General features: G+C 39.5%; 4 protein-coding genes across 8 annotated transcripts; 1 reads left to right on the top strand and 3 right to left on the bottom strand.

The window, feature by feature from the left end:
* Window positions 1–1729: 1729 nt before the first annotated feature.
* On the bottom strand, window positions 1730–33805 carry LOC124262695 (cullin-1-like). The gene is made up of 20 exons (XM_046697219.1): window positions 33675–33805; window positions 29289–29571; window positions 24413–24590; window positions 22466–22633; window positions 21856–21997; window positions 20207–20370; window positions 18227–18389; window positions 17688–17818; window positions 11209–11316; window positions 10821–10927; window positions 9415–9463; window positions 8572–8703; window positions 7749–7866; window positions 6955–7031; window positions 6522–6653; window positions 5853–5945; window positions 4941–5056; window positions 3545–3650; window positions 2837–2950; window positions 1730–2358 (listed from the first exon to the last, which is right to left on the bottom strand). The coding sequence occupies exons 2-20, from the start codon at window positions 29423–29425 to the stop codon at window positions 2278–2280; spliced, it is 2316 nt and encodes a 771-aa protein (XP_046553175.1). The 5' UTR covers window positions 29426–29571; window positions 33675–33805; the 3' UTR covers window positions 1730–2277.
* A 1164-nt stretch (window positions 33806–34969) lies between these two features.
* LOC124262676 (DAZ-associated protein 2-like) lies at window positions 34970–62951 on the top strand. The gene is made up of 5 exons (XM_046697183.1): window positions 34970–35101; window positions 38719–38976; window positions 41283–41380; window positions 58529–58630; window positions 61506–62951. The coding sequence occupies exons 1-5, from the start codon at window positions 35005–35007 to the stop codon at window positions 61632–61634; spliced, it is 684 nt and encodes a 227-aa protein (XP_046553139.1). The 5' UTR covers window positions 34970–35004; the 3' UTR covers window positions 61635–62951.
* A 2154-nt stretch (window positions 62952–65105) lies between these two features.
* On the bottom strand, window positions 65106–86380 carry LOC124262660 (solute carrier family 49 member 4 homolog). 2 transcript variants are annotated; one of them, XM_046697162.1, is made up of 13 exons: window positions 86339–86380; window positions 80982–81061; window positions 76629–77165; window positions 75213–75303; window positions 71843–72006; window positions 70550–70610; window positions 70070–70137; window positions 69073–69123; window positions 68654–68783; window positions 66898–67074; window positions 66598–66716; window positions 65800–65982; window positions 65106–65421 (listed from the first exon to the last, which is right to left on the bottom strand). In XM_046697162.1, the coding sequence occupies exons 3-13, from the start codon at window positions 77089–77091 to the stop codon at window positions 65279–65281; spliced, it is 1650 nt and encodes a 549-aa protein (XP_046553118.1). In that variant the 5' UTR covers window positions 77092–77165; window positions 80982–81061; window positions 86339–86380; the 3' UTR covers window positions 65106–65278. The 2 variants fall into 2 exon arrangements, with proteins under 2 accessions (XP_046553118.1, XP_046553119.1); XM_046697163.1 differs by lacking the exon at window positions 86339–86380 and having other exon boundaries at window positions 80931–80982.
* Window positions 86381–91469: 5089 nt separating this feature from the next.
* On the bottom strand, window positions 91470–113303 carry LOC124262661 (solute carrier family 49 member 4 homolog). Of its 4 annotated transcripts, none has more exons than XM_046697165.1 (12): window positions 113172–113303; window positions 111511–111983; window positions 110325–110415; window positions 108235–108398; window positions 101990–102056; window positions 101063–101136; window positions 100333–100383; window positions 99923–100052; window positions 99442–99618; window positions 98073–98191; window positions 97040–97222; window positions 91470–93756 (listed from the first exon to the last, which is right to left on the bottom strand). In XM_046697165.1, the coding sequence occupies exons 2-12, from the start codon at window positions 111917–111919 to the stop codon at window positions 93656–93658; spliced, it is 1566 nt and encodes a 521-aa protein (XP_046553121.1). In that variant the 5' UTR covers window positions 111920–111983; window positions 113172–113303; the 3' UTR covers window positions 91470–93655. The 4 variants fall into 4 exon arrangements, with proteins under 4 accessions (XP_046553121.1, XP_046553122.1, XP_046553120.1 ...); XM_046697166.1 differs by lacking the exon at window positions 108235–108398 and adding an exon at window positions 106007–106170; XM_046697164.1 differs by lacking the exon at window positions 108235–108398 and adding an exon at window positions 103453–103616.
* Window positions 113304–117071: the final 3768 nt, after the last annotated feature.

Raw genomic sequence — 117071 nt, 5'->3', positions numbered from 1 at the left:
GTATGTAACAGTTTCTAGTTGTAAAACAGACATTCTACTTCTGGGTCACTTCAACTCCCAGCTGTGTGCAATCATGAGACTTGCATATACAGCTTGCTATATATGGAGGAGAGTCTGACAGCAGCTTGAGTCATCGTTAATTGTCAGTGCCATGCATACCAGTACTTCAACATTACTGGTATCATATTTCACCCAGAATCAAATATCCATGAAAAGGAAGACAAGAACACAGTTGATAAAAGTTGACATTTTTATAGCCATATTGCATTATTAGATACACAAGCATTTACAGAAATCTGTGCATTCAATTTGTGAAAAATTATACTACACTTGTACCAATTTTACAATTATGATGGAAAACGTAGTATCACACACTTAAATCCCCATCAATACCCCTGTAACAATACATACAAATGACACTGAACAAAAACAATGTGGGGATAAGTGGATGATGTAATGACCATGGCAGCAAGTATAGTCACTCGACCATACATACTTGTTTTAAAATGAAATAAGAACCAACTAGAATCTTACAACCCTCCTTCCCTCATTCCTAAATCTGAATCCTAACAGAACGTGCGCATGTTCACTGGATTCTATTTGGATTCAGGGAAGGAGGTAAATATCAATATTTTACAATTATATATTTACACACTGAACAAACCTTGTGTGGCCGTTCAAAAGTTAACAATTCTCTTCTTTGTTTGGTGGGATGTGATATGAGGTTGAGCCTATTATCTACACTGTACAAGAGAATAATAAAATCTAGCTTCTTTTTTCTTTCTTATTATCACATTTGAGAAAAAGCACCTCAATAGAAAAATCTGGTTTGCAACAACTGCAAATGTGTCAATTTGTTTAAAATTTTAGAGAAAACACCTTGCAATCTGTACAGCAATAATGAATTCTTGAATTGGTTGAGGACAGATGATTGGCCAAAGTCCTGATTCACTACTAAGTAAAATCAACGACATTAAAAAGTTTCTTCATGTATTGCTATTTTTGCTACATTTTCCTCTCCATTCCTTGCTTATATTAGTAATCCAACCCTGAATAGAAGGCATGCTGCATAACTCCATTTCTTGGAAGTTATTACTGGTAACAATTCTATCTTTGTTCCAACATTACCAGGGTTACCATGGTTACAGTACACAGTCACTAACGACAGAATTCAATAAATAAATATATTTACAAAATAGGCACATGCATTACATATGCTGCAAGTGGAAAAGTTATCAAAAGAAATTCTTATTTGAACACTATTTACAGTGATAACGCCTGCCTTATTATCCAACAAGTGACTTCTTTCAAGAATCTACAAACAATAGCATAACACAATGTATGTTAAATAGCAATACAGGAATTTTCTCCTTAATGTTAGAAACAACATCTCATTAACATCTTGTTCAGATAAAGAAAAGATTTATTGCCCCTCACATCTAGTCAAGCACTTTCCTAAAAGTAACATATCAATTATGGAATTACAGGGATGGAAATAACCCATTGCCCGACGCCCTAGTCCAGTGTTTTATTCTGTCGGGCAAGCAAATTTGTATATCACACTGTACCGGTGTCCAGTTGACTTTCCAATGTTAATTATGTTCTTTATGTAAAAAGTCAACAAGAAAACAGCTGGTATAGTGGAAAAATTATCAGGGCAAGTGATTTTACATGTGCCACTGTACCGGAGTACACTAGCAATTTAAAAGTTATTTCCACCCCTGAATTATATCATCTACCAACCTAACTGGCATATTCAGTTGTGATGATGCCAGAAAGGGTTTGCCCCCAATTCAGCTTCATGGTTCAATCCACTGAACTCAGTTATATCCAACTGTGGAAATTAGTTGGAACTGAAGACCTAAACTCTTTAAAGATTCTGTACCATAGGCTTACCCACTGTCTGCATTAATAATCCAATGAGAACACGGTTGTATGTGGTTTTTAACTCAAAACCCTTGTGTCAAGAGTTTCATACAATATCCTTTAATAGTATCCTGTATAGGAACAGAGCAGTTGTTAAAGATGTAGGATGGCATATGTAGTTTCTTTCTAAGCAGAGTGCAAACTGGTCTGACTCCAAACCATGTCATTAAAATGCCAAGTCTAATAATCTGGGGTAAAAACAATGTTGAAGTGCCTGATGGAGCCAAACCATGGTGTCATCCAAGGCTCTAGGAGTGATGAAGTGATGCTACTGCAGCCTTAGATCCCTTCCCCGAACAGTTAGCAGGCTTGTACAGATATGGCTAGCAAGGCAAGGTGCACCCACAGGTTCTAAGCAAGGTAACTGTAAGTGTCCTTTTGTCCATCAACTCGTTCTAAGTACTCCTTCTCTATCAGAATGTCAATACATTTCTGAAACAAACAAAAAAGGATTGGATATAGGGTATGATACATTCATTCACTTTGTTTATTTAGTATTTGTTTACATATAAATACTAAAGTGTTAAAAGATAATGCTGGTACAGTTTATCTATTAGTCTAAAAAAAATCAAGTGCCTTTATGTGCATTATGTTTTTGATGACAGAGAATCAAAATGTAGACAGATTTTTAGCAAATTAATCAATTATTTTTTTGCCTTGATTCACACAAGAGAGTGAATAAGTATGAGTATATGCTGCTTCTAGCAATATTCCAGCATTTCCACAGCTGGGGACACCAGAAATGGGCTTCACACATAGTACCCATGTGTGGAATCAAACCTGGGTCTTCAGCATGACAAGCGGACACTTTAACCATGAGGCTACCCTACAGCCCCTGACACAAGAGATAATTTATCAGATAATGAAGTCCTTATAGAGACATTTAATATTGTCTGGTATTGCTGCTTACCTTAATAACAGGCACTCGGGGCTTGAAGCGAGAGGACAGTTGATTGAGGACCTCTGCTAGTAGGTGTTGGTGTTTTAGGACTTTCCTCATCTTCATGATTCTCACTATGGCAGCCTAGAGGAAGGAGGAATTTGTGAAAACGATTCACAAAGAAACAACAACACCTAAAACCTATCATACTATCTGATTTCAAACCCATTCCAAAACAAACTGACTTTCTCCCCTTTGTTTCTGCCAGAAATCACTTCAATATTAAATCTCAACAGGTACTATTTTAAAAGAGCTAACATTTTCACGTTTAAGTCTTTATAACACTACATGGCTGGAACAGTACCCAGAGAATACTGTATTCACTAGCAATATTTGAAACTTGTTTAACTCTTCCTGGCAAACTGTTTTTAAAAGACGACAAACCCAAATTGAGGCCATAAGGTACACTCAGGGTAACTAGCATTTAAAATCGCTGATATATACATACAGTAATCAATATCAGCATGACTACTGTGAGGTTTGTTTGAAAACAAATTTCAATTGTATCTTAAATTCCTCAAAATGTGCAAATCTTCCTATCACAAGTAAAACCAATTCATAAGTAATTAGTTGTATATGTGACAATGTCCATATGAAGGTCTATATGTCGAACTAGGTGGTGTATATGGATTGAACCTTGTAAAGTATCACTTAATTTCTGAAACTTCCAATAAGTACCTGTATGAGTAGTTTCCTATCCTCCTCTATATGTTTGTGTGTTGATTCTTGTTCTGCTTTCACTTCGGTCTTCATGGGAACATTGATGTTCACTCTTAGTTTCTTACTGTTAACAGAGTAGTGGAAATGTGCATCATAATACCAGCTACAAAGCATATAATACACAGACAGTTTGGAGGAACGCATCAGCAGGGAATGAAGTTGTTCATTATTCATTAAAACATTAACCAAATTCTGTAAACAGATTTGCTTTTTGTTGCTGTTTAATGAAACATTCATTGTTGTTTAATGAAACATTCAGTCATATTCTAGCTATCATGATGACAGAATGTAAATAATAACCAGGGCCCCGTTTCACAAAGCTCTCGTAAGCCTAAGATCTCGTAACTTTTCTCGTAGCAATCATACCTCCCATACTGTAACATTGACTTACGATAGTTGTAGCGCTACGAGAGCTTTGTGAAACGGGGCCCTGGATCAGACAAAACCAGTGATTGGTATGAAGAACATCGCGAATGATGGCCAAAAACAAACCAAGTCTCACAATATTTAGTTGCCTCTTACAACAAACATAGGTTGATGGAGTCCCTCCAACCCTAAATCCTTGCTGGTGACAAGGCAGATAATGTTCTGAACAGGCAAGATGGGGTTAATTCTTTGAGGTCAGGAGAAAACAATCTGCATGTACAGATATTAGCTGCCATCCTGTTCAGTATCTAACATACAAGTATCTACAAGCATCATAACATGACATGTTAATTTGATTTTGAATGTTATCCAACAAGAAGACAAAGTCATCAATATCCCCCGCAACAGTGCCAACTTTGACATGGCAATACAATATCTATAAGGAAATTACAACAGGCATGCATATCAAGGTTGGTAAAGCTAGCATGGAGAGTTTGGGAGATTTTCTCCGGACAAAATGACTTCTTCATAGAGTCACAGTTCGAGTCACGTTTCCATTGAAACCACAAAAAATAAAATTCACACACTGGTGTAACCCCCAAAGGGCACATCTATGGATCATGGTGAACATATGTAACAAGATTGATGAAGCTAGCATCTATAGTTTGGAAGATCTGCTCCGGACAAGATGACATCCTCATAGTCACAGCCTAAGTCATGTTTCCATGGAAACAGTAGAAAATAAAATTCATATCTGGGTCTAGCCCCCAAAGGGCACATCTAGGGATCATGGTTGACATGTGTACCAAGTTTAGTTAAGCTATCACGAGTAGTTTAGGAGATATACTTTGGACAAAGTGTGACAGACGCACGGACGGACAGAACTCGTTTCTATATCCCCTGCAACTTCGCGGTTGCGAGGGATTATTATTTTATTCACTGAAGTCAAAAATATCAATTAACCACTGAACTGGTGGGAGGAGCTCACTTTTTATATCCGAGGAAGAGTGCTAGCTGAGACGAGGGTTGGAGGTTGTTCTCGTCGTCATCAGCAACCAAGAGTTTGGATTTCAGGAGGATCTGCAACACCTGCACTAGGGTGTCCTGCAAGGAAGAAGGAAACTCAGCACATTGTCACAATGCTCTGCATGCTCAGGTAAAGTATTCCTACTTTTCACCATTACCTCGAGTTTGGTGAAAAGCAAGCTTTCTAAGCCTCATTCAAACTGCCTCTAGCTAATATACTGAGGAAGCAAAAGGCATACCCACAATAACGACGCTACTTCACTTCAAATGCTATCACTTTCAGGTTTGGGCAAACAAGATGCAAGACAATTTAATTAGTAACAGTAAGTCCCATGCCTGCAGTTATATTTGAGCAAGAGTCATCAAAAGATGACAAATCCCTGGACCCCACCAATTCAAAAGAACAAATCATCTGATCGTTACAGCAAGTGACCTGTCCAACTTTATGACAGTATTCCTATCTTCCTGTCTGTCCAGGAATAAGAGTAGTTTTGACTTCTTTTGTAGGTCATTCAAATCATTTTCTGATCTTTGGTCACCCTTAGGAATGCATCTTTTGATTACATTCACCTACAGTTTATCTTTCATTTTAAACTATGACCTTAAGGTTGACCTTGACATCAATGTGTCAAAGACATTTCTCAGCACTATTTACAAGACATGTATGATATGACAATCCTAACATGCCCAAACACCCTCAGTTAAATTCAGGCAAAAACCTAAAGGCCTCCCTGTTTACATGGGAATGTTACTAGCAATCATTTTGGGTAATATTTGTAAGACTTTATGGAAAATTGCATTGGCAGGTTCTGGTTAATTTCTCCAAAAGAATCTCCATATATCTAAGATGAGTGAATGTCTGATTCCGGCTCACCATCTTTATCTGTGTAATCTCCATCAGCTGCTGTACATTGAAGGATACTTCCGAGTTGTATTGTAACAGGACGGCCATTTGAAACGTAGATGCCTGAGAAAAATTAAAAGAAACTGTGTTCATGGCAATTTTACTTCCCTTTCATATGACATAGTGATCAGAAATGTACGGTCCTAGTGGAATCTTTATCAGAGTCTTGTTTTAATATATGCACTGTACCTGTCTCAGACTATGAATAAGTCAATTTTCTACATTTCCCAAGAAATGTTTCCACCACTTCAGTTAAGAACTTCAAGTTTACATGGTTGCCCTGTTCTCTAAGTGACTCCACGAAGGGTGGGGTTGTAACGCGGGGGGATAGAGAGTGAGTGGGAGTGTGTAAATCAGAAATGGGTACAACCTACTCTATCACATATTAGTTGGAAACAGAACATGAGTCTTTAGCATCAAGGGCCAACACTTCACCCACTGGGCTATCCTACTTCTCCTTTCAGCAAACTGTAATGGTCAACCAGCAGAGATCTGATTGAGGAAGCAGCACAAGTGCAAATAGCCACACCAATTCTTGGTCACAGCCGAGAAAGTGTGTCTCAAATGCATGGGTACTTGGGACCCCTAACCAGACATCAGATATAGAAACCTAGATGCAGCTATGTGAAATATACGTACCTGCAGTGTGTATCTGTTTTTAAAACAATTTGTGACTATTTCTCCCTTAGACATGTGGTATAACCAGTTTAGCTTTCTCCCACTGTGTTGACTGCTATAAAATGATGTGAATCTCTGGAAACTTCGCTCCAACTGAAAATTCAAAAGCATCACATTCAATACAAAAATACTAGGGAAAATGTAATACTTTATTCTTCTATCTTGAAATAATAACTTCATAAAAGTAAACGTGAATCTTGTATTATGCCTTGCAATCATTTTTCTAGCAACATGATACTGGCGAATATATATCTGTGTCAAGGACACACACCTGCCACTTGCCACCTGTATGACAGGCATGGGGAACTGGGGACATTATCTGTCCTGTTATCCCAATATAGCAGGATTTCTGTGCTGTATTTGTATACCTGTATCTCTATCTACTCAGTCATACCTCAACTGGAAGGTTGAAGCTACACGACTGCTGGAATGGCCACGACCCTGAACTCAACACCTGGATACTAAAGTCAACTGCAACACAAAATATACATGAACACATGGTAGTAAGGAGGAGAAAGGACTCGGTAACAGAGTGGCAACTTTGTTGGTCAGTAACATAGAAAAACCAGGGGACAAAAGAATACATAATGTTTCACTCTGCAATATCGCAGCTAAGTGAACACACAATCCACTGTATGACATAATGAGAATTGATCCCAATAACTGGTCCATGATTAAATCAACAGAATAAAAAAGCCTGGCTTACAAAACGTGACTTACAAAACTAGGGTGTGTGTGCGCACACGCACACACACACACACACACACACACACACACTAATTCTATTCTTGAACACATCACTGGACAATAGTCTTTAACTACTGACCTACCCCAACACTTTTATATATGCCATCTATCAGCACACAGTTATATGACAAATATACAAAACAATGTGAGGAAACAACATGACATAGTTTCAAGAAATGGTGCTGGTAAATATTTCTGATATCATACTTGATGCTAAATGTCACTCACTTCAATACACAAAGCAGCAAAACAAGCACAGCTCAATGATAGAGCATAGAACTGTCGGTTAAACATTATCAGAACCAGATTACTCTAAATGGTTATGACTCAAGACCCATATCCTCTCCACAATGTTTTCATTTATGTCTAAGAAACCTTGCAGAGAAGAGACATAAAGAGGGTCTGCATTGCAAGGATCAGCAACGGACAGCTTGGACTCACCATCCAGGGGATCCGATGACTGAATGGACCTCTTGAATGTTTCATTGAGATCTTTGCTGACACCAATATCTTGAAACATCCTTTGTAACTTTGAAGTGTATTCAAAACCACAGGCTTGCTGGAAACAAAAAAACAACAGCATAAAGCTAAGAGAATACCACATATAATCTCACAGCATAAATGTCATACCGGCCAACTGAAATTCATGCTGATAATGCAAGCTAAACTGCCACTGATACTCTATCAATGATAACACTGTTTAATGCATGTGACCCTTCAGTGACTCACATGTCTACGGTAACACTACAATGTGACAGAATCAAAAAGCTATGCGTGTTCTTTCTTCATCTTTCATATACACTTCTGTAAAAAGAAATGCTTGAGAAACATTTAGCGCTCTGTTCTCGCCACATATGTTTTACACATTAAGATCAATGAATGAAAGTTATAAACTAACACCTGTCTTAGAGGAAGCACACCATTGTCAATTGTTTAATGATGAAGGAATACTTTGAGTTTTCTGAGGTTTGACACAAACAGAAAAATGATGACTAAATAAGATAAGGACCAAACTTTTACTTCAGGCCAACCGTAAATTCAAGACATCATAGTTTGACAGAACATTGCTTGAAAGAATTTACTGAACAATTACTTTTACAGTGTTTCCATGGTCAAGCTTTACAAAATAAGTACACTACACTGAACAAAGCACTGCATTTCAAGGAATCTATTATTTGGAAATCTAGGATGACAATGTGGACATACCATTAATGTATTTTGCTCTGACATATACAAAGGTATCCCCATCATTAAACCAGCTAACCTTCAGCTTGGAGATCATGCTGGCTTCTGCATCATCGCTGGCTGACATGTGTTGCACCAATCTCTTAGCTAGCATCTTGCTGTAAAACTTCTGGAATACATCTTTGTCCTCAATGTATTTGAACACAACCATCTGAAAGCAAGTGCCAAATCCATTATTTTCATTCTTCAGATCAGTAGTTCTACAACATCCTCACTTTGACACATATAATAGAACATGTTGGCACATAACAAATCAATGGAGAATATATTCTGACACTGAAATGTTCTACATCATGTTTTCTCCACGAGTCATCCTCCAATCACCATAATTCCCAATAATTCAGCAAACAAGCCATCATATTTATCAACCTGTCAAAAGATGTTACAAGAGTACTGTGAGATTTTTTACATCATTCATCAGTTTCTTCCAGTGAATGTTGCTTTTATGTTCAGATCTACAACAAACTCACTATCACTACTGTTTTGATAGACAGACATTGTCTTCTGACTAACCATACAGCAAGAAGAGTGAGTGAGTTTAGTTTCACACTGCTTTTAGCAACATTCCAGCAATATCACGGTGGGGGACACCACATATTGTTCCCATGTGGGGAATCCTCTTCGGCGTGCAAGTGAACGCTTTCAACACTAGGCCCCACAGCAATATCACGGTGGGGACACCACATATTGTTCCCATGTGGGGAATCGTCTTCGGCGTGCGGCCTGACGAGTGAACGCTTTCACCACTAGGCTGCCCCACCACCCCTACAGCAAGAAGAAATGAAAATAATCTACATGGTGAGCAGATCTTACTGAGACTCAGTCTAGGTAGGGATAATGATGCAGAATGAAGATATCTCACCACTTGGTTCAGTGTATCTTCTAGTTCAGCTTCTTCAGGGTTCTTTGAGCTGTAAAATGAAAATTCATGAATATGCTGAATAGCATGCAATAATTTTTATTTCCTACTGAATTTACAAATAATTCACTACCAATGCACAAACACATGGACACACGCACACACACACGTCAACAAATAGACAGGATTTAGATCATCAGACTTTTTAATTAAATAAAAATAAAAATAAAAATAGTAGAAACTGAAGACTGAAATGTGACAGTGAAGTACACTACACTCCATTAGATGGAATGTGGCTGCCAAACGGCTGATCGCTTCGAATTTTTTAGAGTTGGCGTATACAATTATGAGTATAAACAGAGTAATAAAATCTCCCTCGTATGAAATAGCGAAAAGTGACAACAAAATAATGATCGTGTGTTAAACAACTTTTTCATTGGGGTGTCCAAAATTATGAGACAAATAATCAGAGTTGGTCTGTCGATTTCATGTGACTGTGACTTCTGGTTGATAAACAACTTTTTCATTTGGGTGTCCAAAATTATGAGACAAATCATCAGAGTTGGTCTGTCGATTTCATGTGACTGTGCAAAATTTGGTTTTGTTGCAATTATTAGATTTTGTGTTAGTGAGCAATTCACTGGTCCAAAATGAAGTCAAATGGACTATAAAAGTATTTCTTTCTACTGACAATGAATACTCCCTTACGAGTGACCAATAAGTAGAATGTACAAGCTCGACTTATGTGCTTTGTGTTACTACACATTGAAACACACTGACATAAGTGGAACACATAATAGTTCTATAGACTGACTACCTTAAAAGCATCAATCACAGGTCTGTGAATTATTCAAACAACCAAAAATGTGAAAAGAGAAAAAATATATATAAATCAAAGCATTAACATACTTTGTAACCATCCATTGAAAGGTCAAATGTAATCCAGGAGAACCAACACTATGTCTAATGACAAAGGCTAGCTTACAAACTGTGATAGCAGGACAAGTAAGGACTTGAGGGGAGATAACTCTTGTCAGTGATCTGGCCCCGATTTCTCGAAACAAACTTAAGTTTTTACTAAAATTTCAAACTGAGTTTAACAATTTGAAACAGCTAATTTTTAATTCGACTGCATTTATTAAATATTAAAGCCCAAACAACTAAAGTAATCTAGCCACCAAACTCAAATTGTCTACTAAGTTTGAGTTTAATATCGATTTCAGTTCATTCTGGGAAATGCATTTTCCTGCGTTATCCCAAATTTGAGTAAAAACTCTAACTTAAGTCGAAACAAAAACTTCTGTTTGTTTCAAGAAATCGAGGCCTGGTTGAGAGTGGCCTTTGGAGAGACACAGTTAGGTCCTGTGTTAATGGATTAAAGTTGGGACATTTCCACTGTTGTTTCATACCTTTTCTTTAATAGCAGATCACAGTATCGAGCCAGTAATTCAGGAGACTTGCTTGAGGAACTTGCCATTTTGGTCACAGAGTTGTTGTTGATAAACCGCCCACATGCCTATAGGGTAAAACAGGCACAATAATCCTCAACATCTACTTCAGATTTCTGCTTTACATACATATTCCCAAAGGAACACAGTTCATACATATACAGTCCTACCGAGATCAACACTAGCAGTGAAACAAATTTAATGATCTCAGTCTACATTAACATAATTGTCAATGCCCATTCATTTACCATCTTGAACAATACCAGAATCAGTAGAAATATCTATCTTATAATGCTTTCACTGACTACATATGGCATACTATTTCTCTAAGTATCTGGTCAACACCTACCTTATCTAATGCTGCCACAAAGCCTGCATCATTGTGGAAAGCTGTCATGACCAGAGCATGGTATTTCTTGTGGACATCAAGTATTGTCTGTACATATGTTTTGGGATCCTGCAAAATACATACATTTGATGGTTGTAAGGGTTGAAGGGTTGTTAGCTGCTTTATCAGCAGACCACGACAGGTCTTGAGAAATTGATTAACAAACATACATACATCTGATATGGAACAAGTTTTTATGGATAACAACTTCTTTATTTCGTGAGTGCGACGTTTCGATACAGATTCTTGTACCGTTGTCAAGCAAGAGTGACTCTTGCCACTTGACTCTTGCCACTCAAACAAGATACATACATCTGTTTAGCTTAACAATGAGACAAACGGCAACAACAGGAATGTGTGAAAGTACAGTCAGCTCTCGTTAATCCGCCACTCATTAATCCGACAATCACGTTAATCTGACCAAAAATTACAGAACCATTTAAAACAGTGATAATTACTCTCGTTAATCCGACATTCTCGCATTCAGACTCCGACACACCAATCTAGCAACTGATTATTGTAAATACATTCGTTAATCCGACAATCAACACAGCCGGTCGGATGATCCGACCGTATACAAACAATCACATGTGAGTGGTAATTAGCATGTGCCTTACTGGCTGCTTGACACCGACGTCGGTGAACATCACACTTGTTAATTAAGAACACAGGATAATTAATTGAGACGATTTAATCAAGAAATAACAGTAGTGCGAGCTGTATAAAATGTTTACAACCGACATTTCATCACAAGATGTCTGTCACGAGTACACCACCTGCTAAGCGACCCCTTGTAGAAGTTATGCCATTGATCAAGAAAGAAATCTCCTTTTGAAGAAAGACAAACCCCAGACAACACAACAAGTCATCACTTTTGCTGAGCAGAAGTTTGATGTGAAGATTGGATGATAAACTGTATCTGACATCCTGAAGCAGTCTGCTTAGTGGTTGAGCGTCTCTACGACTGATTCCAATGCTTCAAGCTATCTGAGGCCAAAACATCGTTGAACACTTAGACATTTCTGACACACCACTCAGACGTGTTTGATGTTAATGACCATCAAAGACTTTTTCAAGTTATAAATTATAAATGTTATGATAAATGCCTGATTGTTCACTAGACATCCACATGTTAGTTTGGAATATGTAATTTTCTGACTAAAATTAATATTTTATACTTATCCTGACTCATGCTAAATGCTTGTCTCCTTCTCTCTTGCGAATGATAGTGGAACACTATCATTCCCTTAAAGTTCCCTTCTAAAAAGCAGACGTAAATTCAACACTCACCCACGAGTTACCTCCCTTGCCTCCTTGGCACCCTTTTTGGTCACCTGACCGGGCCATGTTTTGTCACTCTCTCTGTATGTATGCCCGACACCTGGATTTACAGGGAAATCCAGAGTGCCATAAGAGGGGAGGTTGGGAGGGCTGACGTCATGAGTCAGGATAAGTATAAAATATCAATTTTAGTCAGAAAAATACATATTTTTCCTTATCCTGACTCATCCTAAATGCTTGCAGAATCCGTCGGAATCGGTGGTGGGTCAAGGCCACTTCTGGATTCTCTGGCTGTTGATGTACGTCCTGTATTACCCCCCATTTGTTCTCCAGAGCGTTGGTTTTCACAAGTCACGTGATTAAAGGGTGAGATTTTTCTCAGTGCCTTTGTGGAACCGTTAGTTGTTGTGCTACAACAAGTGGCCCAAACTGGTGAATGCCTGAGACGTCTTCGGCGGCAATGTCTCTGAGGTAGTGGTTGGCAAACACCGTGTCCGAGTTCCAAAAGCAGCCCTCGATTATTGTTGTAATCGAGCAGTTTCCATGCAGAGCAAGTGTTGACGCCAGGGCTCTGACTTCGTGGGGATTTGAGGCTCAAGTCTTGCTGCTTTGTAGGCCCTTAGTATAACGGCTCTCATCCATATCCATATTCGTTGTCCGTGACACTTCCTCGGGCATCTCAGTGGATAAGGGGATGAATAGGTGCTTGAATTTTCGTCTCCTTGTTTTTGTCCTTTGTAGGTAGACTTTTAGTGCTCTGACAGGGCATAAGGATAGATCCTGTGTATCCTGTGGCCCAAGGACTGTAGAGAGTGCTGGGATGTGGAACTGTCTGTCAGGCTGGCCGGGCAGTAGTTGGTTCTTGGCAATAAAATCCCATCTCAGTCCTAAATGTACGATGTCACGATGTCTTGATTCAAAGTCCGAGCATGTATTTCTGACATCCATGCTGCTGTTGCTAGGGCAATCAGAAACAGCGTTTTCTGAGTCAGTAGTTCAAAGGATGTCCATTCTAGAGGCTCGTAGGCATCACTGGTGAGATGTTGTAGAACTATGTTGAGATCCCAAGCAGGAGCCTTGAATTGTTTTTGTTGGTCTTCCAACTTGAACGAGCGTAGTAGTGCCAGTATCTCTGGTACTTTGGTCAGCTTGACACCCGTCTTCATGGTGATAACTGTGCTGAGAGCAGCCAGGTACGTTGAGAGCGTTGAACCTTTTAAGTGTCTCGTCTGTCGCAGATGACACAGGTATTCTGCCACTTGAGGATGGGTTGCTTTTACCGCTGTAAAGCCTTTCCTCGTTGCATACTGTTCAAATCTCTGCCACTAGCGTCGTACAAGTTGAGAGTTGATTTGCGTAGAGCTAGTGTTACTGCTTTCGCTGCTCTGGCGGAGTACCCTCTAGTCATCAGGCAAGCTTTGATATGCTCCACGCGTGTAGCTGGAACAATGCCGGATTCCCGTGAGCTTGCTTGGTGTGTGGATGGACGAGCAGGTTCGACCACTCTGGTAGTTGCAGGGTTGGACTTCCGAGTTCTTGTATGAGGACAGGAAACCATACCCTCGCTGGCCAATAGGGCGCGACCAAAATCAGTTGCAGCGTTGTCGTCTGCTTGATTTTCTGTATTACTTGTGGTAGTAGTGCTGGAGGTGGAAACGCATAAGCGTTTAGTCCTTCCCAAGAGATGCTTACTGAGGATCAGGAATCGGAGAGACGAATGTTGGTAGTTGCTTGTTGAACTTCGTTGCAGACAGGTCTATCAGTGGAGATCCTGTTGTCCATATGACGAACCGGAATGCTTCTGATTGTAACATCCACTCCGTCGGGGATGGTTGAAGTGGACGAGATAGGGCGTCTGCTATGACATTCTTTGCTCCTGGAATGTGGCATGCCTTCATGGAGATGTTCAGGTCGTCGACAATGCTGAACAGGAGAAAGCTGAGTTGTAGCAGACTTGTTGATCTTGTTGATCCTTGTTTGTCGATGTAGAACGCTACTGTGGAGTTGTCCGTGTGGACCATGAGCCTTGCGTTCTTTAGTACGCTGGACCAGTGTTGTAAAGTGTTGATCACTGCTTTCATCTCCAACAGGTTGATGTGCAGACTGATCCTGACTCGACCACTTCCCTGCTGCCACTTCGTTGTCGAGGTGGGCACCCCATCCTTGTAGCGATGCATCTACGTAGAGATGAGCATTGCAAACCGGCTCTGACAAAAAGGTTCCTCCACAAACATTCGACTTCGAGTCCACCATAAGAGGTATGGTTTCAGGCTGTCCGGTAGTATCAGCGGATCCAGACTGTCGAGATGGGCGTTCACAAATATTTGTAGTGGGCGCAGTTGTAATCTCCCTCTGCGAGTCATGTCTTGAGCTGAGGTGAGTAGACAGAGCATGCTTTGCCAAGCATGTAGTGTCAATGGAGAGAGCACTTCTTGAGATATCATATGTTGTATCTTGACCCAACGATCCTCGGGACGACTATGCAATTCACCGGTGTGATGAGTCGTATTCCTAGAAATTGAAGATCCTGTTTCGGCTCCAGTTACGACTTGAGGAGATTTACCAGCCATCCTAACTGAGTGAGAAGCCTGATGGTGAAGTCTAGTTGCAGTCTGAGTTGACTGGGATCTTGATGAACTTGAATTCCGTCGTCCAGGTAAAAAGCACTTCGTAGACCTCGACGATGTAGATATGTGACGATGGGTTTGGTAACTCGAATAAACAACCATGTGCGGCTGCTTGTACTAGCCCAGACTGAAGCTGGTTTTATAGTGCTAGCCCACTGAGATACCATGTCGCAGTGAAGCATGAATACCTCACTCAGACACATTATACTGACTCCGAGCCGACCAGTCCTTGTTGTACCCATTAATGCCGAGCGGGGCAGGGACCAACAAGTACCATATTTTAACGTCTTTTGGTATGATGCGGTCGGGGATCGAACCCGCGACCTTCCGCTCTCTGGGCGGACGCTCTAACCACTACACCACGGAGGCGGTCTAGTCGTCCTGTAGTATTCTCTAATTCTCCCAGTACCGTTGAAGCCGTCCACCCACTGCCAAAGGTTGTACAGGAACGGCTGGGGATGGAAGACTCCAGTCGTTCCAAACCTGTCCTTCAACTCTTGGTTCCCCTGGCACCCCTGGGTGCTCGGCCTTTTCCGGGGTTACTTCTGGGGGCTCCGGTTGGCGACGAAAAGAACCTTTCCCTCCTCTTGAGTTGGAATACTTCTTTTCTCTGGCTCTCTGGACTCCTGCAAACTTGGATTTGTTGGAGTAGCGCTGAGGCGTCTGGCGAATCACATTTGCCAAGGTATCTATGGACTTTATCATCATGACCTCCCTTGATTCGTGTGTAACCTCTTTGGCGACTTCAATCCCTCCTCCGAAGATGGATGATGCTGACCATGGGGCTCTGTATAAGGACTTGGTGTTCTGTCAATGTCTGCGCTGATAAAGTTGCCGATGTAGCTGTAGTAGCAGGCTTCGTCTTCTTGCTGACGTCTGTTACTTCAGGTATGAGGATGGGGGGGGGATCATCATACACGTCTGCTTCTTCCGGAGGTACAATCTCGGCAGAAAAGGATCTCGTCTTCTGCATAGAGCTGAGTAGAGACTTCGACGAAGTCTTGGGGGTAGTAGCCTTCTTCTTCTGCGTTGAAGATCTAGTCTTCTTAGTCTGCAAAGAGGTCAGCTCCGTTGACAATGATCTCTTATTAGCTCCAGGGTTCATCACTGGCACAGCGACCTGCCCCTGTAAAACGCTTGGCAATTCACTGGAATTATGAACATCGGCAGCAGTAGTTACGGTCATCAGCGCAATCACTTGATTTAGACATGACTTGTGAATACCTTCTTACCCAGTCCTTTGCACGTCTATGAATGGAAAAAAGGTAGTTATTAAATTCAAAAGTGGTTAAATCCAGACAATGTTTACACCGAGAGCTGAAAGACCATGAAGTAGTGCAATCAGGACATAATAAATGTGGGTCAGCCGCAGACAGTCGGTACCTACAACGAACACAAGTTTTCATCAAATGTAAACACGATGAAAAAACATGTCAAACAACGGTATAATTTAAATCAAATTTCAAACCATATAGTAGAATACAATCCTAAAGCCGTATACAGAAATAATTTTGATGTAAGGTCCAACGTAGAAAAAGGATATGTGCCGTATAGGGACCCAGGTGCTCTCACAACCGTCCTCAAGGGCGAAGAAGGAGAGAGTGACAAAACATGGCCAGTCAGGTGACCAAAAGGGCACCAAGGAGGCAAGGGAGGTAACTCATGAGTGAGTGGTGATTTTACGTCCGCTTTTTGGAAGGGAACTTCAAGGGATTTCAAGTGTTCCACTATCATTCGCAAGGAGAAGGAGACAAGCATTCAGCATGAGTCAGGATAAGGAAAAATTCGTTGTAGTGGGTCACAATTATTTGAGACCAGAGTGTGTGAGTGAGCGAGTTTAGTTTTATGCCTCCTTTAGCAATATTCCAGCAATGTCACGGCTGGGGACACCAGAAATTGGCTTCACACATTGTACCCATGTGGGGAATCGAACCTGAGCATTCAACATAACGGGTGAACACTATAACCACTAGGCTACCCCAATGCCTTTCAGAAAGTGAACGAACGTAACAAATCTTTTGTGCAACAACAACAGAAAACATGATACAAAGAATATTATGTAAATATATTCTGGGGGGCTGGCTTGGCTTTGAGAGGGAAGATAACCTGTTAATGTGTAGTGCAAATGTCCTTTGGTCGTGAAAGCTGGACATTATAATGGAAGCTGCCTTGGGGCATAGTGGTTAATACAAAAATAAGAAACAGGGTGAAAAGGACAAAATGTGAGCAATACAACCCGTTACTGCACAAACTAGAAAAAGAATTCTTGTAAGATTACACTTTCTCACTTAAGTACAAATTCTAGTACAGTTTGGGAGGGAGGGGGGAGAAAGAGTCCCATCAAGGATTCGAACCCACACCCTCAGAGTGAGGCAGTTAAAGCAAAAGAAGTCCACGATCTAACCCTATCAGCCACCACATATGGAAGTTTGAGGTTGTTCAGATCACATACTTTGTGTACTCGATCACTGAGGTATGAGCTGGCTGCACATGAATATCCTGCTCTTCACATCTGACCATATAAAGACTCACATTTAATGCCGACTCTCCACATCTCTCTATGGCAGCCTGTCCTTGGTTGTAGATATGTGTCTCAAGGAGGGACTTCAGCTCACCCAATCCATCTTGTATACGTGATACCAATGTGTACATTCGACCTAAATCTGAAAAAGTAACAGCACATCCACGTTAAGTTTACATTGATCAAACACTATCTATATTCAAACCAACACTCTAAAACTACCTGAAAGTAAAATGATTGAAGGGAAGTGACCTACATATATTCCTAAACAAACACAATTAGATCAATATACATATATATGAAAGACATCAGAACACCATGGCTAGGTTTTTGTTGCTTATGGATACAACAACATGTATTGATACCAACAGAATGGTTCCTGATGTGACCAAGCTAGTTCATCTATTGATAGAGCACTGCTCAGTTCTAGGATAAGACAGCATATAAGCTGCCTCCAACTTCATTCTACAGGTTCTTTAGGTTTGTCCAATCCCTCCAACCTGAAGTTAATGGCTGCATGGGTGCATAGAGTAAATCAGCCTACACTTACCATCATTCTTATCAGTATCCAACAGATTCTGGAACTCATAATGGAATATTTCCAGATGTTTCTCAATGAGGACCTTCTCACACACCCTTGCTAACACGTCCTGTGTACTCTCATGAAGATACAGCTGCACTCGCTTCTGTTCCTCCAACAACCGAGTCTCAGCCTGCCAACACAACAGAAACTTTCATAGCTGTCTCAAACATTTACACCATAATGGTCTACTTGGAACCTCACTTTTCATACTGTCTTTCCCCTCCAGAACATGATCTCTTGCAGGAACAACAAATAAAGAGAACTTAATAGGTCATGATAATCAGAGAAACAATGTTAATCCAAATCTCAAATCCTATTGGAATAGGGAGTTTAACTGCTGCTTTAAAGTTAGTTATATTGAGTCATGTCAACTTGATGGATGGGAAAAGAAGCAATGTAGGCCTTAGATGGTTACCACATCAGTCAAACCCTCCAGCATGGTATGGAGCTGACACACTTTGAAACATAACCCCTAATGCTAACCCTAGTGAATTGAGGTTCCTAAGATTGTGGGCTAAATTGAGCCTCGACTGTTGGGATAGACAACAGAGTTACTAGATTAAAACAAACAAGCATTGTCACTAAGGTGACATAATCCCCCGCCACAAATTACCAAATCAAACTTATAAAGTAATGAAAGTTTAAGATGAAGGTAAATGTCAACAAAAACATTATCTTGCTCTTTAGTTGTTCAAACACACACATATTTTCAAGACTGACTTTGACCTTGACATGAGTGTCATAGAGTATGATATATGCAAAACTAGTACTAAAGAAATTGCTTATTGAAAAACATTCAAGGGAGGTCTTGAAAGTCTATGACAGGGGTGGAAATAACCCATTGCCCGACGTCCGAGTCCAGTGTTTTTTTCTTGGGCAAGCAAATTCGTATATCACACTGTATCGGCGTCCAGTTGACTTTCCAATGTAAATTATGTTGTTTATTTAAAAACTTCAACAAGAAAACGGTATAGTGGAAACATTTTCAAGGCAAGTGATTTCACATGTGCCACTGTACCGAGTACACTAGCAATTTAAAAGTTATTTCCACCCCTGTATGAAGAAAATCCAGTGAACCGTTCTTAAAATATCTTGCTGACAATTCAGGTTAACATTCTGAAATCTTCATAGTGTCGTCATGACCCTAAAAATTATGTGAAGGTCACCAAAATTGACTGGGCCCTGGGCCTTCCCTAGATGAAGCTTGGTGTCAAATATGAAGAAAATCCACTGAATATTTTTTGACAAGCAATTTAACATGTTGAAATCTTCAAAGTATCTCTGTGACCTTGAAACTTAAGTGAAGGTCACCAAAATCAACTGGGCCCTGCGCCTTCCCTGGATGAAGCTTGGTGTCAAATATGAAGAAACTCCAGTGAATGGTACTTGAGGTATCTCGCTGACAAGCATAACATGTAGTTTAATATGCTGAAATCTTCAAAGTGTCTCTGTGACCTTGAAAATTAAGTGAAGGTCACCAAAATCGACTGGGCCCTGCCCCTTCCCGAGATCAAGCTTGGTATCGAGTATGAAGAAAATCCAGTCACCGGTTCTTGAGATAGCTTAACATGCAGGTAAAACATGAAAGTCCCCTTGCGACCTTGAGATGAAGGTCAAGGTCACCAAACCTGACTTCGACCTTTCTTATAGTGTGATGAACCCAGGTACCAAATATGAAAAGAATCTAGTGAACGGTTCTTAAGATATTCCAATTCGTACGGACAGACGGACGACGACGATGGACGGACGGAGCCTAATACTATATCCCCCGCTTCGCGCTAAACGCACGGCGGGGGATAAATAATTATTAGTCGTGATATTTGGTCATTCAGACATTTACTGGAAACAGTCGTGGTGATTAACCACAGTATAAACACAGCAACTTCGCAATGGACAACAACATGTACAGTTCTATCATTTCCTGTGGATTCCTAACGAATGTCATACCTTTTTCATGTATTCTGTGACTGGGTTTTGTCGAAGGAACTCCGTACTCTCCCTTGTGTAGAATCTCTCTGTATCTTCCAGGAATGGGTTCTCAAAGTTCTCTTTGTACACAGTTAATGTAGGTCCTTTAGCACTTGGTTCATCTTCATTGAGGCCAAGCTCAACTGAAAGTAAATTCAATACTCTCTTACAACGGTAACAGTACCTGATACCATTGCATCATGCAGGCGATATCACGTCACTAATGCAGGGAGTGGGTCCTGGGGTGCTCATGGCTGTCTTGAATAGTATTTTGAATCAAGGGATCTTACCATTAGGGATTTGACAATGATTACTTAAATTTCTACATTTCATGACTCTGCTTCCAACAATGTCACAGAAAAAATGAATCATGATTAGGGACTTCGATCAGCAATATTTTAAATTACATATTAGCAGCCTCAAATGGACCTAAGTTGGAGTGAGTGAGTTTAGTTTTACGCCTCACTCAGCAATATTCCAGGTATATGGCGGCAGTCTGTAAATAATCGAGTCTGGACCAGACATTCCAGTGATCAACAGCATGAGCATCGATCTGCGCAACTGGGAACTGATGATATGTGCAAACCAAGCCAGAAAGCCTGACCACCCGATCCCGTTAGTCGCCTCGTACGACAAGCATGGGTTACTGAAGATTCATTCTAACCCAGACCTTCACGAGTCACCTAAGTTGGAATTAAAGGAAACTGGAACAAGTGCAGCGACTAGTCTTATGCAGCAGTTAGCAATATTACAGGTATACGATGGCACCTTGCATTGTAACCAAGCTTAAATTTCAACATGAGGGTCTGGTATCATAAAGAAATGGCTTACAGCTTGTTCAGCTTGACCTGAGCTACTCTACATATGCATGACCCGGGAGGTCAAATAGCACAAACGGCAGATCAGGGTTATCTTCATTAAGTAGGGGTGCAGAGGATGTTATTAATGTTGCGTTCGTGCGAAGCATGCATACATAGATTTGTTACAGAATTTGTCCCGGAAAACAACACTTCTGAAAACCCCCAATCATGTCATGTTTTAATTGAATTGTTTATACAGTCATATGCTATCTAGTTTGGTTTGCTAACTTTACAACTTACAGACGTCAGTTACTTTCACAATCCGATTCACTCTCGCTGTCACTCTCTACACCCAGTTCAATTATCACTTTTTCTAATTCATGTTCAACTGCAATATTTCTGTCCCAGTAGTCGCTTTCCAAATTTTCCACATGGGCACAACAATCAGTCCATTCGTTTCACCAATCATCTGACAAAGGTGCACCCCCTTCACAATAACAGACTCAACCAGTTGTGACACGGTCACGCAATTCATTAGTATTCACTTGATCAGGTCAAGCTGAACATGCTGTAGTGTACTGTATAGTAAGATTCAAAAATTATTTCTTGTCAAGGCTTTGGTACAATGAATATTATCCTGAGTCTTTCTTGATGCAGTATTATTATTTCTTCAGTGTCTATTCTATACATATGTCTTGATATACATTTCTGTATCCATTACAACCACAATGTACAATGGCATATCATCACAGACAAGCATGACTTACTGGGGACATTTTGCATTCTGAAATGACCCCAAACCAAGAACTCTACAAGTGAATATCTCACCATAGCAGTTAATGACACCACTGACAAGTCTGGTATTGATTGTTTCTCCGTTCCTCTCTTTCTCAATCAGTTTAAGGACAGCATTGGTCACTTGTTTGTTCAGAGGCTTGAAGAGATTGTCTCTCCATGTGATCAAAGCAAGCTGAAACATATTGTTGTCTCCTTCAAAACCAAGTCGCCAATAATAGCTCACCCCATTGTCTCCAATGGGTTAATTCCCCTAGAGGTAAAATGTAGTGTCTTATGGACGGTCATACTTTTTCTACCAATTAGTATTACACTTCTCCATGATGTCTATTATTTTTAAAATCCAAAAGATCCTGATTCAAATTCAAAGTAATAAACTACAGAAAAAGATATACTTTATGATTCTGGAATTGGTAACTTTTCACAAGGACTAGTAAGATTATTAAGTAGCCAATCATGTAGGTTTGGGAGAAATAAATTTGCAGTCTTCAACCATGAAAACAAATGCTTCATCAGCTTTTAGGAATAATCCTGGCATATTACAATGGTGATAGCCAACACTGTCACTTAGTTTAGACTTTAGGCTGAATACAAAGATTGTAAAATTTTCAAAAGAAAATAGATAAATATAGTTCATACATACAGAATAAATGTAATAAATGCCCTTGGTTCCCTCATCACATTCTCGCCGGACCCAATGTCGGTTGAGGTAGGCACAGATGCCATCAAGCACTTTACTGGAGAACTGGTAATCTTCCCACTGTCGGGTATAAAACTGCAGAACCTGCTCATCTAGGAGGTCTTGACCATCCTGGAAGTGAAAGGCATCTCTTTATTTTCATCTGTTCTCATACAACCAACATACACATATATCAAAAGAATCTGTGAAAAATCCTTAGCAAACATATATGACTAAGATGCGAAGCGCAGGTTTCACTGACCGAAACTCAGCTTGCTTACAGTGATACATCAACTAGTAAACATTCATTATAATTCTCACTGCTAATTCCTCAAAGCTTATACCTAATTTGACCTTGTATATACAATCTGAAAACATTACTTTAAGATATAAAGTAGAACAGTAACTGTCAATATTTCATATGATCTGAGAATAATCGAGCCCAGTCAAGACATCCCAGTGATACCATGACTAAACAACTGGGAAACAATGACATGCAACAACCAAATTATAATTCATTATTAGGGCTGCAATGAATCAACTATGAGGCAAATATGTGATGGGGTGTCATCCATTTTTAAAAAATTATGCTTAAAAATTATGGGAGGAGGTCCATTGATACTGTACATGACATGCAGGGGGGTCACTTATTTTGTACATACATTTGAGTGAGTGAGTGTGTGTGTGTGTGTGTGTGTGTGTGTGTGTGTGTGTGTGTGTGTGTGTGTGTGTGTGTGTGACTCACATGGTACATGCTTCTCCATAAACATCATCATCACATACCTAACCATAAATTATGAACGGTCCCTAAATATATCACAGAAACTGAAAAGTTTGTAAATTATTGCAAACTTGAAGTGATAAAACGTGCAATTGAGCAGAGAAACTTCTGAAACATTGATAACAATGAATTATTTGCAACCTGTGTTAAACATTTTTAACTAGCCCGAATGTTTAGTTAAACCAAAAACTAAAATGACAAATATATTTTTATGAAAAACAATGGCAACAAGAAGACAAAGTTATCAATATCCCCCTCAATGGCAAAATACTCTTCATGATTATGTCTACGAGTTGTGACTATGCCAAATATTTAGGTGTGTATATAGAAAAGTGGAAGGAGAGCATTGAAAGGAGCACTATCACCAATTTCAGTCTCAGTCAAACTTGTTGCCATGGAAACGCCAAAAATATTTTATTCAGAATTCCAAAACTACCAAAAGGCAACAGTACACCACCAGACCAATCTATGTGCCAAGTTTGGTGAAGAAATAGTGAACAGTTTTAGAGTTCACCTCCGGAAAGAGCACAACCACCAATGTCAGTCTAAGTCAAACTTGTTGCCATGGAAATGCCAAAAATATTTTATTCAGAATTCCAAAACTACCAAAAGGCAACAGTACACCGCCATACCAATCTATGTGCCAAGTTTGGTGACGAAATAGAGAACGGTTTTAGAGTTCACCTCCGGAAAAGAGCACAACCACCAATTTCAATCGAAGTCGAACTTGTTGCCATAGAAACGCCAAAAATATTTTATTCAGAATTCCAAAACTACCAAAAGGCACCAATACACCACCAGATCTATGTATGTGCCAAGTTTGGTGAAGAAATATCGAATGGTTTTAGAGTTCTGCTCTGGAAAAGAGCACTACCACCAATGTCAGTCTAAGTCGAACTTGTTGCCATTGAAACGCCAAAAATATTTTATTCACAATTCCAAAACTGCCAAAAGGCACCAGTACACCACCAGATCAATGTATGTGCCAAGTTTGGTGAAGAAATATTGAATGCTTTTAGAGTTCTGCTCCGGAAAAGACAAATGTGCACGGACGGACGGAGTCCATTTTAATACCCCCCGCAAAACGCGTTGCGGGGGATAAAAAAAGCTTGAATCATTTAGTTAATTACCTTCAACAAGTTGACCAGATAGTTCTTGAGGAACTCCTTGATTCTCTTGTACAGTTCATGTCCCACAAACTGTGCCCCACTGGTGGGTTGTTTTATCTTGCGGCCCCCAGGTCCCCGTGACTGTGTCTGTGAACCTGACCCCTGGCCATGGACACTGGTGCAGTAGTTGTAAACATGTCTTCAAACAGCTAAGGAAATTCACAAAAAGTCCATGCTTCTAGCATCACTTTTCAAACTTAAGCTACTTGGTGATCTCACCAAAACTTATGATAATACTTCTACAAAAGTAGAATGCAGAACCAGATTGACAGATAGACAGACAGTGTTATTATTGAGTTATTGCTAATGTATTTAACAAAGAATGTTGTTTTCTGCTAAAAACTACAATTAAACTTATGATTTATAGCCACACAATGACTAAATCAGCTGTATGAAATCATGCAGTTTTGAGGATATTTACTTCCAAGAATTTTGGCAACTGGAACTGATACTCAAAAAAAATACAATGAAAAATCAAACCACATGGGAACCTGTATATTTACTACACTTCCACCCTGCAACAGCCACCATACATCAGATACACAATTGCCATGATCACATTAGCTATGATCACATTAGCTATGACTGACTGACTGAGTTTAGTTTTACGCCACTTTTAGCAATATTCCAGCAACATCACGGCGGGGGACACCAGAAATGGGCTTAACACATTGTGCCCATGTGGGGAATCGAACCCGGGCCTTCGGCGTGACGAGTCAACGCTTTAACCATTAGGCTTCCCCACTGCCCCAGATTGTTTAAGAAATTTACCTGATATCATATATGAAACTTACACTGTAACTTATATCAACTGACCAACATTCTACACAGAAAAAATGGCAGAAACATATAAGCAATTTTTCACTCATAGAGTTATCACCCCTGTATGCATGACAACAAAATGGTGCTGACTGACCTTGCTGACACATATTTACTTTTATTACTCGCCCGTGGAAGATACTGCAGTGTAATATTTTTACGGCAATATACACTTGTGTAATACCGCTAGACATATGACATCATAATGGTTACAGTTATGACGTTACAATGTCGCAATGGTATTAGACCTTGCTTGACTCGCGAAAATTGACATGAGAGTCATCACACTGTAGGCAGTTTCTATCAATTTATGTTGGAAAGTAATAAACAGAATACTAAACTCGCTTCCGTGAAATACCAGTTTTATTAAACTCGTGAAAGATTTAGCATCAAACTCGCTTTCGCTCATTTGATACCAAATCATTAACTCGTTACATGGAAGGTCGTTTAGATCCTCTATTAATATGTATAAAATAAGACCTGCATGATCAATCAGCATCAATCACGATCAAACACTTGCAATACATATCGCAATACAGATACCTGGATTGCTACATACTGCAATATGTATTATTCTTTATACTGCTACACCGAGTCTAACAAACTCTTGTAGAAGGTCGTGTCAACTAACCTTTTGAATTGACCAATCAGAACACAGCTTACCAAATCACGAAAGTTAACATTCCGTTTGAACTTGAAAGCGTTTGAACTCAAACCATTCCAAATGCTATTTTCCGTACGATCGCTTCCGAGTGATACACACGGAGGACGCCATTATTCACGACAGTCAGTAAACAGTCGCTGAAAATATTTTTGTCAATATCCCAGGATGTCATTATGCGGAAATATAAGCCAGTCATAACCATGCCATCAAAAACCCATAAACGTATATACTGCAGGTCAAGTATCTGTGTTTTATGAGGATTTTCGTTGTTGGGAAATCAGTGTCAGCGACCAGGGAAGATAAAATCCATTTTGTAAGTCCTCAAAATCTAGTGAAGTGGTAGGCAGTGAGGGTGTTACATGTTCAGCCAGACATGTAAAATGTTGATAGTATTAGTTTAAAGTTCAAAGTTTTGACTTGACAGTTGACTTGTGTTATCAATTAACACATTTAGTTAAGCATGTGAAAAATAAAGGTTTTTGATTTTGGAATTATTTTTATGCTTTTGCTTATCGAAATTTCATTTAGCTTGTAGCTTAAAAAGTCACTAGCAGTCTTTTGGCTTGTCTTTTAAAAAGTTCAGTTCTAAACCTGATAAGTATTTAACATAAACAAAATGATTCTTTCCATTTGCATTACTTGCCACCAACATTCAGGTACCCAGTGACCTCATCTTATCTCTGACCTCTACTATTACAAAAACCCAAAAGTAGCTGATCTACACAACCTGCACATGCAGGTAGGGTTTTGTAGATCGTAGTTCTAATCTTAAAACTGAAAGTGTGTCTACTCCAAATCCAAGTGTGAGACATTTCATTTCAGAGACATCTGTAAAGACAATACAAAAACAATTTAAGAAATGCTTTTGAAACATACAATTTCAAAGGTTTGGGGCAGTCGGTGAAATTGACTTCACTTCTTGATTTTATCAGTGGTTACTTGAAGAATTAATTTGTAAACACTAGGAAAAGGATGAGAATTTGAAATTTTGTAAGCAAAAACAGAATGCAAGGTCAAGGTGTTCCCTTAACCTACAGGGCCTATATTTTTGAAGCTCTCTTAGCGCTAAGATAGTCATGAGTGCCATACATTAGCATTAACTTATGACTATCTTAGCGCTAAGAGAGCTTCTAAACTCTAGGCCCAGAACCATACGTGTGGTGGACCCCTCTAATTTCCTTACTGGATATCTGAGGGTCCTATGTAGTATGCAATGCTGTGGAGTACTGTAAGATTATAGAATTACTTCCATTACAGGACCTTTTATTTGTCAAGAATTTCGTACTATGTATATTTTTGTCGGTTGCTCAGGATGCAATATAATTTCTTCTTGCTTCCATTTAATACACGTATACATACTGGATGCACATTTCTGCATAAAATCAATACAATAATCGTAAACAGAAATATAAATTCCAAAAATTCGAATTTTGCCAATGCAAGAAAAAAAAAAGAGAGGCATTATTCTGTCACTTGAAGGTTTAAGACACAGTATGAGCGAAGAACATAACCTGTCTCTGTGAATATGGGACTTCTTTTTTTTTTCCAAATAAATCTTAGTTTCCCAGAAGATACAGTACATGTCAAGAAATGACATGTGAATATTTTGGGGTGAAACAGTGCATAGCATTCAGTTTTATGATGTTTATTTCACATTGGGACCATAAACATTATAATTATATTCAAGTTGTCAAAAACAAATGTTCATGGAATCAGAACTATAACCGATAACAATTTTCTGTGTTTAAACTGAGGCTCACTGTAGAACAATAGTAGCATGTGTGATTCAGTGGACAGCAGTGGTATGCTTCAGAGTCAAGAATTACTTTGAAGTTTCTAGAGCATCCAGGCTATTCCAAATTGGTGAAGAAATGTCCGAGAGAAATTTATACTCATATTAGGGGCACACACTTGCCTCTGTCTGATCTCACATTATATCAAGACTAGCAGTTCCGTGAAGATCCTCACCACTGCTGCAGCTAGGAATATTATATCAAGACTAGCAGTTCCGTGAAGATCCTCACCACTGCTGCAGCTAGGAATATTATATCAAGACTAGCAGTTCCGTGAAGATCCTCACCACTGCTGCAGCTAGGAATATTATATCAAGACTAGCAGTTCCGTGAAGATCCTCACCACTGCTGCAGCTAGGAATATTATCATCACTTTTTCACATGTTAATTGCTAAACTTACTGCTTTTTACGTAATACTGGAACTGTAATACCCTTGCAGTAATTTGTATTGATTTTCAAAATTAGTTAATCTAACTGTTAATGATGTCACATCTTTTGGTTGTTGTTTGTTAGATTTACATCTCATTCTTTAGTACAGATTTCTGGTTAACTTATTGCTCCAACTGAGAAATCAACATGAAACAAAATACCATCAATTATATTTTTATGCAAACCTGTCGATATGGATGAGTGTATTACTGGTCTATATAGTATGGTGTTTATTTAACTTTTTAACAAAATACAAACTTACTCCCTTGTTTCTTCAAATCAAAATTTTAAAATTACCTATCTCACAAAAACGTTAATACCAGAGGTACAGATAAGCTGCGCAACTGCGTAAACTACGCAAAAAAATATGTGAAAACTCAATTTTAAGTCTATTGCGCACAAGTGCGCTTGAATTTTTGTAAATACTCAATATTTTAGATCTTACAAACATGCGTACACACAAAAATGTCAAATCTTTGCTTGCGTACCAGTGCATAGATAAAGTAACTGAGGTATACGGTATGTATTTCTATTTCAACACATCTACAAGGCAACTTGCTGTCTTATCGTTTCTGGAGGCGGTGTGGTAGCCTAGTGGTTAAAGCGTTCGCTCGTCACGCCAAAGGCCTAGGTTCGATTCCCCACATGGATACAATGTGTGAAGCCCATTTCTGGTGTCCCATCCCGTGATATTGCTGGAATATTGCTAAAAGCGGTGTAAAACCATACTCACTCACTCATTCACATATCGTTTTTCATATTACAGATCAAATATAAATAACATTTAAATTTTATATTTTTACAATTAATGGAAAATGACAAAATACCCAACTGAGTTTTCGAGTGAGGTGGGTACAATTTACTTGGTTACTCAAAGGAAAATTAGGATACCCAATTGAGATGAACACAAGTGAGTACACAACTCAATGACCCAAAAAGTTATCTGTAGCTCTGTAATACTCTCATATACACAGGCTGACATCCTTAAAGTACTGCAGCAAAGCACCAGAGGATAAGCTGACAGCTTAAAAAGGGCTTTGGCAAGAATCCCTTGAATTTCATTTCAATTTTGAAATAAAGCTGACAAAGGTTATTCATATGGTTACACATAATGAACATATAAAAGGATACGTATAAAGTTCCATGTATCTGTGCTTGGACATGCTCTGCCGTTTGTACACAGACTTGATCCCAGATTTGAGATCATCCCAGATTTGATCCAACTCAATCTGCTTGAGACCATGAGGATTCTGTCCCTTCCCCGCCATGGCACTGGCAAAATGTTTATGGTGTTAAGCTGAGGTTTTGCTATTTGTAGATATCACAATGATCTACAGCAGAGGGCTGTAGTTCTAGGTTGTAACTGAAGAAATTATCTTTCTGTCATCCTTTGTTTTCCATCCTCTTAGTGCATCTGAAAGTTGAAAAAATACAAAAACTTTAACAACATCAACAATTTATTCTGAATGACACATTTGAACTAATGAGGCTAATTGTAGTTAAACCATGGTTTCAGACTGGTTGGTTTTCTTAGATGCATAAAGCATGTTAGCCGTAACTTGCTATTCAACAATAAATATTCCAGCAGAATGATAGTGAACTGTGTATAATTGTGCCCAACAAAAACAATCCAGATCTTGTTTGAAGATGTTATATTCTTGAGGCTAGCTTTAAGGCCAATAAACCACAAGTCTGCAGCAAATGATAGCAAAAATGCTCAAACTGGAATCAAACGTTTCCCAATGCAGGCATCACCATCCACATAAACTCACATATTGCTATTTACTGAACACCACCAATCGATTAAATCACACATTCGGTGGGAACAAAAGCTAGTTATGCCATGACAAATGCTTATTGTGCATATCTTGTCAGAAATTCTAAGGAAGTGAGTAATGCTACCACTAATTACACCTCAGATAAGGGATTACCTGATTGCCAATTAAATGATGTCAAATACACAGGTGAAGGTTACTCCATGAATAAAATGACAATTAGGACAAAATGATTGTTGTGAAATATGATTTTTAGTTGCCTGAAAAATATTACTGTTTCCTCTACAATTAGTGAGTGAGTGAGTTTAGTTTTACGCTGCACTCAGCAATATTCCAGCTATATGGCGGTGGTCTGTAAATAATCGAGTCTGGACCAGACAATCCAGTGATCAACACCATGAGCATCGATCTGCGAAATTGGGAACTGATGACATGTGTCAACCAAGCCAGCAAGCCTGACCACCCAATCCCGTTAGTCGCCTCTTATCCTCTACAATTACATATAATTGCTGCATATGAAAGAGTAGACAAATGTACACACACATTAACCTTGAAATTGTTATTTATTCATTTTGAGTCAGAAGTTTAAAATAACAAACCTGTGGAAAAGTAGGCCATCATGTTGTGGCTCCCTACGTGTGTTACAGTGATCAAACAGCATATGTTATTTAATTGTCAGGGTTTTGCATGACGCGTGATTCCTGCGTAATTTGACGCAACAATTTTGTAAATGACTCTCAAAATATAATCATATGAGTCAAGCTTGACGCAAGTTTTATGGGTGGCCCTCACAATTTAGTTCAATAAAATCGATTTGATATGGAAAAAATGATATTGTTCGATGATAGTTTGACTTTTACAGAGCTGTCAGATTGTTCCAGAGAACTCAGAGGAGACAGTCATCTTGGCCGTTTGCATTGAACAATGCTGTAGTTTCATTTGGTGACTCCACCTGTGACATACACAGTTACATACTGAGAATGATTAACACAAAGAAATATAAAATTTTCATGACTCCCAAATATTGAAAATGAGTCCCAAAAATAACTATTGTGAGTCACCATGACTCAAATTTTAAAAGTCTGTGTAAAACCCTGATTGTTTGGGCCAAAGTCGAGCTAATCTTACTATCAAGCTATAAAATGGAATCTAAATCGATCTCAGTCCTTTTATCATCCACACAATCAGAAATCTGAAATGATCATTCAGTGGGATATTTGTTTATCAAACGATAACCTCCATTGATTTTTTTGTCATTTCTTCATGTTCAAGACAATGACTAACATACACCCAATTTAACATGAAAATATCATAAATTATTCAGAAACAAATCAGTGTTAAAAATTATGGATGAAAGCATGAATGCAATATATTGTAGTACCTATACCAAGAGTATAAATCAGTCAGGCAATATTCACCATGTCTAAATCCTCATAAGCCCTAAGAGGCAGTGGAATCATTCTAGTAGTGAGAGCCCAGTGCTCCGTTAACTGTAGCAAAAGTAGCCTTGTTGTACTGAGAATAAGGCGAAATATACAAGGCATTTTCACCAATGTTTCTGTGAACAGTTATCATGGTTATTATTGAATGAAAATAAGACTAAATTAAATCTAATCAAATGAAATACATAAGTCCAGTGTTCACGAATAGCGTCTGACCCTCTGACAAATCCGGCAGATTCACCAACGGTCTGATAGAAGTCTACAACCCACCGGCCCCAGTGTCTGGCTGTATGTTTCAGAATGACTTTGACTGAAGTTGTTATATGTGGCATGTAACTCTTGTTTCCTGTTTATAAATCTTATGTTTGTTAATAATTTCAATGCCAATTATAAGAAATGTTAAATCTGTAATGTGTGTTTAATTGTATTCTATGGGTCCTTTGAATTTTCAATGGGTCAGACAGACATCTGAACTTACAGGACCCAATGTCCTGTTACTTTGAAACACCATTAGTGAACACTGTAAGTCCCAAGTCTAGGAATATTGCTGGATTGTGTGTTTACAGATATCATAGGTTTTTGCATGGCGGCATTTACTTGCGCTGTAATGAGGCGTGTTTAATCTCATAAACATTGTAAATACATGGTTGGTAGCATGTCTTTATGATAAACTTGTCTTTTTAAAGATAGAGGGATATTCTGCTGTTCGTGTGATTAATCAAGAAAACACTGAATGTTTCTTATCCATCTGAAAACCCATAATACACGGATATGCAATGGACACTTTATACCATTAGCACAGAATTTTCCAAGTTAATCCTTTCAACAGGATTTGTTGATATGCTGTTTCAAATAAAATAAAGAATTCTATGGGAGCAATTAATTACCCCGCAGTTTAACTGAGACTGTGGCATCGCAAAGGGCGTTATTGTTAGGGATGACTGTACTTGACATATTTCCCAGTGATAACAATGAAACATTTAGATGAAAACAGGGAACACTGTGAAACTCAAGCATACACTCGCAAAAAATATAATATAGGCTTATTTTCTCTTAGTAAAGATTATGCTGCAAGTGAAGCATTAAAAAATATGACGTGTTCTCGGATCCTTGAGAATTTGTTCCTATAGCATTACAACCTACTGAACCTTATAAATTTGTAACCTTTAATATTAAGGCAAAGATTGATTATCAAACAATTAGATAAAATTAAAAACTATTCACTATTGCTCCCGCCTCCATATTCGATAAACGTTACTGCCAACTAAGGCTGTTACGATTCACTCACATATTCGGTGAATCGAACTGTAGCCCTTCATGAATTCAATTTGTTGTTCGTGGTCATCAGAACCGAATATTAACGATTGTTTTAAGGGAGCATGTTTTACTTGAACCCTAATGTAATATTTCAAAGTGAGATATGAAAGAATGGAATATGTACTAGCCTTGCAGTAGCACAAGTCATGTTAGTTTGTCAAGGCTGCTATTGGTACTGTCGACATACCTAATTAGACTGTCATGAGATCACTGGTTATTGCTGTGACAAATATAACACTGTCAACATGGGCGTTCCATATTGTGCATCAATGACTAAACTACAATATTGTATTCGTGAATAATTATTCGTTAACCAATATTTGTGATGCATATCATATTCGCCACATAGTGTATTCGTTGCAGCCCTACTGCCAACTAATCATTTATTTTAATTTGGTACACAATAAACTATAGATGAACTAAAATAGCATGACAGCCTATGTGTAATATCCATGTTCTTAGCCCTATGGCATTTGGTATGCAAGATTTTAGTAAATCTGCAAATAATATTTGATGTTCTACACTTAACATACGATATTATGAAGAGCAAGGTGTAAACACGAAAGTATTATCTGGTTATAAACATTAGTGCCTGGTGCTCAAACTTAAGGAATGTTTTTCTATTGCAAAATATTACACAACATGTTCGAATCGGCGAGTCTCACAAAAGCATATAAAGGAATGCACGGTTCTCTTATTTTGACAATTAATTTTCACCTCAAACACCGATGTTTGGAGTTTACCACACCATGCCAGAGACTAAAGGATCCTTTATAAAAGTAATTTCAACATGTAAAAACCAATCATAAAAGGAGCTTAATGAGTTCTTTGTGTTTGTTTTCTTATTTCTTGCTCACTCTGTTTACCAATATGGCGGTCATGCAAAGTCATGCGATTTTCTGGTACAGGAAAACGTGTCTGTAATCAGCAGAACTGCTATGTACGGAGAATATACTACAACACATACTTCCAATGATACTTACTAAATTATTCTGCCGAAACTAGACAGGATAGTTCGGCAAAGAACGACAAAATAAGTCCCAAATAATTTGGACACGCAATCCAGGGAAAAAATGATCACAAATCTGTTGATTATCTGCCCCTCGAACCTTCATTAGCCACGACTACCAGGGGGCGCAGCAGCATTGTAATACTAATCGATAAATATGTAATAGCACACTTGAAAATAATGTTGAGACTGCGTCTCGAATATCGGGTGTATAATGAGTTAAATTGAGATTTGGTAATTGTTTTAATGAAATTGTTGGGTATTTTCTAACCATGAAAATGCATTTGGGATTGTACCCTACCACCATAGAAATGAACTGACTTTTTAACTTCTTTGATAAAATATAGTGTACGCACATGCAGTTATACAAGTTATGATCAGTTAAAGTTGTTAATCAGTGTGAAATAAGTCAAACAAACTTTCCGATTTAAAATGAACTCCATTAGCACACGCCGTTCATTTGTTCTGTTAAATTGTTATTTCTCAATGTGGAATAGCTTCATAATACACCGAACAACTAAGTTTTAAATTGTTACATGAATTTTGTTTCTTTAGGCACTAGATCTATATATTTTACATAATTTCGGCTAGTTATTTCTACTGGAATCTTTCCAAGCTTGGAATAACCACCAACCAAATTGAGGGCGTTTAAAAGTAGACATAAAGAAAATTTTGTGTTCATGAACTGTGGTCATGAAGCGTAGTTGTTTAATTTCATACTGAATGTATTCCAAACTCACATGATACTAACAATAATAACGCATTCAAAATGTACCCCTAACCTCAATAGCAATACTCCATACTTGATTAACAGTTTTATAGGCTCCGTATGTTGGTGCATAAGGTACCAAGCAGCATTTGAAATTATGAACAGAAATATATCTCTTAAATATTATGCATGTTTACCAAAACATTGCTTGACTGTGCCGATACGAACATTTGGATTCGTCTGTTATCATGGATGGAAATATAATGTGAACTATCCATCAGTTTATCACCATGGCCTATATGACGCATTTTCACGCACACCCGTTAGAGTCTTTATGCCATATATGGCCATACATGGTACAAACCGTTAACTAGTTGTCAGCAAATAGTATACGTGCATCTGTTACTAAAAATAGGCGAGAAACTTCTTTACTTGCTAAAACAAAGATAAACTGTTGTGTATAAATAGGAGGGTGTCGTTTCAAGTGTCTAAATGGTTGATGCTTGCATGCAGAAACCAAGATGTTACACATATTACATTTCACAACAGAATAACATGGATAAAATTTTACCGACTAGTACAACCTTATGGTCACATGACCTGGTCTTCAGAAAACAGAAAGTATACAGCGATCGAACGTAAAATAGATTCACACTGCGAAATTGAAACAGCCATCGCTATGTCTAAACAAGGTAAATCAAAAGCACAGATATGCCCATAAATGTATCATATATTTCAACACTCTGTGACTGATCTCTCTAGGAACAAAAAGATAGTTCTTCAGAAGAATCGTTCATTCAAAGAATGCGAACAATTTTACAACAGTAAAACACCAACATGGAATTCCAGTGATTGGAAAAACAAGAACGAAGCAACCGCTTTATAAATGATAAATATAGGTTACGATACAGTAACGTTTGTTTTATATTGTACTGATCCGAGTACGTGTAGATTTATGTCTAATACTCATCTACCTTTGTGATGAAAAACATTAATTTCGATCTGAACATAGGTCTGATGCTCAACAAAGGAGATACATACATGTGTCTATCCACCATATTTTATTCTAATATTTGTCATTTTGGCAACTTCGTCACTTCAAATGGATGGGTATGGTGAAATGAACTCAAGTTTCCTTTCACTATCTTTTCCTGAATGTAAAATTCATGTCTTGAAGAGGGATTTTAAATATGCCTGTTTACATCAAAATTCATATTAGAAATTCACTCAAAGACTGCACATTACATACTATCTTCATACACCATGCAATGACTTGATTTATTAACTGGACTGCTTAGATAATGTAGGTCAGTCAGTTGTGACATTTTTATGATCTATTCCCCTAGTTTGAAAACAATTTCTATGTAGATATAACTGCATTTAATTTCATGCTCACTGTTACATGTGACAGTTTCCAAATCGCTCATGAAATTAAGCTGATCATCTGGTTTCAGACTGGACAGAGCTGAAAAAAACTCAATGTTAAAGGTCATATATATTTGGACGTAATGTGTTGCTTCACCAAGTTGACTTCATGATTTATCCAGATGCCACAACATTTGAATGAATGAATAATTTGTCTAAGAGAGAAATATGAAACTGAAACAATGAGTTTTCCAATATTTCTTGAGCTGACACATTGTACTTGGAGCACATACACTTGTTTTGTTCTCTTGAAGCTTTACAATTGTAATAGTCTCTTGTTTGGTCTATCCCAAGAACATATCCACAGAATACAAAATTCTTTGTGACCTTTCAACACCAGGCCCTATTCCACAAAGCGATCATAGTGCTAAGATGATCGTAACTCCCATACTTTAACATAGACTTACGACTGTCGTAGTGCTACCATCGCTTTGTGGAATCGGGCCCAGATAGCTCAGACTGCCTCGTGGAGTTCACTAACTATTACATTCCACCAGAAGCCTCAAGTCAGAGCATTAACGCCTGCTGATCAGTGTCTCCTTAACAAACATCACATAGTCACAGAATATTTGCCTATGCATCTGCATTTTAAAATTTTTCTGTCTGCCAATATCTTCATTCCAGGTCTCTTCTGACATAACTACTTATACTTCTTCTGCAGCTCTTTGAGCTTGCTCTCACAGTTGGATATGGCGCTGTAGAATTGTCGATTATTATTTACTCAAACTACTGAGGCGGTGTTTTTATAGTGAGGCAGGCAGGATGTGAATCTGATAATTAATATATTATGGCCTTAGTTTAGAATTTTAACCATGATGATTTAACGAACAGTGACAGACTTTTTAATTTACATCATTATTGTTATTTGTGATTAATGTGAATTTGTTAAGATGTATTTCCAGAAATAACTGGTCTGATTTGTATGATTGATATGTAAAATAGCATGACATATACTGGTGTATATACTGGCAACAGCATCAGTGCCATTTGTGGCATAATATTATCCCCATATCCAATATCTGGTGACCCAGACCACCGGGGTCATATATAGAGAATACTAAACGACCTTCTGTGTAATGCCATTTTTATTAAACCAGCAAAAGCATATGCTTACAAACAGTATAAGAATCTATACCGAAACGTCACCATTGTCAAAATAAAGAAGTTGATCATCCATAAAAGTTTGTCATCTCTGAGCGAAAGCAAGTTTGATACTAAATCTTTTGCAAGTTTAATAAAAATGGCATTTCACAGAAGCAAGTTTAGTATTCTGTGTATTACTCTCTAACGTAAATTGATAGAAACTGCCTACAGTGCGATGACTTTCAGCTTTCCATGAGTCATGCAAGGTCTAATACCATTGTGTCAGAGGTATAAGCATTGTGACGTCATAACTGTAAACCATTATGACGTCATACATCTTGCTGTATTACACTAGTGTATATTGCCGTAAAAATATGACACTTCAGTGCCTTCCACGGGCGAGTAATATATAGTTAGAATGTCAAATAATCATTATAGAACATTATCGGTCAGAAGTGTCACAGTTCATTGTATAACAGGGGCGGTGGGGTAGCCTTGTGGTTAAACTTGTTCACTCATCAAGCCGAAGGCCCAGGTTCGATTCCCAACATGGGTACAATGTGTGCAGCCCATTTCTGGTGTCTCCCACCATGATATTGCTGGAATATTGCTAAAATGGTACATATGACACATATCAATGACTTGTCATCATTAAGTATTGAAAGCGATGCCAAGAAGGAAAATGTCAACAGTCACAGACTAACATAATAATCAGATTTTGGAAGTTTATTCTGGATTTCAAGGAAGGTGAACATTTTGCTGCACTAAATTCTCACAATGTGGGCCATTCAGAACATCTGACGACCATTGCTAATAATATGACTGATATACAATTTTTCTCAATGTGTGGGTAAAGTTAAAGAGACAGTTCATTCTAAACATGAGTCATGCCTACTGACTTTTGAATTTTTGCAGTCCTCACTTGACAGGAAAGCTTGCAAAATATGATATGAAATAGTATTTCCTTAGAACTATCTGTTTCGTTATTACATCAGATGCCTCTATTTTCTTTGAAAAGAATGAAAAATACCTTGACCTCGTGTTTGGACAATGACATCTCAGACGTCATGGTCATGTTTTGACAAAGTCTTTGGTGCAGTTTTTAAGGCATCACATTGTGTATCACTATTGACAATATGTTGAGGATGCAAACAGTAATAACGATCCAAGAAAATCCACACAGGAAGTGCTCTTACCATATTAAAATTAATACTTTGATTTGTGAGTGCATTGATTTGAAAATTTGATGAAGTTACAATCAAAACAAACATTGTTTGGATGTCTGGATATTTCATTTGATTTTTCACATTGGAATTAATTCAAACACTGTACACCATCATGGCCACACAAAAATCAAATATATGCCATTTAAAAATTGAAAGTGCAATGGTTTGGCTTAGGATGAACTCTCCTTTGTGTCTACTGTCAGCACAATCAGTCACTCTACCTTTGCTGACATCATATTAATGATGTAGTATTACTGTATAAGATCGTAATACACCAAGTTACAGCTAATGAATAATATACATCAGGTTAGTGAATCTTATGCTCATATCATGAACACATTGATATCTTCTATAGCTGCAATTTACTGTGACCCTTTGGTTACTTCTTGATCAGTGGGGTGACCTTGTGTGAAAAAAGACTTTGCTTGATGCTATAGTATTTAAATCTCTGGATCCATCAAATTTTACTCTTTGACATGAGAGTTATCACACATTACCCTTAAATCTAAAGCTCAATTTTGAACATTGATAAAACATAGTAATATAATTGAACCCTAACTTTTGTTACATTCCAGATCCCAGCAAAGCCCAAGGCATGCCTCCCCCACAATATGCCTACGGTGCTCCCCTCCAGCAGCAGTATGGATCTCAGCCCCCACCGTACAGCGCCGCAGCCCAACAGAATGCCGCAAGCTACAGTGCATCCGCTTCTCCACATGATTCTGCCTACCTTGCCTCCATGCAGGCCCAGGCATACCAAGCCCAATCTCAATACGTCCAACAGCAGTACATGCACCCATACACTCAGATGCCACCCATGCAGCATGGATATGGTGAGTATAGATCATAGATGTTTAGTGACCTGGCAGTTAGGATAACAGATTGGCCTGTCACAATTGCTCAGATAACTGGCTGTTTCAAAACTTTCATGAAGGTCACTAACTAACCATTCTTACAGAGCGTTGTCAATGCCTGACCATGTTTTGCTGTCATGCCATGACTGTGTCAATTATTTGATCACAGTTGACCTGTGAAGATCCGGGTTAGAATTGATGTTCAGTAACCCATGCTTGTCGTAAGAACTGACTAATGGGATCGGGGGGTTAGGTTCACCGACTTACATGTCATCGTATCCCAGTTGTGTAGATTGATGCTCATGCTTTTGATCTCTTGATTGTCTGGTCTAGACTTGATTATTTACAGACCACCGCCATATATCTGGAATATTGCTGAGTGAGGCATAAAACTAAACTCAGTCACTGATCACAGTTGATAAAGATTTAGTTAAGAATAATGGTGTGGCTAGTGATCTGGGGCTCGTAACTCGAAGCAGTCTTTAAATCTGCTCCTAACGCATGGTTAACGAACGCTTTAGTAACATCGTTAAACAAATTAAGAAGTGTATCACAAAGTATTCGCTAAACAATCCTTCAGCATTCGTTAGGCGTTCCTTAAAAAAGCGTAACTCAACATATAGACAGCTTAAGGCAAGGTTAAAGACGATGGGATTCCCTGTGAGTCACATGGTTGCGTAGCACACATTGTGCAATGGCAGACAGCACGACAATTCAGCATACTGCAGGCAGTGCTAGACAGTTACATGTGACACCTTGTACTGTTCCATCTGTTTGGATAGTACTTTTAATGAAGTTGAGAAACTTTTTGAGTTCACTCAGAACACTACCGACAGTTTGTTCATTGACCGCAGCACATTATTGGTAATCTGCGTCATTTGCCGCTCTATTCAACATCTTCATTGCTATCTTGGTAGAACTAATTTAGATAAATCCGACATTGCTACAGTTCTTGAAATTTCCAATCTTAAGTGTAAAACGTGTTCTAATATTTAGTTGAAATGGAACAGGACAACATTTCACAAGAGCTGACAAAGGGAAAGAAAATTCGTAAAGCCCGGTTTAACGACGAAGAGAGATCAATTCGCGTACAAGAATTTTCTAAACATAAATACGTTTTAGTCAACAAATTTCAGACACTGTTACTCTTCAAAGAAAACAAAAGGCTTTGGAAAAAATCTGCAATGCCGTTAATAGCGTAAACCCGTCAGTTATGAACAATTTCGGAAATTAAAAAGGAATGGCAAGACATAAAATCATCCACTAAAACAAACGAAGCATTACGAAGTAAAGAAATGAAGAAAACTGGAGGCGGTAAAGTTTGTTGTGATACCCTGGACGAAACTATGCCTTGCATAAAATATATTAGTCAATATACTGGTAAAGTGATAAGCTTTGGCTGACTCCTATTATTTCTGGTTTTTTTCCATGTCCTGCCAACCCTGAATTTTCATTCTGACATAAAGTAATAAAAAGTCCTCTCATGTTAATTTTCCCCACCGTTGTGGAATTTGTGCCTTGATTTAAGAAAAAAAAAGTAGTCCTGCCATTGCATACTCATAAAATTCCAGGTCTTACTTCAGCTGTGTTTATTATAAATTCATTTCCTAGTCAAAGCAACTCAGTCACATCATAAATTACTTAAAAGTCTGGTGCAAGGTTGTTGAGTCAAGCATGTGTGGTGCATCTTCAAAATGTTACCAGTCTTCCTGAAAGCTCCATGCTTTGATCTAGGAATCATTGAACAACTCAATGGACAGTAGAATATGCATTTAGATTGCAAAGTACACTTGTCAGAAATAGCTATTCCTAGCAAATTTGTGGCATTAATGGCTGCAATTCATGAATGGTTGCACTTCGCAAAGGGGGTAATTAGACAGTGGGTGGTAGATTACCTTTGGCAAACTAACAAGGATTGTTGATATTAATAAAGGTATGCAGGGACTAGGAAATAGAAAGGTCATGAGTCAAAGTGACATCAAGGCAGTTTGGTAAGGTTCAGGTAAAAAGATGTTTAGTTTTCAGTAATGGTCAAACACCCAATGTCCTTCCTCTGGTATACACAGCTGAACTAAGAATAAAGGAAACCGATGAGATCGTTAAAATATCCTCATATCCTGAGGGCACATGATATTTCTGCTCTATAATTGATTATTTATAGGCCGCCATTCTATTGTGTGAATATGCTGATCTCAGCTGTTAGCAACAAACAGTAAAATGTTATGACATGTATAGTTGGTCTGTCACATATATATATGATCTGTCATACTGCCATTGTTTTTCAGTGTCTGCTTCCTCCTCTGCCTACCCACGCCAGCAGTACATGCCAGTCATCCAGGCCCAGGGTGTTTCTCCCCACGGACCCCCTCCTCCTTACTCACCAGTAAGAAGAACAATTACATGCTATACTACCTTCTCACCCCCAAACTCTAGCTTATATCCTCCAATTTTCAAATCGGATTGAGACTTGTGTAAATATAATTGAAAACTGTTCAGTACTTGCCACACATATTTCACAATTCAATCTTACAAATTGTGTTTATCTTTTCGTTTGTTTTATTTCTTTGTTTTTAGGTAGAAACCTAGACATGAAAAGCAAGTAATAATAAGGATGACAGATTTATTCAAAGCACTTGTCCTGAGCTGACATGTAGATTCCATGAATTTGTAAATATATCAGCTTTATGTTTAATGATTTGAAACAGTCAGTTATATAAATACATTTACTTGTGGATTGCCACTTGTGCCAGTTGGTACTGGACCCGTGAAGATCCGGGTTAGAATTGATCTTCAGCAACCCATGCTTGTCGTAAGAGGCGACTGATGGGATCGGGTGGTCAGACTCACTGACTTGGTTGGTACATGTCATTGTATCCCAATTGCGTAGATCGATGCTCATGCTGTTGATCACTGGATTGTCTGGTCCAGACTTGATTATTTACAAACCGCCATCATATAGCTGGAATATTGCGGAGTGCTGCGTTAAACTACAAACCAAACCAACCATTTGGGACTTGGCAGCTTTGTAGCAGACAGGTGGGCATGTGAATATGTCATTATCATAGTGTCCCTATGAGACACCTCAGGTACTCCTTTGGATTGTTGAGAAGCTCCAACTTCCCTTGAGTACTTCAGCAGACCTGGATCACTCTTATACTCTTAGGAACCTGGATTGGTCTACCATCACCCTACCACCTCGACCTTGTATTCTGAAATTATCCAGTACACTAAATGATTGTTTCAAGAGCCTGAAACGAATTAAGAACGGATTCTCTGCTCCCAGATACAAACTCCGGCTCATCTTCAGAAGGAAGTTATTCAATGCCCGATTCCTGCTTCCATGGCCTCACTTCAGGATGGTGCCGATCAACCTTTTACGCACCATCCTGAAGAAGGGAGACTTCCTCATCAGCCTAGATCTTCAGGATGCTTATCTTCACATTCTGATACATCCAGAACACCGGAAGTACCTTACTTTGTGTTCAACGGGAATCGCTAACAATAGAAAGTCCTACCATTTGGAATGTAAACGGCCCCGTGGCTTTTTACCCGAATTACCAAGCCCATAACGAGCTTCCTCCACTTTCAAGGGATCACCTTCGAAAGCTACATAGATGATTGCATCCAGGCTAAACAGGATCCGATCGTATTGCTTCGCCAGCTACAGTTCACCACCACGCTGCTCAGACAGTTAGGGTGGCTGTTGAACTTCGCGAAAGCGGAACTAATACTGACTCAGAAACTCACAATTCACCGGAGCACTGTTCAACACCGTCAGGGGATGATGTTCGTACCTCACGACAGGTGGATAAAGATTCAGCAATGCATTCCTCAAGGACTGTTTTAGGCAAGAACCTTATGACAGTGGCAGGAGCTACTGGGCCTTCTGACGTCAGCTCAAGCCTTAACGTACAGAGGCTAGCTCCAACTTCGGCCGATACAGCGATTTCTACGCCCGAACCTTCAGGCCGACAACCCCAAGGAAGTAATTTGCCTTCCAGACCTTCAATGGTGGCTCGACGAACGGAATGTTTGCGCCGGAGTCTCTATGATGCCCTTTGCACCGACTCATCACCTATTCGTCGATGCATCCCTCATGGGTAGGGGAGCTCACTTCCTCGACCACCAAGTGGCTGGGCTGTGGTCATCCGATGAACGGGTACTTCATATAAACGAGCTGGAATTCAAGGCGGTAATTCAAGCCATCTCACATTGGGCAACAGAGCTTCAATCAACCAGTCTGTTGATCCAATCAGACAATTCGACGGTGGTTTGGTATATCTAGGTCATCTAGGCTCGACAGGCTCGGCGAATCTGCTACAATGGGCGATCAGGTTCTTCCATCTCATCAACTCACTCAACATCGTAGCCAGAGCCAGACACATTCCCGGGTTAAAAAATGTGATCGCTGATGCCTTGTCCCGATCCAACCGACCGTCCCTGACAGAGTGGAAGTTACTGCCCCAGATCTTTCAGTCGATGATCTACCCGTTATCACGGCCTCAAATAGATCTGTTCACCACAAGGTTCAACAACCAACTTCCAAAGTTCGTATCACCAATCCCAGACTCCTTGGCGTGGGACCTCGACGCGTTGGCAATATCATGGGAGGGTCTCAATGCCTACGCTGCTCCCCAGCTCTGCTACCAAAAGTAATACAGAAACTATTGGCCACCAGCAACATACTACTTCTTTTGGTCGCACCCTTCTGGCCAGCAAGAAGTTGGTTTGTCAACCTAAGAAGCCTGGCAGAGCCAAACCCAGTACCGCTTCACAACTGGGACGACCTACTTCTTCCCCCTCACTCGGAACTGCGCCACGGGTCACCTCAGACCCTCAATCTACACATTTGGCGCATCTTCAGAGGTCTCTCATAGCTAAGGGCTACTCTCACCGAGTAGCCACAGCTATCACTTCAGCACATTGTACTTCGACCCGTTCCTTGTATGACAACAAGTGGAAGAAGTTTGAAGATTATTGCAAGCTTAGGGGAATTGCATCTCCCACTTCCACCTCGGCTCAGGTCGTTGCTGAGTTTCTCCAGCATCTCCGCTCTACTAAGATACTCAAGGGTACTACGTTAGCTACCTACTTAGCCGCCATCAACTCGGTTTTGGCTACCACCACGGGCACGAAGATTTCCACTGTTCCCGAGTTGCAGAGTCTACTACACTCCTATAGACTCTCTGACCAGTCCAGGAAGTTCAGACCTCCGGCCTGGGATCTGTCCGTCGTCCTTCGTCATATGATTTCTACAGATTATGAACCTTTAGAAGACAAGGACTTCGAACAAGTGACATTCAAGACATTCTTCCTGGTAGCTTTGGCTACCTCTGCTCGTATATCTGAACTGCATGCTCTTGATGTCAATCGGGTGCGGTTCGAGCGGAAGAAGCATGGCAAGGCTTTCCTGGGTCTCCGCTGGGACTTCATTGCGAAAAACCAACTGCCAGGGCAACCAGACCGGATGTTTACCATTCCCCCGTTGTCCACCATTCTTGGGCCTGATGATAATGAAGATTTGACACTCTGCCCTGTTAGGGCTCTACACGCTTACCTTGCTTTCTCCAAGGATTGTCGACGGCTACGGAAGCTCCTCTTCATACCCGTGTCGAACGCTTCAAGAGCTGAGGTTTCCCGGACCACATTGGCCTTCTGGATGCGTGTCATGATCTTGCGAGCCTACACCTTTGCAGGGTTGCCTCCTCCAGCCGTTTCCAAACCTCATGAGACTCGTGCACTAGCCTCGACGATGGCCCTCCATAGCAACTGCTCCTTGACCGCTATCACGGAAGGTTGCTTCTGGCGTTCTGATATGGTCTTCTCTTCACATTACCTGCGAGACCTGTCTGTCACGGATGTCCAGGGACTACACCAGTTCGGACCTCTTGTACTGGCTCAGCAGCTTACATCGGCCCAACAACGCAGATGAGGGACGGTTCCGCATTCGCGTTACTACTTCCTTGTATATACTTAATAAAAGTTGAACTGGATCTCAACCTTTTGTTCTCATTATATGGGTTTAAGAACTACTTCACTTGGCCTCCATACCAAGGCATCGGAATGCGGCCACTTAGTGTGGCCCTACGGACCTGAGGCACAATCAGTATGACGATGCAGAGGTGTTCGACATTCACGCTTACTGACCTCTACTCCACGGAGCAATTACGTCAGTGAAGTGCGACACTCCCAAATTCCAGTGGATTTCGTTGCGTTCTGCCTCCAAAGTTGCCGGGCACATCCTTTGACTAAGCTTAGTCAAAGGAGTGAGGGTCAATTTGATACTGAACGTTAAACCTTGGAGATGCCAAGTTGTGTTTCTCTTTCACCCGCCTTGGTCGGTGTCCGGGGGGGGCCTTCTTGAAGCAGGGGATGGCCCGATTCTAGTCGCAAGACTTTAATTACGGTGGAACCTTGTAAATCGTGGCGAGGCGAGGCTTACTTGCCGAGTTGCGTCCCTTGTCTTGTACAAGGTTGCGGCCGAACACCACATCGCCCGGGAGCACCCATCTCCCTGGGAGTCGTTGTGCTTAGTAAGCCAAGGGGTTCCGGAGAACCCACTACAAGCATAGGAGTTGCGTGCATGCATAACAGGCCTTGGTTGTACATCGCTATCTACGGTTGTCATCAGTCCACACAGCTCCAAGACCAGCTGTTCGCACTGTCCAGACAGAAAGGTAATCTGCGGCCCGCCGTCCAACTGTGAGATAAGTGCAAAATTTCCAAATTTTTTAAACTTATCCTATCTCACGCGATGGATGCCCGCCTGGCCTCCCCACTACTCAGATTACAACGTTGGCTCCAAGATGAGAATGATCATTCAAGGTAGTCACGTGGGCAATTAGTGGAGCATGCTGCAAGCTTTAATAGGAACTAGGCAGCTAATTAAGGAGAGCAGCATGGAGTGCACGGGCGAATGGACAAGGAGGCTTATGGAAAAAGGTTTACAGTCGTTCCACTAAAAGTCGAAGCAAGAGAGAGAGGTTCAAGTCGTGAGACAGGATAAATATATAAATATACAATTTATATTGAAATGTCCAATTTTGTAGTTTTTTATGTGATCATTTGTACACAATTATGTTTCTGCTTTTAGTTTGAAATCCAGTTAAATCATATTTAGTGTCCCTAGCAACATGAATCCCCCACATGGTTGTCAAATCCCTCAAACTGGCTTGTGGCAGGTCTATTGCTATTCGTTTCCTTTTTTTATTTTTGGCCATAGTTGGCACAGACATCCTTGACCTTCTATTATGAGATCTAAATTGAAGGAACTATCTGCTTCATGCCATGTAACAGCAGGGTATGAAACTCCCATAAATTTCAGCCAGACCACAGGGCTGGTTAGATGTAAAACTTGCCAGCCCTGACCAAAACTTACACGCCCACAAATATCATATCTTCATATACATGTTTAAATTGTAACCTGACCGACAGGCAGGTGAATTTGAGAATCTGGCAGTCCATGTTGAAAATAACCCGTCCTGGGCGGTCGGGCAGGCAAGTATTTCGAACGCTGGTAACAGTGGGTGGAAGTCTTGATCTGTCCTTGGTGAATCATCACAGTGTGTCTAAAACATGTCATAAACTTCATATGGTGTATTATAGTTTTCGAGGCAGAGAGTAAATTCAATAGATATATTGTAAGTAGTGTACATAGGCCTCTAAGATAGGGTAGTGATATAAACTTTGGATTTTCTGAATTTTGGCAAAAGTTAAGGAAATCACCTGTATATCAACTCTCTTATACTTATGTTATTGTCCCCCACTGCAACAAATCTTGTTTTGCATTCTTGTTAACGAGATATCTCATGAACTGTTGTACCCAAGGTCTTCAAATTTGGTGACAGCCTACATTGGGGGATTACACAGACACCAGTCAATTTGGGTGACCTTGACATTATTTTCAAGGTCACCAGGACACTTTGACCACTTTTCAAACTCTTGTTAACACGTCCAATGAAATGTTGTACCCAATGTCTTCAAATTTGGTGACAGTCTACGTTGGTCCTTATTTTCAAGGTCACATGACACTTTTCAAAATCTCAGCCGTCTCAATACCCGGACCCATTATGATCACGTTACTAAAATAGATTAGACGATGTAATTCTTTATTCAATGTTATTCTTTCATGATTAAAAGGTTGTATTGTCTTTGAAGATTTAGTCATAATTTACAGTCAGTTCTTTTGAATATTATTATTATACATGGTTAAGATATTGAAAAAATTGAAATTTTAGCCTCCGAGCTGAAGAATATATTGCCATTTCTTACAAATTTGATGTCAGGAATTAAAGTAATGGGTGTCAGGGTAGGGTAATAAGGGGTGGGGCACCCAGGTAGAAAATTTGGACTCGTCCCTGTCCTAGTACACAATGATACTGACAGTGGATATGTGCATCTGCATCTGTACATTCAAATCTACTACATGTATATTACTGAAATATCTTCATAGTTGACTGAAAACTATATCACACAAAAGATAATCTTCTATGTGACCAAAAGATAAAAACTAGTAAATGTTATATTTTTCCTTATCCTGACTCATGCTCTTTTGCTTGTCTTCTTCTTCTTGCGAACATAGTGGAACACTTGTATCTCCTTATTTGAAGCTCCCTTCAAAATAAAATCACTAATTGGTACTCACCACGAGTTGCTCCCCTTTGTCTCCCCTGGCGGGAAAGGTGTCGCCACCCTCTGGCCATGTGCTTCACTCTCTCCTTCTTCGCCCAGTGAGCAGGATGTGAGAGCGCCGTGTGTCTCCTTACACACCATATCCTTTGATAATCTCTTAGTTTTTACCTCTCATAGGTTACTATAGAGGTATAGCTAGTATCCTTTACTATTTGTATTGATTAATTATCGTGATTTCTACCGTTTATTCACGCAGTATTCGATTGTTCAGCTAGCTTTACGCTGATGAAAATCTGTACGATTTGTAGATTACGCTTTTCTGCCTCCGATCCACATGTAATATGCCCTAGTTGTTCTACTGCGGTAAGGCTTAATTCACGCTTGCAGTTACTGCATTAATTTATCTCATTCTGCATTTAATAAATATCATCTTTATGCCTTAAGACGCGCTGCAGATAGATCACGCAAACAAGGGCAAAACATGGCAGAGAGTCCAGATATTCCATCCAGTCAGCTGCTAGCGATCGACCCTCTCCCGCCTGGTGTTCTGCTAGAGACCCCTGCGGCAGAGGAACGGGGACGCAGTCCGTTACCTCAAGAAAATGACCGCCTCCCCAGACATCCCGGCCATTGCAGACCAAGTCTAAGAGGGCCTCATCGTCGCCTCAACGCAGATTGAGGACACTCCAGGGCAGCGCAGACTTCCAAAGGGAAATCCACGAAGACAGCAAGAACTTTCTAAGCCGAGATCGCTCCAGCAGCAGAATTGGGCCTCTACGATGATCAGCCGATAATCATCCCCGACTTACGGCAGAAGAAGCGACCGTGTCAGCGACTGTGACTTCTGCAGAGATCACCATGCAGCCTGATGCCTCTACACCGACGCCAGACGCCATTGATGTGAACCCCATCGCAGAAAAGATGCCGGCGACTTCGCCACAGATCATCCCAGAAGACATGATGCGCAGTTTATGAACATCATGGAGGACCACTACAAACTGCGCTAAGCAGGGTCCGAAGCCTTCGCCGGCTCCGGCGTGACAGCACCCCAGAGGCACCCCCGCCAACGTAGCAGCCAAGACGATGTCACCTTCAGCGAAGGAAGTCCCGCACCACCTTTGACGGCGGACCTAGATGTACAGCCTTTTCGCTAAGGCCTTCAGGGCGGAGAGATCATCACCATCTTCGATTTCATCTCTAGATATGGACTCAGACCATCAGACATCACGGAGGCCTTCGCAGAAGGTCATATCATCGATCCCCGGACCGGACGCAAATGAAGCTTCGCTAAGGCATTCGCGAAGGACATATGATTCCAGATCCTCATCATCTAGAAGAACATCGAGGACTGCCGGAAGAGCTTCGCACGGCTATCAACATTCACCTCACAAGTCTCCGAAAGATCATCCCATAGACGCATCTCCACTTCGCTCATCACCAGGCCGATCACCGTCAGATCTCCACATAGAGCGCGCACAAGTCAACTAGATCGCCACAAACCTCATCAGATATACAGACAGCTACACGCAGTCCCGGCGAGCATCTACAATTTGTTAATGATGATGGTTTTGAGGATGATGGAGGAATCATATTTTCTGATGCAGAGATACGGTATTGGATGGTCAATAACCTAGATCTCACATCACCATCTAAAAGTGGCAATACAGCCAGCAGGACGTATTTGATGAAGGAAGATGATCCAGATGCAATCACTCTACCCCTCGACGACCTTGAATTGCGGCAGTGCCACAGAATCTAGATGCAGCTTTCCAGAAAGCTACGAAAGTTCAGATACCACATCTGCCCAACTTTCAAGCCAAGAAGTTCTCCACGATAACATGGACTCCTTCTACAAGGCCCAGGACATCGATGAGAACTATAAGATCATCAGCGATGTAAAGAACAAGATTTACAAGATGGATGATCGCAAGTTGGCTCATATAGAAACCATGACGAGATGTTCTTTGGGTTAAATAGATCTAGGACGATCAATGAGACTCTTATTACTAGATTCCGGATTCCACGACGGAAGATGATAGAATGATTTATTCTGCCTTACTTATGCAAAAGAAAGATCAGCAGTTTTAACGGATCATCTTACATCTGTTTCAGCAGCACTGACCTTAGCTCGTCGTCAAGGCCTCCTCGCCTCTGTAATTGGGGAGAACTTTACAGCCCCACTTTATACAGCCCCGTGGTTAGACAACATCCATCTTTGACGGAGAAATCGACAAAGTCGCCAAGGAAGTCTCTAAGGATTCCAGGGAAGTCCTTATGATTAGATCGATGGACACACTAGCCAGCCGCCATTCGCCAGACTTCACAAAAATACTCAGGCAGATCTAAGTTCACGGGCCTACAAAGAGCAAGAGACAGGAAGATAGCCAGCTCTAGAGGTAAGATTCTTTTAAATTCGCCCATATGGCAACTATAGAGGAGGATCAGGAAGAGGCAGGACACCCAGAGGTTCCCGCAATTATAGACGCTGATACACAGGTTCGAACGACTGGAGTCTTCCACCCCCAGCCGCTCCAGTACAGCCAGCTCAAGTGGGTGGACGCCTCCAACTACACTGGGAAAACTGGGGAATATTGCAAGACCCTTACGCCTCCAACATTCTTCAACACGGATTTCAGATCCCTCTACAGGCCAAGCCTCCGCTGACAATCAAACCCCCAAGTTCGATTTCAAGCGCAACAACTACCAAAGATAAGAGAGGCTGTTTCATCACTCCTATCCAAACAGGCCATAGAAGTAATAGATCAAGCAAACGCCGAACCAGGTTTCTACTCCCCAGTTTTCCTAGTTCCCAAGAAAAACTCCACGGAGAAATACAGACTCATCTACAACATGAGCTTTTTTCAACAAGAACTATCTACGCAAAACCACGAGGTTTCGCGATGATACATTTACCTCAGTTACGCCAGATGATTCGGCCCTATGGACTACATGGGCAGCATAGATCTACAGGATGCCTACCTGCACATCCCCATTCATCCCATTCCAGGAAATACCTACGATTTACTCTAGAAGGGCTACATTACCAGTGGAAAGTACTCCCATTCGAATATCATCAGCCCCTGGCTATTCAATGGAGGATAACGAAACCGATTATCAAATTTCTACATCGCCAAGGGCTACGCAGTGCGCTTTACCTCGACGACGGGATACAAGTAGATCAAGATCCACTGCGTCTCAAACTACAGTTAAATTACATCATAAAGCTACTAACACAACTAGGGTTGGTTAGTAAACTTACGCAAGTCGGACCTAGTTCCATCGCAAGACCTGCAGTTCCTAGGTATTCGATTCATCACAAATCGCAACCGTGATATGGTACCAGAAGACCGTTGGCTCAAGATACAGCAGACCATTCCACCAGCTCTACTCTCTCGCTACCACTGCGACAATGGCAGAGCCTACTAGGTCTTCTCACATCAGCCCAAGACATGACTGTCACAGGCAGATTACAGTTACGCCCCCTACAGGTCTCATCAACGCACATCTCAACGATGTACAACCATTCAGTCTACCAAACATCTCAGACCGCATCTACTATGGTGGACCAAGAAATCGAATGTCTGCGAAGGGATTTGTTTAGCAGAGCAGGAATACAAAACCCATCTGTATGTAGACGCTACACTCCAAGGTTGGGGAGCTCATCTCACCAACCACACGATATCAGGGTTATGGAATCAGCAAGAATGCAAACTCCATATAAACAGTCTAGAAATGAAAGCTGTAATCAACGCCATTCTACATTGGAGACCATTTCTACAAAATGCGCGCCTAATGATCCATACAGACAATTCGACAGTGGCGCTTCTACATAAACAAGCAAGGCTCAACGAGATCGATGAACCTTTTGAACCTAAGTTTTCAACTGTTCGATTTAATACAAGATCTAAATCTACATGTCAGAGCAGTGCACATTCCCGAGCCAGAAATATACTAGCAGACGCTCTCTCGCCTCATCTACCATCACCGACAGAGTGGATGATCAACAGGGAAATTTTTGCACAGATAATCAAGCAATTAGGAGCCAAATAGACCTATTCGCCACGCCGATTCAACAATCAGCTACCGACATTCGTGTCACCAGTCCCAGACCCCCAAGCTTGGGCAACGGACGCTTTAAGTCTATCATGGAAGGCCTCACGCGCATCGCCAAGCTCACTACCAGCAATAATACCTCAAGTATTACAGAAAATCAGACAAACACAGAGCCTACAACTCACTTTGGTCGCGCTCTACTGGCCGGCCAGAACGTGGTTTCCCATACTAATTCAAGAAATCGGGTCAACCAACACTGGAGCTACCTGCCGCCAAAAACCTGTTAATTCATCCTCACACCAAACAAGTGCACGGAAACCCAGCAATGTTCCAACTACACGATGGACTGTATACAAATGTGTTTAAACAAGAGAGGATATTCAGCCAGGGCGGCAAAAGCAGTCACGCTTTTGCCTTTACGCTACTCAACTCGTAATCTTGTACGACGACAAGTGGCACAGTTTCAAAAATTATGCAACAAAGAAAGGGTTTACAGCAAGAGAGGCTTCACAACCTCAAGTGGCAGACTATTTGTGTTACCTACGCCAAAACAAACATTTAAAAGGTTCAACGATATCAACATATCTTGCCACGCTTTAGTTCTGTAATCACCATGAGAACGGGTGTCAAATTGACAAGATCTCCAGAGTTACTGGCCTTACTACGAGCTTCCGATTGGAGGACCAAAAGCGAAGTTCCACGCCTCCAGCTTGGGATCTGAATGTAGTGTTACAACACCTCACGAAAGAGGTCTATGAACCTTTGGAATCGACAAACTTTGAATTTCTCTCACAGAAAACACTGTTTCTGCTATCGCTAGCCACAGCAGCAAGAATGTCTGAAATTCACGCTCTGGATTACGAGAGGATACAGTTTGATGACAATCATAACACAGCGCACTCCTCGATTAAGATGGGATTTCATCGCGAAAAATCAACTGCCAGGTCAACCAGACAGATTATTCCACATCCCGGGCGCTTATCCTCTATTCTCGATCACAAGATACACAAGACCTATCACTGTGTCCGTAAGAGCCAAAGTTTATTTACGACGCATCCAAAACAAGGAGAAGATTTCTCAAACGCTTATTCATCCCCTTTATCGCCACTTAATCAAACAGAAGTGTCACGGACCACAATATCTATTTGGATAAGGACTGTCATTCTCCTCAGTGCCTACAAGGCAGCAGGCTTGGACCCACCAACAGCATCAAATCCACATGAGATCAGGGCACTGGCCTCTACCCCTTCTACACGTAACTGTTCCTTGAACACGATTATGGAAGGATGCTATTGGAAATCTAACATGGTATTTGCTAATCACTACCTAAGAGACATCACTACAGAAGATGTCTCTGGCATTCACCATTTCGACCACTGGTCCTCGCCAGCAACTGACAGTCCCTCAGAGGGCTTAAAATATTATCCTCACAAGATTAATATGTATTTTATACATACTCATCTAGCTTATAACTCTACGGAGTTTTAGGGCTATGTATATATGTTCAGCTTAAGTATTCAACCTTAAGCATATACTTTGGTATAGTCAATTTCAGTGCCTCTATCAGAGTCACCTATATATATATATATAATTTATATGTATTGTTCAATATATTCATAATGTAATTCCCTTTAATGGCTTTATATAACCTATGGTTTTCTTTTATACAGGAAACATCCTAAATCTAAGCCTTCATGAAGTTCCCCGTGAGGGGATATTACAGTATATCTATACAAAATCACTAATTATAAATCCAAAGTATTCTGTTACCCACCTCCGCTCCGTAGGATGCTACAAGTAAGAGCATGAGTCAGGATAAGGAAAAATATGTAATTTTAGAGTAAAATTGATATTTTATACTTATCCTGACTCATGAGGTTAGTTCCTCCCATCCTCCCCACATAACACTTTGGATTTCCTGTAAATTCAAGTGTTGGGCTCAAGCAAATCAGGAGAGAGTGGAGCACATGGCCAGAGGGTGGCGACACCTTTCCCGCCAGGGGAGACAAAGGGGAGCAACTCGTGGTGAGTACCAATTAGTGATTTTATTTTGAAGGGAGCTTCAAATAAGGAGATACAAGTGTTCCACTATGTTCGCAAGAAGAAGAAGACAAGCAAAAGAGCATGAGTCAGGATAAGTATAAAATATCAATTTTACTCTAAAAATTACATATTTCATTCTTTTGCTGGGGACATTGCCATGTTACACAAATTGACAATTCAGAAATTCATTCAATTCAGAATTGCTTTATTGTTACAAGAATAGTATTTTTGTACTCTTTTAACTATTACATATGAAAGATTTGTGGTTAGTCTTATGTGGAACACCAAATTCATTCATAAAAAACGTGTGGTTAATTAATACCGAGTGATTAAAAGTTGCCAAAAGATGCCTGCTTCACTCTCGCCCGCCAACGAAACCACAGACAGGTTATGTAACTCTGTCGCCAGAGGACTGCAGTGATGTCATATGAGGAAGGATTTTCTGTTTGTTGTATAGAAAGTGTGTTGCAAGCTCGTCATTTTGATGATTTCTCGACATCAACGAAGACATGCCGAATCGTTGCGTTGTCGTCAATTGTTCCTAGGGGTCGGGCGATGGTGTCACCATGCACAGATTTCCACAGGACCCCGCAGTTTGTGCTAAATGGGTTATGTTTGTCAGTGCGAAGAGAGCGTTGTGGAAGCCTGAAACGATATCTTACTTGTGTTAGATCGCTTCACGGAGGTTAAAGAATCAAAACTACTTACTAGTTGTAGTAAAATATGTATATGATTGATAACCATAAAGATTTTCCATGACACAACTTGTAACATACGATTTCTTCCTCGGTTGTGGTCGAAGTAACAATAATACTGTTAGTAGTATTATATTGACACCCATCTCGCTTCCATGAGAGAAATTGTTATGTTTTAAGCTATGTCATGCAAAATCCTATTGGCAATCAATGAAATACATTTACTACCTGTAGAAAGTAGTTTTGATTTTGTAACTCGGTGAAATCAAACCTAAATAGCATTTATCCTCAGACTGGCGGATGTTCGCGACAGGGCGCCGCCATTTTTGAAAAATGAGATTATGGTTTGTTTTCATCAACTTAGAAAATTAAAACTACTCTCTACTCGTAGTTTAATATGTATTTGCATCATGACCAAAAGGATTTTGCTTGTCACAACTTATAACATAACGATTTCTTCCACAGAAGTGAGGTGGGGGTTGAATTAACAATACTGCGTGATAAATGTCTTGCTACATTCACGTGGTTAACGTCCACTCACCAGTATGTAGATGCTAGTCAATGTACGTCTTTATATTTGGTCTTATAATCCTAATTAGTTTATTATCATAGTTGTATGCATTTTGAAACTAAATAAATAGCAGACGATCTGCTGATACTTATAGTGAATTTATAACAGGACTGTAATATCTAGACATTTTATAGTTTGCCAATGTGAATCATAATTCGCACACACGCTCTAGTGTATTTTGTCTGTCTCATTACACTTCACAGCGAATACAATGATCTGTTGAATGCTACGACAAATGAATAAAAACAAATTGCATATATTCAAATTAAAACAGATTAAAGTTATAGGAACAATGTCAGGCTATTACCTTGTTCGAGGAATGTATCCATCAATATCCACAAAAACGAGTGATATGCCATTCATCTGCAGCTGTTCCAAGTGATGTGTCTTTTTACAGTCTAATGTACGAGGGGCGGTGGGGTAGCCTAGTGGTTAAAGCATTGGCTCGTCACGCCGAAGACCCGGGTTCGATTCCCCACATGGGCACAATGTGTTAAGCCCATTTCTGGTGTCCCCCGCCGTGATATTGCTGGAATATTGCTAAAAGCGGCGTAAAACTAAACTCAGTCAGTCTAATGTACGAAAAAGTGACATATCGTTTCAGGTATTTCACATTGGTGCATAGTCTCATTTTTTACCCAAGATAGCACACCTGGCAACTAATTGCATAATGTCCGCCTTTCTTTAAAAAAAAGTAATTTAGTTATCCAATAATTAGCAATCAATCAATGTATTGGCGGTTAATCCTTTGAAAGAAAGATGTTGTTTTTTCCAGACACACACACGACAGAGTGTATTCAGTATAGATTAGTAAATCTACATACATAAACACTACCTTTTGACAAATCCACTGTGTAAAAAAAGTAATTAATCAATCAGCGGTTAATCAGTTAATCCTTTGATCGATGTTTATAATGTTGAGTATTTACTCCAGACACAAGAAATGCCAAATGGGAACCTTTGTCGGGTAATCCAAGTGGTGTTACCACAAATTATACCTGTTATAAATTCATTAACTGACCATCTAGTGAATGATGACAAATAACATGTGTAGGTTTATGCCACCTAACCCGGCTTAGAACAAGGGAGTATTAATTGCTGTATTGCATGCAATTTTAATTGCATGTGAAAACTTATGGGCCGACACTGTACTGAAAATACAAACAGAACTTCATTGTTGCATAAGAAATACATATAAGCATTTGCTGTGTGCTAAAAGTGTATGTACCTATTTACCTAAGTAAATTTTCAGATTCTTCTAGCAATGGCAAAGTAGGGTTGTTTACTTTACGGATTCAAATAAATCAAATGTCAATTTTTAATATCATACGTAAATAGACGTCATATTTTTACATGACATGATTAAATAATGAGGTAAAAATACACAGAAATGTGATCAATTTGGATCAGTCATTATACCATCCAGGCATTAGAAAACCTGAAAAAGCCCACACTGCTTTGATACTTTATTACAATCAGACAAGAACTACCAGGGATATTTTCAAATAACTGCATCTGATGGGCATCCACCCTTCTTAATGTCGCACTGTTTAGGTTGAAGAACTTAACCGTAACCGTGATGAGCGAGGCTGATCATCGTTTTCGCTATCACGAGCGTCTGGCTCGAACAAATAAGGCCTAGCGACACCAAGCGATTTTGACAGAATCGTCTATGAAAACAAGTTGTAACTCGGAAACTAGGCAAAGCAAGAGACAAAATTAAATGACAGTAGATTGTGAGAACATAAGCTTTCATTGTTCACAACAGTTGTCACGATTTCAGGTTTATACAAACCTGTAAACAAGATAATTTACCCCCTGAAATGTACATGAATTCTGCATCGGCCCTCATATCTATTCCTCATATGACGTCACAGAGATGCGTTGCTCTGATTGGGTTGAAATTTTGTTCGCAGTTGAGAATTGTGCACTGTTGTCGAAAAATTCGATTTAAGGTAATTAAAGATCGAAATGAGTAGTTTTAATGATGGGGTTTCATTTATAACGATGCCATTTAGTGATTTATGTATTTGTATCCCCCTAGAGTATATGGGATCTTTAATATAGCGTACAATTTTCTGCTGTATTATATTTTCTTCATGTTTAAAGTAACATTGTGGTGCATCAGTTTGAAAATGCAAATACTGAAATGGGGTGAACATTTTAGTAATAAGTTCCACAAGTTTACAGTGAAATATGAATAACAATAATTCCATTGGTGAATAATATATATCGCTGGTAATATGCTGTTGCTATTTTTTTGTTATGAGAGTCAATTTGACAGATCAGTTTACGGTTTGCTGAAATCTGTGATGTTGCCAACATTTTGTTGTTGGAACATATTTGGCTCTTTAGCCAATCCAGAAAAGTCTGTTATTTCCCAGAAATGTCAGTTTTCAAGGAGTAGATATATTCTTATCCTGAGCTTCCTCCTTGTATTACTTCCTGTTTCCCAGGAGCTGCACAACATTCAGATCATGATTTCCTATTTCTGTGAAAAGAATGGTCTATGTACCCAGGCATAGTGAATCATTTTCATTAGCAGTGGTTTAAGTGTATGCATATTGTTCAAAGGGGACAACTTATTTTGGGCATCGCTTGATGATGGACATTTGTTGGTAATCAATGGATGGTGTTTGGGCTGTTGACAGTTTTGTTGAAAGTTTGTCCAAGGCATTTCATTTGGGAAATCACCTTACAGATATGTAGATAGTTTTTGAGGTGTTTTTTTTGTCTCTGTAATTCTGTCAGGGTCACATTTTTGGCAAAGGTTCAGGAGTTGCTTCAATGTAGAGACGTATTATTTTCAAGGTTAAAATAAAAGGGACTGTTCATAATTTATGGCTGGGTGTGGCTGGGGTGATGATGATTCTGGGGAGGGGGTCATCAATTTTGTACACATGTACTAGGGGAGGTGAGTAATTTTGCACATGCGTGGGATGAGGGTGGGGGTGTCACTTTGTACATAGATTTTACCGGGTGTCATTCACATTGTACATTCTGTGCTATAAAAATAAATTCTTACCTTCATTTCCCTAACTTGTTTACCTTCGTTGAAGGGCACACTAATTTTTTTCCACAGAGGTTGCTTGTATCTTCCTACGAACCTCTGTTCTAATTCGGCCCTTTCATGGTGCGAGTGTTCAGGATTCGTGATTGGTTGCGATCAGATTTAGTTGTGCAATCACCGACGTTTCAAAAGTGATCATTCGCAAGGTCTCGGTAATTTCCGTATGCTGCCAGTAAACTAGAACCTCTTTCCCTGCGCGATGCACAAACATTTCCTCTCGACAACTCGGTCACAGATTGTAAATGACGTTATCTGGTTGATTGTCACTGCTCCAGGTTTGTAAGAATTTGCAGGGGCGGTGGTGTAGCCTAGTGGTTAAAGCGTTCGCTTGTCATGCCGAAGACCCGGGTTCGATTCCCCACTTGGGTACAATGTGTTAAGCCTATGATATTGCTGGAATATTGTTAAAAGCGGCGTAAAACCAAACTCACTCACTCACTCATTGTAAGAATTTGCCTTTTTCTGCAGGTGGCTCAACAAATGATGGTTCAGCAGCCAGGGACAGTTGTTGTTGGAGGAGCTTTCGATGCTGGAGCACGTTTTGATGGGATATCTCAGCCACGAATTCCAGTAAGTAGTCAGTCAGACTTGGGCTCATGTAGATTGCTGTGTACAGAGATCAATTTAGTCTATTATATCACTGTACAGACCAGCAAAATTATTCTTTTTACAAGAGATTATAAGCAAACCAATATAATTTGTCACACGCTTTCAGTTGTGTAGAGTATTAAGCTTCAGATAAATTGTGCTTTAAAGTAAGGCCAGAAATGCTTGGAAAATGCTTTTTGGCAACTATTTGACAATGGTTGATATTTCAGATTCAAAACTCATATATAATCATTCATACCACCTCGACCTAATATGGCATATGAGTTATCACAATGTACCATTCCCTAATCATAATGATTACTCGTAAAATATCGAAAAACTTGGCAGGCAGACAGGGTGACAGCATTATGTAACGCACGGGCAGTACATGTCAGGGACCGTCTCAAAATATCAAGTGTCAGTAGTGTCACTGCTGGTTGAGGACTCTAGCGGAATATCAACAGGACATGTATTGTATCTTTGATCTCATCTTGTATGTTAGCACACGTCTGTGGATTTTGCGTTAATACAGTATATAAACTGCACCCCATATGACACCCTTATCAAAGCTATCCAGTTTGTGTTTCCTACCTGGTTTTGATTTTGACATGACCCCTGAGGTAACTGATTTGTTTACAACTTTGTAAACCTGACTATATGTCAAATCAAGGGCTTTACATATTCTTTAGTAAACCCTGTCATAGCTGCCGAGAGGTTTACCCCTTTGTTTCTCCAGTATGAAATACTGGTATAAATTCGAAATTAATTGTTCTGCAGAGATATCAAGTCGCATGTTGCCAGTTCAGTGCTCATACACGAAGTGAAACGTCTATGGGTGAACAAGATTATCTATGCGATTTGAATTAAGGTGTTTTTACGTAATTATTTTGAATTGGAACTACTACAACAGTTCCATCGTTTTCACATATAGATGTTAAAAAACCCCAAACTTTTTACAATCATTTATGTAATTTAATTAGTTGAGGCTATATGAATAATTATAGTCTGTATTTCAAAACTACAGTTTGTACTTAGAATGTTTACGAATGTTGTTAAAACGTTAAAATGTCCTCCTGTGAAGTCACCCCTCAAGTGCATTTTTTCATCTGAGCTTTAATTTCCAACTAGGTAGAGTCGTACATGTATCATATGTGCTTTTATGTTGTGTCAATTTCATCATATTGATATTGAAGTCAAAAAGCATTTTCCAAGCATTTGTAGCCTTACTTTAGTGTATATATAAAACATGAAAAATCAAACACCTTCACCTAATTGCTTTTGAGTTGGTTTTGCACAAAATTAAAAAGAAAGCAAAATATACATTAGCATTACAGAGCTGAATATCATTACTTTATCTAGTGAGAAAGGCAACATGAAAGATTCAGTCTGGTAATGACTTTCTCATATATTTTTATCTGCACAGAGTGTTATTTCCAGGGGCATAACTGAGCCAATTATTATGTGTAGGCAAAAAGTTTAGAATGCACACAGACCCAAAACACACACACACACACACACACACACACACACACAGAGAGGATTCTTTTAAATATGCATGATAAAAAACGTGATTTAATGCACTGCTTTATTACTAGGACGTTTGTTTATGACTGATCCTAAAATTAAATTTTGTAGAATTTATGCTGAAGTTTTGAATTGTAATACCCCCATCACGCGTCAGAGAGAGAGAGAGATCAGCTACAGAAAATAACATGTTACTGTGCATTGTTAAAATTCTTTGGATTCGTATCAACAGTAAATTGATTTCCTAAACTATAGCAGGTGCATAATAAAAAGATGATAGGAAGAACGCAGACAAGCATGTTTAGCAATATCACACCCAGAGTTATACCCCTTTATATGTAAAGGGAGGCAACTGCAAGCTCAATAGGAGACGTCAGGAACCCAACATGTATTGCTTCAGGAACATGAGATCGATTCTCGTGATTTTTGAAACTAATTTTAAGAACCTTAAGTGGTTCCTTTTGCTATTTGCAGATTTTTGGCATTTTTTTCCCCCGGTTTCTATGGAAACGATTCGGACTTAGTCCCAAAAGGAAGGGGTGGGCTTCGTTTCTGGAGCACAACTTCGAAAACTTCTTAATATCTTTTAGCAAAACCTGGCAGATATGTGAGGCAGATCCCAAAGTGGTGCCTTTTGCTATTTGCAGATTTTTGTGATTTATTATTTTCTCGGTTTCCATGGAAACGATTCAGACTTAGTCTCTAAAGGGAGGGGTGGGTTTCGTTTCCGGAGCACAACTCGAAAACTTCTTAATATCTTTCAGCAAAACTTGGCAGATATGTGAGGCAGATGCCAAAGTGGTCCCCTTTGTTGTTTGGCAGATTTATCTTTCCCGGTTTCCATGGAAACAATTAGGACTTAGTCCCAAAAGGGAGGGGTGGGCTTCATTTCCGGTGCACAACTCGAAAAGCGTATGTGGGGGCCGGGGGGATATGTCATCTTCTGATGACTCTTGATTTAATATTTTTTGTGTGTGCAAACTTATGTGTAGGCAATTGCCTTTTTGCCTATATGGCAGCTACGCCCCTGATTTCAACAATACAGGACATATGAGGACTAGTATTCTCAGGTGCTGAAATTGAAAGTGCAAAATTGTGTCCCTTTAGCAGGCCACAAACCTATGAATTTCTGTATGATGGTTCAAATCCATTTCTTGATTTGTCAGCCCAGTACCCCAGGTAGTGTCAAGTATCTGAGACTGGCATCCGTCAGGCCTTTTTTCAAACATTAAGCTGACATGTAGTGATATGACTGAAATACTGTAGAAAAGGCATTAAACCAAACTCTCACATATTTACTGTCTTGTCTGACTGACAAACACTGCATTTTCAGCCACCCCCTCCTGGCATGGCACCCAATGCTGCGCAGCTCGCTCAGATGCAGGGGCAGACAGTTGTAGGTACCCAGCAGAGTTCTAATTGGTTCACAGGGGGTTCTGGAGGAGGATCTACGTTGTGGTGAAGAGGAGGATTGGCTTGAATTTCTTTGATTGACAGTTGCCAATCAAGTGGAAAGGAATGACAGACATGAACCCATAGAAAAGGTGTCTGTGATACTCACATGTAAAGATGGGTTTGGTTCTAGCTATCTGCAAAATTATAGACATTACAAAGGTTATAAGACAACCAATGAAATAGGACTGGCATCAGTTGTAATGAATTTTGAGCATAAAAGAACACGAAGATGGGACGAGATTTTTTCTTTTTTTCAGTTGATCTTTTTCTTTGAAGGGTTTCTATTTGTGTTTATGGCATCTTGAGCCAGTCCTCTGTATAATTCAACAGAAAATGTAGACATTAGATTAAATGACTGCAATACAGTGGAACAGGTATATTCACAAATTCTGAATGTTCCCTGTTCGTCGTTCTTTGAGGACAACACTATTTGTTGATTTATGGGATACATTGTCCATTTACCTCTGTTGTTGGCCTTTGAAGGATGCTTGCAGCATATTTGGAGCTCAGTTCATGAAGCAGAATCTAATTTAGTATAGTGACATTGCTTCCCTCTACAGAAATAGTGCTATTACTGCAAGCCCCAAACAAAAATAAATAAATCATGATACACATCACTAAAAATTATGCATTTCTTCAAAATCATGTCCATAGGTTTCCTGAATAGAATGTTTGTGGTACAATTTGAAAGTGAGAATGATTATTTAAGGAATTACTGTGTTTTGAATTACAGTGCAAATTGTATAGAATTAGCAGTGGCATTATTTTATTTTGACTGTAAATGTGCATGGTTGTGTAATTTGTGTTTTTGAGTCCTAATCCAAAAGTCGCTGAAACTCCACCTCTTTACTTGGGCTCCATGAGAATGATCTCTATTTGTAATTTGCACCTAGTGGCTTTGATTATCTTTACTAAAGTGGCATTGTTGCCGCCTGTTGATTTTCGAAAATTGCTTGACTCTGAAAGAAATATTTCATAGAAATTTAACATTCATTAATATCAATGGCTTATCTTTCAGAAAAATAAATTTGATTTAACTGAGGTAGATTTTATTCATGTTAATGCATGTACTTGTTTTTTGTACACGCTATTTATAGAAAAGAGGGAAGCAGTGTACTTTGGTGATCTGATTCAGAAATATCATTTCTTAAGTGTATTTCTGTGTACTTTTTCGACCGATTTTTAGTAGTGAGCTGCCAAAATTATTTGTATAAAGATGGTAGTTCCAATGATTGGGTGATATGCTGTTTTTTTTCTGGACTTTTGTCCAAAGATTTTGTATTTCACATGTTTAATGAAAATAAATCTATATATTTCAAACCTTTTTGTATATGTTGCTCTTATATATTCGTATCATTTTAGAAATTCTATGGATATTAAACTTCCTAATTAGAATATGTGTGATGTTACGGTGTAGATGCTAACACCGTTATCAATGAAGTGATGTACAGTACTGTCTTACTCAAAGATGTCACTGTACGTGGTATCCTAAAAGTAGAAAGGTTTCAAAAAGATAAACTGAATACAGTCACAGTTCATCATTTTGACAACTTCCCGTTGATGATGAGGCCTATGATCAAGGCGATAATGCCCTTCTACAAGTCACCAATTGTCATAGTTCCTATGCAAGGAAGCCATTACAACTTGGATTGGCCTGCTCGATTACATATCTTAATCCCATAGAACACCTGTTGGAACTGTATCAGGATAAGTATTTTGATTCCAAGCCTTTCGATGTAACTTTGTTGGGACCTTCATGTAAGTTTGCTAGGACAGGACAAAGCAAGTACACAAATCAACCTTTCTGAAATATAGGGCATGAAGTGTTGCAGGTGTAAAACGTTTGAAACTGGACAGAAAAGTACTGTGCAGATAAACTATTATAATCAGGGCGAAACTGTGATTTAAAAACAAATATGGCCGAAGTGCTTCAAAGGGAAATAACTTTCAGCCACATGAAGACTCTAAACCCACACTTTAAGGTGTGCGCAATTCATGACAATACTAATGTTTTTGCTTCACAGAGAAGGGTAATTCCTCACACAAAACAATTATGACACTGAGTTTGTGATATGCATTGTATTGTGAAACAAACAAATCGAAATCTGTTTCAGTGGCAAAGAGTTGTGATGTGTTATGGATGTATGGAATATAATTTATTCAGTACAAAATAATAGTACAAATGAAAATATTCTTTGTTGTGAACTATAATGAAGTAGTGTTACCTACGCAAGATATGCTCACCTTCTGGCGAACATCACTATATCATAGTTATTCAAGAACACATTCTCACTGACCCTTCGGATTTCTTCTAATAATGGAAAGTCTTTTCATAGTTATTATTTACAGACAATATCCCAGTCGACTCCGGTGACATCAGTGCTGTGTGAGATTTTACACCAGATCAGTATGTCTTTATGCACAGATAACCATCTTCATTGTAACACTCTGTAGCTGTCACAGTAACTCTGGGTTGGGTAAACTCCACATCAACCTATGATTATACCATGCGACTAAATGCCTTTCAGGCTGGGTGACCTAGTTGCGCCAGCATGAGGTGTTGCTGTTAATATAAATCACAATTTTGGCTCATGCTCGACTATTCACTGCCATGTTCATATATCTTGAATATTTCTGAATATTGTGTTAAACAACAAAGAAAGTGGAAGGATCGGGGTAATTAATACCGTCATCAATTTACTCAGACTATTATTATCAGATTATTCACAGGTCCCAGTGATAGAGCTGCATAACTGCTGACAGCGGCGTTAAACATTATTTACTTCCTCATCCATGATAATATATCATGTATTGCAAGTATAGTGTTGTTAAATATGTATTATTATGCAAGCATATTTTTCCGGTTACCTGATTGGTCTAGAGGCGGTCACGTGACCGACAGAAAAGCATATTGACTCCAACCTAGGTCCGACCAAAAGTCATTGACTTGAGTTACTAAAAATTAATTTTGACGCCAAGCTATGACGTCATTCTATTGTTTACATGTCACAGTATTGTTGACATAACGTTATTGGTTTGTAGCGAAAATCAAATTACTTTTGTTGACTAAATGCTATTTAGAAGCTTTTTTTCGGTAATTACATAATAAAACAATTATGGACTGGTGAATTCGGTCAATACTGACCGAAAACAGGATCACCAGTCACCTCATCACCTATAATTGTATATTATTATGCAAGCATATTTTTCCGGTTACCTGATTGGTCTAGAGGCGGTCACGTGACCTTCGACAGAAAAGCATATTGACTCCAACCCAGGTCCGACCAAAAGTCATATTGACCTGAGTTAATATTGCTTTTCGCGGGTCCATAAAAACAGGTATTGACCTCATCACCAGTCTATAATTGTATAATATCAAAGTAAAAGCAGTATCTGACTTCGTATAGGTATAACAGTATGGATCAATGTTTTACAATGAGCACTGATGTTTAGCGGTATATGCGACCAGTTATTTATCTTGGTATGTCCTATATGTACGTCGTGGACCATTCCCTTCAGGCATAACGAGGAATTGAAGGTCCTGCAATGGCTTGGGTTCAACGAAGGATATACATCTCTAGTATCAATTTCCAGTATATGATCCAAAGATAAAACATGGTTCTTCACGTGGTGATGCGCCAATAGACATGTTCATTCAGGCTGCTTCCTCATGAGTTTCTTCTCGGCGTGTTCGTCTACTTCAAGCCTTAGGTATCTGTCCTTCAGAAGCAAGATGGGAGGGATTGCCACCACTATAGCTCCTAACAAGGCCCAGTTCATCCAGGACTGGCTACCTGGAATTAGAACAGCTGGTATTCAGTCTTTATTTTATTTCAAGCAGATTCTACACCTGACTGCTTGGCAAAGCAAAACGGTTCCATTAGTTTTCTTTCTCTGCACCTTTTGTATTATGATATTTCCCCTTAACTGTCAATCTTAATGTCTGTTTCTAATGATTGTTTGCATTGAATTTTGTTGTTGTAAATATTCTTGGAGAGGCGTTTTATAAGTTATAAGACCTTGTACCCGATCCTTTTCTCTTTGTGAATAAAATATGTTTAAACTGAACCAACATTTCATAGGTATGGAATATACGGGTTTTTGTTTCAATCCAGAGTTCCTTCAGAAACTCATTTGGCAGAACATCGGAAGGAGGGTATTGAAATACTTACTAATATGTGGTAAGGTAGGAATTAGGAGAAAGACGAAGCCGAATATATTGTTCCCAAGTGTCAGAATGCAGTTGGTTGTCCCCTCGCCGATGGGGAACGTCACTTCACACGTCAGTTCATAGATAAGTGGCTCCGCACAACATAAGATGGTGGCTGTCGCTATGAACGTGACGTACAAGGCCGCTGCAAATGATCAGCAATGATAATAATTCTCTGAATACTACCTCTAATGCTCGCTTGCCTTTCCCTGAAACTGTACTAATCTGGACTAACCCGTGTTCGTTGTGCAAGTGCAGTGAGCATGGATATACAACGTCTTTGTATATCCATAGTACTTTCCCCATTGTTTATCACACCAACTTCTAAATGCCACTCAAAGAAGTTATGCTCAATTTGAACGCCTGCCGGTGTTTAGTTCCATGAACAAACTCTAAACATGTTAGAGTTTAGGTATGTTGTGATTAAGTATTGTTGAGACAGGGAAAAGCACATGAACTCAAAATCTCACGACACACATTATTTGCACCTAAACTTGTCTTGTAAGTGTCTCTACCCTGAACGCACGCATGGTTTCGGTGTACACTTTCGAACATTTCATCATTTAACTAGCACGTATTTCTAAATCAGTATCACATGGTGTTGATACCATGAATTCGACAAAACACCAGTAGTAGCCGCCTCAAAGTTTTTATGCAGCTTTCAGTGGAAACAAGAAGCCATCGTACCAGAATCTGTTGAAACAGTAACGCGGGTAGATATATATTTTAGTCCAGGGGTGTTGTTATAACAGAGTCTTACCAAGAGAAGAGGGCAGTACCCCAACACAGACGAGGGCGAAGCACGTCACGTTCACAGCCCCCAGGACGTACGCGAGGAGTATCAACACTTTAAAATGGCGGGAGAACTTGTCGGCAAACCTGAAATATTAAAATCTATTTAAGAGAGGAAAGGTATTTTCGAAGCCATTCATATCAACTATCCAGCTCACCGTGTAGAAATTGGATCAGGTTTCAATTTCAGTGAAATTGCAATATTATCAAATGTCCTACTGATTAATTGGAAAGTGTTTTGTTCCTCACGGTTGTGTATCATGTTTACCTTGCAACTATTAACGACATCACCATCTGGCCCAAACTGCCGTAGAATCCCATCCAGCCGGCCTGTTTCTGAGTTACTCCGTACGGCTTGAGAATGACGTCCACCAAGCCTGTCCAACAGTTGGCTACTCCCTGGGTCACACCGTATATCAGAGCGAGCAGCCAGAACTGACCACGCCTGAACAATGAATAGTTCATAGATACATTGTGGTATCTTTGGTTTGCGAACCTGACCACCCGATCCCGTTAGTCGCCTCGTACGACAAGCGTGGGTTACGACAAGCATGAAGATCAATTATCATCAATATATGAGCGGCAAATCGTGAATCAAGATGTCAAATCATATCTGACCGTACTCACTACTTAAATTCGGAATACAACCTCCTCCCTTCAGGCCGCCGCTACAAAGTTCTAATTGTGAAAACTAAGAGAGCCCGTACATCCTTTATTCCAAGTACCATATATCTCTTAAACAAATGTGAAGATACCTAAATCAAAGAATTTATGTAAATATGTTTGGTATCTCTCTAATGTGTCAGTAGCACTGCTGATGTAACACAAATTCCTGAAAAGGCATTAAAGTATTATTCTATTCTATTCTATTCTAACCCTGATTTTCACGGGTTTTGTGGTATCTAAGTCATGACAATTATATGCGTGGACAGGGATTTATAAGTGAGTGAGAAAATGACAGTTTAATGTGGAATTAGCCAGTCACAACTGAGCTTGTGAATTCTTTTTTTACATTCAAGGCAGCGCATCCATAGCGCAACAATGTCCTTGATTTTCAATCATTTTAATCAGCCTGCATGTTTCTACGCATTTTCTAACAGTAACCATAGAACGTGGTAGATACGTGTAGAGGCTATGAGCTTTCAGGCACGGCCGGAGCTTTCTTGGTGCTAAACTGGTTATTGGTAGCTATAGTGGTCTTAGTCAGCTGTTCTGGGTCCCGATCCACAAAGCGTTCGTAACGTTACGACATGTCGTAACTCTATAGTTTACCATAGGCTTACGAATGTCGTAGTGCTACGAACGCTTTGCGGATCGGACCCTAGTTCACTGCCCGACTTTCTTCTTGTTGAACTATAAAGGTGTTTACAATAACACCTGAATAGGTAAGAATAAAGGCCGTGCCACATAAGTTACATTCCCTGTCCTTTCTGAGCACCATATCATCTGCACAAGTGTGGGTTTCTCTTGTTAATATCCAAATTCAAATGATAAAGAAATGGAACTTAAATCTATTAGCTTACATCTGATTGTCTCAAGAACTCAAGACACATTGATTAACACCGCTTTTAGCTATATTCCAGCAATATCGCCACTAAAGGGCTTCACACATTGTATCATGTATCCACGTAATCATGGCATACAAAAGGAACATATGTTTTGTAACTCTGTCTGGCTTAGCCCACTTGTCTACTTGTTCCCGAGGATTTGTAAGAAAATATGCGTGTTGTGAACTCAGCATGTTAACAATGTTACCACCCGTGAAGATCCGGGTTAGAAGAGGTCTTCAGCAACCCATGCTTGTCGTTATATCGGGATCAGGTGATCAGGCTCGCCGACTTGGTTGACACATGTCATCGTATCCCATCGATGCTCATCCTATTGATCACTGGATTGTCTGGTCCAGACTCAATTATTTTGAGACCGCTGCCATATAGCTGGAATATTGCTGAGTGCGGCGTTAAACAACAACAACAACAACAGCAACAACAATGTTACAATGCGTTCAGACGAACAGTCGTCACCTGAAGACAGTTTTGAGTCCCACAAGGAAGTTCTCCCTCTTTTTAGACGCTGATAAACACGGGGGAAGGGGCGGTCTGCTGGGGAAGTACAACAGGATGAGCAAGAGGAGGAACACTGACCATCCACAGACTGAAAAGACAGTGTATGCTTCAGTCAGATTGTTCTTGCTTGCACTGATACAGTGAAATACAGAAGAAAGAGGACGTAGAGCTAGGCCACAGCCCCGGCAATAGAAAATCTGAGACTGACCACAACATTGGAACACGGTAAATGCATATGGGGTTGCCATTGTGTGCATAAAGAATGGATTAAACAAGCATTGACTTTGAAAACGCAAATAATTTTAACAGAAATATAATTCCATCACTTTCATGTGATGACTCGAACAACAATACGTTAGGTAAATGATGATTCTCACCACCATACAGCATAAACATAATGTCCTTCCGTTCTTCTGCTATCCTTGTTCCTGAGAAGACAGAGAAGAGGATAAATACACAAAAATATAGTGTCAATAACTTATTTTATACAATTTTAATTATACGTCAATTACATCCTTGCTTGAGAAGCATTGGTCGCGAAGACACTCACCTGATGTATTGAAGTACAGAATACAGTCTGTCTCCACATGTCGCGAAGACACACCTGATGTATTGAAGTAGAGAGAGCAGCCTGTCTCCTCATGTCGTGAAGACACTCACCTGATGCATTGAAGTACAGAATACAGTCTGTCTCCACATGTCGCGAAGACACACCTGATGTATTGAAGTAGAGAGAGCAGCCTGTCTCCTCATGTGAAGACACTCACCTGATGCATTGAAGTACAGAGTAGAGCCTGTCTCCTCATGTGAAGACACTCACCTGATGTATTGAAGAGTAGAGCCTGTCTCCACATGTCGTGAAGTCACTCACCTGATGTATTGAAGTACAGAGAACAGCCTATCTCCACATGTCGTGAAGTTGCTCATCTGATGTATTGAAGAGTAGAGCCTGTCTCCACATGTCGTGAAGACACTCACCTGATGTATTGAAGTACAGAGAGCAGCCTGTCTCCACATGTCGTGAAGTTGCTCATCTGATGTATTGAAGAACAGAGTAGAGCCTGTCTCCACATGTCGTGAAGACACTCACCTGATGTATTGAAGTACAGAGAGCAGCCTGTCTCCACATGTCGTGAAGTTGCTCATCTGATGTATTGAAGAGTAGAGCCTGTCTCCACATGTCGTGAAGACACTCACCTGATGTATTGAAGTACAGAGAGCAGCCTGTCTCCACATGTCGTGAAGGCACTCACCTGATGTATTGAAGTACAGAGTACAGCCTGTCTCCACATGTCGTGAAGGCACTCACCTGATGTATTGAAACAGGGTAGAGCCTGTCTCCTCATGTCCTGAAGATGTCGTGAAGACACTCACCTGATGTATTGAAGTACAGGGAACAGCCTGTCTCCTCAAGGTCGGATGTATATGTCGTCATATGGATACTGGAAACGTAAAACAGAAGTCATCATTACGACAACGGACTTCATTAAGGTTACGTTGGCAGGGGCGGATCCAGGAGTTTGGAGAAGGGGGTGCATATAAATCATGAAGTCCATAGGTTAGGGGAAAAGCTCCTCATGGGGGAATGTGATCTCCATTTACATCAGTTTGTTTCGATTACAGTTTTAACATCCACTGTTGAAATTAATCAATGAACTTATCAATGTTTAATATCGATATAATAACTAGATATATTAATACACCTGATGTATTAATCAGATTATTCTTAAAAATCACAAATGCGCAAAATAGAAATTAATCATCGTGAGTTATTGATTATTGCTTAATGCCGTTTCAACAATCTTGTAGCCTTTCGGTACGTGGATTACTGGGACAAACAATGAAATAACTCGCCTTTCGTTGTTTTTTACATTGGTGCAGTTTGGGTTGGTACGATCCGGCACTAAAATTGGCCCTGGAAGAAAATGATTTGAATGATCCATTAAAGGTCACCACGAATGAAATACACATGATGCTATTCCTGACATTACGTATAAGTAGATGTAGTTGTCGATATAACAGTGGTATATCGTGACGAAATTCCACTCATATAGTTAAGTCATGTGCTACATTATGTCTCCTCGCAGCCTTTTAGTGTAGAACAGTGGTCTCCATGAACCAATGACAGAAGTTAAACTTCTCCTTAGGAGACTCATTTACGTTTCCACCAATACATACGTATATTTATCAGAAACTGCACCGTTTCAAATGATGGTAAGTAACGATACTGAGAGAAACAAATAAAGGATCACAGGAAAATTCAAGCGTTCCTTTATTATTTTCCAGTTTTCATCACCACAGCGCTATTCAAAGCTGGTGATGAAAACTGGAAAATAATAAAGGAACGCTTGCATTTTCCTGTGATCCTTTATTTGTTTCTCTCAGCATATCTATCTATCTCGATGATTCCGCAATTGTGATCATTTGTTGGGGTTATGTGGCTTTACGATCACGTTGAGCAAATATCCCCAGATGTCCCCCAGGTGCGTTTCATTTCTGCGAGCCCTTCCAATCAAAGTCCAATTGAACTTGGGGACAAGGGTTATCTGATTTGTCTGTGTCGCCGCTGTTCGCTGTGCAGAGTTCAGTCATTCAACATGTCAGAAACCAGATTCGCCCAGACTATATTTTAGGGTAGTCAGCTCCTTACACGGGTTTCATCTATGCCTCACATCACTACAGGCTCACTGACCCACTCACGGACCCGTGAAGATCTTCAGCAGACTTGGCTTGTTGTTTAAAGGCGCACTCTACAATATTCCAGCTATATGGCGGCGGCCTTTAATATTCGAGTCTGGACCAGACTATCCAGTGATCAACGTCACAGGCATCGATCTACGCAACTGGGATACAATGACATGTATCAATCAAGTCAGCGAGTCTGACCACTCGATCGATCCTGTTGATCGCCTCTGTAGTTTGGATTGTCGTCTGAGGCGATGAATGGAACAGTATGTCATTTGCGTAGATCGATGTTCATGATGTCAGTCTGGTCTAGATTCGATTATTTCCAGACCGCAGTCATACAGATGGAAAACTAACAAACATTGCACTCACTCAATCACTCACTCACTCATATACCCATCTGACTATATATTCAGATTATGTAGGTTGCAAGAGACGTGCTCGGACAGCAGAGGCACTGACCTACTACAAAAGTGAAGGCCAGTCCCATGTTGGCGAGGACGATGGTGAGAGCAGTGCTTGTTGTCCTCTCGTGAGGACCGAACCAGACGCTGGAGACGACAGGAGGACCAAACATTGCCACTGCCCCAGCCAACCCGTTTAAGGCGGCCCCGATGTGGTTAAGCCTTGAATAGAATAGGTGGTCATCTTCATAAACATGGCAAAACAAAGCTTATATTACCTGATGTGTATGTCCGTGTATGGGTGTTGCGTGTACCAGTTGCCATAGTGACACGAGCTTCATCTGATCACCTGTACTGACCATGTTACGAAAGTCTCCTGTACTGACCATGTTACTGAGAGAGATGTTTATTTCTGTAAGGGGGCCACCGGCCCATTATACTATAAAAGTACATACAGACATATACAGCGCCAAGGTTGTTACATGTTAAGTTTTAGAAATCGAACACGCTTTTTCATGTCAAGAACTACAAATGGTGCAAGACTGTTAATGGCATCGATGTTTGTAGAGGATAGTGAATAAACTTATCAAATAATGGATAGGTAGTGTAATGGAGTTTCTCAGAATATCATAAAATGGACAAACCATTCAAAAGTGGTATTCGAATTCTATATAAGGAATGATACATATCGTTCGTGACGAAGAGAATGTTAAACTTTCGTCCCTCTTCAAGTAGTAGACTGTGGTTAGAACAGCGAAATGTACATAGTGCTATACGATATCCGGACATCCTAACAACGGATAAATATTCTTCAAATTTAAAACATCATTTGATGCTGGAATATAATTCAAGTTAGGATAAAGTCCAACCTGTTCCATCCATGTTTGTCGATCGATGGCTATGCATCTTTCTTTGAACAGAGATATACATTCCTGGCTGTATGTAACATTCTGATTGGTCCACACGTAACCAACACCATAACTGAATAGAAGTCTCTTAACTTGGAGTGCTCAACAGTTACGTCCCTTCTCAGCAAGTGAATACTGATAGTCATACGCTTTCTCTAACACTGCATTAATCACCTGGTTCAACGCAGGGACCCAAAACTTGATAATCTTAACAGACTGATTAATTTTTAATGGATGACAACCTAACTCACCGCTTGCGACAAGATTCGGAGTGGATCTTCCAAACTGTTACTGAGGGTTCTTAATCTCACTATGTGACGAAAGTCACCTCTACTGACCATGTTACAAAGGGTTTCCCTACTCAACATGTTACGAAAGTCTCCTCTACAGACCATGTTAATTACGAAAGTCTCTTCTACTCACCATGTTACGAGGGGCTCCCATACTGACCATGTTAATTACGAAAGTCTCTCCTACTCACCATGTTACGAGGGGCTCCCATACTGACCATGTTAATTGCGAAAGTCTCCTCTACTGACCATGTTACGAAGGGCTCCCAAACTGACCATGTTACGAAAGTCTTCTCTACTCACCATGTTACGAAGTTCTTCTGTACTGACCATGTTACGAAGGGCTCCCATACTCCCCATGTTAGGAGTGTCTCCTCTACTGACCATGTTACGAAGGGCTCCCATACTCACCATGTGAGGAGTGTCTCCTCTACTGACCATGTTACGAAGGGCTCCCATACTCACCATGTTACGAAAGTCTCCTCTACTGACCATGTTACGATCACAGGCCCTCTTGTCTTTGCGAGGAATAAAGATTTCGAAATAAAAAAATAAAAAGTTTGAGATGGTCCCCGACTCGAAATGCTTCACAGTACAATACATCATGACAAGGACGGACACTTAAGTGTACCCCACCCGCCTGCTTTGCTGATTGCTACGCTACCATCGCATGCAATCAATTCAAACTGAATGTAAACATATTCATGGATGACTGGCCTATAGATCACCACTAATGGCACCTACCAATTCTTTATTTAAATCCAGAGGGCTTGCTTCGACCACACCCCTGTTTTATGCGGATATATCGTCAGCAATTTGTGTCAAGATCGTTTATTTGAGGGTTAAAATCGGGTTTCAATCGACTTGTAGAAATAACAATAAAGAATTGGTAGGTGGGGTTATAGGGAAAACGGACCCCAGCGAAAACGGCCAAAAATAATTCGAGAAAACGGCCTCTTGATATCATAGTAATGACAAAGGTTAAGCTTGTACATCTACAAGTTGTATTATGTTGTTACGTTAATAATTTGCCTGACAAAAGGTTTAAGATTCCCCTTTGAACCAGCAAAATAGAACACAGACAAGTCTAAAATATTCAATAATATATAGAACAAACAATGAGCAAACTACTATGAAAACTATTTCTTTTTCTTTCTCCATTTCCAACTTTCTCATTTCCTTTTCTTCTTTTTCTCTTTGAATTTGTATCTGAATTTCACGTTTTTTCATTTCCAATTGGTCTGAACAGTCTTCTTCAACCATTTCCAAAACTTCACGTCCAAAAACTCCCCAAGAAACTGTCCATGCTTAAACACCATTTCGCTGGTTCACAGCTGGTAACTTGCAGAAATTTGAAATAAATTTCACAATAGGTCTCAAATGTCAAATTAATTCTATCCCGGACGAGCCCCTAATTTTGTTACGGTTAATAATTTGCCGTGACAAAAAGTTTTTAGAGTCCCCTTTGAACCAGCAAAATAGAACACAAACAAGTCTAAAATATTCAATAATATATTGAACAAACAATGAGCAAACTACAATGAATGACAAGTTACAGATTTCTAGTACAATGCAATTGAGTCACAAATCTAAAATATTGGGTCACACATATAAAATATTAACTCAGCAGTCTTGACATTTACAGTGAGTGCAGATATACTGAATGGCAGTTGTTTACAACGACAGCAGTTGAATAGGCAAGCACGGTCGGTCTTGAAACGTTGATCAACTTGACGATGGCAGAGAGATGTGTATAAATCCAGTCATGTAATAAGTCCCATCACACAACTCAACAACCAGCCTTTATATAGCTCTTACAGTTCTCGAGCATTCTGGCAATGCTAGGTTCCATCATTATTCTCTCAGAACGTTATGGAATCATGTGGAACACACGGCATGATGAAAGCCGGAAGTCAAAACAAAATAAACAAGCCAGTCAAGGGAGGCATCTCTGAAGCGCTATCCAAAAGGCGTGCCGCTACAAATGCCGTGTCATGAGTGATGATCAATAGGTCAATCATCCATGAATATGTTTTTCATTAAGTTTTAATTGATTGCATGCGATCGGCAAAGCAGGCGGGTGGGGTACACCAAAGTGTCCGGCCTTGTCATGATATATGGTAATGCGAAGCATTTCGAGTCAAGGTCATCTAAAAAAAACCCCCAAAACTTCAACCCCCTGTAAAGACATGCACGAGGGCCTGTAGTTACGAAGGGCTCCCATACTCACCATGTTACGAGAGGTGGCGTGGAGGAGATACACCGAATACCACAACCCACTGTTACCAGCATCATGCTGGACACAACGGCAGGCCTAATACCTGTGATTGAGAATACATTATCTTTACAACTATAAACAGCACTGAACGCCGTGTCAAACGTGTCAACAACATTTTTCTGGTATTCGGGGTTACGAACTGGCCTGTGCCGAATATATCATGGATTATTGTTTCCTCGATTTATTAGGCTTTGATTAGGTGTTCAGATGCTACACACAATCTAGAAGAATAAACAGACAGACGTAATGACAGATTATATATAGTAGCATGAAAAATAGGAAAGAAGTTCTAAAGGTATTACCGAAATACTAACGATCGTGATGAAACCAACATCAACACAGCAACGACATCTTACCATCCACTTCAGTGACCCACCCTGTCACCCTTACGTCAATGACCCACCTTCTTACCCTTCGCGTCAATGACCCACCTTCTTACCCTCCACGTCAAAGACCCACCCTCTTACCCTTCACGTCAATGACCCATCCTCTTATCCTTCGCGTCAATGCCCAAGCCTCTTACCCTTCACGTCAGTGACCCACCCTCTAACCCTTCACGTCAGTGACCCATCCTCTTACCCTCCACGTCAATGACCCACCCTCTTACCCTTCACGTCAGTGACCCATCCTCTAACCCTTCACGTCAGTGACCCACCTCTTACCCTTCACGTCAGTGACCCACCCTCTTACCCTTCACGTCAGTGACCCACCCTCTTACCCTTCACGTCAGTGACCCACCTTCTTACCCTTCACGTCAGTGACCCACCCTCTAACCCTTCACGTCAGTGACCCACCCTCTTACCCTTCACGTCAGTGACCCACCCTCTTACCCTTCACGTCAGTGACCCACCCTCTTACCCTTCACGTCAGTGACCCACCCTCTTACCCTTCACGTCAGTGACCCACCTCTTACCCTTCACGTCAGTGACCCACCTCTTACCCTTCACGTCAGTGACCCTTCTACCCCCACCCTCTTACCCTTCACGTCAGTGACCCACCCTCTTACCCTTCACGTCAGTGATCCACCCTCTTACCCTTCACGTCAGTGACCCACCCTCTAACCCTTCACGTCAGTGACCCACCTCTTACCCTTCACGTCAGTGACCACCCTCTTACCCTTCACGTCAGTGACCCATCCTCTTACCCTTCACGTCAGTGACCCATCCTCTTACCCTTCACGTCAGTGACCCACCCTCTTACCCTTCACGTCAGTGACCCAACCTCTTACCCTTCACGTCAGTGACCCACCTTCTTACCCTTCACGTCAATGACCCACCTTCTTACCCTTCACGTCAGTGACCCACCTTCTTACCCTTCGCGTCAATGCCCCACCCTCTTACCCTTCACGTCAATGACCCACTCATTTACCTTTCACGTCAATGACCCAAGAGAAGAACACGTTTGTCACCATGAAAGTTATCGGTCCCCAGTTAATCAGTGTGGTTATCGTCCCGTCATTCCAACCGAATGCATCTTCACTGACTGCGGAGATGGGAGCGAAGGTGTTCCACATAATGTTCTGTGTGGCCCCGAATAAACCGAACACGACCAAAATGTACCATCGTCGTTTATACAACTTGACCTTCACCTCCACCTCCTGGGTCACCGGGCTGCTGTTTACCGGGGCTTGAAGACCGTCGTCGAACTTTGGGGTAGTTATTCGTGTACGCTCAGACACTAAGTCCTCAAAAGTGGCAGCATTATCGCTGAGTTTGGGGTCTGCAGCGTTTATGGCTAAATATTGCGGGGAGTACAAAGTCTCTTCTTCCTTGCCAAATCCATCAAATGGGCGGCCACTCGTATCCGATAAAAGCCTTGTATTTTCGTCCATGCTGACTTGTATGTTATAGTGTAGAATATCATGTAATTATCCGCGGCTGGACCTAGTTTGCTAGTAGACGATTCCTGTGTTCAATAGAAAAAATGTTATTATGTTTTTTGTTTTCTTTCTTTCATACTGACATAACAAAGCTTGACTGTGGACTGGTTTGGTGGCACTGTGTGACAGTGATAACATGAATGGACAGACACACACCACTGTGTTCTTCTAGACATTCTCGAAATCTGTGATAGTTATGAGTGAACTGGGTTTAAAACCGATTTGTTAGATATATGTGTAACGGAGTCCCGAAGTCTTTATAGCCAAACCAACCATCCATGCTCGCTGACTTGATTGACACTTGTCATCGTATCCCAATTGTGTAGATCGATGCTCATGCAGTTGACTGTCTGGCCAAGACTCGATTACTTACAGACCGCCGCCATATAGCTTGAATATTGTTGAGAGTGGCGTAAAACAACAAACAAACAACAACAAACAAAATCCCGAAACCAACCACCACGTGTCTGGTGATGACAAACCTACACACAGACATTACGGAACAGGATTCGAACCCACGATCAAAGGTTTCTGGGATGTCCAGGCATACACGTAACACGGGATTTGGAATAGACATGTGAGCACATCATCTTAAAGGGGAAGTGTACACGAATAAATCACATTTATTCTTATGTGAATCAAAGTGAACTGTTTTAATTAGTTAATACCAATGTTTGAAAATATACACTCATTTTTCTTACAATGTAAGTATAACCCTCAAAATAAGTGCTGAAATGTTATGCCAATATGAGGTATTTGTTTGCCGAGCTAAACAGGCCAGAGTTACGGCCCTTTGATTATGACGTAATTGGTGCCACTTGATTTTAAACTGGTCTCCTGTCTAGTCCCAAATCAAAAGATAATAATACTGATATTAATCACGTGAAAAAGAGTTTGTGAAAATACGAAAGAAGCATAAGAACAGAAAATGTAAGCAGGAGGACGGATTGAGCGTATTTTCATTCATAACCTCGCCTCAATGAAAATACCAAATATGTATAACAATGTTGACGTCCGTATGACATCACTATCGGGAAGCGACTTTTTCAAAATGGCATGTTCACTGACACGAGTACGCCGGAGTTTTCGAAGGTAATTTTCGTTGTTTCAAGCAACGTATATGCATAAATGTGACATGTAAGTAGTCCGAAAATTCTGTCAGTCTGCTGGTTGTTATGTTCTTTTTGTTTTCATTGTGACCAAGGGAAATAGTCAGAAATTAAGAGAAGTACCGTCATCGTTGTGCGTGAGTTTGCGTCAGTTATGGCGTCATGCTTTCAAAAACTATAATATGTTGTGATGAATCTAGAAAATCATTGGAATACACCTTTTTTTATTTAACTATCGCTTGCTACGATACCTTTCCCATGCATGTTCTAAAACTAATGAGCAATTGTATGCAACAAGTAGGCGAACGGATACACAGTGTAAAATCTGAGATTGGCTTTGTATACGTTTCAAACAAGTATTCTTTCACAGCGCGGCATCTCATATCCTCGATATATTTCGTTAGATTTCACTGAAACACTTCGTATTGGTGACAGAGTCCATTTGTCAGTTTTTGTCAGTATGAGGAATTCAGGGATTCATGTAAGGAAGATGGTGTTGAATTATACAATTGATTTAATGGACGAAACATAACCGACATACATGTAACGTGATTTTATAAACACTATGTAATATGGCTGAAAATTCACTTTGACGTATGCGTATTTTCCAAAACATTCTCAGCGATTCTCGGTTCATCGATAATGTTTCAGACGAGCATTGGTGATTCGATCATGCAACAACAAAACTACCGCGCTGATCACAATGATCACGTCTTTTTCTTTTAAATTCAATTCTCCCAGTAAGATTTGACATTTGAATTAAGACATACCATAAATTTCGCAAAACGCAGTGAATGGTGATTTAGTAATGTGTCAAAACTGGCGAGATTTACGATGCATGTAATTTTCAGTAAATTTTATATACAATTAGCGGATGATATCATACAAAAACGCATTTCAAACACTGTTCAAAACTGCAAATTGCATTTATCTGCGTGATGTATTTGGATATGTACTATCGATATCAAAGTGAAGGTGGAAGAGGAGGGACATATCGTACGATTTATGTAAGAACTTTAGTAACAAACGTAGAATGCCGGCACATTCACCGATGGCAAGCAAGATGTAGTGCATATACGTTTTAGGTGTCATGAAAAAAGATACTGTTGGAAAGGCGACCGGCTCAGGTTGAATATGTTATACAATTTGGTTACGTGGTAACACTTTTAGTACAATGTATACGTTTTTTCAAACTGCAACGTCATTACACTGTAGAACTGACCACATAGTCAGCTGACGGCCAAGCAGCAGGTGGATTAAAACAGTAGCCTGCGCATCGAGACACAAGAACCACACCTAAACCTGCACCACGTGAAATGGGTCTAATAAGGTCTGACGACGTCATTCGTTTATCGTTTGGGCACCAATGACGTCATTTCCAAGGGACATAAGCCATGGGGTGTTTATTGTGGACATAGAACTCTTGGTAAATGTTGAAAATATGAATTGATATAACGCAAATAATAAATTAGTTACTTCTGATATATGTACGGGTTTTGATATAATACTACTTGATAAACACTTTTTATGATGAAAAAGTGCAAGACAAAAAGGTTAATTTTCGTGTACACTTGCCCTTTAAGACAGGGTAAATCCTTGCTCTATTGGAAGATATACGGTTTGTCATGATAACAGTAATGACGCAAGTCAGTAACATTGTAACACCTAGTCATGTCAGGTGATAACAAACTATATCCTACGTAATTATTTGTATATGAAATGAAATACGTGTGATACGCTCTGCTCGCGCAACAGTCCCAGCAGGATTAATTCAGGCCATTCACACATCGCTTTGCTGCAAGCTAACTACACAGGAATAATAAAGCAATCTATATAATGTGACAATTAACATTTACAAAGTTTACGCCTATACTAGTCTTCCATGCAGACCATGAACAAATATGCACATTGCAGCCCATGCAAGTCTAGAATGTGTGGCAAGTCTAGATTACAAACTGAAGAAAGTCTCTGCTCCATTTAACTGTATTTTATTAACATAATCTAAAAACCGTTTCTTTCTGTAAAATATGTTTATTTCATGGACTAGATGTTAGTCTAGGCCTATACATGCTAGCCCCGTACTTCCACGTCTACCGTTGGTTAATGGCGACACATGATGTTAGTTTAAGGGCGACAATGCTATGTGTCCATTCTGGGATTCCATAACGATGCCAACTTCTCTGAAACCCGACGTCTTACTTTATGGTCTTGGCGGGAGGTTGGCCAAATGGTTACAGCCACACGTCACACTACAAACAAGGGTTCCAAAATGATATGGAACCCATTTCTGATGTCCCTGCCGTGGCATTACTGTAAATACCTGAAAATTGTTTAAACCCCAACTCACTCACTCACTTCACGTGGTTCTGAAAGAGGTTATCGTATTCTCCATAGAATCCGACATAATAGTAGCCTGTTATCAAGTATCAATCTGCGTGCCATAACATAATATGTATACGTGTATATACTTCTTATCACTTGGTTGTAATCCCTTGTTTGCTTTTTTGGTGCAAAAATCTGCACCAAACCGTTCTATGCAATATACAAGAAGTCGTTTTTCTCACTACTGACTACTGACATAACAATTAATATGATCACCATCATGAATTATTATTGTATTATTAGAGGATAAGACCGTAGTCGATAACCATGGCAACCTGACTAGACCATATAGCTCAGTACCTGGACGACACTGCATTGCTCAAACAGAAGCGTATTCATGATAGAACGTACCTTCCCCACAGTCCCACGTGATATGATCTGTATATGTACACTTGATCCCTGGTCTTGTTATCAGTAGATTCAGCCGAGACCTACATACCACCTGAAGATAAAGAATGTCTAGACAATAATCTTACGGAACGTAATAACTGCAACAGCGAACAATTATGACATGACTAATAGTTTATATATGTGATGTGAAGATCAGTATAGCTGCCATGTGAAGTTTTCTGTGACATCAAAGTCAGTACTGCTGCCATATGAAGTCATCTGTGACATGAAGATCAGTACTGCTGCCGTTTGATGTTATCTGTGATATGAAGATCAGTATTACTGCCATATGAAGTCATCTGTGACATGAAGATCAGTACTGCTGCCGTTTGATGTTATCTGTGATATGAGGATCAGTGTTGCTGCCATATGAAGTCATCTGTGACATGAAGATCAGTACTGCTGCCATGTCAATGTATCTGTGATATGAAGATCAGTACTGCTGCCATGTGAAGTTATCTGTGATATGAAGATCAATACTGCTGCCATATGAAGTCATCTGTGACATGAAGATCAGTACTGCTGCCGTTTGATGTTATCTGGGATATGAAGATCAGTATTACTGCCATATGAAGTCATCTGTGACATGAAGATCAGTACTGCTGCCGTTTGATGTTATCTGTGATATGAGGATCAGTGCTGCTGCCATATGAAGTCATATGTGACATGAAGATCAGTACTGCTGCCATGTCAATGTATCTGTGATATGAAGATCAGTACTGCTGTCATGTGACGTTAAATGTGATATGAAGATCAGTACTGCTGCCATGTGAAGTTATGTGATATGAAGATCAATACTGCTGCCATGTGAAGTTATCTGTGATATGAAGATCAGTATTACTGCCATGCGAAGTTATCTGTGATGTGAAGATCAGTACTGCTGCAATCTGAAGTCATCTGTGACATGAAGATCAGTACTATTGCCATGTCAAGGTATCTGTGATGTGTAGATCAGTACTGCTGCTACGTGAGTTATCTGTGGCATGAAGATCAGTACTGCTGCAATGGGAAGGCACCTTAGATGTGAAGATCAGTACTGCTGCCATGTGAAGTTGAATGTGATATGCAGATCAGTACTGCTGCCATGTGAAGTTATCTGTGACGTAATATGAAGATCAATACTGCTGCCATGTGAAGTTGCCTGTGATATGAAGATCAGTACTGATATGTGAATTTATCTGTGATATGAGGATCAGTTACTGCTGCCATTTGACGTTATCTGTGACATGAAGATCAGTACTGCTGTCCTGTCACGGTATCTGTGATATGAAGATCAGTACTGCTGCCATTTGACGTTACCTGTGACATGAAGATCAGTACTGCTGCCATGTGAAGTCATCTGTTATATGAAGGTCAGTACTGCTGCCATGTGAAGTTATCTGTGACATGAAGATCAGTACTGCTGCCATGTGACGCCTGTGATATGAAGATCAATACTGCTGCCATGTGACGTTGCCTGTGATATGAAGATCAGTATCGCTGTCATGTGTCGGTGCCTGTGATATGAAGATCAGTACTGCTGCCATGTGAAGTTACCTGTGATGTGAAGATTAGTACTTCTGCCATCTGAAGTTATCTGTGATATGAAGATCAGTACTGCTGCCATGTGAAGTTATGTGATGTGACATGAAGATCAATACTTCTGCCATGTGAAATTATGTGATATGAAGATCAGTACTGCTGCCATGTGATGTTGCCTGTGACATGAAGATCAGTACTGCTGCCATGTGATGTTGCCTGTGACATGAAGATAAGTACTGCTGTCATGTTACGTTGCCTGTGACATGAATATCAGTACTGCTGCCATGTGAAGTTACCTGTGATGTGAAGATCAGTACTGCCGCCATGTGAAGGTATTTGTGATATGAAGATCAGTACTGCTGCCATGTCAATGTATCTGTGACATGAAGATCAGTACTACTGCCAGGTCAAGGTATCTGTGATGTGAAGATCAGTACTGCTGCCATGTCGCGCTATCTGTGACATGAAGATCAATACTGCTGGCATGAGACATTGCCTGTGATGTGAAGATCAGTACTGCTGCAATATGAAGTTATCTGTGACATGAAGATTAGTATTGCTGCCATCTGACGTTATCTGTGACATGAAGATCAGTACTGCTGCTATGTGAAGTTATCTGTGATATGAAGATCAATACTGCTGGCATGAGACATTGCCTGTGATACGAAGATCAGTACTGCTATCATGTGAAGTTATCTGTGACATGAAGATCAGTACTGCTACCAAATGTGATGTTATCTGTGATGTGAAGATCAGTACTGCTGCCATGTCGCGCTATCTGTGACATGAAGATCAATACTGCTGGCATGAGACATTGCCTGTGATATGAAGATCAGTACTGCTGCAATATGAAGTTATCTGTGACATGAAGATTAGTATTGCTGCCATCTGACGTTATCTGTGACATGAAGATCAGTACTGCTGCTCTGTGAAGTTATCTGTGATATGAAGATCAATACTGCTGGCATGAGACATTGCCTGTGATACGAAGATCAGTACTGCTATCATGTGAAGTTATCTGTGACATGAAGATCAGTACTGCTACCAAATGTGATGTTATCTGTGATGTGAAGATCAGTACTGCTGCCATGTCGCGCTATCTGTGACATGAAGATCAGTACTGCTGCCATGTCAAGGTATCTGTCATGTGTAGATCAGTACTGGTGCCATTTGACGTTATCTGTAAGATGAATGCTGCCATGTCAAGGTATCTGTGATATGAAGATCAGTACTACTGCCATTTGACGTTATCTGTTGACATGAAGACTAGTACTGCTGCCATGGAAAGGCATCTGTGATGTGAAGAACAGTGCTGCTGTCATGTGAAGTTATCTGTGATATGAAGATCAGTATTACTGCCATGCGAAGTTATCTGTGATGTGAAGATCAGTACTGCTGCAATCCGAAGTCATCTGTGACATGAAGATCAGTACTATTGCCATGTCAAGGTATCTGTGATGTGTAGATCAGTACTGCTGCTATGTGAGTTATCTGTGGCATGAAGATCAGTACTGCTGCAATGGGAAGGCACCTGTGATGTGAAGATCAGTACTGCTGCCATGTGAAGTTGAATGTGATATGCAGATCAGTACTGCTGCCATGTGAAGTTATCTGTGACGTAATATGAAGATCAATACTGCTGCCATGTGAAGTTGCCTGTGATATGAAGATCAGTACTGATATGTGAATTTATCTGTGATATGAGGATCAGTACTGCTGCCATTTGACGTACTATCTGTGACATGAAGATCAGTACTGCTGAAGATCAGTACTGCTGTCACGGTATCTGTGATATGAAGATCAGTACTGCTGCCATTTGAACCTGTGACATGAAGATCAGTACTGCTGCCATGTGAAGTCATCTGTTATATGAAGGTCAGTACTGCTGCCATGTGAAGTTATCTGTGACATGAAGATCAGTACTGCTGCCATGTGACGCCTGTGATATGAAGATCAATACTGCTGCCATGTGACGTTGCCTGTGATATGAAGATCAGTATCGCTGTCATGTGTACGGTGCCTGTGATATGAAGATCAGTACTGCTGCCATGTGAAGTTACCTGTGATGTGAAGATTAGTACTTCTGCCATCTGAAGTTATCTGTGATATGAAGATCAGTACTGCTGCCATGTGAAGTTATGTGATGTGACATGAAGATCAATACTGCTGCCATGTGAAATTATGTGATATGAAGACCAGTACTGCTTCCATGTGAAGTTACCTGTGACATGAAGATCAGTACTGCTGTCATGTTACGTTGCCTGTGACATGAATATCAGTACTGCTGCCATGTGAAGTTACCTGTGATGTGAAGATTAGTACTGCTGTCATCTGAAGTTATCTATGATATGAAGATCAGTACTGCCGCCATGTGAAGGTATTTGTGATATGAAGATCAGTACTGCTGCCATGTCAATGTATCTATGACATGAAGATCAGTACTACTGCCACGTCAAGGTATCTGTGATGTGAAGATCAGTACTGCTGCCATGTCGCGCTATCTGTGACATGAAGATCAATACTGCTGGCATGAGACATTGCCTGTGATATGAAGATCAGTACTGCTGCAATATGAAGTTATCTGTGACATGAAGATTAGTATTGCTGCCATCTGACGTTATCTGTGACATGAAGATCAGTACTGCTGCTATGTGAAGTTATCTGTGATATGAAGATCAATACTGCTGGCATGAGACATTGCCTGTGATACGAAGATCAGTACTGCTATCATGTGAAGTTATCTGTGACATGAAGATCAGTACTGCTACCAAATGTGATGTTATCTGTGATGTGAAGATCAGTACTGCTGCCATCTGAAGTCATCTGTGACATGAAGATCAGTACTGCTGCCATGTCAAGGTATCTGTCATGTGTAGATCAGTACTGGTGCCATTTGAAGTTATCTGTAAGATGAATGCTGCCATGTCAAGGTATCTGTGATATGAAGATCAGTACTGCTGCCATTTGACGTTATCTGTTGACATGAAGACTAGTACTGCTGCCATGGAAAGGCATCTGTGATGTGAAGAACAGTGCTGCTGTCATGTGAAGTTATCTGTGATATGAAGATCAGTACTGCTGCCATATGAAGTTATCTGTGACATGAAGATCAGTACTACTGTGATATGAAGATCAATACTGCTGCCATTTGATAGCATGTATTGAACATCATATCATATGAGTGAGTGAGTGAGTTAATATTTAACGTCACATCGGCAATATTTCAGCCATATCGTGACGAGAACACTTGGCATTGAAATAGAATATATATAAATATTATAAAACCTGCCGACAAAGGACATTCATCATATCATATGAACATCAGTGTAAGTGCAGTGGGACAGTATCTGATACATACAATTTTTAAATGGTTGTTAGTAACAGCAGAGACAACAAAGTATATCCTGTGTTGAAGTACCCTAAAACACTATGCAAGCCTTAGAGTTGTAGCACAATAACAGCTTTGTGGAAAGATATCATATGGTGTGACATGCACTGGTTTAAAAAAAACTACTGGTTTGACCAACAGGGTTGCTAGCTAAGATACATAGCGTTCACTGACATGCAGTGAACGCTGTGTATCTTAGCTACAGGGTTGCTGACTTGTCGTTTGAGGGATTTCCATAATTACAATTAAAATAGAAATCGGTGCATTTTTCACTACATCACTACATTCATTCCGCTTTCAATATTCTTAGAAAAGGTTTAGAACAGATGAATAATGTTCATCTCCAAACATAGGGGCGTGTCTCGCTTAGAAACAGCGTTAGAAAGACAATATAGCCAATCACACTCACTTGTCGGCCATAGATGACCTTGACATTCTAGTGACCTGAGCATATCCGCACAAACTGACCCGGGCCATCCGATTGGTGAAAAATAAAATATACTGTAAGCTAATGGGCGCGAAATATGAACTTTGCAATATACCTCCAATTTTGGATGGTGTACGGAACAGTAAATTGTTAAGAATAATTGTAGAGGTTATAAAAATGCATTTAATATTGATTCATTTGGAGATGATATTAACCCTTAACAATTTACTGCTCAGGGCCCCGTTCCTCAAAGCGATCGTAGCGCTACGACAGTCGTAAGTCTATGTTAAAGTATGGGAGTTACGAATACTTGAATGTCAAGGTCATCTATGGCCGACAAGTGAGAATGATTGCTGATGATTTTGGAGAAAATGCCTGCTTACTGTCGAGGAAATGATATGTAGATGTTGCAATAAGATTTCAGACCCGTGGAATACCGCTGCCGATCGAATCTTGCCCTACATAGGTGCTGTCAACGTGGCTGGAATTAATAAACAAATTTAAAAGGTGAGTTTTCGCTGTCTTGGCTGATCCATGATTTTGGCTTGGAATTGCAGAGGTAGCGGTTTTCGGCGAGTCGTGGCGTATAGCTTTTGAAATAATGATCCGATTGTGACCATTTATAGCTCATTTTGTATGGAAATCGTCTCGCTTTCGATGCGTAGGCCTCGGCGGGCCCTTACACGTATTTTACTTGGTGAAATATAACTGTGATCGAGGAGGGGTGGTTTCGTCGTTACATCCCTTTCCTTTTATATAGTAAAGTTAAAGGGTAGGGTCTATGCACCTATATGTCTTTCTAACGCGGTTTCTAAGCGAGACACGCCCCTATGTCTCCAACCTTGTACTTCATGGTCATTTTGCGTTACACCAGACATTGCTTTGTCCCTTGTTAATTCTAACCTCAGTCATTCTTGTTTTAAGAAATCATATTGTACAGTTTTCCCAGAAATTATTGAGAAAATCTATGTTTCCTAATACTGATTTTAAAATTCTAAAATAGGTGTTGGTACTCAATATGGGAAGCAACTCTTGTATGCTTAAGAATGAACCTTACTACATCAAGAGTTACCTCCATGGTGTAGCAGACAGCTTCCTTTGTTGACATGGCAGATTTGACAGTAGAAGAGAAAAGAAAGCTGGTTCTAGATTATTTTGAAAAGGGAGTGACTAATGCAAAAGAGTTAGCTGGTAGACATGATGATATTTGTGAGTAGGGGGAAATTGAAAAGTGTTGAGAATATCACAAATGCAATAATTAATAGATGAACCCCTCAGACAAGAATTACTAAGACTTAACTGGGTGAAAATGTGTGGAATTCCCTCACCAATGATGAAAGATGAATAGAAAAAAGACATTTAAACTGGTGTAGGGCTCACGCAAATCAAGATTGGGATAATGTTTTCTTTTCTGATGAAAGTTCTGTCTGTCAACGCCAAAAACATAGCCCGAAATTTCACATGTGGGGTGGGATATCATCATGTGGAGTGACGCTGTTGTGTATTTTCATTGGCAATTTGACGAAGGAACGATATGTTGACATCTTAAATGGTCACCGCCTTCCAACGTTCCAAACACTGTATGAAGATAATTGGATTTTTCAGCATGATAATCACCCAAAACACACTGCGGGCTACACAAAACAGTGGTTGTCGGACGGAAATGTTCAAGTTTTTAAACTGGCCCAGCTACAGGCCAGATCTTAACCATATTGAGAATGTGTGGGGACTAATGAAGGACAGAATAAACCAAAACAGACTTAAAAATATTGAGGATATGAAAAAAGAAGTGATTGAATATTGGAATACGCTGTCACACGATTTCCAACAAACTTTGATCGGTAGTGTACCTAGGTGCATTCAGTCGTGTATTGCAGGGCATGGAGATGTCACAAAGTACTGAAAAGACACTTAGACTGTAAGATACATGTATTAGATAATTACCGAAACAACTCTGGGAATACTATAGCACACCATCAGGAATCCTTGTTCTTGTTCAAGCAATGTGAGACATTTACTCCTGAAGATTTGTGTGTTTTTGTTTCACTTAATATCTTTCAGTTCCAACCCTTGAAACTGTGGAATTGAGAGTGTATACTGATTACTTTTCATTCTTTTTCAAAGTTCCATATTTTAACAAAACAAACAAGTGTTTGCCACTAATATGTCAATGTCCCCCGCCGCAAAAAAATGGAATATTCATGACATATTTACTACTTTGTATTTTTTGCTCACATACAAGATGCCTGAAATCACAGGTGTCTGCATGATCACCCAATGTAGGCTGTCGACATAATTGAACTTGAAGACATTGGGTGCAATGTTTTATGAGATATCGCATTTACATAAGTTTGAAAAGTGGTCAAAGTGTCGTGGTGACCTTTAAGATAAGGTCAAGGTCACTTAAAACACTTGGTGTCTGTGTAATCCCCAAATGTAGGCTGTCACCAAATTTGAAGACATTGGGTTCAACAGTTCATAAGATATCGCGTTAACGAGTTTGAAAAGTGGTCAAAGTGTCGTGGTGACCTTGAAAATAAGGTCAAGGTCACCCAATTCGACTGGTGTCTGCATAATCCCCCAATGTAGGCTGTCACCAAATTTGAAGACATTGGATACAACACTGCATGAGATGTCATGTTAACAGTTCGAAAAGTGTTCAAAGTGTCGTGTGACCTTGAACATAAGGTTATGGTCACCCAAATAAACTGGTGTCTGCATATCCGTCAATGTAGGCTGTCACCAAATTTGAAGACATTGGGTACGACAGTTCATGAAATATCGCGTTAACAAGAGTTTGAAAAGTGGTCAAAGTGTCGTGGTGACCTTGAAGATACGGTTAAGGTCACCCAAATAAACTGGTGTCTGCGCAATCCCCCAATGTAGGATGTCACCAAATTTGAAGACATTGGGTACAACAGTACATGAGATATCACGCTAACAAGAAATGGGACGTACAGACGCCGCTGAATACATAGTAAACAAACAACAACAATTAAACATGAAGCCACAACGTAGTAAAAATGTCTCTGTTTTCACTTTCATGAAGATGTCCTTTTGCTGCATCATTGACTTTTTCGCAAACTTGGCAAAAATATTACACACAAAATCACCAATTATCAAACAGGACATTTATTCAAATATCTTACCATGAGTGTACATCTCTTACAATAGCATTTTCTACAGAGATGTAAACTGTTATTAGTGTCAAAACTATTACATGGTTTAACCTTGAAAATACTTTTGTCACTGAAACACAGTGAATGTCAGTTACAAAAGTCAGATCTGACAATCTTTTAACTTTGACTTATGAATAATGGGTCCCTCTTTATCAATTCACTAGAAGGCAAATATTACAACAGCGGCCTGCTTTTTTACACAAAAATATGAAATACATTTTAAAAATATGCAAACTAGCATACAGTTACATAGCAGACACAACCAACTTTGTCCAATGACTGTTGAGCAATAACAACAATTTAACAATTACCCTATTTTCACATGTAGATTAAACATTAACAAAACCTTTGAATATAATACAAAACCTTTGTATATCAATCCGATATGATTTGAAAGCGCATGATATCGGTGAGTGGTTTCATCAGCTCATCCTCTCATTCGGCCTCCATTCTCTGGTTCTTGTTACACTGAGACAGGTTTGAGTATCAGTGCAAATAAACAAACATTGAAGTCCATTTTGTATTAAGCCCTCAAGTTTTGCAATTTTTTCATTATGTTAACTTAAAAACATGAAATGTTGAAATTAAAACAAATCTGATAAGAACTATGCATTTTATTCTGCAGAATTTAAACGTGTAATCATAAAACTGTGATGTGATTACTGTAAACTTTAAAAACCATGAGACTTGCCTTATACTTATACATACAAGGCCACATATTCAAACCTACAGAAGAACAGAAATACAAAACTGACATTTCCAGCAGAGACTGGAAGTTTAGGTTAAACATATTTGTATTTCGAAATACAAGAAATGGGGATCGGTAAACAAACCAGGAGCTTATGCAAACACCTCTCCCGTACAACATAGAGAGAAGAAAATATAATAGGAAGTTCTGGAAGTGGCTTTCTGTCAACTGATTCTCTTTGTTTTGTTTGTTGCTTGGCACCATACAATATTCCAGCTGTATGACAGTTGTCTGACAATAGTCCAGTCTGGGTGAGACAATCCAGTGACTGACATGATCATCAGTCTGTTTGAGTCTGGCCACCTGATCCCTTTAGTTGCCTCTTACAACAAGCATTTGTTGCTGAAGACCAATTCTAACCAGGATTTTTAATGGGTTCACTTCATTCCAAACACATCATGTGTTGATAACTTTTTGGCAAGGTTTTGGCAAACTGATCAAAGCGACAATACCAGTATTCAATACAAAAATGAAACCATATCATTTGACAAAAAAAGAACATAACACGTTATTGACAAAAGTTCATCCCAGAGAATCACCATCAGTTATTGCATGTCAATAATTAATTCATCAAGCTAAGGGTTAACAATATAACAAAATATCATTCAATTGCCACGAGAACAAGCTATAGCCATTCTAAATAACTACAAAAACAATTGATTACATAGTGAAAAACATGTAAGATAGATAACACAATGGAAGAAAATCATATACAATAACATAAATGTGAATATTAGCGGTTTGTTTCCTTGTATGTGCCAGTATGTTTGTAGAAGACTGAAGTCAAAATAATATGTGTATGTTAAAATAAATAATTTATTTTCCTGATGAGGTAAGAAGCTATATATAAAATACAATCCTGGACCCACTTCTACAACAACACATATAGAATGGACTTCAATGAGTAACTGGTCATCTAGAATATTTGTACACAAACAAAGTGCCAGTAATACACCATATAGTTTGTCATTTGTTGGTTGGGGGCTGTTAATCTGACACATGGATGTCCTATTCAGATGGAAAACACACTTTTATGTCAGTTGGCCCACTACCAGGTAGAACTCAACTGATCTGTTTTACGAATACAACTTGATGGATTACAAGGTTTGAATGCTGGGGTCCTACTGGAACCCTACAGGAACCCAGAATACACCTGTGGTCACTGACTACAAAGGCTTTCGGGAACTTCTGTCCAATGAAAAGCATTCTGCAAAAGGGACCAGTGCAGCAAGTTCTATGTTCACACATGGATGGATAATAGAATTCCCATAAACTTCTAAACTGTTATCTAATACAGGTAAACTTGAGTATTCTAAGGATGATTGTTCACTATTAAACATAAACGGTTAAGAAAGTATGCTGTAAATGAAAGACTGATGGCAATATTTGCATGATCAAAGTAAGTGATGCTGCTAACTTGGGATCAAGTGTCCCGAGCAATTGCTACATTACACCACTGTCAAAACACACTGACAAATCTGCATAATAATAAGTAAAAAATAATGGATGCCTTTAGAGCACATACTTGACACACCTTAGTATGATTGCTATCTGAATAAGCACAACTATTACCAAGATATTAATGTGTACCATATTCACTCTCTGTACATGTAAATGCCAGACCTTTGACAGTTTTCTGTGTCTACAGAAAATGGATGCTTTAGTGCACATACTTTACACACATTAGTATTATTGCTATTTTAATATACTGAGGGAAACAAATAAGGGAACACCACTTCATGGCAGTGTTCCTTTATTTATTCCCTCAAGATTTCCTCCCACAGAGCTATTCAAAGCTGGTGATGAAAACTGGAAATAATGAAGGAATACATATTCACTGTTTGTACATGTATATGAAAGGGATGAATAAATAGAATTTAAAAAAATAAAAAGATACAAAAAATAATGTTTACCATCATACAGTATCTGTAAGTATGTTTAACAGGAACATGCTTAAAATAAACTGACAGATATAACAAACTGTTTTTGTGGTCTTTCTGTATATTCTAGTTAAAATGTATATAACAAACAGTGGTTAAAACAAAGCTAAAATGGTGGTCTATATAATCATAGTATTACCATAGTGTATTTCTTCTAAAAAAGATAAGTTAAAACCTGCAAGTAGAGTTATGCAACCACAAATCTTAAAATGCTTTAGGCTGCTAGAGTGGAGGACACATTATACAAAGATTACATTTGGAAATTAAAGACTTACTTAGTTAAATGAGGGGCAAAGTTTGGTAAGTAGACAACAAACCAAGTTTAGTGATCACCAAGTTGTTTGTTATGTTACTAAATACAATGACTAGATATGGCCTGGAAATGGATATGAAGTCCTCAAATCAGTCTCAGTGCTAAGACTGGTATACTAGTAAGTATCAACATAGGGAGTGACCATCATGTTGATGCACAGAACACTTTCTAGCTTAGTCCTCATTACAATCCACATCAGCACACCGTAGCAGAGTGATTGGAGCTACCCATCAATCTTCCCATTACAATCCACATCAGCACACCGTAGCAGAGTGATTGGAGCTACCCATCTATCTTCCCATTACAATCCACATCAGCACACTGTAGCAGAGTGATTGGAGCTACCCATCAATCTTCCCATTACAATCCACATCAGCACACCGTAGCAGAGTGACTGGAGCTACCCACTAAGGTCCCCATTCCACAAAGCCATCCTAGTGATACGACTAATAACTCCTATACTTTAACATGGACTCTGACAACTGTAGCGCTTTATCATGTACTCAGGATGCCCTCATGGCTTAACAGACACTGGTACCATTTGAGCCAACATGTACCCAGTTGATTTGAGTTTAATGTATATACAAACTGATCACATCATATTATATGGTAATTTCTTGCTGGAATGCTTAAAAACCTTACCACATGCTTTCAATTTACATGTTTACAGCAATGAACAGGGCATGCATGCTGGAACGTCCATCACTCTTCTGGCAATTGCTTCATGGTGATGGCAATGGACTTGGAATGTATGCTGGAGAGTGTTTTCTGCTAACAAAACAATCTGGCTCCTTATCTTTAACTTGCATTTCAGACCCTGAGGTATTGGTCATGTTCATTCCATTATCAATCAAGTACTTGCCAATAATCACCTGTACCAAAATTTTGGAGTGTAAGAATAAAGAAACTGTATGAATTCCATAAGTCAGTTCTGTCCAGGTTGATCTGCATCTGGATGATCCAGAGGACAACAGATATTTACAAAACATTCCCTTGCATGTGTGTTACACATATTTCAATCTTAAATGTATAACTGGAGACCAATTTTTATCAGCAGTCGTTGAGCAGTTCCCTGAGTTGTCTCCCTTCCCTCCATCCTACGTCGTTTCAGTGTTGGCCTCATCGAAGCTCCAGCCTCTTGTAGGTGTCTTTCAGCAGGAACAGGACCGGCACACAAACGGTGATGACTCCAATAATGGTCCAGTTCATCCACATTGTACCTGTGTTACAAGACAGAACCAGTCATTTTCTTGTCTCCCATGGAGAGGTGTAAATGGCAGCGACTTTGTGGTTGAGACAGACTCTATCCAATAGACCATTTATAAAAACTGAAGTCAGCGAAATTTAACCTCACTACAGGTGCTCCCCCAATAATCCAGTCTGGACCAGGCAAGCTAGTGATTGAATGTATTAGCAGTAATCCATGCAACTATCACACAGCTGCATGCATCAGTCAAGGCAGAGTTTCTGACCTGCAATTCTTATGAATAAGTATAGTTTTGCACCCCTTCTAGCAATATTCCAGCACTATCACGTTCGTTACTGACATTAGCACAAGCAGAAAATATGTAATGTTTTCCCGTATTGTACTTGCACAACTGTATTAAGCCTAAGGATAGGGTTTACCTCAACACTAATTAGATAGTTGGCAGTGGTGAGACTCTCTGTTGATAACCTAAAAGATGTTAGCGAATGATGACAGCCAAAATAGTCAGCGAAAAAATAGAGGTAAGGCGTTCAAAGGACCTATGTGCACCACACAATATGCATCCATATGGGGACTTGGACCCGGTGTAGCAGGCCATTTCTTTCCCCAGTCTAAACTTTCCCCGGGGAGAATCTGGCCTAGGCCAAACTTTCCCCAGGGGAGTTTTGTCCAAGGATATTCTTACCCTGGGGAAAGTTTGGGCTAGGCTAAAGTCGCCCACCCCTAGGCCAAACTTCCCTTCCTGTTTTCTATAAAAAGGGGACAGATTCAGGCCTAGCTAGGCCACTTCTTCCCCACCCTTGCTCTTAAATCAAAAGGGGGCAGATTCAGGCCTAGCTAGGCCACTTCTTCCCCACCCTTGCTCTTAAATCAAAAGGGGGCAGATTCAGGCCTAGCTAGGCCACTTCTTCCCCACCCTTGCTCTTAAATCAAAAGGGCCACTTCTTCCCACCCTTGCTCTTAAATGGGGGCAAAAGGGGGCAGATTCAGGCCTAGCTAGGCCACTTCTTCCCCACCCTTGCTCTTAAATCAAAAGGGGGAGTTTCTGGTCTAGCTAGGCTACTTCTTCCCCACCATTGCTCTTATATCAAAAGGAGGAGCTATGTCTTGTTTTCGTGTCTGATTTTTCAAGACGAACATGAACATGAAAACAAGGTTGGGGAAGAAATAGCCTAGCTAGGCCAGAATCTTGCCCTTTTGATATAAGAACAAGGATGGGAAAGAAATAGCCTTTAAAGTTGATTCAAGGGTGGGGAAACTTTGTCCTAGGCCAGATCTGATACATGTCAATAATCCTATAATTTGATATCAGCAATTATTCAGCCAGATAGCAGTTAACAAGTTTAATTAAATGCTGCAATGATTTTCCATATCCAGTAGATAACACGCCAGTGGTCCGATGTGTAATCAACTTCTCGGTAGCATCATGCAGATGTTGCCATACCATGACTATTGTTATACTTTTTAAGATTAATGCCTATATTATGTCACCATGATCAACCCCATGCAAAATGGAAGAATAGATATGGATGTTCTATTGAAATGATATACCGGTATGCCAAATTAATGAAAATAATAGATATATTCTTCTTTGTCATTATTACATATTTGAAAGCACATGCATTCTTAAAATTACATGGTTGAATTAATCAGTTGTGTGTTTCAAATGTATTAGATCTATTCATTATTAATCATATAATGTGGTAAACAACCATTTTCTAGCTACTGTTACTGGGTGTTCAGTTTATTTCCAACATACAACAGGAGAAAATGGGACCAAATCATTGAATTACAGAATATGCCTTCAAATTTGCTAAAATAAAGATGCTAAAGTTCTATATTCAATCAATGTGGTCGTTCAGATTTATGTTTATGTTTATTTATGTCATATGCGTACGATTTCGAGACAATAGCGAGCCGACATGAAATATCAACGGACATGTTGGTGTTGAAAATGGAGTCTGTGTTATTGTTTACATTATGCCCATGTATAACGATTTTCGTGTCTCGAACTGCATAAATAATGTTTTCGTACAGATTTACGGAAACTGTCGATGTTTACTGAACAGAGGCCAGACGTTTGTTCAAAGCAGAGGGTAGTGCTAATGCGAGGGTCAGTGGTCAAATATGCAATGCAGTTAGACAAATTGAATACAAAGAGCAGAAAGGTAAAAGAATGACCTACAAGCTCAACTCAATTTTTGGGTGAAAAACATTAGGTTTGATTGAACTGCATGTTAAAATACTTGGGCTGTCCAGTTTTTGATCAGGTTTTCAGCATCGCCAGCGTCACCCCTTGTGTATTTTATGTCTGACTGACTGACTGAGTTTAGTTTTACGCCGCTTTTAGCAATATTCCAGCAATATCACGGCGGGGGACACCAGAAAATGGGCTTAACACATTGTGCCCATGTGGGGAATCGAACCCGGGTCTTCGATGTGACGAGCCAACGCTTTAACCACTAGGCTACCCCACCGCCCCTGTGTATTTTATGTAATGAGTGTAGCAGTATAATTTGCTGAAATATTCATTTCTTCACCGATTTCTTTCACATTTGAAATATATGTTAATCATTACACATGAAAACAATATACAATTGCAAAAGTCTAGATTTTTATTTTTAAACGTTATTGTCCAAACCCTGTGGTTTAAGTTCTGAGTATAGAAAAAGGCAAATATCATTTGGCCTTCTTTATTATTATCACATCCTCATGTAGATTAACTAACGTGTTCTGGAAAACAAATGTTAAATACATAGTTTAGTAGGCTAACTAGCAGATAAGACAATCAGCACTTTTATAACTAATGGTGTTATAAGAAGAAACAATCCTAACATAATGGGAGTTAGTCAACAAAGAAATGTCATCTCATCACATCCCACCAATTTCTAAATGTGATTTATCAATAGCCATAAACTGAAGAAGACCTTTGTGAATATGGGACCGCTCATAATCTATGGCTAGAGGGGGTGATGATGATTTTAAGGGAGGGTCACCCATTTTGTTCTAGAGAGGTAGGGAAGGGGGGTCAGCAATTTTGTACACATACACTAGGGTGGGGGCAGCAATTTTGTCCATAAAAATATTTAGTCAAAAATAATAGGAAGGGGAGGGGGTCATTGATTTGGTTCACAACAAGCAGGGGTAGCAGGGGGTCACTTACTTTGTACATAACTTTTAGGGGGGGGGGGGGAAGAGTGCATTCACATTGTACTCCATAAAAGTCATCATCACCCCCATGGCCATAGATTATGAGTGGTCCCTAATGGCAGGACTCTCACCAAAAACCTACATACCTATATTGGGTATCATCAGGACAAAAAGAAACACCAGGCCTCCGATGTTGTTCATCAGAGTGAGGACCCCATTAGTTGTCCCTTCACCTATCGGGTATGTCAGCTCACATGACATCTCGAACAAGAGGGGAACAGCTGAGCTGAGGGAGGTCACCCCTCCTATCACGGTCAGATACAGCATTGCTGCAAATCAGAAGATTTCTGTCATAGCATTCTAACCAGAAAGATCAAGAAACTCGTGGAAGGCAATGTAGATAGTTTCTAAACATAAATGAGTTGGTAGAATATCTGATAAACCTTCTACAGATAAAGCATTAATAATGGTAAAAGTTAATATATTTTACCTCTTTCATTTGTAAATTTTGATTCCTGTTATTGTATGATTGTTGTTTAACGCCGCACTCAGCAATATTCCAGCAATATGGCGTCCAAAAATCTTTAATCCAAAAACATCGCAAAGATGCAGTTAAAATTGAAAGTTTTGAATAAATTTTGAATTATTTATTGGTGTACATGCTGATTTTTTAGTGTTTCTGCTTGTTGAGCTAAAGTCCCCACAAAATATGACAGATTGATAATAAATCAAACGATTATAAGGGTTCTTGTTGTTAGGCATGGATCCCGATATATTCCTGCAAAAACAGACACGTTGGGTATAGAAACCATAGTGCTTAGCAATGACAGGGTATATTTTGATGTGAACAACATATATAGAGCTGCCCTTACTGTTTGCATTTGGAGCTGCCTGTTTATGTTTGTTTACAGGCAGATATCAAAGATGCTATTCTGAATTTTACATCTGCACAATAAATTTCGAAGTTTTGACACTGAGTATCACATGCTCATAATCAGGACATGTCAGATCTTCAGACACAAGTGATGTTAGAGTAAAGATCTGATGGTAATGAGAATGGCCAAACATTGAAAATGCTGTTCTTGAGAAACATCCATTTTAACTACATGACCATAAAGACAATCTCTTTTGAACAAACAGAAGCACATGCAGGGTATACATCCTGGTATTGACACTAACCTGAAGATGCTGGTGCGATTCCTTTACATATAAGAGCAAACCAGACAAAGAATCCTCCTCCTAGGATGTACAAAACTAAGATGATCCACTTCATGTGTTTGGAAAATATGTCTGCTAATCTGAAAATAAGAGCACCAAATGAAGAATTTGACCAAGTATAGCACATGCCTGTGTGCCATGCATATGTTAGAGTCAACTGGGATTTACACAGACTTTGAAAAATGGGTGAGGTGAGGTGAAATTGGGTTTTACCTCGTACTTGAGAATATTTCGCTCATATGACGACGTGCATTCGTGTGTATGTGTATGTGCGGCTGCTTGTACTAGCCCAGACTGAAGCTGGTTTTATAGTGCTAGCCCACTGAGATACCATGCTGCAGTGAAGCATGAATACCCCACTCAGACACATTATACTGACTCCGAGCCGACCAGTCCTTGTTGTACCCATTAATGCCGAGTGCCAGACAGGGACCAACAAGTACCATATTTTAACGTCTTTTAGTATGACGCGGTCGGGGATCGAACCCACGACCTTCTGCTCTCCGGGCGGACGCTCTAGCCACTACACCACGGAGAAATATTTATCTTTGGGAGTAATTTTCAATATTTGGGAGTCATGAAAATTTCATATTTCTTTGTGTAAGTCAAAGAGCAAGAGTTTTGCAAAGATTTTATTGCTATACGTTGTATTGTCATTTATATGATTAGTTAATAAATAGTAATATTTCTACTGTTAAATTCAGTCATAACAAACTCCAGAATACTGAACAAATATTTGCGCTTGTGTGATTTTTTTTCCACTGTAACATAGTTATTAACTGACAAAAACACCTTAGCATGAAAAACGTAAGACTATTTACTGACAACATTTGTGAACTTTGTGACATGTTATCATTTGCAAAGGTGAGTCCCAACAAATACTTCATTGGCATGATATTTGTATTAATCATTCTCTGAATGCATCTACAGCCTAGGAGATGCTTGAGAGGCATTTAGAAGTTGGCGAATATATAAGATAAGTATATGGATGGCAACTTCTTACTGTCTCCTCTGAGTTCTTTTGGAACAATCTGACAGCTCTGTCAAAGTCAAACTATCATCGAAAACCATCATTGTGTGCTTATCAAATTGATTTTATTGAACTGAATTCTGAGGGTCACCCATAAAACTTGCGCCAAGCTTGACTTGTATGATAATATTTTGAGAGTCTTATACAAAATTGTTGCGTCAAATACGCAGGAATCATGCGTCATGTAAAACCCTGAGTCAAATGTTAACTACATGTAGGTGTAGCAGAAAGATATATTTGGAACATTCTAAAGCAAAACCGATCAAATGTTGATAATTGTGCATAATGTTACAACTTTACCTTGCCATTATCAGTGATCCTACACATCCTGCACATGTGCCATAGAAGCCGATCCACCCAGCAACATTCTGGCTTATTCCATGGGGCTTGAGATTAACGTCAATCACTCCTGTCCAACAATTACACACGCCCAGGGCCAGGCCATACACAAAACACACGATCCAGAAATCTCCTTTCCTGCGAAGCAAGAGCAGTACAACTTACACAGATATGTTTTATGTGGCAGATGCTCAGGAAATAACTGGAAATGTATAATGGACAAACATGATAATGGAAAAGGTTTAGTGGCATTTAATCACTAGGAACATGCTTGTATGTATTTAGGACTCATGCAGAAATTGCTGAGAAACTGTCTTAGCCAACATGAATATTTCACATCAACAATTTACATCGTGACAGAACTGAACTACTATTCAAGGCATCATTCTACCAAAACCCATTCACTCACCACAATGCTTCTGTCTATTATCTAATGACATACTTCATCAGGTCCTTGAGTCCTTTGGAGAAACTTTCTCTCTTCACCGAGGCTGAGATACATGGAGGGATGGGTGGTTTCTTGGGGAAGTACAGCAGCATGGCCAACAGCACCGCCATAGACCAACCAAGCTCTGGAGGGCAGGTACAGCAATTACATACAATTTAAAACATGGAGACATTACCATTGTAACAATGGACATTTCATTTACACACAGTTTCTTTGCTATTGAGGTAAAGTATGGCAGAATTCCGCAAAGTGTGCACATTGTTCTCGCATATAACTCTATAAATGGAAAAAACATGCTCAAGTTTGTGAAGCTTGCCAAGACAAGAATGGCAATTATTTGGTGTCTAGAGCTGGTATTACTATTAGAAAAAAACATATTCTGAAGCAAACTATGACTATCTTACCTACATACATCAGAAACATAATGTCTTTCCTCTCTTTAGTGATTCTTGCAGCTGAAAAACAAAATATGATTAAATTCTAACAAAAGTTCGTTTTCGTAACTTTAGAATCAACTCTTTTGTTTTCTTTGATTCCTTTTGGGGTTTTTATTAGACATTTCAGATCAAGATCACTGATTGACCTGGAAAACAGCTTCACAGCATCAATGATATTTACATATTGTATTATTGTACAAGAGATGATATATGTTAGGGTACCGGTATATTTTTGTGATCACAGACCTTCTTCCATGATTTTTTTTTTTGGCTGACACATCATAGAAACAAAAATATTTAGCGATTACTGAGCATCATGTAAAATGTACAAGTCATCAGCATGACTTAATCTGCTCAATTTGACATGAACATTTTGCCAGATCCTTCTGTCCATGAGTTGCAGCAAATACCTTCCATTATACATGTTATATTGCATGTCCTTGATACAGATTGTGATGAAATCAACACTATTTTATATCTAGAAAATTACAAAACCGAAGCTTCCAGCAGATGATTGTGCTAAAGATGGCTAATTCATCATTTGACCTGGCACCAGTGGCATGATGAAAGCTTCTGTTATAATTTCCTCCTTTGACTTCTGAATTTGACTAATAAAAACATGCCATCCAACGAATGAGAAAAATATTGGCCTTATGTTGTAAAATTAACAACATGAGTCTCATATATGTAAACATACCTTTAGATGCATTGCTGCAGCTGTTGTTGTCAAATAGCTCAAATTCATTAAAGCTGTAGTTGGGCAGGTCTTCCCTGGAAATAGAGTCAAGTTTCCTCCTTTGAAAAACCCACTTTTATCCTGTATTTCATTGCATCTGATAGCCATTTGATAGCCATGCATGAGTTATTGTCATATAGGATCCAGACACATACCCACAATAAACATACATAAGTGTACCCAGGCTGGACACTACATAGCACATGGAGACTGGTCATTATTACCATCTGACATTGATAGTCTTGCTGAGTCAGTCTGGGTTTATGCTTTAGTCAACTACATGTTGGTTGGTTGGTTTGTTGTTTAAAAATTAACGCAGCACTCAGCAATATTCCAGCTATATGGAGGCAGTCTGTAAATAACCGAGTCTGGACCAGACGATCCAGTTATCAACAGCATGAGCATTGTTCAACGCAATTGGAATACGATGACATGTGCCAACCAAGATAGCGAACCTGATCACCCAATCCTGTTAGTCGCTCTTATGACAAGCATGGGTTACTGAAGACCAATTCTAAACTGGATCTTCACAGGTCCAACTACAATGGTCATGTGGCATGTAGGATGGTTAGTCATAAGCATTTTGTTTTAGCTGCAATGATGGTGGACCACCATAGCTCAATAATGATTGCATACATGTAGCAGCCATAAAATTTCCGAGTCCCGTGCTGGGATTCGAACCACGGACCTTCTGATCAGAAGACAGACGCCTTGTCCACATGACCAAAGAGGTTAACCCCGTCAACAAGCTGACAAGGTAAGGATGTCATCTGTGGGATGACTCCACGCCCTGCTACATACATATTCATGATTTTGGAGTGTATAATTATCTATCAATAGTTTATGAACTTGATAAAGTTAATATTAGAAACAGCACAGTGTATTCACCCAAATGTTACTGAATGGTTTCCACTGGTACAGTTAGGGTTGGCTTTGTCAGGTACAAGGAGAGGTCCTGAAAACAGGTCAAATAAATGTAGAAAAATATATACATTACATATGAATATACACAGTTAATACTACATTAATCAGTTTTTTCAATAATACTGTTGTAATTCTTGATGCAAAATAAAATTGTGAAGATGCTTATTAATGTATTCGTTGTTTTCATCATATGCCGTATTGTAAACAATCAGGACGATTTACAATCTTTACATATACAAAATGCAAAACAGCAAACATTTTTGTATGTCAAGTTCTATTGTGGAGAGGCTCACATGTTACACACATACATCTCAAGTGTTAGAGAGAGAGAAAGAGTGGCATGCAGTTACAGATAGAGTGCCTGCATGCATAAATGAGACCGTGATATGTATAAAATTATAGTATTATTGACAATATGTACAGGTCCCCAATACCCTATTACTGGTTGTAAGTCACCGAAAAATGGTCCCAAGTACCCAGCAGCTGGTTTTAAGTCACTTTGTTGATAGAGTATCAATCCTAATAGCTTGTGATGTTAGTCATATTATCACTGGACTGCACGACCCGCCACAGTCAGTCAATAGGCCACCATGGTATTGATGACTAATACTGAGGTAATACAATAATATGCTAGCAAAATATCTGAAATGTATCCTTATGATACTTTTTACCAGGAAGTGACAAACAGTCTTTACACTCAACATAGAAAGCACAGCATAAAGCATATTGAAATGTATGCCTCAAAGCATGCACATAAAGGGCAGCATATACAGGAGCCGAGGGTTTGGGTTTCATGAACACACTTAGGACTGTATTATCATGCTGTTTGCTTGTGGAAAATATGGATTCAATCTGAAATTTAGAAGTTTGGAAGCTATTGTTAACCCATTCCATTTATTTTGACATTTACCTTTGTCAACTGTTGTCAAGGTCATTCAGACTTACACATCACCTCATCCTCAGATTATTGTAGTACAACACTGAAGTGAGTACTAATACCTTTGTACTTTCTTGGTTTTCATTGAAGTCTACGACAGGCTTCCACAAAGAAATGAGTGAATATGGTTTTATGCCACTTTCAGCAATATTCCAGCAATATCATGGCAGGGGACACCAGAAATAGTTATCACACATTGTACCCATATAGGGAATCGGACCCGGATTTTGGCGTGACGAGCAAACACTCTAACCATTAGGCAACCCACTGCCCTTCTTGCTTACACAAAGAAAGCTTATCTAAGCCAGTCTGACACAATACTAACAGCACATCGATACTTCAATATCATGTCTAAACTATGTGCATGCATACACCAAAGAAGTGTCAAGATGCTGCCATCTGAACTTGAGTCTCAACTCCTGAAATCTATTGTCTTGGCAACTACGGCATATATCGGTATATGATCGCTGGTATATGCAGTCTCACATACCTAGGAAGAAGCCAGAGCCCAGCAGGACATTTGTAATAGAGAATGCAAGGGCAGTGCTGGTTGCTCTCTCATGAGGTCCAAACCACACAGCAGACAACACTGGGGGTCCTGCCATAGCTATAGGTCCTGCAAGCCCATTCAGAAACTGCCCTAGATGGCTAAGCCTGAAACAGTGTAAAACACTTCTAACATTACCCCCAGCATGTGACCATGGAGACTCAGTATGCCTGAAACATATGTCTGGATTGTCCACTGTGACGAATCCAATCCAATCTTCTGCGGAAGCCCACTACTCCTGAACAGCCTACTTACCATGGCTGTATAAGAATTGGCACTTGAGTGTACCTAAACAAAGTGTCAATCTGTGCAACTTTCATAATGGGAAAGTTCTCGTGGTTTTGTTTTGTAAGATAATCCAATACACTACCAACACTCACAAACAGATGTCCACATGCCAATCCAGTACGAGTGGATGTTGTGTGATTGCATTATATCACTTTCATCATTAACAATCTTATGATCTCAGTTATATTTAGCTATGAGAAACTAAATTGATGAAATTGTCAAAATTTGCTTCAATAAAACTTCATTTCAAGTCATCCTAAAACATTTTCGTTTTCCCCAAACCAAGTGACAGATGAGGTTCTTGAGAGGCATTTAGAAGTTGGTGTTCAAGTAAAATGCAAATATTATGGGGGACAACTTCTTCTATTATGTCACAACGTTTCTGGGCTATGCCTTGCCTCTTCGTCAGGTGAATTGTGTAGCAAGTGACAGATGACCAGGTAAGGTTTTTATATTTTCATCCCGGGGAAACCAACAATATCAATAGTTCAACAAACTAGTACAGACTGGTTTGCCAAATACACGTAACACACTTGACAAAACTCCATAAAACACATGTTATAAAGTTTTAACATATTTTCACACATATACCTCTTTGCTTAAGTTACTGTTTCTTCCCTTCTTCCACAGTCCATTTTACCTGACTCGATTTCCTATTGTTAAAAACAGACGGGATTAGATATGTTGGGACGGTACTGCATGGCCACTACCACTCGCTGATACCAGAGTAATATTGATTCGTAAAAATAATTTATGCTTATGAACTTGGTACCACTTCAAAACACTATGATACAGATCACTAATGTATTCATCTTGTTTAGCAATTCGCAAGCTTGGTTAGCTTAACAGAAGCCTTGTTAATAAAATATAATATAAATCCCATATGATCTCTTGTAGAGAGATTTTGTTACAAAATACAAATACATGTTGCATGGATCTCTATAATATCATTGATACATTAATAAATGGTTAAATATCCTTCATATCATTAATGTCCCTGATGTACACAAAGGAAAAGGGTTGTAAGGAATGTTAGACTGGCTGAAACATACATCCCCATTTGTATGGTATGTGAGTACCATTTTCAGCTTTTCCAAAATTTCATTAGGCCAGACCAATTTTATTTCTTGTTTTACGGATCAGCCTGTCGTATTTTTTCAAGAATAACAAAAAATAAAAATAATTAATTTTCCCCGCCCAAAAAATAAATCCTAATGTTTTTATGGGCCAAAAATGTAAACTTACAAGAAATGTTTTTAGATGTTTTTTTTCGCCCTATATACACTTCATAAATTGCCAAAAGTAAAATACTTTGAGCATATAGAAGGAATATTACTTTGGTGATTTTATCTATATATTTTTTTCCTCCTGCCTTAAGGTTTTCGGAGGACAAAAGTCCATAAAACAAGAAATAAAATTGGTCTGGCCTTAAGACATGTTTTGATTTCTAAATTCAGAGTTGGTCTTTGACAACATGTATGGGTAATTCCAGGTGAGAAAGTGTTAATATTTGAGAGTTTTCTTTACTTGTGTTAAAGGTAATTTTGGAAACTGATAGAAAAAGAGTGCAACATGTAGCTTCAGTACCGATAGGAGACAACAGAAGTAGGTGCCAAAAAAATGTTTGTAGAAACAAAGAAATAGGTACATGGACTTATCTAGGATTTTCAAACATGGCCCATGACAGGCAATTTGTGACAAAAATACAATTTGAAAAAGAACGAGTCTTTCTTATAATCCCTGTTTAATGCAAAAAGGTAAATCTATATACTTTTAAAAAAAGTAGGGGAACTTCAATTTTAATTTACTATATATTGATATATCAGAGTCACTCAATGTTGATATGATAATAATGAATGTTTTGAGAGTGCATCACCACTTGCACCTAATGACCATAGTTGTTTGTATGTGCATCCCATGCATTGTGTTTAGGGGTGGTGATAAAGAGAAATGGTGGTGCGTTCATAAGATGTCTGTCTTTGAAAAGTTTGTTAACGCTTATACTTCCTATCCAAATTGAAAGTTCAGGTTCCCCTACTTTTTTTGAAGAGTATACATGTACTGTCATTGCCTTATTAATGACTTGCATTATGCAGATGTAAACCTAATCTGGAAAACAATTAATTCCAATTCTTAAAGGTTTACCAACATTTGCAAAATGAGCACCTAGACAAGTCCCTTGAACACCAAGTCCACTTTCTTGCCATACCAATGATGTAACTGACTGCTTGCAAGGCCACACTGCATGCAAAGCAAGTGGCTGTGCTAGTGGTTCGCTCATGTGGGGCAAACCACAATGCTGACACAACTGGTGGCCCACTCATAGCCACAGGCCCTCCCAGCCCATTCAGGAAAAGGCCAAAATGATTTAACCTGAAATATAATCATTGTTTCATGTCAGTTCAATAAGACCGAAAATGGACCGAAAATCAACCACCAGTGAACATGATGAATGACCAGCATCTGGAGTATACGGAGTGAACGGACTGCATTTAGCAATATACTGCAATACCGCAGACGCAGGCAACATAAATGGGCTTGACAGTACCTATCTAGAGAATCAACGCATCTCTTTAGTTTGACACGATGATCAAATGCTAGAACTCCTCGGCTACATTATCATACACATCCATTAAAAGGTGTTTGTGTGACGACTAACACTAACAGACCTTTAAACAGGAAGACGCTGAATAGGAAGAAGTTCTGATGCCCTAACTTACATAAATGCATTGCTAAATTTTACAAAAATGCATTGTAAAATTAACATTCTAAAGATCTTCTGAAATGAAAAAACATCAAGCACTTCCAAATACATACACATGTTTGTGAGTGTGGAAGGGTTGACATAATCAGTTGCCAACAAATAAATGTTTTCCTGAATTTATAAAACAAATAATTAATTCATAATGAACAGCTTGCGCAGAGCTAAATTACTGAAAAGAAAAATAAAATCAATAAAGTCTAAAATGTCACTATACTGACAATATATAGGAACAAATTGCTCATGTGTGACGCTACATATTCATGGTGATCAGCAACAGACAGAAGCTCAATAAATATTTGTAGCTGTGAAAGGATTTTTTCATGTTCATATGTCAGATATTTTGTTCACAATATCAATATCATACTTATGAAATTTGTTTATAATGCAATTCGTCTGCATCTGGCATCATTGATAGCACATTGTGGCATCAATACATCACTCAAAGTCATGGTATCACTGACATATCAATAAATAATAAGATTAGTTATTGTGTAACAGAGATCATGTAAAATACCAACTACTCATGTACCCAATAAGATAATCAATATTAGCCCAAATATGGCATATGCTGATCTACTAAATGATAAAACTGAATCTTCGGCTTTCTCATTGTCCACCTTTAGCAAAATAATCTTAACAAATTTAATTATTAGAAATTGATCTGAACCTTTAGACACATATATTTTTGTTTCCTTAACAAACTGTTAAATGTGTTTCTGTTTATCTTTGGTAGAATGGTGTAGAAGGGAACACATGACTATGTCAGAAAGTACCTGAGGTCAGTAGAATCATGTAAAGCAGGAAATTTGGATCACAATTTAGTGATTTAACCAAAATGAAACAACATTATCAAAATCATTTACACACTCATCATGATTATTATTTTTAAAAAGGCACAAAATATGTCGAATTTGTATTTTGGAGAAAGCCATATTGCAGTGCTGCAGGAAACGTGGACCACACGTGAGGTAGCTCAGGGTTGGGGAAGGGGAGCAGCTGTATGTGTGTAGCTCTGATCACGATGGTAACCATGGACAGATCGGCAGCCAGACTAGGTAAATGATGTCAATCTTTGACTCCAATACAATACTACATCACCTTGAGATCCTACAACAACCAACATAAGTTTGCAGGACATGATGTCAGAGTATACTTTAACTACCTAATATTAGTGAAGGATGCTTTGGTTCGTTAACCAATCACTTGTCAGTTGACTTAAATAATTTACTTCAGTTTTTCTACAGAAAACCCACCCAGAGCCAAAACATTCTTGGCACTCCTTTCGGAGTCGATACTATGACACAAGATTGTACACATCCACAATAATATAACACACTTCTTATAATTTTGCATTTGGAATTATGAGAGATACAGAAATCAGATATGCTACACTAAATATTTTGTTTGATGGTTCTGCGAATTTAGAAACCTTGATTTCCTGATAAGGAAGTTTACTGGACTCAAACACTAGCTGAGTGAGAGGTTGTTAGACCTTCACACAGAGGTGTATGATATAAATATACAAGATTGAAATTGACTGAAATGATCTATGTAAGGCACTACCCCAGTCTCTGTTGCCATGGTTACATTGCGTGACCCAGAGCTACAACATGTAGCCCTGGAATTCAGGAATGCTTCCACTTCTAGTTGCGATAGTCCTGTTGGACACAGACCCACAATAAATGACACCGCTACACCCATGCTATTCAGCACAGCACCCACAGCGGTGGCAGTTGTCCGCTCATTGGGGGCAAACCAATGGGCTGAGAGGGCAGGGGGCCCTCCCATGGCAACTGGCCCGCCCAGGCCATTTAGAAACTGACCAGTATGGACTAACCTGTAATATACAACAGACACTGTTGCCCGAAGCAGTGATAGTAATTGATTTAAAAAGTCACATATCATTAGCCAAGCAAGGAAAATGGAAATATGTTTATGGCTGAAACTGAAAGAATGAATATTCATGTTACAACATCCTTACAAGTTACATCCTGCTTATACACATTTATCAAATCGACCAATATTTAACAATCTGAAAATAGACATATTTCCAGCTAACTGTTACTGGGTGGAGTGCAGGGATTGGGATAGAGAACTTTGACAATGGGCCATTTTCGGAATTATTAGCCATTTTCGGAATTTAGAATGGGCCACGTACTACTCTTGTATCAATAGTAAACTTCAAAATTTTAATGGACCATTATTTATTCTAATGTGCAAAATGGCCCATGACCCCTGCCTTTCCCAATCCCTGAGAGTGTATGTTACAATGTCTCATTGTCGAAGGCAAGACACCTATATTGCCATTATTACTCAAAATATGTGATGTTGCTCGACACAAATGACATGGGACTTTAAGATGAATTCACCAACTGCAAATTCCTTTATATCATTACCACATGTGAATAAACAAGCATTGTCACTAAGGTGACATATTCCCCGCCACGAATTATGAAATCAAACTTAAAAAGTAATGAAAGTGAAGGTCATAATTTAAGATGAAGTTAAATGTCAACAAAAACATGACCAGTCAACCTCTCTTGATATCTTGTTCTGTAGTTGTTCAAACGCACAAATATTGTCAAGACTGACCATGACCTTGACATGAATGTCTTGGTGTATGAAATATGCAAAAATAGTAATAATTGCTTATTGAAAAACATTCAAGGGAAATCTTGAAAGTCTACGGAGAAAATCCAGTGAACTGTTCTTGAGATATCTCGCTGACAATCTTTACATGCAGGTTAACATGCTGAAATATTCAAAGTGTCGCCATGACCTTCAAAATTAAGTGAAGGTGACCAAAATCGACTGGGCCCTGCGCCTTCCCTAGGTTAAGCTTGGTGTTGAACATGAAAATCCAGTGAACGGTTCTTGAGATATCTCGCTGACAAGGCTAAAAAGTTAAGTCCCTTTGTGACCTTGAAATGAAGGTCAAGGTCACCAAACCTGACTGAGACCTTTCTTATACTGTGATGAACCTAGGTACTAAATAGGAAAAGAATCTGGTCAACGGTTCCTATGATATTCCAATTCGTACTTACAGACGTACGGACGGAGGCTAATACTATATCCCCTGCTTCACGCTAAACGCACGGTGGGGGATAATAATCAGCATGTTGATAGATATCATTCAGTGTTCAAGACAATGAACCAATCTGAAACTTTGCTGAAGTTTTAACAGGATTACTTCCCTTGGCTTTTCTGTCCTACCACCTGACCACAGTTTGAAAGGGTGGTGAAAGGACATCACATCTCTATGCTGTAGACAAGGTTTATACTGTACATTCCAGGCATAACTTATAAGGTTTCTAAAGTAGTGAATGTACCTTGTACACATGTAACCGTGATAACATGAAGAAAACTGTTTATGTGAAGTCTACATGGAATACATGATTTCATCTATTTCATTGAACAAGATGTGAGTACCATTACTAATACTATGAAACATGTTCATATGCACATTGATGACACAACTTCATGCTCCTAGGAAGGAAAAGATCATAGGAAGTTCCCAAACTGTTACCTAGAAGTGATGCACAGACTGACAGACTACTTCAACAACCTGGGCACAGGCATGGGAATTCCCTTCAATTAATAACGGAAAGCCCTGGGAATTCCCTTCCATGAATATATGAAAGCTCTGGGAATTCCCTTGCATAAATATGTAATACTGAATGTACGCACAAACATGTATAAGATTGAAAAGGCCGAAACTAAATGTATATGTATAACAAATATATGCAAATATGGCTGATCTTACCAAGTGACCAGTGGGGGTGTGGAGGTGAAACAACGGAGTCCACAGCCAGCTGCCACCAGGAACATGCTGGACAAGCACGCCCAACGCAGACCTGCAACACAAAACAACACCATAAGGTTGAGGTAGCACGGGGTTTAACGTCACCAGCAGCAACGTGTGTGGAACATGTCAAATGGCTGATTGTCTCAGTCTTATAATAATGCAGGTTTCATTGTGATATAACACACTGCAGTTTCAAATTGATACCCTACTCAGACACATTATACTGATTCAGGTGTCCAGTCCTTGTTTTATTCACATAATGTTCAGTGCCTTAGTGCCAGGCAGGGTACCTAGAATGTCTTTTGATAACATGCTTGCCTGATGATCGAACTAAGAATTTCCACTCTCTGGGCATATTATGTATCCACTGCACTGTGAAGATGATTTGTTTTCTATTTCAATCATGCTCAAAATGCTAACAGTAACAGAAACCTGTACTTGATGGCTATGATGCCTGTAGCTTGATGTTTCAGGAAAAATACATTTCTCTTGGTCTTATTTCTAATATATTTTAAATATTTGTACTTACAATACAAATACAGTTATCTTATACATACAAAATACATGTTAAATGACCCATGTACAGTTTTTCAGTTGACAAGAATATGGGTAGTATCAGACTCGTCAACATCTTTAGCTACTGAAAATGTTTTCAAAAGCGTTATAAAGAAACCTCTACATGTGATAAAGATGATAAGGAGAATGTTTTGATATATATCAAACATAACTGCAATGAGAAAATACACTTTCAGGTCCCTTTGTTTAACACATGCAGATAGATATTTCCATTTATGTGTGATGAGTATGGAAAGTTTTGAAGTGATGTAGATCTTACATATTTAACACCTTATGTGAAACCCATGACTTTGGAACTGAAAACCTAGAATCATTATCAGTGCAAATCTGGGAAGTGAAACAATAATAATGATAATCATGATTCTGCCACACATAAGGAATACAACTCTGCAAAAAACATTAACATGATTAAGTGATAAATAATCACACTGCAGGAAGACCTGACATGGTAATTGAAATGGAATGAAGACTGAATAAACATGATAAAAGGGAAGAAGACACACTGACAAACCTAGACATAGAAACTTGTACAGCTTGTCAAATAGGAGAACCAAAAAGTTCATCATACCTTTGACATCAATCATCCATGAGAAAAATACTGCAGACACAATATAGGAAATTGGTCCCCAGTTCGTTAACAAGGAGATGTCAGCATTATTCCATCCGAAGGCTTCCTCACAAGACGCTGAAATTGGGCCCCATGTATTCCATACTAAACCTTGAGAGCCCGCAAACAGTGAATATATAACCAGTATATACCATCGTCTCTTGTAAAGTTTGGTTTTCAGTTCACTATTAATTGTCACTTCTTCATTTGGTTTGATATCTGCATTGGAGCCAAGAATGTTATTAAATTTTGGTGTTGCATCTTCTTCATCAGCTTCCACTGCATTGATGGAGGAGTAGCTGGAAATGACCTCCTCCCCATCATTTATGCTGGCCGATCTGAGAAGAGGTTTCCTCAAGTCATCTTCCATCGTGAATGCAGATCAAGTAGGCTGTTACAGATGCGTATCAATGTTGTCTATCTGATATTTGAGCCTGTAAATACAACAGTAGTATTAGCATGGGCGACAACTAATGTACTGCATTTTAGTACATATATATTCCATATGACCAATTAAACAATCCTTCAAGAGATGCTATATTTGGGATTACACTTAGGCAGTGACAATTCTTCATCTGCAATAAGTGGGAGTGCAGTTTATAAATTACCAGCTTATCAATCAAAGAAGATCAATCAATCAGCAGAGAGAGAGAGAATATTTATCAACCATAACTATGTCAAAGTAATGCCACATGAATTTGCACATGATTCCAGATGTAGAATAAAAACATTCAAGATATATTTCTCTATTACGAACTCCATTACCTAGTTCCTTATGTGAGCTGACACTCTTTCAAACTCTGGGTATATTTGGACATGTTTACCAACTCACCCAATATACATGATATAGTCACTGCTAGTATAAGAGAATACAATATCCTATAAGGTCTCAGGTCCACACTTGACCAACTACTCATATCCTGACAGCTCAGATAAATGTTTCTGTGCTACCCAAACTGAATGAATTGAAATAGATACCTGATAAGCACATGTACATCATCAAATGATGCTGTTCAAAATGAAAGTTGATTGTCTCCGATGCACCTGAGCCATTACCTGAATGAATCCAACTTGTGACTTCCTAAAGTGTCATAAAATGAACACTTATGACCATCCCATAGCTGTCACCTAAACAATTAGCATCACGAAACAACTGAGATGAAACAGAAAACTGATATCCAGTATGACTCTAACTGCTCCCATTATCTACCTGAAATCTATGAAGCCAGTGAGAAATACAGTTGTGGAAAATGTTAACCTAACTAATAGGATAATAGCAAGACATCACTGGGGGTTAATGTCCAGCAATATCTCATTTACGACCTATAAAGATAGTAAAGGAGGAGAATGACCATACTACAACATTATAAATATTTAGCAATATTTACTGTTGAATCGAGAGCAGACTGGCGGTGAGGTTGTGGGCACGGGTACTTCTAGCCGAGAGCCGCGATGCGGTCCTATACAGTCAAGACATGTCCCTACTTCTAGGGTACTTCAGATTATACGCTAAAAGTTTTTGAGCGACGAGTGGTGGACGAAAGATTATCGTCCTACAATACCACATCCGCAAAAAGTTGTAGATAGTGTGGTAAAAATATACTAATGAGATCGTAACTTACCATCCCGGATGAGTGATATGCCCAGTTAAGAAGCACGGACCTTGAACAATGATGAACTGTCCCGAAACTGTGTTGTCACAGATAATAGCAGACACTGTTTGTGTCACGTGAATAAACTTTTTTCAATTGTGGTTGTCGTAAATGTGAGTCATTGGTAAAAGTATATTTGTATATTTATATAACACACCGTCGTTTAAAATAAGACGTTTTTAGCCTGACAGCGATACTATAAACACGTTTACAACAAGTTTGTGTGTCACAACGACAAGGGTGGACACGTAAAGGGAGACAACTCTGTCCCTTTGTGTAACTTAAGTCTTAAGCAACAACTTGAAGTTTACAGTTAGAGTCAACACATGTTCGCATCAAACATTCTTGCGAAATTGTTCTTCCATTTTCTTCGCCTGCTTGTATTTGCCAAGATATCTCTTCGGTTGATATATAATTTCTAAACAGATGTTTTAAAATGTGACGGATGAGTATTTGCAAAGTGAGTCAGGATTAACACGCTGCTGAGAAATAGGCCAGGGCCACATTTTTTCCGAATACAAAATTAACGCTCAGCCACAACGAGGTAAACAAAGATGCGATTATATATGTAACTGAGGTGCATGGATACATATATCTGCTCATCAAAGCGGGCATAGTCGTGTCAATCACAGGTACACACAATCTTTCATGACACAACATCCTCGATTACTGATTGTTTGGGCATACAGTTAATAGTGACATGACCTCGGTCCTACTCATACCACAAACACCTCTCTGACAGGTGTCAAATGTGTCAGCAGATCCTGGCCAACCACTGGTCCTGAGTTCGAATCCGGAAACAGCCGGTCTCTAGCCCTTGGTTACTCAGCACCAGAGACAATATACGGCCTCTGCTCAGCACCAAACCTGTAGCACGGGTTTCGTCCAACATGAAGTTAACACCCTGTGGTGGGACATATTTATAAGCTGATCCCGGGTACGTATCAACATTTTCTTTAACTTACGAAACATTTTTACATTTTGCAAATGTCTGGTGAATGTGTGTAGGTATAAATGCAAAGGTCTTACAACACTATAACAGAATCAGTTAGAGATGTTCTTTCAATAAAATAACTTGCCTCTCCAACGTCAATTGTTTCGTGGATAGTTTGCATTCGTCTATTGTGTTCACAGGGGGCTTCTCTTCTTTTCACAAACGTTGTATGCGAGCTTGACTGAAATACCTTTTAAAGTGAGCCCTAAAGATCCGGTTAGAATTCTTCTTCAGGAACCCATTCTTGTCTCCCAAACAAGAGGGACCGGTTGGTCAGGCCTGGTGACATGGTCTTGGCAGAGACATACAATAGATTATAATATGGTCTCTGGTCTTGGGATGTCATCGTATCAAATTGCATCTATCAATGTTCAAGATGTCAATCACTGGATTGTTTTTACCGACCATCTTAATACAGCTGGAATATTTCTGATTGCGACAATAAACAAACTGTTTAAAGTGACTCGGGTGCCAGTAGACTAGAACTTCACGTGAATCCTGCATACAGTTTTGGGAAAACAGACTAACTGAAAGAAGAGAACGTAAAAGGTGTATACGATGCCGCGAATCACCCATATTTCTTTAACCTCCACAGGTCGAGATATGGTCCCTATTAGCGTATTCACTGAATAAATGAAAATCAAGTTGGACTAGTTGTTTGCTCTTTTAATCTGGTCAATTTAGTTAGCCCTTATTTCTAAAATGTCTATTTGTACATGACCAAAGATGTCTACCACCGCATGGCCACATTACCTCCAACAACACCATGATTCTATTTCTCCTAGCCTTATTTAGGGTTACACACAATGCATTCACTTCAGGTTATCGTGTTTCGTTACAGCTATCTTCACTCTGTCAATGTAGGCCATCGTTTTACTGAGTTTAGGTTATAGCTGCATTTATATAATGGGCCTTGGAAATACCATTTTCCGAAAAGAATAACATGCGTTCATACTGGGGGTGAGTCAGGTGTAAGGGTAATCATGTTATAATGGTAATGTAAACCATTGACCTGTTGAGGATCGATCTCTGAACTATTGGTAGTGACGGAGAATAACGATAATAGGCTAATGTAACAGATACAGCTATTGTTTTAGTGTTGACACTCGTGACACTACCTATTTTGATATGTTAAGGGAACGGTGCGTTCACCGTTATCATTAGTTTAATATTTGTAAATTTCCTTTTATATTTCGTATATTTTATATTTGTAAATAGTCTCTTATAATCCCATAAGGGATTGCTCATTTCATATACTAGTTTTTCTTTGTACGATGTTTTTAAATGTACAATATATGAGGTGAGACTTCGAAATAAACAATCTGTCTGTCTGTCTGTTTGTCTAGTGGTAGAGAGCTAGAATGCTGTTGAAAACCACAGTCACCTATGTTCTAGCAATACCTCTGAAGATAATCCAATCTAACCAGGGTTTGGCGGAACAGCAACGACCCAGGCCCTATTGGGTACTTGATACAAACTGGTCAAACAGAGGAGCCATCCCATCCCTGTTTCAGTGGACACTGACAAGTTGAATGCTTGGGACTGAATCAGTTTCGGAATATGTGCACATACCTGCCAACTCTCACGCATTTGGCTTGAGACTCACACTGTTATTACCCGTGTCCTGCTCTCACGACAAAACGGGGTTCATGTGGAAATTAAAAACCAAAAAAGGCGTTAATGTTCACACAAACAGGTATGAACACATCGTTTTAGTGACTTTTCTGCAAATGGGAATGTTTAACTATGCGTTGGCTTCAACGGGAGCTTCACGAACCGGCCGGGATCGGCAGTCATTGGACCCCTTCATCCGAAGTCTTTTTCCCTTGGGGTCGGAAGCTGTGTGTATATGTTTTGGACAGCTCCTTGTATTTCCCTCAATTAGTCATGTATATCTCTCAATTAGTCAGGGGGTAGGACATATACGTCATCTCGTTCTGACAGACTGAATGTTATCACAAGGTCAAGGCCATGGGACAATACTCCTCTTCATTCACCTGGCTGTTATCTAGACTTCTGTCATGTTATCAGCTGCAGCCAACATCTTGGCCCTTAAGTCGTTGATAACATATATTATATGTGTTACATATCGTTACAGTTTAGCTGACTCGAATCCCGGACAGCACAGGCAAATGTACCTGCTTATCTCCTCACTCGATTGAGCTGGTCTACTGTTTCACCTCTGTAAGTGCTCAGCCAGTCCTATACAAAATGCGTCAATATCGACACAGTGTGTATTTCTGACACTGTATTCAATTATATACTCTTCAAAAAGGTAGGGGAACCTGAACTTTCAATTTGGATAGGAATTATAAGCATTAACAAACTTTTCAAAGACAGACATCTTATGAACGCACCACCATTTCTCCATATTACCATTTCTCAATCATACACAAGCAAATTTCACGTCATACACCAATCATCTTTCTAGAGGGATTACTGTACAAACAACTATGGTCATTAGGTGCAAGTGGTGATGCACTCTCAAAACATTCATTATCAACATTGATATATCTCCCATTTTTTTCAGTCGTAAATTAAAAATGAAGTTCCCCTACTTTTTTTAAGAGTATATGTGAAAGTAGTTTTAGTAATGGGAAATATTTTGCCACAAAGGACGATAGTTGTTTAATTGTTTTAAGCGACGGTACAGCCGTGTGTTTGGGAATCACGTTGGTTCCCAGATGATTGTGCTCTGCCACAACTTTGGGCATGTAGAAACAGGGCAAAACAATTTCCCGCTAAACCTTCATTAAGAAATTATCGTTCAGCTTTGAATATCTTGAACTAAACATATGTTTTATAGTTATTGCTAGTTTTAAATAACAAATGTTTGTTTAGTCCGCAACTAAACACGGTTGAACCTAAAATGTTTG

Source organism: Haliotis rubra, unplaced genomic scaffold (genome assembly GCF_003918875.1).
Source record: "Haliotis rubra isolate DU_JTF1 unplaced genomic scaffold, ASM391887v1 Scf85, whole genome shotgun sequence".
Lineage (NCBI taxonomy): Eukaryota > Metazoa > Mollusca > Gastropoda > Lepetellida > Haliotidae > Haliotis > Haliotis rubra.
Note: the sequence above shows the minus strand (reverse complement) of the source record. Positions and strands in the feature narration are given on the sequence as shown.

Excerpts from the sequence above, each read along its gene's own strand:
- LOC124262695 (XM_046697219.1), bottom strand. The coding sequence starts at position 29,425 with ATGGCGGGGAAGGGACAGAATCCTCATGGTCTCAAGCAGATTGAGTTG. Across the intron at positions 7,867-8,571 it reads GCATGATCTCCAAGCTGAAG|CAAGCCTGTGGTTTTGAATA; the intron begins GTTAGCTGGTTT and ends TTTTGTTTCCAG. Across the intron at positions 2,951-3,544 it reads ATAGGAAACTACTCATACAG|GCTGCCATAGTGAGAATCAT; the intron begins GTACTTATTGGA and ends TCCTTCCTCTAG.
- LOC124262676 (XM_046697183.1), top strand. The coding sequence starts at position 35,005 with ATGACCTGGTCTTCAGAAAACAGAAAGTATACAGCGATCGAACGTAAA. Across the intron at positions 38,977-41,282 it reads ACCCATGCAGCATGGATATG|TGTCTGCTTCCTCCTCTGCC; the intron begins GTGAGTATAGAT and ends ATTGTTTTTCAG. Across the intron at positions 41,381-58,528 it reads CCCCTCCTCCTTACTCACCA|GTGGCTCAACAAATGATGGT; the intron begins GTAAGAAGAACA and ends CTTTTTCTGCAG.
- LOC124262660 (XM_046697162.1), bottom strand. The coding sequence starts at position 77,091 with ATGGACGAAAATACAAGGCTTTTATCGGATACGAGTGGCCGCCCATTT. Across the intron at positions 67,075-68,653 it reads GGACTCAAAACTGTCTTCAG|GCGTGGTCAGTTCTGGCTGC; the intron begins GTGACGACTGTT and ends TTCATTGTTCAG. Across the intron at positions 66,717-66,897 it reads ATGTCGTTAATAGTTGCAAG|GTTTGCCGACAAGTTCTCCC; the intron begins GTAAACATGATA and ends TTAATATTTCAG.
- LOC124262661 (XM_046697165.1), bottom strand. The coding sequence starts at position 111,919 with ATGGAAGATGACTTGAGGAAACCTCTTCTCAGATCGGCCAGCATAAAT. Across the intron at positions 110,416-111,510 it reads ATGGATGATTGATGTCAAAG|GTCTGCGTTGGGCGTGCTTG; the intron begins GTATGATGAACT and ends TTTGTGTTGCAG. Across the intron at positions 97,223-98,072 it reads AATCGCACCAGCATCTTCAG|CAATGCTGTATCTGACCGTG; the intron begins GTTAGTGTCAAT and ends TCTGATTTGCAG.